The sequence below is a fragment of the Pteropus alecto genome, unplaced genomic scaffold (assembly GCF_000325575.1).
Source record: "Pteropus alecto unplaced genomic scaffold, ASM32557v1 scaffold129, whole genome shotgun sequence".
Lineage (NCBI taxonomy): Eukaryota > Metazoa > Chordata > Mammalia > Chiroptera > Pteropodidae > Pteropus > Pteropus alecto.
In genome coordinates, this window is record NW_006442597.1 from 158,814 (window position 1) to 291,289 (window position 132,476).

General features: G+C 36.6%; 1 protein-coding gene and 1 pseudogene across 2 annotated transcripts; both read left to right on the forward strand.

Moving 5' to 3' along the window:
* The first annotated feature begins 29,266 nt into the window (after positions 1-29,266).
* MFSD14B (major facilitator superfamily domain containing 14B) lies at positions 29,267-121,487 on the forward strand. 2 transcript variants are annotated; one of them, XM_006922789.3, is made up of 12 exons: positions 29,267-29,612; positions 61,119-61,214; positions 81,859-81,921; positions 96,280-96,407; positions 98,250-98,364; positions 102,892-103,110; positions 104,738-104,851; positions 114,076-114,147; positions 115,545-115,657; positions 117,071-117,168; positions 118,907-119,049; positions 119,758-121,487. In XM_006922789.3, exons 1-12 carry the CDS (start codon positions 29,517-29,519, stop codon positions 119,995-119,997), a joined length of 1,497 nt encoding a protein of 498 aa, XP_006922851.1. In that variant the 5' UTR covers positions 29,267-29,516; the 3' UTR covers positions 119,998-121,487. The 2 variants fall into 2 exon arrangements, with proteins under 2 accessions (XP_006922851.1, XP_024896218.1); XM_025040450.1 differs by lacking the exon at positions 29,267-29,612 and adding an exon at positions 59,613-59,755.
* LOC107196457 lies at positions 84,370-92,590 on the forward strand (annotated as a pseudogene).
* Positions 121,488-132,476: the final 10,989 nt, after the last annotated feature.

Below are 132,476 nucleotides of genomic sequence, written 5' to 3' on the forward strand. Positions count from 1 at the left end.
TCAAAAAAGATTTAATACCTATTCTCCTCAAACTCTTCCAAAAAATCAAAGAGAAGACAATACTTCCTAACTCATTTTATGAGGCCAATATTACCTTGATACCAAACCTGGTAAAGATAACACAAAAAAAGAAAATTACAGAACAATATCATTCATGAACACAGATACAAAAATCCTAAATAAGATACTAGCAAACCAAATACAGCAACATATTAAAAGGATTATACATCACGATCAAGTGGGCTTTGTCCCTGAGGCATAGGGACGGTTCAACATACGCAAATCAGCTAATGTGATACATCACATAAACAAATTAAAAAATAAGAATCATATGATCATATCAATAGATGCAGAAAAAACCTTTGACAAGATACAGCATTATTTATGATCAAAACATGAGAAAATTGGTACAGAAGGAAAGTATCTTAACTTGATTAAGGCTATATATGACAAACCTTCAGCCAACATTATACTTGAAGATGAAAAACTAAAAACCTTTCCTCTAAGATCAGAAACAAGACAAGGCTGTCCACTATCGCCGCTGTTATTCAACATAACATTGGAGATTCTAGCAAGTACAATCAAGCAAGAGAAAGATATAAAAGGCATCCAAATAGGAAATGAAGAAGTCAAACTGTCTCTATTTGTGGATGACATGATTCTCTATATAGGAAACCCTAAAGAATCCACAAGAACACTACTGGAAACAATAAGCAAATACAGTAAAGTTTCTAGATACAAAATCAATGTTTGAAAATCCATAGTGTTCTTACACTCTAATAATGAATAAAATACCTAGGAAAACATTTAATGAAAAATATGAAGGATCTATATGATAAAAAACGATAAGACTCTATTAAAAGAAATTGAATATACAAAGAAATGGAAAGATATTCTATGTTCTTGGTTTGGAAGAACCAACATAGTTAAAATGACCTTATTACCTAAAGCCTTATACGTACTCAATGCAATCCCCATCAAAATTCCATCGGATTTTTTAAAGAAATAGAACAAAAAGTCATCAGATTTGTATGGAAGCACAAAAGACCTGGAATTGTCAAAGTCATCTTGAGAAAAAAGAATAAGGCTGGAGGCATCACTGTGCCCTACTTCAAATTATACTACAAAGTGACAATAATCAAAATGGCATAGTATTGGCAGAAAAACAGACACACAGACCAGTGGAATAGAATCAAGAGTCCAGAAGTAAAGCCATGTTTATAGGGAGAAATAATTTTTGACAAAAGAGCCAAAAACATACAGCGGAGAAAAGAAAGTCTCTTTAATAAATGGCGCTGGGAAAACTGGAAAGCCACCTGCAAAAGAATGAAACTAGACTGTTGTTTATCACCACACACTAAAATTAACCCAAAATGTATTAAAGACCTGAATATAAGGCCTAAAACAATAAATTGCACAGAAGAAAATTTAGGGTCTAAACTCATGGATCTTGGACTTAAATAGGATTTTATGATTTTGACCTCAAAGGCAGGTAAGGAAAAGTAAATATAAATAAATGGGACTATGTCAAACTAAAAAGCTTCTGCACAACAAAAGAAACCATCAGCAATGCCTCCAATAAAGGCCTAATATCCAAAATACACAAAGAACTCTTACAACTCAGTAACAACAGAAAAACAAATGAACGATCCAATCAAAAAATGGGCAGGGGACCTGAACAGACACTTCTCCCTAGAAGACATACAAATAGCTAACAAATATATTAAAGGACGCTGAACATCGCTAGCTATTAGGGAAATGCAAATCAAAACCACGATGAGATGCCATCTCACAACTGTTAGAATGGCTATAATCAACAGGACAAGTAATAACAAATGTTGGAGAAGATGTGGAGAAATAGGAACCTTCATACATGCTGGTGGGACTGCAAATTCCCCCAAAGACTTGAAAACATATATCCAAAAAGATATTTGCACACCAATGTTTTTAGCAGCATTATTCACAGTGGCCAGGATATGGAAGCAACTGAAGTGTCCTACAAAAGATGATTGGCTAAAGAAGCTGTGGTACATATATACAATGGAATATTACTTAGCCATAAGAAGAGATGAAACAGTGCCGTTTGTGACAACATGGATGGACCTTAAATTAATCATGCTAAGCAAAATAAATCAGACAGAAAAAGATTAAAACCACATTATATTACTTATATGTGGGATATAAACCTAAAAGCAAAAATGTACAGGAAAAACAAATAGAGACCTATGAACATGGATAATAGACTAGTGGTTATCAGATGGTAAGCGGGGAGGGGGAGGGAGGTAACTGGGGTAGCAGGGGTCAAATATGTGGTGACAGCAAGAAATCTAACTATGGAGAGTGAACATACAATGCAAAACTTATATGACTTACTGTTGAATTTTTATCTTGAAACTTACTGGATTTCATTAACCAATGTCAATATAATAATAAAAAAAAACTGAATTGAAAGAAAATAAACCCAAAATGATTGAAAGTCTTAAATGTAAGACCTGAAACGATAAAACTCCTAGAAGAAAACGTAGGCAGTAAACTCTGACATAAGTAATATTTTTTCCTGATATGTCACCTCAGGCAAGGGAAACAAAAGAAGGAATAAACAAATAGGACTACATCAAACTAAAAAGTTGTTGCACAGTAAAGAAAACCATCAGCAAAATGAAAAGAACCTACTGAATGGGAGAGATATTTGCCTATGATCCATCTGATAAAGGGTTAATATTCAAATTTATTTTTTTAAATCTTATATAACAGCACCAAAAAAAAAAAAAAAAACCCAATCCATTTAAAACAATGGGCAGAAGACCCGAATAGACACTTCTTAAAAAACATATGAAAAGATGCTCAACATCACTAATTGTCAGAGGAATGCAAATTAAAATCACAATGAAATATTATCTCACACCTGTCAGAATGGTTACCATTGATACATAAAACAAGTATTGGTGAGGATGTGAAGAAAAGAGAACCCTCCTGTACTGTTAGTGGAATTGCAGAATAGTGCAGCCACTATGGAAAACAACTTGGAGGTTCTTCAAAAAATTAAAAATAGAACTACCTTATGATCCAGCAATTACACTTCTGGGTATTTATCTGAAGAAAATCAAAACACTAATTCAAAAAGATATATGCACCCCTACATTCAGTACCATAACAATAGCCAAGATATGGAAGCAACCTAAATACTCATCAATTGTTAATTATATAAAGAAATTGTGGCACATATATACAATGGAATATTACTCAACAATAAAAAGGAAATCTTACCATTTGCAATGACATGGATCAACCTAGAGGGTGTTATGCTAAGTGAAATAAGTCAGACTAGAAAGACAAATACTGTATGATTTCACTTATATGTGAAAAATAAGGAACAAAATATAGGAACAAACAAAATGAAAGCAGACTCACAGAGAACAAACTTGCCCGAAAAGATGGGGGTTTGGGGACCTAGGTGAAAAAGATGAAGGGATTATGAAATACAAATTGGTAGTTACAAAATAGTCACAGGGATGTGAAGTTCAGTATAAAGAATATAGTCAATAATACAATAACTATATATAGTGTCAGGTAAGCACTAGATTAATTAGAGGGATCACTTCATAAATTATATAAATGTCTAACTACTAGGCTGTACACCTGAAACTAATATAAAATAATGTTAAATGTCAACTCTAATTACAATAAAAATTTTTAAAAATAAAACAATTCCACTTATAATTGCATCAAAACAATAAAATACCTAGGAATAAATTTAACCAAAGCAGTAAAAGATTCGCACTTAGAAAATTGTAAGACATTGAAAAAAGAAATTGAAGAAGACACAAATAAATAGAAGTATAATCATGATCATGGATAGGAAACACTGACATCATTAAATTGTCCGTACTACCCAAAGCAATCTATAGATCAATGCAATCCCTAACAAAATACCAATGGCATTTAGCAGAACTAGAATAAATAATTCAAAAATTTATAAAAAGCCAGAAAAAAACGTGAATAGCCACAGCAATCTTTAGAAAGAACAAAGTTGGAGTATCACAATACTAGATATCAAATTATACTACAAGGATTTAGTAATCAAGACAGTATGGTACTGGCCAAAAAACACACATAGATCAATGGAACAGAACAGAGAGCCCAGAAATAAATTCATACCTATATATCTATGATGAAGGAGGCAAGAATATACAATGGGATAAAGACAGTCTAGTCAATAAATGGTATTGAGAAAACTGGACAGATACATGCAAAAAATAAAACTGGACCACCTTCTTACACTGTATACTAAAATAAACTCAAAATGGACTAAAGTCTTAAATGTAGACTCAAAACCATAAAACTCCTAGAAGAAAACATAGGCAATAAACTCTCCGATATTGCTCTTAGTAACATTTTTTTTTTCTGATATGTCACCTCAGGCAAGGGAAGCAAAGAAGAAATAAACAGATGAGACTACATAAACTAAAAATTTTTTGCACAGCAAAGGAAATCATCAAAAAATGAAAATATAACCTATTGAATGGGAGAAGATATTTGCCAATGATACATCAGATATAAGATTAATATTCAAAATTTATAAAGAATTTATGCAACGTAACACCAAAAAAAACTATCCAATTAAAACATGAGAAGAGGACTTGTATACACATTTCTCCAAATAGGACATACATATTGCTAATAGACATATGAAAAGATGCTCAACATCATTAATCATCAGAGAAATGCAAATTAAATCTACAATGAGATATCACCTCACACCTGTCAGAATGGCCATCATCAATAAATCAACAAACAATAGTATTGGCAAGGAAGTGGAGAAAAGGGAACCCTCATGCATTGTTGGTGCAGCCACTATGGAAAACAGTTTGAAGGTTCCTCAAAAAATTAAAAATAGCACTATCTTATGACCCAGCAATTGCACTTCTGGGTATTTATCTGAAGAAATCCAAAACACGAATTTGAAAAGATGTATACACCACTATGTTCACTGCAGCACTATTTACAATAGCCAAGATATGGAAGCAACCTAAGTGCCCATGAAAAGACAGTTGGTTAAAGAAGATATGATGCGTATATACAATGGAATATTACTTGGCCATAAAGAATGAAATCTTATCATTTGAGACAGCATGGATGGACCTAAAGGGCATTATGCTAAGTGAAATAAGTCAGACAAATACCATATGATTTCACTTACATATGGAACCTAAAGAACAAAATAAATACACAAACAAAACAGAAACAGACACAGGTATAGAGAACATTTTGATGGTTGCCAGATGAAATGGGAAATAAGAGGTTGGGTGAAAAAGGTGACAGTATTAAGTACAGACTGGTAATTACAAAATAGTCATGGGGATGTAAAGTACAACATAGAGAATATAATCAATAATATTGTAGTAACTATGTATGGTGCCAGGTGGGTAGTAGACTTATCAAGGAATCACTTTTAAATCATATAAATGACTAATCACTAATGCTGTATACCTAAAACTAATATAATATTGAATGTCAACTGTAATTTGTAAAAAATAATTCAATTAAAAAGTAATAAAAATAAAATTTATTAGATTGAGGGTTAAAATTAGCATTAGGGTTTGGATAAGAATTAGAAGTTAAAATAAGGTTTAGGTTTTAGTGTTAGGGTTTGAGTTAAGGTTAAGTTTTGGGTTATGTTTAGGCTTGGGGTTATGATTAGAGTTTAGGATTAGGGTTAGGGTTAAAGTTATGGCTGAGTTTAAATTTAGGGTTAGGACAATGTGTAGGTATGAGTTAGGGTTAGGATTAAAAGTTAATTTAGGTTTTGGGTTAGGATTGCTGTTAAATTAGGGTTAGAATTAAAGTTAGGTTTAAAATGATAAGATTCAAGATCAGCATGGGTTAGGGTTAGTATTGGGGTTAGGCTTTAGTTACAATTATAAATTAGAGTGAGGGTTAGTATGAAAGTTAGCATTAGGGTTAGTTATGGTTAGGCTTAGTGTTAGGGTTAGAGTTAATACTAGGATTAGAAAGTTAATATAAGGTTTAGGATTACAGCTACAGTTAGGATTATTTTTATGTTTAAGGTTAAGGTTAGGGTTTGGATTAGAAGATTAGTGTTAAGATTTAAGTATGGTTAGGATTAGTGTTAAATTAGAATTAGATTTAGGATTAGATGTTAGGGTAATTGTTATAATTAAGGTTAGGGTTAGGGTTGAGGCTTAAGTTAGGGATATACTCAGGGTTAGGTTTAAGGTTAAAGTTTAGAAATAAGGTTAAGTTTAGGGTTGGGTTACAATTAAGTTTAGGGTTAAAAGTTATGGTCAGAGTTAGGTTTGGTTTAGGTTTTGGATTAGTGTTTCAGTAAGATTTAAGTTATAATTTACTGGTTAAGTTATAATTTACTGGTTAAGGACAGATTGAGAGTTGTGAATACCGTTAGTGTAGAGTTAAATTTGGGGTTAGGGTTATATTTAAGGTTAAGGCTAAAGTTAGATTTACAGTTAAGGCTAAAGTTAGAGTTAGAGTTTAGTATATGGCTAGGATTTGGGTTAACGTTTAGTTTAGGAATTGTGTTAGAAATAGTGTTAGGTTAGAGTTAAGGTTTAGATAAAGGTTAGTATTAAAAAGTAAGATTAGAGTTGGATTAGAGTTATGGTAAGAATTAGGTTTCTTATTGGAGTGAGGGTAAAAATTACAATTAGAGGGTTAGATTTATCTTTTGTGTTAAGATTTAGAATTAATTTTATGGTAGGGTTATAATTAGGGTAAGGTTTAGAATTACAATTAAGTTTAGGGGTAGGGGTCGGTGTAAAAGTAGGGTAAGTGTTATAGTTAGGGTTGGAGTTAGAAATAAAGTTAAGAATAGGTTTAAAGTTAGAGAATGGTTAGGGTTAGAAAATTAAAGTTAGGTTTAAGATTAGGATTAGGGTTACAATTTATCTTAGATACAAATTTAGATTCTGTGTTAAGTGTTAGAGGTTAAAGTTAGGTTTGGGTTAGTGTTAAAATGAGGGTTATGGTTAGGTTTAGAGGTTAGGTTATGGTTTCAGTAGGGTTAGAAATAGGGTTAGGGGTACTGTTAGAGTTATGGTTAGGATTAGGATTAAATTTATATTTAGAGTTAGAAAGTTAGATTTAGATTTATGATTAGTGTTAGGGTTAAGATTAGAGTTACATTCAAGGTTAAGATTAGGGTTAGGATTAGAAATTAGGATTAAGGGTAGGGTTAGGGTTAGGCTTAGGGTTAGGTTTCAGGTTAGGGTTTTAGTCAGCATTAGAATTAGTGTTAGGGTTAAGTTTAGGAATAAGTTTAGGTTAGAATTAGTGTTATAGTTAGAGTTAGGGTTGGGGTTACACTTAGCGTTAAGTTTAGGGGTTGGATTTATATTTGGTTTAGAGTTGTATATAAGGTTAGGGTTAGGTTTAGCATTAGGATTTGTGTTCATGTTAGGTTTAAAAATTTAGGGTTAGGATTGAGGTTAGGGTTTGGGTTGAGGTTAACCTTAGGATTAGGCTTAGGATTCGTTATGGGTATAGGGTTAGCGTTAAAGGTTTGCCTAGGGTTTACAATAGAAAAGTGGTTGGGTTAGGGTTATAGATAGTATTAAGTATACAGTTAGCAAACTAAAATTAGGAATAGGTTTTGATTAGTGGTAGGATTATCATTAAAGTTATAATTATAGTTTAAGGTTAGGGCAAACGTTAGAGTTAATGTTAGTGTAAGGTTATAGTTATAGTCAGGGTTATTTTTAGGTTTAAGTTTGTGTTTAAAATTAGGCCTATTTGGGGGGTAAGGTATGGGGTAATATTAAAGTTTAGTTTAAGGTAAGGGTTCTGATTACAGTTAGTGTTATGGGTAGAGTTAAAGTTACAATTATAGGTTAGGGTTTGTTTTAGGGTGAGAATTAGTGTTAGGGTTAATGTAGGGTTACTATTAGGGTTAGGGTTAAGATCAAAGTTAAGTATTAGGTTAACCTTAGGGTTAATGTTAGAAGTTAGGTTAAAATTTGGATTAGGTTTAGGGTTAGGTTTATTTACAGGTTTAGGTTAGAGTTACAGGTTATGGTTTAAAAATTCAGCTTAAATTTAAAATTAGATTTAGAGTTAAAATTACAGTCAGGGTTAGGTTTGTGGTTAGTATTAGAGATAGGTTTATGGTTAGTGTTAGGATTAGGGTTGAGGTTAATGTTAGGGTGAGGGTAAGAGTTAGATATTCATTAGGTTTAGGCTTAACTATTAGTTTAGATTTTGGATTAGCAATACGGTTAGGGTAGGGTTAGTGTTCAATTATTGTTTGGATTAAGATTAGATTTAGAGCATTAATACTAGGCTTAGGTTTAGATTTAGGATTAGGTATAAATTTTGTGTTAGGTTAAAGTTATGATTACTTTATGATTAGGTTTAGGGTTAGAGTTTAGGTTAAAGTGAGGTTTAGGGTTAATATGAAGTTAGTTTTAGGGTTAAAGTTTAGTTTGGAATTTGAGTTACATATAGCATTAGTTTTAGGATTAGGATTAGGGTTCAGATTAGTGTTAGGCTGAGATTTAAGTATAGAGTTCAGGTTAGGCTTAAAGTTTAACTTATAATATAAATTATGAATAGGTTTAGGGTTAGAGTTAGGGTAGGATTAAGATTAGGATTAAATTGTAAAGATTAGGGTAAGGTTTAGTATGAGGGTAGGATTAGGGTAAGTTTCGGGGTAAGAGTTAAAGTTACCATTATAGGTTAGAGTTGCTAATAGGGTGAAATTAAGGTAAAGGTTAGGGTTAGTGTCGGGATAGGGTTAGGGGTATGGTTAGGTTTCAGGTTGAGGTTAAAGTTAAGGTTAGGTTTAGAGATAGGCATGAAATTAGGATAAGATTAAAGGTTAGTATAAGATTTGGGTTAGAAATAGGTTTAGAGTTAGGGTTGGGATTAGGGCTAAGTTTAGGGTTAGGATTAAAGCTACAATCACAGTTTAGGGTTATGGTTAGGGTTAGTCTTAGGGTTAGGTTCAGGTTAGGGGTTATGGTAGGTGTGAGATTTGGCATTAGGTAGTGCAAGGTTAGGGTTGTTATTAGTATTATGTTTCATGGTAAGAGTTTAATTTTAGAGGTTAGGTTAAGGTTTCAGTTAGGGTTAATTTTAGAGGTTAGGTTAAGGTTTCAGTTAGGGTTAATTTTAGAGGTTAGGTTAAGGTTTCAGTTAGGGTTAATTTTAGAGGGGAGGTTAAGGTTTCAGTTAGGGTTAGTGTTCAGAATAGGGTTAGATTTAGGTATAGGTTTATGATTATGTTAGGGTTTGAGTTAAAGTTAAGATTATAGTTAGCGCTTAGGTTAAAATTTTAAAAATTGGGTCAGGCTCAGAATTAGGATTAGTATTAGGATTAGTATTAGGATTAGAGTTAGTTTTAAAATTGGAAACTTAGGTTATATTTAGGGTAAGAGTTAAGATTTGCATTAGTGTTAGATTTAGGCTTATGGTTAAGGTTATGTTTAAAGTTAGGATATGGTTTCAGTTAAGGATTATGATAAGCATTGGGGTAAGGTTATAGTCGGGGTTAAAGTTTCAGGTCAGGTGTAGGTTTAGGCTTAGATTTAGGTTTAGGGTTTGGGTTAGCATTAGTATTAGATGTTAGTTTAGGGTTTGGGTTAGTGTTAGGATTAGGTTTAGGGTTAATTTACATATAGGTTTAGGGTTAGAGTTAGTGTTAGAGTTTAGGTTAGAGTTTGCGTTAGAGTTAGGTTTTGGGTTGGTGTTAGGGTTTAGACTAAAGTTAAGTATGAGGCGAAGGGTATAATTAAAAATCATTTTAGAGATTGTGTGAGAAATAAGATTAGGGTTAGAGTTAGGATTAAGTTTAGGGTTAGAAAGTTAAGGTTAGGGGTAGGTTTTCAGTTAGTGTTAGGATTAGGTTTAGGATTAGGCTTAAAGTTTCTAATATTGGTTAGTGTTAAGGTTTGGGTGAGAGTTAGCATTAAGTTTAGTGTAAGGGTTAGAATTAGGTTGTGGGTTAGATTAGAATTTAGAGTTAGGATTAGGCTTAGGGTTAGGGTTTATATTTAGTGTACTGTTGGGATTAGGTTTAAAATTAGGTTTACAGTTAGAGATACATTTAGTGTCAGTGTTAGGGTTAGAGTTAGGGTTGAAGTTAGAAATAGGTTTGAGGTTATCATTATGGCTGGGATTAGAAAGTTAGTTTTAAGGTTAGATTTAGGGTTATGGTTAAAGTTAAGTATATATTAGGTTTAGATTTGTTGTTAGAGGTTAGTTTAGGGTTTGGTTTAAGGTTAGGATTAAGTTTAGGTTTAGGTGTAAGGTTATGTTTAGGGTTAGAAATATGTTTAAGTTAGGATTTCTTTAGAATTAGGAATATGTTATCGTTATTGTTAGGTTTAGGATTATGGTTAGTATTAGGCATAAAGTTAAGTTTAAAGTTAAAGTTTCAATTATAGTTTGGTTAAGTTAAAGACAAGGCTAAGTTAATTTAGAGTTAGACCTAGAGTTAACATTAAATTTAGGGTTAGGTTTTTTTTAGGTAAAATTCAGGTTAGGATTAGGTTTAGGTTGGGGTTAGTATTAGGGTTTCAGGCTACCTTGGGGTTTCCTTTAGGAATAAGGTAATTGGTATAATTAGGGTTAAGCTTAAAGATAGGATTAGGAAGTTAAGGTTTGGGTTAGGTTTAAGTTGCAAGTTTGGGTTAGGGTTAGTGTTGGAATAGGATTAAATTTAGGGTTAGATTTTGGTTGAGATAAAATTAGTGTCAGGTTTAGGAGCAGGCATGGGATTAAGGTTAGTGTTAAATGTTAGTTTAGGTTTTCAGTTAGAAATAGGCTCAGGATTAGGATTAGGGTTAGGCATGGGTTTAGGTATAGGTTTCAAATAAGAGTTAGTTTTAGATGATAGGTTAGGGTTTGAATTAGGGTTAGATTTAGGGTTAGGATTAAGTTCAGGTATAGGGTTAGGGTTGTTAGTATTAAAGGTAATTTAGAGTTCAAGTTAAGGTTTGGGATGCGTTTATGGTTAGTGCTAGAGTATGGTTAATGTTAGGGTTGGGATTAAGGTTAGTGCTAAAAAGGTAAGTTAGGTTTAGACTTATAGTTAGGGCTAAGGTTAGTGTCAGCATTAAAAGTTACTGTTAAGGTTAGTTTTATGATAAGGGTTAATATTTAGAATTAGTGTTAGGATTAGGGTTCTTGTTAAAATTTGTTAGGGTTAGGGTTACAGGTAGGGATAGGTTTAGAATTAGGGTTAGGTTTAGGGTAGGTATAGCGTATGATGAGGATAATAGGGTTAGGTTTTGGGTTCAAATTTAATTTAGGAAAAGGTTTAGAGTTAGAGTATGGTTAGAGTTAAAATGTTAAAGTTAGGAGCACAGTTAGGTTTAGAATTAGGATTTATGTTAGTTATAGGTATAGGTTTAGGATTAAATATTAGAGGTTACGTTAGGGTTTGAGTTATGGTTAGATTTAGGGTTAAGGTTAAGGTTAAGGTTAGCATTAAGTTTGGAGGTTACATTAGAATTTGGGATAAGGTTAGGTTTAGTGTTAGATTTAGGGTTAGGGTAGAAAGCTAATTCTAGATTTAGAATTAATTTAGGTTTAAGACTAGATTTAGTTATAGGGTTAAGATTAGGGTTAGGATTTGCAATTAGTGTTAGGGTTAGGGTTGGGCTTAGAGTTAGGGTTAAAATTACTTTTAAGGCTAAGGCTAGAGCAATGGTTAGGGTAAGGGTTAATGTTATGATTACAGGTTATGATCAGGGATAGGGTGAGAATTAGGGTTAGGGTTAGTGTAGGGTTGGGGTAGATTTTGGTTTAGGACAATGGTTGAAGTTAAATTTGGTGATAGGGTTAGATATGAGATTAAGGTTAGGGTTTGGGTTAGAAATAGAAATAGTGTTAGGGTTTGAGTTAGGTTTAGAATTGGGGAAGGGGATAGTATTATGTTTAGATTAGTTTTAAAGGTTAGGTTAAGATTCGTTTTAAGGTTAGAGTTAGGATTTGATTTATGATTAGGGTTATGGTTAGTGTTCAAGTTTAAGGTTATGTTAGAGTTTGGATTAGTGTAAGAAATAGATTGATGGTTAATGTAAAGGTTATGGTTAGGATTAGGATTAAAAACTTCAGGTTAAATTTAAAATTAAGATTAGAGTTAGGATTAGTTTTAGGGTTAGGGTTAAAATTAGCAGTTAAGGTTAGGTTATTTTTAGGGTAAGGGTGACTGTTTTAATTAGTGTTAGGGCTGGGTATATGGTTATGTTTTAGGTTAGGACCAATGTAAGTGGTAGTATTAGTTTATGGTTAGGGTTAGCACTAGTGGTAGGTATGGGGTTGGGGTTAGGTTTAAAAATTAATTTAGATTTTGGGTTAGGAATAGGATTAGAGTTAGGCTTGATGTTAAATTAGAGTTAAGGTTAGATATTGGGTTAGGATTAGGCTTAAAGTTTAATTTAATGTTGAGATTTGGAACAGGTTTAAGATTAGATTTAGGGTTAGAGTTAGAATTAGAGTTAGGTTAGGGTAAGTGTTAATGTTATGGTTATACACTATGGTTAAGAATATTATAGTTAGGGTTAGGTTTAGTAAATGGTTAGAATTAGGGTTAGGTATGAGGTTAAAGTTACAGCTAGAGTTAGGGTTAGGTTTAGCATTAGAATTAAGGTTAGGTACAATCTGAGGTTTAGGATTAGTGTTAGAAGTTAGTTTAAGGTTTGCATTAAGATTAGGGTTAGTCTTAAATTTAAGAATAGGTATAGGTGGAACCAGTCAAGATGGCATAGAAGGTAGAAGCTGTGCCTGCCTCCACTCATGACCACACCAAAATTATAACAAAACTACAGAGCAACCAGCATGTAGAGTCACCTGAGGTCTGGCTGAACACAAGCCCTACAACTAGGGACAAAACAAAAACAGGTCACCTAAAACTTGTAGGAGGGGAGGAGATGCTAAATGGCCCAGTCCCATAACCATGTGTAGCAATCATGAATCAGAAGGGCTATCTTAGCTGCAGAGCCCCCTTCCCCACCTGAGGAAAGAGGGATCCCAGATCCACACTGGGCTCCTCAGCTCAAGGCTCCAGCACCAGGAAGAGAAGTCTCCACAAGCTCTGGCTGTGAAAACCAGAGACGTTGTGGCTGAGTGAGATGGAAGGCTGTGGAAATTGCAGACATTCTGCTTAAAGGGCTCATACCCAGACTTACTCACTGATGGACTCACTTGCTCTGAGCTCCAGTGCAGGGACAGTTGCTCGAGGGGTGCCAGGGACATATGGGGAGGCACTGAGTTGTTGAGCTTCAGGGCAAGGGCTGGAGGGGTGGATTTCTCCAGGACAGAATTGCTGGTAGTATCCACTGTTCCTTTGTTGACCTCTCCCCGCTCCCAGTCTGCAGACACAGGCACCACCATATCTAAGTCACCATCAACCTGGATAACACAAGTTGTGCTAATTACTGCTTGGCTATCGCCCATGGGAACATAGGTGATCGCCCATGGGAACATAGGTCATCACCCATGGGAATATAACATTCTAACAATAAGCTTTCTGCTTCTGTACCTCTGCTTGCACAACCGACCTGCGGGTTGACAGTAAATAGAAGAAAAATAGACCTTTGTGTTTAAGACAGAATGAGAAATGGGATTTAGGGCTTAAAAACCCTGTACTTCTACATTTCGGGGCTGCTTAATTTGGGGTATGCATACACCTGGCAGACCCAGCTGGCTGAATAGAGTGTATTTCCTATAACTCACTGATTTCTAGTGGTCTGTGTGTCTTTCGGGGGCTGGCAGCTACAACAAAGTCATCCCACACGGAGGATTCTCTGAGACTCCACCTCTCCCAATGCGTGGACACAACCAAGCCACTTCCAGTGGTTAATTCTATACAAATGGGCTGTTTTGGCTCCTGTTCAGACTTTCCTAAAATCTCTCAAAGGTTCACAAAAGCCAAAGAAGCAGCATCGGGCCTTAGAGTGCCCTGTACCTCTTGCTGAGCAGCCCCAAACTCCACACTAGTGGCACCCAGCCTTGGTTTCTGACTTGGCCCATCAAGGCACCTAACAGCTCAGCATGGATAGCAGCCATCTGTGAATTTCTTGGTGACTTACCAGCTAACGCTGGAGGCGCACAGGCTGCAGCTGAACTTGGCCTGCAGCTGGACCCCTCCCAAGACTGTGCCACTGAACCCCAGAGCACATCTACTACATAAAGTCATTTTACTAAGGCCGGGAGACTTAAGAGCCCTGCCTAATACATAGAAACAGACACAGGGAGGCAGCCAAAATAGGAAACAAAGAAACATGTGCCACATAAAAAAAAAAAAAAAAAAAAGCTCCAGAAGAACTCGACAAAATGGAGACAGCAATCTACCAAATGCAAAGTTCAAAACACTGGTTATAACAATGTTCAGTGAACTTAGAGAAAGAGTAGATGACACAGCAAGAACTTTAATAAAGAGATTTAAAAAAAAAAAACTTAAAAAGGGAATGGAAAACAAAAAGGAACTAGTCAGAAATGATGAATACAATAACTAAAGAATACATTATAGAGAATGAAGAGATTAGATGAAGCAGAAGATTGAATTAGTGATTTAGAAGATAAGGTAGCAGAAATCCAATGAAAAGAGCAACAAGAAAAAAGAATCCCCCCAAATGAAGATAGTTTAAGGAGCCTCTGGGACAACATCAAGCATAACAACATTTGCATCATGGGAGTACCAGAAGGAGAAAAGAGAAAGCAAGTAGTTGAAAACCCATTTGAAGAAATAATGATGGAAAACTTTCCTAACCTGGTAAAATAGACATACAATCCCAGGAAGTTCAGAAAGTTCTAAACAAGATGACCCCAAAGAGATCCAAGACACATCATAATTAAAATGCCAAAGGTTAAAAACAAAGAGAGAATCTTAAAAGTGGCAAGAGAAAATCATTAATTATATACAAATGAGCTCCCATAAGACTGGCAGCTGATTTCTTAACAAAAACTTTGCAGGCCAGAAAGGATTGGCACAAAATATTCAGTGATGAAAACCCAAGACCTACAACCAAGATTACTTTACCCAGAATCGAAGGTCAGAAAAAGAGCTTTCTATACAAAAAAAAAAAAAAAAAAAAAGATAAAGGAATTCATCACCACCAAGCTAATATTACTAGAAATGTTGGAGGGACTTCTTTAAGAAGAAGAAAACAATATGCATCAAAAATATAAATCAAGAATCGCAATAACTACATATCTATCAACGTGAAAAAGAATTAAATGCTCCAATCAAAAGATTCTTCAAATGAAAAAGAATTAAATGCTCCAATCAAAAGATAGCATGGCTGAATGGTTAAGAAAACAAGACCCTTACTCATGCTGCCTAAAGAGACTCACTTCGGATTAAAAGACACACACAGACTAAAAGAAAAGGGATGGAAAAAGAGATTGCATGATGGACCTAGAGGATATTGCGCTAAGTGGAGCGAGTCAGGTAGAGAATGACAAATGCCATACAATTTCACGTATATGTGAAATCTAAAGAACAAAACAAACAAACAAACAAAAAACAGAAACAAACTCATGGAAGGAGGTTGGAGGGTTGCTGAAAAAGAGAGAAGGGATTAAGAAGTACAAATTGGTAGTTACAAAACAGTCATGGAGATACAAAGCATAGCATAATGAATATAGCCAATAATATTGTAATAACTATGTATAGTGTCAGAGGAGCACTAGATTTATTGGGGTGATTACTTTGTGAGATATATAGATGTATAATCACAGTGTTGTTCACCTGAAACTAATATGATATTGTATGCCAACTATAACTGAAAAATAAAAAATATTATTAAAAATATTTTTAAAATACTAAGTGTAGGATTTGGGTCAGAAGTTAGGTTATGGTTAGGGTTAGGGATAAAAATAGGGTTCAAGTTAGGGTTACATTAGTGTTGAGTTTGATTTAATGCTGGTATTAGAAAATTAATATTAGGATTAGGATTAGGGTTAGATTTGGTGTTAAGTATAGGTTTAGGATAGATTTAGTTTTAGGGTTAGGATTAAAGGTTAGATTTATAAAGTTAAGAATAGGTTTAAGTTCAAAATTAGGGATAGAATTGGAGTTAGGTTTATTGTTAGGCTTAGAGTTACAATTATATGTTAGATTTAAGCTCAGAATTAGAGTTAGGGTTAGGGTTAGAATTGAAATTAAGGTTAGGTTTAGGTGTAGGGTAAGTGTTAGGATTAGAGTTTACGTTTAGTAATCCTAAACGTAAGGGTTGGGGTTGAAGTTAAAGTTAGTGTTAGGTTTAGGGGTTGGTATGGTGATAGGTTTAGGATTAAAGTTTATTTTAGAATTTGGGTTAGGAATAGGGTTAAGGTTATTTTTAAGGTTACAATTATGTTTGAAGTTAGAAAGTGAATGCTAAGGTTAAGTCATTTGCTAACTTTAGGATTAAGATTAGGTTAGGTTTAGGGTAAAGTTACAATTATAGTTTAGCGTTATGGTTAGTATATGAGTTAGGGTCGGGGTTAGCATATTATTATGGTTAGGGTTACAATTTGAGATAGAATTAGGTTTTATTTTTATTGTGTTATGTTTGCACTAGATTTAAGTTTAGATTTAGTGTTAGTGTTACTGTTTGGTTAAGGTTAGGTTTAGAATTAGGATTAGGTTTACGGGTAAATTTAGTGTTAGGCTTAGGGTTAGGGTTAGGTTTAAAACTAGGAGTAGGTTTAGGTTTGAGTTATTGTTAGGGTTAGAAAGTAAGAGTTAGAGTTAGTGTTAAGGTTAGGGTTGAGGTTAGGTATAGGGTTAGGTTTAAGGTTGATATTATTGTTATGGTTAGTGCCAGGATTAGAGATAAATTTATGTTGTGGATGGGGTTAGAGTTAATGATAGGTTCAGTGTTAGGGTTAGAATTAGAATTAAAAGTAGGGTTAGAAAGTTAAGGTTAGGTTTAGGATTATCATTAGGGTTAGAATTAGGGTTAGGTTTATGGCTAAATTTAAGGTTAGGATTAGAATTTAGGTTTAAGATTAGGTTATGGGTCAGGGTTGTGGTTAGTACAGGGTTAGGTTTAGGGTTAAGCTTAGGGTTAGAGTAAGCGTTGAGGTTATGTATAAGTTTAAATAAGAATTGTTGTAGCCGCCAGCCCCTGATAGACACACGAACCAGAAATCAGTGAGTTATAGGAAACACACTATTTATTCAGCCAGCTGGGTCTGCCAGGGGTAAGCAGACCCCAAATTAAGCAGCCCTTAAATGGAGAGGTACAGGGTTTTTAAGCCCTAAACCCCTATTCTTCATCTTGTTTGAACACACACGTCTATTTTTCTTCTTTTTACTAACTGTCAACCCACAGGTCAGTTGTGCAAGCGGGGGTACAGAAGCAGAAAGCTTATGTTAGAGTGTTATGTTCCCATGGGCGATAGCCAAGCAGTAATTTTTCAGCTAGCACAGAATGTGTGTTAGAGGTTAGTTTAGGATTTGGTTTAGGATTATGTTTAGGGTTAGGTTAGGTTTAGGTATGAGTTTAGTGTTACATTTAGTGTTACATTAGGATTAATGTAGAGAATAATTTAGGGTTTGGGTTAGGTTAAGGATTCAAATTAGGGTGAGGATTACATATAGGATTAGGGTTAGGGTTAACGTAAGGGTTAGTGTTAGAGGTTAGGTAGGATTTGGGTCAAGGGTATTGTAGGGGTTAGGGTTAGGGTTAGGGTTAGTGCTTGATTAATTTCAAGAATATGGTTAAAAAGTTAAGGTTAAGTTTTGGGTTAGGGTTAAGGTTATAATTAAAGGTTAGAGTCAGGTTTGTGTTAGGGTTAGTGTTAGGGTTAGAATTCAAATATAGGTTTAGAGTTAGGTAAGGGTTATTGTTAGGGTTGAAGTCAAAATTAGGGTTAGATTTATGGTTACATGTGGTTAGGTTTAACTATTAGTTTAGATTTGGCTTAGAATGTCTTTAGCATTAGTGTTGGTTAAGATTAAGCTTAGAGTTAGAGAGTTAAAGTTAAATTTAGAAGTAAATGTTAGGGTTAGGGTACTACTACAGTTAGGGTTGAGGTTAAAGTTAAGGTTAGGGTTAGATATTTGCTTGGGGTTAGGGTTAAAGATAAGTTTAAGATTTTGATTAGAAATAAGTTCCATGTCAAGGTTAGGGAATGGAATAGAAATAGGATTAAAGTTAGTGTTAGAATGTTAAGATTACAATTAGGTTCAGAATTAAGTTTAGGATTAGAATTAGGTTTAGAGTTAAAGTTACTATGAAAGGTTAGGTTTAGGGTAGGGGTAGTGTTGGGGTTAGGGTCAAGATCAGGTTTAAGGTTATGGTAGAGATAAAATTAGGATTAGGTTTATGGTCAGTTATCAGTTAGCAATATGATTAAAGGTAAGTTTCAGATTTGAATAGGAATAGGGTTAGGGTTATGGTTAGCATTAGTGTTAGGATTAAGTTTAAAAACAATGTTGGGTTATGGTCCAGATGGCAGAGTAGGTAAATGCTGTGCTTGCTTCCTCTCATGACCACATCAAAATTACAACTAAACTACAGAATAACCACCATTGGGAATCACCTTAAGTCTTACTGAACAGAAGTTCTGTATAAGGATATGTAGAAGAAGCCACCTCAAGACTGGTAAGAAGGATGCAGACAGAGAATGGACCAGCCCACACCCAAATGTGGTGGTTAAAAATCAAGAGGGATATCTTGGCTGCAGAGATCTCCCCTGATGAGCAAGGGGTCCCAGCCACACACCAGGCTCCCAAGCCCAGGGTTCAGTGCTGTGAAGAGAACATCTCAATTTCTGGCAGTGAAAACCAGGGGGATTGTAGTTGAGTGAGATGGGGGCGCTGCTGGAGTACCAAGTGTTCCTCTTAAATGGCCCGTGCACAGCCTACTCACTAATAGACTCACTTGCTCTGAGCTCCAGCACTGGGACAGCAGCTTAAGGTGCACCAGGGATATATGAGAAGGAACAGAATTATCTGGCTTTAGGGTGAGAGCTGGAGGGACAGCTTTCTCCAAGACAGAAGTGCTGGCAGAAGCCATTGTTCCTTTGTTGAGCCCTCCCCTATCCAGAGTGCAGATGCAGGCAGAAGCCAAATCTGATTCTCCATCAACCTAGCGCCATTTTCCCAGCCCTGGTCATTCCCTAAGACCATGCCCCATCCAAATTACGGGCCAACCCAAGCCACCTCTAGTGTCTTTTCTATACCAATGGCCTATCTTGGCTCATGCTGCAGACTTTCCTAAAATCTCTCAAAGGTTCACAAACCCCAAATAAGCAGCTTCTGGCTTCTGCATGCCCAGTACCTCCTACTAAGCAGTCAAAGCCTGGTACCAGCAACAGCCAGCTTCGGTTCAGAGATTAGCCTTTCCCAGTCACTTCCAAGCCCAGCACAAGTGGCAACCCCACCTGGAGATTATTTTGCAGTTCATATCAAATGGCCCTGGACAGGGATGAACTTAGACCACAACAAAGCCCCTTCCAAGAGGCCCCAGAACCAATGTAATTAATGACCAGCTTCAGATCACAACAGAGCACCACTAAAATGCTTCCACAAATGACACACCCAAAGGGCAGACTCGGCAGGCACAAGAGCCTAGCTAGAGTGAATCCTGCTCTGATGGTCTGCTCCTGCATATCAGCTCTCCACTGTAGTCATGACCAGTCTTCAAAACCAATCAGCCTGAAGGTAAATCCCTCCCATTAACTTGCACCAAGGCTCAACTACAAAAGAAAGACATACATAACCCATACATGGGACACACCTGGAGCACCTGACTCAGGTGACCAGGAATACTTTGCATAGAACATCTACTATGTAAGGCCAATCTACTAAGACTGGGAGACATAGCAAATCTACCTAATACATAGAAACAAGCAAGGGGTGGGGGAAAGCCAAAATGAGGAGAGAAAGAAACATGTCTCACATGAAAGAACAGAACAGCTTCAAGAAAAGAACTAAACAAAATGGAGACAAGCAATCTACCATATGTAGAGTTCAAAACACTGCTTATAAGGATGATCTCGGTGAGAACTTCAACAAAGACACAGGAAACATGAAAATGGAGACAGAAAACATGAAAAAGAACTAGTCAGAAATGAAGAATGCAACAACTGAAATATAAGAATATATTAGAGGGAATCAAGAGTAGAGTAGATGAAGCAGAGAACTTAATCGGCAATTTAGAAAGTAACAAAGCACAAAATCTCCATTTATAAAAAATAACAACGACAAAAAGAAAAAAAAATAGAATAGTTTAAGAGGCCTCTGGGACAATATCAAGCATACCTCTAAGACAACATCAGAGGAGTAGCAGAAAGAGAAGAGAGAGAGCAAGAAACTGAAAATTTATTTGAAGAAATAATAATGGAAAACTTCCTTAACCTGGCAAAGGAAATAGACATACAACCCCAGGAAGTGCAGAGAGTCCCAAGCAAGATGAACTCAAAAAGGCCCACACCAAGACACAGAATCATTAAAATGTCATCATTAAAATTTAAAGACAAAATGAGAATCTGAAAGGCAGCAAAAGAAAGGCAGTTAGTTACACTACAAGGGAACATGATCATATAAAACCATCAACTGATTTCTCAACAGAAACTTTGCAGGCCAGTAGGTATTGGCAGAAAATATCCAAAGTGATGAAAAACAATGACCTACAACCAAGATTACTCTTCTTTATTTAGAAATAAAGGAGAGGTAAAGAGTTTCCCAGACAAGAAAAAGCTGAACAAGTTCATCACCACCAAACCAGTATTACAAGAAATGTAAAAAAAGTTTTCTTAAAGAAAAAAAATGATTTTAAAAAATATGAATAATAAAATGGAAATAACTCCAGATCTATCAACAATTACTTTAAATGTAAATGGATTAAATGCTCCAATCAAAAGCCATAGGGTAGCTGAATGATAAGGAAACAAGACTCTTACATATGCTGCCTACAAGGGTCTCGCCTCAGATTGAAAGACACACACAGACTGAAATTAAAGAGATTGTTAAAGATATTTCACTGTCTTGTTGATGGTATCTTTTACTGTGCAAAAGCTTTTTAGTTTGATATAGTCCCATTCATTTATTTTTGCTTTTATTTCCCTTGCCTTTGAGGTCAAATTCATAAAATCCTCTCTAAATCCAAGGTCCAGAGGCAACCAACCAAATGGGAAAATATATTTTCAAACAACACCTCCAATAAGGGGCTAATATTCAAAATATGCAAAGAACTCATACAAGTCAATAGTTTAAAAACTCTAATTAAAAAATGGGCAGAAGACCTGAATAGACACTACTCCCAAGAAGACATACAAATAGCCAACAGACATAAATAGATGCTCAACTTCACTAGTTATTAGATAAATGCAGATCAAAACCATAATGAGACACCACCTCATCTCTATTAGAATGGCTATCATCAACGCACAAGTAATAACAAGTGTTGGAGAGGTTGTGGGGGGAAAGGAACCCTCATACACTGCTGATGGGAATGTAAATTGGTACAGCCACTATGTAAAATAGTATGGAGGTTCCTCAAAAAATTAAGAATAAAATTACCATATGACCCAGCAATCCCTCTTCTGTGTATTTACCAAAAGACTTGAAAATATTTATCCATAAAGATATATGCACCCTAATGTTCATAGTATAATTATTCATGGTGGCCAGGATACAGAAATAACTAAAGTGCTCTTCAGTAGATGATTGTATAAAGAAGATGTGGTACATATATACAAGGAATGTTACTCAGTCATGAGAAAAGATGAAATACTGCCATCTGCAACAACGTTGATGGATCTTGAGATTATCATGCTAAGCAAAGTAAGTCAGACTGAAAAAGTTGAGAACCATATGATTTCACTCACATGTAGGATATAAAACTAAAACCAACAAATAAAATGAACAGAGATTCATGGACATGGACAACAGTAGTAGTTACCAGAAGGAAGTGGGGAGAGAAGAGGTAGGTAAAGGGGGTCAAATATATGGTGATAAAAGGAAATTTACCTTTGGGTGGTAAATTGTGCACTTGAATTGTACAGTTGAAACTATATAATTTTATTAACCAATGTCACCCAAATAAATGTAATAAAAAAGAAAAAGATATTTCATTAAAATGGAAACAAACAAACAAACAAACTGGGGTTGCAAGACTTATACCAGAAAAAAAAAATGGACTTTAAAACAAAGGCTGTATAACCAGAGACAAAGAAGTACCCAGTAATCCCACTTCTGGATATTTATCCAAAGAAACTCAAAACACTACTTCGAAGTGATGTCTTCATTTATATGTTCATTGCAGCGTTACTTACAATTGCCAAGATATGGAGGAAACCTGGGCGTCCACCAATGGGTGAATAGATAAAGAAAAGGTGGTACATATATACACTGGAATATAACTCAGCCATAAAAAGAACAAAATCTTGCCATCTGCAGCAACATGGATGGACCTAGAGGGTATTGTGCTGAGTAGAGTAAGTCAGAGAAAGACAAATGCCATATGATCTCACTTATATATGGAACCTAAAGAACAAAATAAAGAAAGAAACAAACTCATATATACAGAGAACATTTTGATGGTTGCTAGATGGGAGGGGGTTGGATAAGAAAGGGAAAGGAATAAAGAAGTACAAATCAGTACTTACAAAATAGTCATTTTGTTAAAGTATAGAATAGGAAATATAGTTAATAATATCATAATAACTATATTACATGTCAGATGGGTACTAGATTTATCAGGGTGATTGGTAAGTTATATATATAGATATATATGTGTACATATAGATATATATGTGTCTAATCACTATGTTGGACACCTGAAACTAATACAATGTTGTATATCAACTATAATGAATTTTTTTTCTTAAATTTGAAACGAACTTTCTATTAAAAAAAAAGAAAAAGAAAATAAGGTTAAGATTAGGTTTAAGATTAGGGTTAAAATAAAGCTTAGGTTTTTGTTAGGGTTAAAGCTACTATTATAGGTTATGGTAGGGTTAGGCTGCGAGTAAGGGTTAAGTTTAGTGTAGGGTTAGGATTAGTAGTGAGTTTAGGTCTATAGTTAAAGTTAAGGTTAGTTTTAGAAGTTAGGTTAGGGTTTTGTTTTAGCTAAATTTAATGGTTATGCTTAAGTATAGGTTTAGGGTAGTGTTAAAGGTTTAGGGTAGTGTTAAAGGTTAGTTTAGGATTTGGGATAGGGTTATGAATTAGTTTATGGTTTGTTTTAGGGTTATCATTATGGTAGGTTTGGAGGTAAGGTTATATTTGAAAGTTAAATTTAGGTTTAAGTTTAGCATCAGCATTAGGATTAGGGTTAGAGCTAGGGTTAGGGTTAAAATTGGCATTAGAAGCGAGGGCTAGGGTTAGTGTTTGTTTTAGGGTTAGGATTAATATTTAGAAATAGTGTTAGACTTAGGGATATATTTAAGGTTAATTTTTGATTTCAAGTTTTGATAAGGTATTGTTTCGACTTAGCATTTGGGTTAGGGATGTATTTTGGGTTAGGTTTAGATAAGGGTTAGGGTTAAAGATAGGTTTAGGCTTATCTGTAGTTTTAGATTTAGTGTTGAAGTTAGGTATCAGGTTAGGGTTAGAGTTAGAATTAGATGTAGGGTTATAATTTGATTAGGTTGGATTTATGTTAGGAATAGAGTTAGGGTTAGAGTTAAGGTTAGGGTCAGAAAGTTAAGATTAGGTTTAGGATTAGGGTCAGGATTAAGATTCGGGTTAGATTTTGGGCTAGGGATGTTTTACTATTTGAGGTTAGAGTTAGTTTTAGCTTTGGGTTAAGGTTAGAGTTAGTGTTAGGATTATGTTTAGAGTTAGATTTAAAGGTAAATTTAGAGTTTGGTTTAGGAATAGGGTTATTTTTAGGCTGAGTTTAGAGTTAGGATTAAGGTTAGTGTTAGAAATGTTAGGGTTAGGTTTAGAATAGGATTACAATTAGGATAAACGTTAAGGTTAAAATTATGATTATAAAATGAAGTTAGGGTTAGGGTTATTGTAGTTTTAGGGTTAGGGTTAGGATTATTGTTTGGAGTGAGTTTAGTATAGGGTTAAGTCTGTGTTTAATTATGTAGTTTAGGTTAAGGTTTAGGTTAAGGTTAGTGATAAGAGTTATAAATAGTGTGAGGTACACCTGAAACTTATTGGATTTTTATGCCACCATAAAAAATAAATGAAAATATTAATTAATTAATTAATTAAAAATAATAATTAATGAGTGTTAGGGTTAGGATTACTGTTGGGTTAGATTTAGAATTAGGGTTAGTGTTGGTATTAGGTTTAGAATTATAAATTAGAATTATAGTTACAGTTAATTTTAGAGTAGGGTTTTAGAATTAGTATTAGGCTCAGGTTTATGGTTAGTGGTAGGTTAGGTTAGGTTTAGCGTAGGGGTTAAGTTTTAGACTAGTGTTAGGGTTAGGGTAATAGTTATGGTTAGGTTTATAATTAAGATTAGGTTCAGAGGTAGGTTTAAAGTTAAAGTTAGTTTTAAGGTTAGGGTTAGTGTTAGGTTTAGGGTTAGAATTTGAATTTAGGAATTTAGGGTTAGGGTTTGGTTTAGGGTTACAATTAGGATTAGAATTAGAGAACAGTGTAAAGGGTAGATGTAAGAATAGAGTTGAAGTTAAAGTTAGAGTAGGGTTAGGTTTAGGTATGGCTTTAGGGTTAAAGTTAAGTTTAGTTTAGGGTTTGGTTTAGAAATAGGGTTAGTATAATGTTATGGTTAGATTAAAGTTAGGGTTGGGTTTTGTGTTAGGATTAGTGCTAGACTTAGGCTGAAGGTTAAAGTTACCATTATAGGTTACAGTTAGGCTTAGTGGGTGAGGTAGCATTAGGTTTAGTGTAGGATAATGTTTGGGATTAGGATTTGAGTTAAGTTTGAGGTTGAAATTAAGGTTAGGGTTTTAAGTTACATATGGGGTTAGGGTTAAGTTTAGGGTTAGGATCGCCAAAGATTTGTGGTACTCTAGGAATGATGGGACACCGAAATCCTCCAAGGACACCAGGGTTCCCAAAGGACCCTTGGATCCACCAAGGAAATGAGGGTTCACCAGGGATATAAGGGTTCCCCCTAGGACACTTGGATTCACCAAGGACTCTAGGATCCATCAGGGACACCAGGATACAATAGGGTAAGTGGGGACCTGCAGGGACACAGGAGTCAACCAGGGACACTTGGGTCCTCCAGAGACACCTGGATCCACCAAGGACACCAGGATCCTTAAGAACACTGGGCTCTTTCAGGAACACCAGAGTCCTCCAGAGCCACCAGTAGTGAGGAAACTCAGGAACCACTAGGGACAAGGAGATCTTCCAGGGACACTGGTATCTTCCAGGGATAATGGTATCCACCAGGGATGACTGCATTTACCAAGGACACTGTGATCCACAGGAACACCAGGATCTTCCAGGGACACTTAGATCCATGAGGGAGAACATGTTCCAGTAGAAATACCAAGGTCCTCCAATAGCAGTAGATCCATTTGACACACTGGGATGCACAAGAAACACAGTGGTGTCCAAAGACACTAAGTTCCATCAGAAATACCATGATCCATCAAATACTGGGTTCACCAGATAATTCAGGATCCTCCAGGGACACTCGGATCTACCAGGAACACTGAGAACCATAATGAACACCAGAATTTTCCTGAGACAATAGGGTCTCCGAAGGATACCATGATCCTCCAGTGCCACTGTGGTTCTCTTGGGACACTCGGATTCTCCAGGGACACCAGAGGTTAACCAGGGACACAGGGGTCCACCCGGAACATGGGGTCTTCCAGGGACACCTAGAACCAAAAAGGACATTGGGATTAACAGTGACACATGGATCCATCAAAAACATTGAGATGCACCAAAACACATGTATTCACCAGGGACACCTGGGTTCTCTATGGACATTTGGATCCATCACAGACACCAGTGTCACCAGGACATAGGTTTCCACTAAGGAAACTAGGATCCATAAGGGACACTGGCTCCACAAAGATACTGGGATCCACCATGGACACTGGGGTCCTCCATGAACACCAAAATCTACCAAGGACAACTGGATTCATCAAGGATACCAGGGTCCACCTGGGACATTGTGATCAACCTGGAACACCAAAATACACCAGGGTTATCAGGGTCTACCAGGGACACCATAGCCTAAAAGGATACCAGGATCCACCAGGGACACATGGATCAGTCAGGAACAACAAGATCCACTAGGGACACTGCAGTCTTCCAGAGACATTTGGGTCAATAAGGAACACCAAGATCTACCAGGGACACTAGGATACACCAAGGACAGAGTTCCACTAGAGACATTGAGGGCCACAATGGTCATAGGGGTTAATCAGGAACACTGGAATTCTTTGAGGACACCATGGTCCACCAGAGAACCCAGGGTACTCCAGTGACACTTAGATCAACCAGAGATACTGGGGATAACCAGGGATATTAGGGATACCACAGCCCTCCAGTGTCACTTGAGTCCATCAGGGACACCTGTATCAACAAAGGAAATCAGAGTGGTCCAGGTACATGTGGATTTGCCAGGGACACTGGAGTTCACCAGGGACACTGGGGCCTACCAGGGACACTTGTATTCACCAGGGACACCAGGACCCGCCAGGGATACTATGGTTCTCCAGGAACAATGGTGTCTTCCAGGGAGTCTTAAATTCTCCAGGGACAATAGGGTCCTCCAGGTTTGCCAGGTTAAAATTTCACCAAGATCCACCAAGGACATGAGAATCCAACAGGAACACTGGGTTCCGCAGGGATACATGGATACATTCTACAATATACAAAGGACATTTAGTTCCTCCAAAGACACTGGTATCCTGCTAGGGCCCCAGGGTCCACCAGAAACACTGCTGTCCACAAGGGACTTCCGGCTCTACCAAGGACAACATGATCCACCTTGGACACTTGAATCCACCAAGACACTGGGTTCCACTAGGACACTGAGGTCATCCAGGGATACTATGGTCCACCAAGGATACTAGGTTCCTCCAGGACCCTTGGATCCACCAAGGACATCAAGTTCTGCCAGGGCCTTCCAGGGCATTGAGTTCTCTCATGGACATCACAGTTTACCAGAAACAATACAGTGCTCTAGAACTCCTGGATTCACCACGAACACAATTATCTACCAGGGACACTTGAATCCACAAGAAAAACTGGATTCCACCAGGACATTTGGTCATCCAAGAACACTGGGGTTCACAAGGGACAGCAGGATCCACTAGAGACACCAGGTCCTCGGTGGACACTTGAATCCACCAGGGACAAAATGGTCCACTAAAACCACAATAGCCCACCAGGGTTACATGCACCCAGCAGAGACACTGGGATTGATCAGGGACACCAGAATCTTTTAGGGACACTGGGGTCTCTTAGGGGGCACTGAGGTTCTTCAGGGACACTTGGATTGTCCAAGGACAATGGTGTCTTCCAGGGTGTTATGGAGATGGTTTGGAAGAAGAGTCAGATTCTGGAAATGTTTAACTAAGATGGATAAGGGAGAGGAGAAACGGCAATGCTAGCATCCCCCACCCCTGTCTCCATGGCTTTTATTCAGTTTCTCGCAATGCTGGCTTTGTAATTTCTAAATAGTTACTATCAGGTTAGTAAATACAAGCTACAGCCAACTCCCAGATTCAGCCTCAAGGCCACTCCCGTGTTCTCAGCCATTTCTTCCCAAGTATCTTTTTTTAGTCCCTAGAGCAAGAAGTCCCAGAATCAGTCGGGCATGTGCCAGGCCACATCTGCTTCTGATGTCCTTGTTGCTCCAAGCACCAGGGATCCTGCCAGGACTGCAGGTGTCTCTTACAACACAGGGACAACAGGTTGCCAGGGATACCAGGATCCTCAGGGACACTGGGATTTACCAGAAACACTGGGATCCTTCAGGCTCAACTAGATCCAAAAGGAACACCAAAATCTACCTGTGACATTAAATCCACCAGGGAATCCACATTCTTCCAGGGACACTGGGAACCTCAAGAGTCACCTGGGTTCTCCTGAAATCCCAGGATCCAACAGGGATGCTAGAGTCCTTCAGGGACACCAAGTTCACCAGGGATACCTGGATTTACCAGATACACCAGGGTCTACCATGGACACAAGGGACCTCCAGGTCTGTCAGGTTGCGAAGGACATGGGATCCATCAGGGACACTAAGATCCAAAAGAAACACTAAGATCCACCAGGGAAACCAGGACCCATAAGGGGTATCTAGTCACCCTCTTTGGAAGTTTAAGCCATTCATTCTATGGTTATTTTATTATGATAGCTTGAGCTAAGGCACCAAAGTTATACTAGCCCAAGGCCTGGGAGGGACCTAAGCCAGAGGATACACTATAGCAGAGCACATAAAACTCTTTAGAATTGTGCACAACATTTTTGCAACAACACTGCAAGTTGCAAATCAATAGATTGGACTTACTCCATTCTCCGAAGAAGTCCACCTGGGTCTCTTTAATAAAGAGGATGATATAAGGTATTCAGGATTTCAAGGTATTTGACTTATTTCAAGGAGGCATTGAATGCTCAAACATTTAATGGGAAAAATATAGTGATTACATTTGTACCCCAGGTGGGTCCTGTTACCCTAGCTTTATGACTAGCTAGCCAGTCACCCGACTAGCTTCTTTTTTGACGGTAGGGTTGGCATCTGTGAAATGAGATGTATCTTGCCAGTCAGTCAGTAATCATATCTACGGAGCCAGGATTAGTGTTAGCTGATTTCCGTACATCCTTACCTTACCCAAAGTATGCTACTGTCTCCATTTTACAGATGAGGGTAGTGATTTTGAGTAATCAGTTCACTTTCACCATGTTGGTACCGTAGCTCTGGACTGTAACAGAAATCAGCATGTTTCCTAAGGCTGCCCTTCCCACGCATCCCACAGCCCAGGCAAGCTCTCCTTGAGCTTCTCTCCAGATTTTGGCGAGGAACAGAATATCATATAGTGCATCGGCACTTCCACAGTTCAGGATTCCAGAAGGGAGGGGGGGAAGGGGGGGGCTCTCTTTACACGTCAGAACGTTCCCACATATATACTTGACAGAAACATCAGGAATCATTTGTTCGGCGGTTTGGCGCCAAACCATTACCAGAGTTGCTGCCACTGCCAAAACTCCTCATATCTAAGACTACGGGTTCGCCAACTCTTCTCTATTTCACTAAGAAAAAAAGGGGGATCCGGACCCTTGGAAATGACGTACTTCCGGCGCCCTGAGAAGCCCTCTCGCCACGCCTGCGAGCAGGAGTGGAGGCTGGGTCTGAGGTGGGCGGGGCGCTGCTGTAGGCTTTCCGGTGCTGTCCCAGCGCTCGAGGAGTGGGAGGTCCCGCCTCCTGATCGCCGCGCACCACTCGCAGACGCTGCCGGTAGCTGGGACTGGACACATTCGCAGCTGCTCTCTTCGCCTCGTCCCCTCCCCGCTTCATCCTCGGTCCCCCGACCCGCAGGCCGTTGCGGGCCGCGGAGCCCATGAGGGCGTGGATCCCGCCGCCGCTTCTGCGGCGTCGCGGTTGTCGCATAGTTCCCCTAGGCGGCGCGGGCAGGGCCGCAGCATGAGCGCAGAGCCGGAGGAGAAGGCGGCATTGGAGCCCGAGGCCGGAGCCATGCCAGAGAAGCGCGCGGGCTCGCAGGCCGCGGGCGGCAGCTCGGTGAGCACGGGCGGGGATCCGGCAGCGTTGTTCAGCTCGAGGCTCTTAGTCAAGGGAGGTTGGGTGGGGTCGCGGTTAGAATCCGAGGCAGCCTCGGAGCGGTGCCCGGACTCGCCTCCGGGGATAGGGGAGACGCTGACCGTGCGCGTCGGCTCTGGGCAGTCTCCGGCTCTTGGAAGCCTGTCATTTTCTGAGTGAGCCTGCCGAATTCATCACTAGGCTTTTCTAGCGCCGCTCATCGCTAGACAAACTAAGTGGTTTGGTTGTTTCAACAGGCGCCAAACTCGGGACCATGAGTATAAGCAATTTGTTCTCTCAGAATTTGTCATTCATGAGACAGTCGCTGCCATTTTCGCGGTTCAATTTCTGGCCAAGCCTATTTAGAAGATGTGTGGGGCGCCTTTAGAACCGGCGTTCGGACCTCAACAGGGAAGTTGGCGGTAGAGGCTGGGTAACGCCTCCCTCCCTGTTAGGTCCTCGTTTTCTAAGCGGTCACAGGAGCGGTTGGGGAATAGGATTTCAGAGGAAGCTGCGGGTCCCAGGGTCCGGCTGAGGAGCATGTTCAGGCCGATCTCTTTTTCCAGTCTGAAGCCCTATTTAATTAGCCTGGATTCGGCAGAACAGGTTTTGTCAGTGGCCCTGTGGTTTCTTATGGTGAAATTCTAAGCATGAGTGTCATTTCTTCAAGACCTTTTTCTATGTGTGTGTCTATTTAGGACAGGAAATATAGAAACGTGACAATGACTAGAAACTCTAACACCAGGCAAACGTTTCTCCAAAGAAAATAGAAATTTTAGGGAAATTAAATATATGCAGTCAGCTTCAAACTTTTAGCTTACATATCTAAATTTGCTTTCAAAGAATGCTAATTGATTATATTTGGTGATGTGAGTCTCATTAGTAGAATTCGGAGGACAAGTAAAGTAGGAGTCATAGAAGAAATGGAGCCAGCAGAGCTGGTTTCTATTCCTCTGGTTCTACCAGAGCCAGTGTGCACCAGGCAGGGTACTGACAGCCTTGCCACTCAATACCTAATTTGTAAAAAGAGGGCTAGGTAACGTTGAAGTCCCCTCCCTGCCCAAGTGACTTCTATTTTTTGAAAAAACACTTGAGGTCCTTATTTCAAAGATAAGATTTCTGGAAAGTGGGAAATTTATCTTGGTAGGGGGAGGAATAGTCTATAAAATTAGTTTTTATTGTTTTATTTCTGATTATGTAAAAGTAGACTTGTCATCTTCCTGCCCCCTAAACAAAACCAAATTGCCAGCTCTTCCTTTTTTGAATTGATGGGCAGTAATCACTAACCAATGGCCAAGCTAGTAACCTGAGCAGTAGCCTCCTTCACCCCTTCTCATACCTACAACGTTCAACATGTTACTAAGTCTAGCTAAGTTTACCAGGTAAAGATTAAGGTTTTATCCTCTCCTCTGCATTCTTGTGGTTCAGTTCCTCAGCATATTTGACCTAGTTTTTCACCTCTCTTGAGACTTGCTTTCCTCACCATCAGTCTGCCCTCTACAGTGTGTATTAGTGTGATCTAACATGTAAATATGATTATTACTGCTGTCTTTAATTTTTTCCATTGGCATCCCTTGGCTTACAGGATAGGAAATAACCTGGCAGGTTAAAGCACTATAGCATAGTGATTAGATGAACATGCTTGGAATCCCAGTTTCCACCTTTTATTACCTGTATAACTTTGGACAAATTAATAATAGTGTTTACCTCAGAGGATTGTGAAGGTTACTGCAACCTGGCATCTAGTAAGTCCTCAATAAATATTAAGTGTTATTCTTATTTCTCAATATTTTTGGCATGAATGATTGTTCAATGTATAGGTGATCCCTTACTGACGAAAGTATTCATTTCTTCCCCATTTACTAATCTATACAGGAAGTAGAACACCACCTAAAAATTAAAATTGTGCATTTTATATGCTTAGAGTAGGAACTTTTGAGGGATGTGTACTCGAAGAAACCTAGACAGTTTATTCCCGAATTCCTTTTGTGGATTCTGATGCTAATTTGGGCACAAGTAGATTTCCTGCCCAATCTTACCTTGTCTCTGAAGGTGCATAAAATTAGTATTAATAAAATACATATGAATACTGAAAATGAGTTTTATTGGTATTTGCTGTACTTAGGGAGATGACTAGCATGAGCAAATGGCAGAGTCCAGTCACTGGTGCTAGCTATCTGGAATATATGTGAAAGCAGTGAACATCTTTAGTCTTATATGTTTATGTCATATGCCAGTACCCCCAAATTATACATCTTTTCTTCTTGCAGTTTCTGTGTCTTACCACTTCTGGGTGCTATTTTGTAGAGCCCAGGACTAGATTTTATTTTAATGTGTTGGAATTTCCTTATAGCTTGATTTCATGGTTTCAGGTTCTTTGATGCTACTAATAATCTAGGAGAGGACTGCTCATGTACAGGGCTGACAACTTTTTTCTACTTTGTTTGACAAAGAGATGTATTGACCTGAATAATAGAAGGGAAAAGGTATTATCTTCTAGAAAGGGGAAATGTTAATTAATATTTTATGTGATGCAACGTATGGATGGGAGTTCTTTTTTTGTATAAAGATAACCAATTATTGCATAATTTTTCGAATACTTTTTTTAGTCACCGAATTGCTTTTGTAGCTTTGTCAAAATTCAGTTATTCATATATGTGTCAGTCTATTCTGGATTCTCTATTATGTTTCATTGATCTGTTTATCTTTTATATCAGTACCACTCAATCTCCATTATTGGAGGTTCATAATAAGACCTAAAATAAGTAGAGCTAGTTCTACAACCTTGATTTTTCTTAAAATTGTTTAGGCTATTCTAGGTCCTTTGCATTTTAGAATTATAGAATCAGCTTATCAATTTCTACAAAAAAAAGCCTTCTGGTATTTTCAATGGAATTCTGTTGACCCTGAAGATCAGTTTGGAAAGAATTGAAAACAATATTGAGTCTTGTGATCCATGGATGAGGTAGCTCTCATTTATTCTAGATCTTTAATTTCTCTTACCTGTGTTTTATAATTTTCATTGTGCAAGAATGCACAAAGAATTGCTTTCCTCACCATCAGTCTGCCCTCTACAGTGTGTATTAGTCACATCATTTGTCAGATTATTCTCTATTTCATATTTCTTGATTTTGTTATACATGTAATAGCAATGTAATATAAATGTAAGTTCTTTAAAAAATTAAATTCACAATTGTTTGTTGCCAATATATGGAGATATAGTAGATTTAGGATATATTTTTAATTGCTATGTAATACATGTAACAAAGTTTACCATTTTAACCGGTTTTAAGTGTACAATTCATTAGTGTTAAGTATATTCACATTGTTGTACAACCAATTTCCAGAACTTTTTCATCTCGTAAAACTGAAACTGTATCTGTTAAACAGCTACCCCCAATTTACCCCATCCCCAATCCCATAGTAACCACCATTCTGCTTTCAGTTTCTGAGGCTGACTACTCTAGATACCTTATATAAGTGAAATCATATACTCTTTGTCTTTTTGTGACTGGTTTATTTCACTTAGACATGATATCATCTAGTTGTTGATATATTTTTTCTTCAAGGCTGTTGAAGGCATATTTGGCATGTGTCAAAATTGCATTCATTTTTGATTGAATATTTCATTTTATATGCCTCATTTTTCCCCCCTTTATCTGTTGATTAGCACTTGGGTTGCTTCTGTCTTTTGGCTATTGTGAATAATGCTGCTGGCACATGAGCGTACAGTTATCTCTTTGAGAACCTACTTTCAATTCTTTTGTATATCTATCCAGAAATGGAATTGTGGGATCGCTGGGTAATTCTAGTTTTAATTATTTGAGGAACTACCATACCATTTCCCATAACTGCTGCACCATTTTACATTCCCATAGTGCACAGAGTTCTAATTTCTCCACATCCTCATCAGCCTTGTTATTTTCTGTTGTTTTGTTTTTGTTCTGGAAAGTACCCATCCTGGTAGGTATGAGGTATCTTGTGGTTTTGATTTTGCAGTCATCTAATAATTAGTGATGTTGAGCATCTTTCATATATTTGTTGGCCATTTATATATCTTTTTTGGAGAAATGTCTATTCAAGTCTTTCGCCCATTTTAAATGGGGTTATTGGGTTTTTTGTAGTTGAGTTGTAAAAGTTCCTTATATATTCTGGATATTAGCTTCTTATCAAATACATGCTTTACAAATGTTTTCTCCACAGGTGGCTTTTCACTCTGTTGACTGTGTCCTTTAATGCACAGAAGTTTTAAATTTTCATAAAGTCTAATTTAAAGTTCGTAATTTTTATGAAGGCAATATCTGCTTTTTCTTTTGTTGTTTATAGTTTTGGAGTCATGTCAAAGAATCTATAACTAAATCCAAGATTTACCTCTGTTTTTTCTTCTAGGAGTTTTATGGCTTTAGCTGAGGTTATTCATCCATTTTGAGTTAATTTTTGTATATGGTTTTAGATAGGGTTCTAACTTCATTCTTTATATGTGGAAATTCAGTTGTCTCAGCACTGTTTTTTAAAGAGACTGTTCTTTCTCTCATTGAATGGATTTGGCACTATAGCCAAAAATCAGTTGGACACACATATATGGGTTTATATGTGGACTCTGAATTCTATTCAGTTGGTGTATATGACAGCCTCTCTCTCTTTTGCTTCCATATTGTCAAGTCACTGATGTTTACGGGGTACTGTGATCTTTGAATTCAGGAACATGTGTGGGACAAATGGGAGTAACTTTCAACCTTATCTTTTTCCAGTTGACAGCAGATGACCTGATTGGCAAATGCCATATGCTCTATTTCGTCTGAACTTTTCAGATCATGTTGAGAAAGCAGGTGTGTGGGTTGGTAGAGACTGTCATTTTGCTCAGGTACACACTGGCCAAGTTAGTCTCCTCAGTATGGGGAAAGGGATGGATGAGTGAGTAAGTAAAGGTCTGCACTTTACTTTGATTGAGGATCTGTCTACAGTTGACTCCTGTTATCTCTTGCTCAGGTTGCTGCAGGTAGGCTACCTGCCATATGTATATATCTGTGCTAATTCTATTTATGGAGAAATTTGGACTCTCTAAGAAAAGTACTGTAAGTAATACAATGGTTAATACTCTGGAGGTATATGACTCTGGATGGAATACCAGCTCAGGCAGTTACTTACCATTTGAGTTGGGCAAGTTACTCAAGGCGCCTGAGTTTTGACATCTACTAAAATGAAGATAGTAATAGTTCCTGTCTCAAAAGATTGTAGTGACGATGAAATGATATGTGCTTTAATCAGTGTGTGGCATGGTATCTGTTGCTGCTGTTATAGGATAATTTTTGCCTGTGTATAGCTCAGGATTCTTTGTATCAGACTGTCCTTGTCCTTCAGAGTGTTTATTTCCATTTTTTTACATTCCATGAAATGGGAGCAGAGATGGGTTCTTTTATTGCTACCATTGTCTCCAGCTTATTGCTGACATATAATAGAGCTCAACAAATATCTTGAATGCATTAATCAGTTGGAATTGAATATTTCCATTCTTAAAAAATGTTGATAGAGATAGGAATATTTTAAAAATAGTTCTCAGTGTTTTGGTTTGCTTTAAGTTGGGTGGTGGTTGATAAATTAAGAGTATGAAAGTTGAGTGAAAAGCAGTTATTTTAGAAATATTTAATGAATGCTTAGTCTGTCCAACATGATAGCCATCTCATTTATCCAACTATTTAATGTTGTGCTGAGAAAAATTTTATAATTTTTGTGGAAAAGTTATTTATCTGGAGAAATACACATAAAATTATTTTTCCTACTTTCATTCTAAGATTAGGAGGAAGAAAAGCAAAGCCTTTAGGTGAAGTCATTTATTTGATTTTTAAAAACATTTTATTTTTGATGGAACATTTCACTAACCAGATACATATAAATGATGTAGGTAAAAAGTAGCAAATGTGTACATTATTAATATAATGAGAGCTTATAGTGAAACATACTTTTCATATATGTCTTTGTGTGGACTCAATCTTGTGGCAGCACTTTCCAACTATGGAGTACTAGTTTTCAATTAGGACATATTTTAAAATAATTTCTTTTTCTGCTTAGAAATACAATAGAACCATCAGTTTATACAGTTATAGTCTTGGTTCCTTAGCATACTCATAAAATTCAAATATTTCATTTTTAATTATGCTAGCATTGTGCATGATGTAATGATGTATTTGATGATAAGGGGATCTATTATTGCACATAATAGGAAGTCTAGGGCTAGTGTACTTGGTGTAGCAGTTTGATATCACAAAGGACTTGGTGGGCTAATTACATTCATAGCCTCTGCTCTTCTCAGTATACTGGCTTTGGTCTTTAGGATTGGTCATTATCAACCATCTTAAGACCACAAGGGGTCTTAAGATGGTTGATAATGCTGAGTATCATCGGTAAACAACAGTGCCCCAAGTAGGAAACAATGTTTTGTTCCCAGAAGAGTGAAGAAAGATCCATAAACCTTCTCACTTATTTCCCCTCATATTTCATTGACCGTATTTGGGCCATATGGCTCATTCCTAACTTAGATCATCGAATTATTGTCAGTTTGCCTAGTCAGAATTCAACTCCTGGGCCTGAAGAGCTCTCTAGCCTGCCGTCTCAAGGAGGTATGACTCCTCTGCCCAGGCACACAGTTGCTGAAACATGAACACAATTGGAAATTTGTTAGCACATATCTCTTGGGCAGTATGGGAAGTCAACCTTTTCTGCTACAAAAATCTATTATATGCTGAGTTCAGAGTACATTTAGAGAAATACTGTGCGATACCTACCTTTGAGGGGTGTCGTGTAGTATAGGAGGAAGATTTGTGTTAAATGGTTACAGGGATGTAATAGGGAAGTACTTGCCTCTGCACAGGGAAGACAAGGACTGTCAGTAGCTTCTCGGATATTGGTATATTAAGTTATTGATATTTAATGAACTCTCCTTTGTACGCCATTTATTTATATTAGCAAACTATTTTCTCTAAAGAACCTAACAGTAAATAATTTCGGCTTGGCAGCCATATAGTCTCTTGTAGCTACTCACCTCTGCCAGTATAATACAAAAATAGCCATAGATGTACATAAATGAATGAGCTTTGTTAAGTTTCCGTAAAACTGTTTGCAAAAATTGGCAGTGGATTTGGGCTGTTCACTGTAGTTTGCCAACCCCTGCTCTAATATTAATGGCACTTAGTTTTTCCACTACTCTTTCCTTTTCTTCCTTCAGATATTTTGTAGTCTTAATTACTTACTTTTTAAATAAGGGTTTTTTAATTTACTGAGGTGACATTGGTTAATAAAATTATATAGGTTTCAGGTGTACAATTCAATAATACATCATTCATATATTGCATTGTGTTCACCACCCAAAGTCAAATCTCCTTCCATCACCATATATTTGACCCCCTTTACCCTATTTTCTTCCTACCTCTCCTTCCCACTAAACTGTTGTCTGTGTCTGAGTTTTTGTTTGTCTTGTTCGTTTGTTTTCGGTTTTATATCCCACATGTGAGTGAAATCATATGATTCTCAACTTTTTCTGTGTGACTTATTTTGTTTTGGCATGATAATCTCAGGATCTATCCATGTTGTCACAAATGGCAGTTATTTCATCTTTTCTTATGATTAATATTCCATTATATATATATATTTACTCCATCTTCTTTATCCAAGCATCTATCAAAAGGCACTTAGGTTGTTTCCATGTCTTGGCCACCATGAATAATGCTGCAGTGAACATTGATGCATATATCTTTATGGATAAATGTTTTCAGATTTTTAGAGTAGATACCTAGAAGAGAGATTGCTGGGTCATATCATAATTCCATTAAATTAGGTTTATTTTAGAATAGTTTTAATTTATAGAAAAATTGCAAAGGTAGTATAGTTTTCATATACCTCACACCTATTTCCTCCTAGTAACATCTTAGGTTAGTATAGTATATTAGTATGTATACATTATTATCAACTAAAGCCCATACTTTATTCAGGTTTTCTTGGTTTTTACTGAATGCCTTTTTTTCTGTTCCAGTATTTCATTACATTCACTTGTCATGTCTCCTGAAGTTCTGCTGCATTGTGATAATTTCTCTGGTTTTCCTTGTTTTTGATGACCTTCACAATTTTGACAAGTACTAGTTAGGAATTTGGTGAATGTCCATTAATTGGGATTCACCTTTTGTTTTCTTCATTATTAAAGTGGGATTATGGGTTTTGGGGAGGAAGCCCACAGAATTGAAGAACAATTTTCATTACATCATATAAAGGATACAGATGGTAATCTTCTGTCTGAGCTTAGTGTTTGTCAGGTTCCCCACTGTAAAGTTACTTTTTCCTTTTTTTATTCTGTACTCTGGAAGGGAGTCACTATGTGCAGCTTATATTTAAGAAATGAGAAGTTACACTCCATCTCCTTGAGGGCTGAGTATCTACATAAATTATTTGGAATTCCTATGCTCAGATTTGTTCGTTCTCTTCTGATTGTTTATTAAACAGTTTTATTTGTATAGACTCAAATACTTACTTTATAATTGGGGTTATAATCCAATACCGTTTATTTATTTCATTGTTCATATTGTTCCAGGTTTGGCCATTGAGAGCTCTTTGACTTACCTCCCCCCTCCGTTTTTTTGTGTACTTAATATTCTGGCACTACAAAATGTTCAAGCTCCTCTTGTATATTTCCTGCCCCAATTGTAGAATTGACTTTCTCCTAGGAACCCTGGTTCCTTTTATTTGAAACCAAGGCCTAGACACTAGATGCTTATTGCTGTTGGGCTACCACAGTGTCGTTGCTTTTAGCCCCTCTCAGCTGACAAAGCAAGGAAATATATGTGTGTATACTAGCCCATGTATATATATATACATCTGTAAATATTTCTATATGTGACCACCTGTATCTTTATGAAGCTGAGTTCATGATGACATCTCCAACTCTGATTCGTTATTACATCGCCCATTCTAGCTTCCTCCCCTTGTTTATATATAACCTTCCACTCCAGCAGTGAGAAAACTGATACCCACCATTTGCCACCATTTACTTAATTGTTCAATTCCAAGATATATGTAAAGTGGTTTCAAAATTGTTACCTCTACCCTTGTGGGGAACAACCTTATCAATTAGAGTATAGTGCTTACAGACTCCACTAATTCCTAATGTTACTTAGATCACCAACTTTTACCTGCCTTTGTCAATGAAATTGATTCATACATTTGTAATAAGTTAGCTTCTCTGTCACATTCTACATTCTGTGCTGGGATTCCCTGACCTCCTAAACATTTTTTTTTTTTTAATTAGCATTTAGTAAGGTTCACTCTGTGTGCTCTGAAGGCCTATGAGTTTTGACAAAGGCATAATGTCATTTATCTACCATTACAGTATCATACAGAATAGTTTTGCTGCCTGAAAAAGTCCCCTGTGCTTTCACCTATTTAACCCTACCCCTTCAACTTTGCATTTTTTAATGATTTATTGAGCATCTTTTCATATGCTTATTTGCCATCTGTATATCATCTTTGCTTAGGAGTTTGTTCAGATCCTCCCATCCATTGTTTTACAATTAGGAGATTTATTAACTTATTTAACAAGAAATCTAGAGGAAAAACAGTTCCAAGATTAGTTCATTTAGCAGTTAAACAGTGTTGTCAAGGACCAAGGTGCTTTTTTAAAAATAGATAGATAAATTTATTGGCATGACATTGGTTAATAACATTATATAATTTTCAAGTGTACAGTTCTATAACTTATCTATATATTGCATTGTGTGCTCACTGCCCAAAGTCTAGTCTTTGTCCGTGACCGTATATTTGACCCTCTTTACCCTCTTCATCCTCGCCCCACTCCGTCCACCCCTCTGGTAACCACCATATTGTTGTCTGTGAGTTTGTTTTGTTTGTTCACTTGTTGCTTTCTGTTTTATATACCACAGAGGAGTGAAATCATATTGTTCTTGTCCTTTTCCAACTGACTTATTTCACTTAGCATAATAGTCTTGGGATCCATCCATGTTGACACATATTATAGTATTTATTCTTCTTATGACTGAGTAGTTTTCTATTGTATATATGTACCACATCTTCTTTATCCAGTCATCCTCTGAAGGACACTTAGGTTGTTTCCGTGTCTTGGCTACCATGAAAAATGCTGCAATGAACATAGGGATACATATATCTTTACAAATAAACGTTTTTAAATTTTTCTAGTAGATACCCAGAAGAGGGGTTGCTGGGTCATATTGTAGCTCTATTCCTAATTTTGCTGAATTCATTTATTAGCTTTATTAGGTGTGTGTCTGTGTATGTAACCTTCAGGTTTTCTATATATAAGTTTGGATGCCTTTTATTCCTTTTCCTTCTCTAATTACTCTGGCTGGTACTTCTGATACTGTGTTGTATAGAAGTGGTGAAAGCAGGTATTCTTTTTTTCTTCCTGGTCTAAGAGGAAAAGTTTCTTCAGCCTTTCACTATTGTGATGTTAGGTGTAGATTTTTCATATTTGGCCTTTATTATAATGAAATATGTAGTTACCTTTTATCTTAGTTTTTGGATTTTTTTTTTTTATCATGAAAGTGTGTCGATTTTGTCATATGCTCTTTCTGTATCAAGTGAGATGATTATGCAGGGGTTTTTCACCCCTTAATTTCAATGTGGCATTCCATTGATTGATTTTCATATGTGAATTGTTGTTACATTTTAGGAATAAATTTCAATTAGTCATGGTGTATAACCCTTTTACTATACTGCCGAATTCAATTTGCTAGTATTTTGTTAAGGATTTTTGCATCAATAGTATTGATACAGGACAAGGCAAATTTCCCCAAGTGACGAGGAGACCAAGCCTTGTACCAAGAGAAGAGGATCCTTTGGTTGAGAGTGAAGAAAGAATTCAACATACATGCCAAAGTTAGAGTCAAAAAGAAAGTTTATTAGAAAAGGGGTAACACTCTACAGACAGAGTGGGATCTTCTGTCAGAGAGTGAGAGGAAGGGACCAAGAGAGGCTTGGAAAGATACTGAGTTGCGGGGGTAGTGAGTGTTCAGAGAATTCAGTTTATATATCATTCTTGGTTGAGAGTGAAGAAAGAATTCAACATACATGCCAAAGTTAGAGTCAAAAAGAAAGTTTATTAGAAAAGGGGTAACACTCTACAGACAGAGTGGGATCTTCTGTCAGAGAGTGAGAGGAAGGGACCAAGAGAGGCTTGGAAAGATACTGAGTTGCGGGGGTAGTGAGTGTTCAGAGAATTCAGTTTATATATCATTCTTTAGTTCCCCTGACCTTTGATGTGGACATGCAGTGAGGAAGGGGAAGGGTATGTAGCCTGAATAGGAAAGAATATGTAGAGTGAAAGGCATGCTGGCAGTTCCCAGCCTTTAATTCATAGGTTCCCCATGGTTTTAGCAATAGGGAATGACTCTTGGTTTCTGTTTCCCCTTCACTGGTGTGGAGAATGGGCTGTTAGCAATCCCAGTAGAAATCTTCCTTTCTTCTGAAGGTGTCCTCCTGGCCTGGCTGCAGGGCTGATCAGCACATTGCATTCTCTGAATGTGGCTTAATTAATATTTTAATTCACTTGCCTCCTCCCTACATTAGTATGAAGCTTTTTCTTGTAGTACCTTTGTCTGGCTTTGGTATAGGTAATGATTACTTCATAGAATTAGTTAGGAAGTGTTGCCTCCAATTGTTTTTGAAAAGAATTTAGGAGGGATTGGTGTTCTTTAAATGTTTGGTAGAATTTACCAGTGAAGTCATCATGTCCAGGGCCTTTATTTGTCAGAAAGTTTGGTCACTGATTCAATCTCCTTACTAGTTCTACGTTTATTCAAATGTTCTATATTTTCATGATTCAGTCTTAGTTGATTGTGTATTTGTAGGAATTTGTCCATTTCATCTAGTTCATCCATTCTGTTGACTTACAGTTGCCCACAATTGCCTATATAACCCCTCTTTTTAAAATTTTTTATTTTTATTTATTTATTTATTTATTTATATTTATTTATTTTACGATTTTAGTCATTTAAGTCTTATGTTTTTGGTTAGTTTCACTAAAGATTTATCATTTTTCAATATTTTCGTAAAATTATCTTTTGATTTTGGTGTTCCTTTGTTGCTTTTTTATTCTGTATTGGGCATTTATTTCTGTTCTAATCTTTATTTTTTCTTGCTTTGTGTTTAGTTTGTTCTTTTCTAGTTTCTTACAGTGAGAAGTTAAATTGTTGATTTCAGATCCTCTTGTAATTAGGCATTTACAACTATAAATTTACCTCTAAACACTGCTTTAGCTGCTTTCAGCAGCTATGTTGTGTTTTATAAAGTTTTGTAACTTTTCTTGTGATTTTTTTTCTTTGACCCGTGGTTATTTAGGAGTATGTTTTTTAATATCCACATATTGGTGAATTTTCCAAATTTCCTATGTTACTGATTTCTAGTTTCATTACATTATGGTCAAGAACATGGTTTGTATGATTTCAGTCCTTTTAAATGTATTCAGATTTGTTTTATGGTCTTTCCATGTGCACACAAGAATGTGTGTTCTGCTGTACTTGAGTAGAGTCTTCAATAAATGTCTATAAGATCTAGTTATATAAATGTCTATAAATGTTACTGAAATCTTATGTTTCCTTGTTGAGTATCTAATTATTCTATCCATTATTGAAAGTGGGTATTGAAGTCTTCAGCAATTACTGATGACTTGTATATTTGCTTTATTTTTAAAGGGTATTGGTGCCAGTGGGTGAGGGACAATGAATAACTCAGTATTGTGTAATATAAATACATTTGATATTGACAGTAAGAAGGGCCTATAATCACTATGAAAGATTATCCTCTCAGTGAAAAAAGGAGCAAACAATTCATACAAAAACATTAATTCCTAATAACCATAGGAAAGAAGCTTAACTTCACTTGTAATCAAGGAAACGCAAAATAAAATGAGCTCCCATAGATGTGTAAGCCAATTTCTTACAATAAGACTCTTAATATAAAAAAACATATGTTTGACAGTCTTTTTAAAGCTTTTTTTTTTTTTACTTAGATTTCGTTATAAGTCTTCCCCCACATTCATCACCCTGCTTCAACAATTGGAAACACACAAGGCCAGTCTTATTTTACCTGCATTTTCTATAAACTGGTCATTAAGAACCAGCTGAATTGAATCCAAGCTTTTTGATTTTGGCAAAAATACTTTATAAGTGGCGTTATTTCCAGACCCTGGTACAAGGTCTGGAAAAACTGATACGAAGGATGTGTGACATAAAAGAACCATGTCGGGGTAGAATATAGGGTTAATTCAAGCATAGCCCTGTTGCAGGATTCTCAACTAGAGAGACAGGACACCAAGACTATAAGCAGGAAGCAGCATTGGATTATGCAGACATTGGCAATATCTCCGACTGCTAGGCCCTCTGCATGGTTATGGACCTTTCTCCAGCTTGAGGTCCATTGCTAACACGCCCAGGTTCCCCTAATTTTCAGGCTCTTGGCAAGATTGGCTGCTCTCAGATTTAACCTATATGTACCCCATCCAATATTGGAATCCCTGATGAGTGCAGAGTGTAGTGTTTAGGGCACACCTTTCGGGTGAAGCCGGTGGCAATGTTGGACCCTATCCTGTACCTTTACATGCAATGAGTACAAGGTGAAGAAGAAGTAGGGAGACTGGTGCCACATATGTGGAGTAAGAGGAGAAGAAAAAGAGTCTTTAGGGGTGCCATCCTGATGAGACGTTGTCCTCAGGTTTCTGCAGCGTGTAGATTGGTCAGCTTTTGGTGTGACCAAAGTGGGGCTGATGTCTTACCCTTGGTCTGTTGATGCAGTTGGTGTTTCCTTTTGGAGGGTTGCTTTGAGGGGCTCAGAAGAGTCTGGAACACATTCCCACTTTGCAGCTGCGGGTTTAAGTCTGCTGTGATATATCCAGGTCGTTATTTCAGCAACTTTAACTGCAGTGGAGGTAGGCAAAATGACAGTAAAGGGGCCTTTCCACAAGGGTTTTAGGGAATGAATGTTCTACTCCTTTACCCAGACAGAGTCTTCTGGCTTAAAGGAATGAACTTCAGTGGTTACACTGACAACCTTTTTCTAACCTATTGGTTGAGAGTCTGGAAGGTGGTCTTCTAACCTATTGGTCTGGAAGGTGGTCTTTAAGGCCTGAGGCTGTTGTCTCAGAGTCAATTCACCTGTTTCTTTGAGGTCTCTTTGTAGTCCTTTGATGAGTGATGGTGGCCACTGGTGGCCCATATAGGATCTCGTAGGGGGAGAACCCAGACTTCTTGGTTGGGGCCGACTTAATTCTTAATAGTGCCATGAGGAAGGCTTCCTCTCAATGTAGATGAGTATCCTGACATAGTTTCCCCAACTGAGTCGTAAGAATCCTGTTCATGTGTTCCACTTGTCCTGAACTCTGGTCAATAGGCAGTATGCAATTTCCATTTAATATTTAAATTCTTGGCTCTTAGCTGCACTATTTCTGCTACAAAGGCTGGCCCGTCGTCTGAGCCAATGGTAGTTGGTAGGCCAAATCGTGGAACAGTTTCTCAGAGGAGCAGTCTGGCTACTTCTCCGGCCTTCTCAGACCGGGTGGGATAAGCCTCTACCCAACCAGAATAGGTGCATACAAAGACCAAGAGATAATTGAGGCCCTGTGATCAAGGCATTTCAGTGAAGTCTACTTCAGGTTCCTCAAAGGAAGTGTCACTGACACTTTGGACCCCCGGTGGGGCACACGGCCTTTGCCTGGGGTTGTTGCGGGCACAGACTTCACGCCATTCATACACTGCTTGGGAGATGCTGAAGAGCCAGGGGACATAGAAGTACCGGCCCAGAGTGGTTTCTAGGGCAGTGATGAGTCTTTTGGTGAAACTGCTTGACAAAAGCTGGGACTTGGGTCACAGGGACTGCAATCTACCCATCCTTGAACTTCCACCCTCCACCAGAGATGAAACTCCCGTCTTCAGTTTTAAACCAGGCTTCTTCTTGAGATGAGTACTTGGGGTCCCATTCGACTAAAGGACTGGGAAACAGGGAAGCAGTTAGAGCTGTAGGGCTGGCTATTTCCTCGGCCACTGCCAGTTTGGCAACATAGTCTGCCCTGCAGTTGCCCCAGGCCATTATGGTGTCCCCTTTTTGATGTCTTTTGCAGTGCATGACTCCTACTTTCTTGGGGACCCACACAGCATCTAAGAGTTCTAGAATTTCCTTTCCATATTTTTATGTGTTTTCCCCGGAATTGATTAGATCCTTCTCTTTGTACAGGGCTCCATATACATGAAGGGTGGTGAAGGCATACTTAGAGTCAGTGTATATGTTAGCACACACTCCTGCTGCCAGCTGAAGGGCGGGGGTCAAGGCGATGAGCTCTGCCTTTTGTGCTGAGGTTCCCCTAGGCAAAGGTTTTGCCTCAGTGGTGGAATGCAGGGTCACCACAGCATATCCTGCAAGGCATTCTCCTTCCCTCACAAAGCTGCTACCATCAGTGTAGTATTCTACATCAGGGTCCTTGAGGGGCTGGTCTGTCAGGTTGGATCGGCTGGAAAACACTTCATCTATGACTGTAATGCAATCGTGGTCTGGCTGGCTGGACCCAACGGGTAGCAAGGTGGCTGGGTTCAAGGTTCATACTACCTCTAGGCAGATGCATGGATTTTCGCACAGCATTCCTTGGTATCTGACCATCCAGGCATTAGTTAGCCAATATTTTCCCTTATACTCCAGTAATGTTATTACTGAATGTGGTACTTGAACTGTCAGTTCTTGCCCCATAGTCAGTTTGTCGGCCTCAGACACAAGGAAGACCATGGCTGAGAGTGCTCACAAGCAGGGTGGCCAGCCCTGGGCAACAGAGTCAAGCTGTTTGGAGAGATAAGCCACGGAGTGGTGCCAAGATCCTAGCAGTTGGGTTAATGCCCCTAGTGCAACACCCGTGCACTCATGTACATACAGAAAGAAAGATTTGGTTAAGTCTGGGAGTCCTAGTCCAAGGGTGTTCATGAGTGCCCGTTTGATTTCTTCAAAGGCCTTCTGTTGTGTAGATTCCCAGAGTAGGGGCTCCCATTCTCCCCACTTTGTGGCTTCATAGAGGGGTTTGGCCAGGATGGAGAAATTAGGTTATCCAGACTCCACAGAAGCCAGCTGCTCCGAGGAATTCGTGGACTTGTCATCAGGTGGTAGGGACAGGAATTGAACAGATCATTTGTTTCCTTTCTGGTCTGAGTTGGCATTGCCTCTGCGACAGGTGGAAGCCGAGGTATTTGACTCTTTCTTGGCAGATTCGAGCCTTCCTTTTAGAGACCTTGTAACCCACTTCCCAGAGGAGATTGAGGAGTAGATGTGTTCCTTCCATGCATTCCTCATAGGTTTTCCCTGCTAAGAGAAGATCATCTGCATACCACATGATCTTCTGCATACAGCTGTGTTGGTTTGCCGAGAAGGCCTTTAAATCCAAGGCTAGAGCTGTCCCAAAGATGGTCAGGGAGTTTTTGAACCCCTGAGGCAGCTGTGTCATGTCAAGTGGACCTTGTCTCTGCATTTAGGGCTTTCCCATTCGAAGGCAAAGATTGGTTAACTCTGAGGAGCCAGGCAAATGCAGAAGAAGGTAACCTTGGGGTCCAGACAGGTGAAATAAGCTGCCTCAGGGGGGAGAGGCCTAGGAGGGTATATGGGTTGGGGACAACAGGACAATCTCCTGGTTGACTGCTCATAAATCTTAGACCGGCCGGCATTCATTGGTCCCTGGCTTCTGAACCAGCAGGAGAGGTATATTCCAGGAAGTTTGACAGGAACGGAGAATTCCATTCTTCAGAAGTCTCTCTAAATGCTTTTGGATCCCTATTTGTTCTTTATGGGGGATGAAATACTGTTTTTGGCGGGCTAGCTCAGCTCCTCCTTTTAACTCTACCACCACTGGAGAAATGTGTTGGGCCAGTCTTGGAGGGCTGTCTTCAGCCCATACTTCGGGAACCTTAAAGGGGAGTTCGGGTCTCTGTTGGGACCCTTCTGTGAGACTGTCAAGGCACCACTCTTCTCCTTGGGGAACCAATGTGAGTGACATGATCCTTGCTTCTAGCCTCCCCAAGGTTAGGGCTTCTTGGCCACGTGTGTCAAAGGTAATTTGAGCCTGTAGTTTTTCTAAAAGATTTTGTACCATCAGTGCTACGGGGTAGTCGGGCAGATACAGAAATTTGTGGACGATTTCTCGTCCTCCTAGGTTGCACTGGTAGGGCTGCAGGACTTGTCCCCAGTTGCTCCCATAATGGTAGCTTGTCTTTGAGAAAGGGAGCCCACAGGCCGTGTTACAACTGAGTGTTCAGCTCTGGTGTCAATAGGTTGGCCCCCGACTATTATTTGAACTGTAGGCTCCAGGAGCCTACAGTCCAAATCCTAGTGCTGGCAACACAGGCTTCTTTTTCTTCAACTGACCTTGGGAAGGTGCCAGGGCTCAAGCTAGGAGGACCCTACAGTTCTCCTCTAGGCAGACTCTCAACCAAAGGGGCTGGGTGCAAACTATTGCCTCCCAAGAATCAATGTAAGGGAATTGGTCTGCGAGGCCTGGTTGGCTGACCGGTAATGACTTGAGAGACCTTTGCAATGATTTCCTTATCAAGAGTTCCCTCTGCTTGCCATCCAACACCAAAAGAGAGCCAATTGATCTTACAAAAAGTGCAGAGTTTCTGTGGGGTGAGTTTAACTCCATAATCTCCTGAATAACCCTTTTTGAAATTCTTAAGCATACAACCTAAAGGTGTCTGTTTACTCTGCTGTCCACTCATTTTTCCACCTGTGGTTGGTGACATACATGCACTGAGATTCGCTTCACCCATCTCCAGCCACTCCCCTCGTAGGGATCTTTCAGGCACCTCTTAGCAATTGGTGGGCCAGTATAAACCCCCGACTCAGATCACTGGAGTAGACACCTCACAGAGATCCAGTGACACCACCCTAAGCCGTATGAGGTTTGCCATGGAACCAAGGGCTCAACTCTCGCTTCTTAGCAAAGCCATGTCTCATTCACATGCAATCACACACCAAACACACTCCACCCTCCGCTCTATGTACCTGAGAAGTCATAGTTTCCTCTAACAAATGTAGAGTACTCAGGTGGCCTCGGGAGTTGATCATACTCCCCTTCTGTCCTGTAGCGGACAGGCTGTTCCTGGGTCCTTACCACTCAGCCAGGAGGTGCTCCTGGGCTGGTTCCCGCACCTCTCTGGTTTCCATTGTGCTCTCGGAGCCACCACTCCTGTCCGCTGGAAGAGTCATCCTCCCCCACAGACGATAGGTCTGCTGGCGCACCAAGTGAAGTCTACTTTTTTCAGTGTCCTGAGGGCCAGACCCTGAAGACAAGGGAGGCGAAAAACTGCTATCTCCGGATCCCGGATGAGCCCCTAGAAATGTTGCAGGATTCTCAAACAAAGAGACAGGACACTGAGGCTATAAGCAGGAAGCAGCGTTTATTGATGCCAGCACCAGCTTCACGGATTCTTATCCAAAGGCTGAGCGCTGATTGTAACATACAGGCAGTTTTATACAGTTTGTCATTCCTACCCAGCAAACAGATATAAGGAAGAACATTAATTGGTAGGCAAGCTATGAAATAACTGATGTTAGCCAGAGAGTCTTTGAGGTAGGGGTGAGGGCGGTCAGGAATGAACTCGTTCAAGCAGGAAATGGCCAGGCAGGGTCAGGTTGCCACAGCCCCTCCACCTATTCTGAAGACAAGAAAGACTGCTTAGTCAGCAGTCCCAAGGAAGACAATGAACAAAGGACTCTATGGGCAATACCTGCTCCCAAGGATATTTTCTGCTGTTGCTATGGGCACTGTATGCTCTTTCAGCCATTCTTATAAACATTATCTTCCTGCTCCACTGGAGAAGGCAGCTGATCCACCCTTCTCAAAAAGGCTATCTGCTCCTGTAACTAAGCAGCACATATTGCTCTCACTCACTTGAGAAGGCAGTTACTCCCTGATGAGTTTTGCCAAGGAGCAAGGTCATGGGATGACGCAACTGCGGATTCCAGGACCAGACGCCCAGTTTCTCTTGCCTCCCCTTCAGGTGGCCTGGGACACAAGCCCTGGCTGAAAAGACAAGATAAATGGCCTTGGCTACCCCCACTCCCTTAGTTTCCATGACTACTGATTTCCCTATATAATGGGTAATCCCAAGATACTCAGGGAGCCAGGCTTTTGGAGCAATAGCCCGCCTGTGTCTCTGTGAGTTGCAACCCTCTAATAAATGCTTATTCTATTTAGCCCAACTCTTGTGTAGATCTTTCGGCTGTGAGTGGCACGGGTAGCAGGAGCCCCAGACTCAGTTTCTCTCCAGTTTCATTATTTCTTGTTGCATCACATAATGCAGCAAAGAATCTTTGACTTTGCAATGTTATGACTGATCAAGCTTCAGGTTTTTTCAGTCTGATTATTCCCTTATAAAATGCCTCATCAGCTTTTACTTAATGATTTTAATAACTATTAATGGTGATTGCCTAGATTCACTATTTCAGAGAGGTTACAAAGTGGCAGGATTATAAGTTAATCGTTCTTTCTTTATTTATTATTAAAATTCTTAGAACTTTTCCTGATCAGGTATTTGGTTACCTTGAGATATAGAAGAGTAGGGTAAATGCTTCCCCTTTTTTGCCTTGTTTACCATTTTTCAGAAAAACTCTTGGTTTTCTAACATCCTTAAAAGATTAATGGATTTACAAATTTGAACATACATGACATGTTTCAATCCATGGCAGATATTACTCTTTTTACTTAGTTTTTGCCCAATGGGAGTTCCTTCAGGTTGGCTCCTGAATTCTTTTACCACGACTGTCTTTTGATAACATCTTTGCTTTTGGCAAGATATGTTCCAAGATCACGTATATTTTTTGCCCCACACCTGGAATCAGCTATTTGTCCCAAAAGTCCCATTTTCTTTTAGTGGGAAATGATATTTCAAGACCACAGTCTGGGCCCTAGAGGATGCTCACTCTTATTGGACTGCTTATTTTTTTGAGGTCTTTTACTGGGTGGAACTAGGAAATCCTATTTTTCTTTAAGGTAATATATATCATAACCTATATTGATATTTTTAAACCAGGTTTAAGATTTCAAGTTTTTAATTCTTTGATTTTATATTTGTCTCTTTCTATAACAATGAAAAGGTTGGTTCATAGTTGACAATAGCATAGTAGTTTGTTTATTTTACTACAGTAGTGCCCCCTTATCCATGGAGGACACCGTTCCCAGACCCTCAGTATCCCCTAGATACCTGAAACTGCAGATAGTACTGAACTCTATAAATACTGGTTTTTTTTCCTACACATACATACCTATGTTAAAGGTTAATTTATAAATTAGGCACAGTAAGAGATTAACAACAACTAATAATGAAATACAACAATTATAACAATAAATTGTAATAAAAGTTATGTGAGTCTCGTCTCTGTGTGTGCGTGTGTGTGTGTGTGAGAGAGAGAGAGAAAGAGAGATAGACAGACAGACAGACAGACAGATTGAGACTAATGGGTAGGTAGTCGGTCATAAGTATGTTGGACAAAGGAATGATTCATATCCCAGCTTTCGTGTCCGTTGCCTCTACTCCCTTTCCATCTTCTTAAATATGACTGCTTTTCATTGGATGCTTATTTTTCCTTCATCTTATATTTTGTTTGTGTGTGTGTGTGTGTGTGTGTGTGTGTGTGTGTTCATAGATATTCATATCCTTTAGTCCCCTCTTGGATAAAAAGTACTATATATTTCACAGTATTATATACTTGCGCTTTTTTACTTGGCAGCATATCCTGGACATTTCTCCAAAGCAACATGTGGCAAGTTTTTTACTACTTTATAATATACTAGTGTGTGTCTAGCCCATCAGTACTTTACTGAAGGAACAGACACCCCCCTTTTGTTTTTTGGTTAGTATAGTGGTGCTATAGCCTTGTTTATAGAACACATATTTTTGCCATTTTGTCTTTGGGACAAATCATTAAAATGAGATTGTTGCTTCATAGCATAAATATGTAAGTAATCTTGCTAGATATTGTCTCATTGTACCATTTTTCACTACTATTAGCAGTGTAAGAACATATAAAACTTTTGAGTTTTTGCATTCTGATAGAAATTGTATATGAGTATAGCTTAATTTTGTGTTTTTCTTATTATAAATGTGGTTGTTGAAGGGCTGTTTAATGTCTTGTTCTATGAACTGTTTGTTCATATCTCTTACCTACCTATCTGTTGAGTTGTTAGTCTTTTTCTTCTTGATTTTTTTAGAAGTATTTTATGTTAGAGATGTTAGTTGATTAGCTGACATAATTTGAAGTATTTTTTTTTTACCCAGTTTGTACAGCTTTTTTATTATAATCGGTTTTTATTGACAATAATTCAAAATGTGGTAACCTTCAGCCTTGCATTTCCACTTCTGGGAATTTATCCTAGAATGCTGTACAGTTGTATATACAAAAGGATATTATTTATCCCAACAGTTCTGCTCCTGGATATATACCTAAGGGAATTGGAAACATGTTCTTACAAAAACTTGTACATCGGTGTTTATAGCAGCATTATTCACAACAGTCAAATAGAAACAACCCAAGTGTCTATTAACTGATGACTGAATAAAGACAATGCAGCATATCCAAACAATGGACTGTTGTTTGGCCATTAAATCGAATAATAAACATGGGTGAACCTTGGAAACATTGTGCTTAATGGAAGTATTCACAATAGGTCACATGTTGTATCATTTCATTTATGATTTCAGAATAGGCAAAACTATAGAGACAGAAAGTAGATTAGTGGTTGTCAGGGGATAGGGAAAGGGGAGAATGGGGGTAACTGCTAATGGGTACAGGATTTTGTAGGGGGGAGATGAGAATATTCCAAAATTAGAGACTGGTGATGGTTTTACAACTTTGTAAATATACTAAAAAAGAGTGAATTGTATACTTGAAAATGATTAATTTTATAGGAATGATATCTCAATAAAAAAATTAAAAATGCATATCATCAATCTAGTTATGACAAAACAATAGACAAATCCAAATTGAAGGACATTCTACAAAATAACTGGTAAAGAGTATACCAGTACTCGAGTCAAGATAATGAAAGTAAAAAATAAAAGTCTTAGGAACTATCTCAGATTGGAAAAGCCCATGAAAACATAAGAACTAGGTGCAGTGTGAAATCCTGGATTTGTCCTGAACCAGAACAAAAGTAAAAAATTAGTGGGAAAATGGTGAAATTCAGTTAATATATGTAGATTCACTCAAGTAATATGGCAATGTTAATTTCCAGATTTGGAAAATTGTACCATAGTTATATAAGATGTTAACATTTGGGGAATCTGGGTGAAGGGTATACAGGAACTCTGTACTGGTTTTGTAATTTTTCTATAAGTTTAAAATTATTTCAAAATAAAATTTTAAAAGTTATTGACTGTACCAATATTAAAAAAGTAGAACTCCATAGACATTCATCAATGGTGGAATGGTTAAAAGTATGGTACATTCATACAGTGGAATATACTGTGTACCTGTTACAGAGAATAAGGATTTGTATACAGTGACATAGAAAGAGAGAATAAAGTAAAAAGTAATATGTATTTGGAGGTCTTAGCAACTGCAGTCAGGCAAGAGAAAGATATAAAAGGCATCCAAATAGGAAATGACGAAGTCAAACTGTCACTATTTACAGATAACATGATTCTCTATATAGAAAACCCTAAAGACTCCACAAGAACACTACTAGAAACAATAAGCAAATACAATAAAGTTTCTGGATACAAAATCAATGTTCAAAAATCCATAGCTTTCTCATACTCTAATAATGAAGTGTCAGAAAAAGAAGTGGAAAAAATAACTCCTTTTGCAATTGCAACGAAAAGAATAAAATACCTAGGAATAAATTTAATGAAACATGTAAAGAACCTATATAACAAAAACTACAAGACCCTATTAAAAGAAGATACAACAAAGAAATGATAAGATATTCCATGTTCTTTGATTGGAAGAATCAACATAGTTAAAATGACCTTATTAAAGCATTATACAGATTTAATGCAATCCCCATCAAAATCTCATTGGCATTTTTTAAAGAAATAGAACAAAAAGTCATCAGATTTGTATGGAAGCACAAATTACCGCGAATTGCCAAAGCCATCCTGAGGGAAAAATAAAAAGGGCTGGAGGCATCACTCTGCCTGACTTCAAATTATAGTACAAAGCAACAGTAATCAAAACAGCATGGTACTGACAGCAAAATAGACACACAGACCAGTGGAACAGAATTGAGAGTCCAGAAGTAAACCCATATTTATAGGGGCAAATAATTTTTGACAAAGAAGCCAAAAACATACAGTGGAGAAAGGAAAGCCTCTTCAATAAATGGTGCTGGGAAAACTGGAAAGCCACTTGCAAAAGAATGAAACTAGACTGTTGTGTATCACCACACACCAAAAGTAACTCATAATGGATTAAGGACCTGAATATAAGGCCTGAAACAATAAAAAGCATAGAAGAAAACATAGGAACTAAAATAAGGACCTTGGACTTAAAGAGGATTTGGTGAATTTGACCTCAAAAGCAAGGGAAGTAAAAGTTAAAATAAATGAATGGGACTACATCAAACTAAAAAACTTCTGCTCAGCAAAAGAAATCGTCAACAAGGTAAAGAGACAAACATCCGAATGGGAAAATATATTTGCAAGCAACACTTCTGATAAGGGCTTAATATCCAAAATATACAAAGAACTCATGCAACTCAATAACAACAACAACAACAAAAATGATCCAATCAAAAAATGGGCAGATGAAACCTGAACAGACACTTCTGCCTAGAGGACATATAAGTGGCCAATAATATTTGAAACGATCCTCAACATCTCTAGCTATTAGCAAAATGCAAATCAAAACCACAATGAGATACCATCTCACACCTTTTAGAATAGCTATCATCAACAGGACAAGCAATAACAAATGTTGGAGAGGATGCGGAGAAATAGGAACCCTCATACACTGCTGGTGGGATTGCAAATTGGTACAGCCACTATAGAAAACAGTATGGAGGTTCCTCAAAAAACTAAGAATTGATCTACCATATGATCCAGCAATCCCTCTACTGGGTATTTACCCTAAAGACTTGAAATCTCATATCCGAAAAGATTTTTGCACACTGATGTTCATAGCAGCATTATTCACAGTGGCCAGGACATGCATGGCAGCAACCAAAATGTCCTACGATAGCTAATTGGCTAAGGAAGCTGTGGTACATATATACAATGGAATATTTCTCAGCCCTAAGAAGAGATGAAATACTGCCATTTGTGACAACATGGATGGACCTCGAGATAATCATGCTAAGCGAAATAAGCCACAGAAAAAGTTGAAAATCACATGATATCACTTATATGTGGGATATAAACCTAAAAGCAACAAATGAGCAGGACAAACAAACAGATTCATGGACATAGACTGTAGACTAGTGGTTATCAGAGGGTAGGGGGTGGTGAGGAGGGGTTAGGTAGACAGTTAAAGGGGGTCAAATATAGGGGGGTAGAGGGAGGGTGAAGTGGGTAGAGGGGATCAAATATATGGTAGCTGAAGGAAACTGGACTTTGGGTGGCAACAATAGAATTACAGATGTCAAATTATAATGTCCACCTATAAATTATATAATTGTATTAACCAATGTTACCCCAATAAACTTAATTTAAAAAAAAATAATAAAAATCTTACCACCTACTCTCTTCTCTTTATTAAATATTAATTATTGGCATCTTTTTGTCAAAAAGCTACAAGGCAGGTCATTGGCCTGTGGTCATCTTTTGAATGGGAGGAGGTGCCCCAAGTGTGGGTAGGGCCCCATGTGGGCAAGGGTGGCAGCCTGGAGATGCCGGGTGAGTGGTTGTAAAGAGGACAATAGGAAAGTAAGCAAAATGCTGAGGCCAGTGGGGACCAGGTTTCTCACAGTTGGAAAAGGTGGCGTGACCTGGAGAGGGGAGAGGCCAGAGTCACCTGTGGTGTTGGGCTGGAATTGGAAGTATTGGTCTGAAATCACGATTTTCATATATAAATAAATAAGCATAGCTGGGGAAAAAAAGTGATATGTATGTTCTCTTACCATTTATATAAAAGTATGTTTTTACCTATGAATGTACATTTATAAAAATATATAATTTTTAACATTGTCATTACCTTTAGAGAATAGAACATATTTATTCCCTTTATGGTTTTACAACTCTCGTATAATCATGTAACAGTTGTAATTTTTTTAGCATATGTATTTCATAAAAAAAGAATTTAAAAAGGCAATAAACTTGTTTGGCTCTACTGTTTTACAAAGTATTATATGTAGGAAATGAGCTAAATACAAGTATGTAGTTCCCTTTCATAAGTTTGATATTTTGGTTCTTTGTATTTAAGCCCATCATCTGACTTTTAGGAGTATTTGTGCAGCAACTCATTGGTTGTTTGCTGTGTCCTACTTTGAAAGAAATCCCAGGGAGTAGTTGTTTTGCACCATGTCTTGTTTTAATAACTGGTTACAAACATCTGTATAGCCAGAGTGATGTTAAACCTTAAGTCATCTCTCTCCTTAGGAGAGAATCACAGTAGTTAGTTAACAGCTGAGTCTAGAAGTTGTTTTTCTTCTCAAGCAATGCAGTGTTAATTCCTCAAATTGGGGAAAAAAAAAAAATCATTGTTTATTGTTTCCTATGATGGGTAACATACAGACAGTCCTTTTTGTTCCCTTACAAGCTAATTTCTAATATGCTAGGAAAATCATCACTAAGTTAAAAAAAAAAAATCCTTACAGTTAGCACTCTGGAGAATCCTATGTGTAAGAGGCAGCTCAAAGACAAGTCTAGACCTGCAGTTGCTCTTGGCTCTATTTGGAGTTTATAGTTGGGGTTTATTTTTGAAAGAAATGGGCCTTAATCCATATGAATGTCTTGTCTTTAATCACATGGGCTTCCTTTCCTTCAGTGTTAGCTGCTTTTGAAGATCTTTTTTCTAAGGAAAGAGGATGCTCTTTTGGGATCCCTTACATGATTTTGGATATTCCACATGCATTACAGTTGACCCTTCATATCTGTGGGTTCCACTTCCATGGGTTCAACCAACCTAGGATGGAAAATACTGGAAAAAATATTACATAGTTGCTGATATATACTATGTAATTAGGCCTACTATGGTTGCTGTGCTGCATCTGTACTAAACATGTACCTTTTTTCCCCTGTCATTATTCCCTAAATAATACAGTATAATAACTATTTACAAAGCATTTACATTGTATTAGGGATTATAAATAATCTAGAGATGATTTTAAACATATGGGAGGGTATGTGTAGGTTATATGCAACTATTATACCACTTTATATAAGGGACTTGAACATCTTTGGATTTTGGTATCAGAGGGGCAGAGGCTATTATCCTAGAACCAATCCCGCACAGATACTAACAGACTACCGTATATGAAAATGTGTGTGTATATGCGCGCACACACACACACACACACACACACACACACACACACACATACATACACACGTTTTCCTTTAACTTTAGTAAAATGCATATAACATAAAATTAACCATTGTAACTGTTTTTAAGTGTATAGTTCAGTAGTGTTAAGTATGTTTATATTGTTGTGCAACCGATCTCCAGAACTTTTTCATGTTGCAAAACAAACTATAGCCATTAAATAATAATTTCCTGTTTCCCCCTACCCTCAGCCCCTGGCAACCACTATTCTACTTTTTTTTTTCTGTGTTTGATTACTCTAGATACCTCACATAAGTGAAATCATACTGTATTTGTCCTTTTGTGATTGGCTTATGGCACTTAGAATAATGTCCTCAAGACTCATCCATATTGTAGCATGTTCTACCTGCTTATATTAAGTTAGATGACACCCATTCTCCCTCACCTCCCAATTCCACTAATAGTACTATAAATTGTTGTTGTTGTAAATAATGGATCCTTTATTTTCTTTATTAAAATTATTGGGATGACATTGGTTAATAAAATCAAATAGTTTTCAAGTGTACAATTCAATAATATGTCATATGTATATTACATTGTGTGTTCACCACCCAAAGTTAAATTCCCTTCCATCACCAAGTATTTGACTCCTTTTACCCTTGTAACCATTAATCTGTGTCCATGAGTCCTTTTGTTTGCCATGTTTGTTTGATGCTTTCAGTTTTATATCTTACATGGTGAAATCATATAGTCCTCAACTTTTTCTGTCTCACTTATTTTGCTTAGCATGATAATCTCAAGATACATCCATGTATCGCAAATGGTAGTATTTCATCTTTTCTTATGACACATATTCCATTGTATATATGTACCACATTTTCTTTATCCATTCATCTATCTAATGATGGGCACTTAGTTGTTTCCACGTCTTGGCCACCGTGAACAATGGTGCTATGAACATCAGGGTGCATATATCTTTGCAGATAAATGTTTTCAAGTTTTTTGGGTAAATACCCAGAAGAGGGATTGCTGGGTCATGTGGTAATTCTATTTTTAGTTTTTTACTTTTTTGGTCTCATCTTCAGGAGGTGATATCTCAGCAATTCTTGTTGCCTTTTCTGACCACAGATGTCTATAACATCTAACTACTAATCTCTTTAAAGAAAATATTAAAATGTTTGAATGAATATTCTTTAATCTCACAAATATTTTATTGAGTTTATGTTTGGGCTGACAGATGAGATTGGAGAAGTATAAAAGAGACCTCAAAACAGTCTTAAAGTTTAAATTTAATCATGAGGGCAAAGGGGGTTATATCAGTTAATAATTGCTGCATATGAAATACCCCCAAATTCAGTGGTTTAAAACAACCATTTGACAGTTTTTGGGGTTAGCAATTAGGGCTATACACAGCTGGGGGTTCTTCACAGGATTTGCTTGGAGTTATTCATGCTTCCACAGTCATCTGCAGGCTTGATCAGAGTTGGGTTATCTAAGAGGGCTTTGCTTCTATGTCAGGCAGTTGGTGATGGCTGTTCACTGATTGGTCTAAAAGGCGTCAGTAGGAAGGGCCTCAAATACTGTCACCCTTCTGGGCCTAGAAGGGATTTCTCCACTTCTTCTTAAAGGCCTCTGGAGACCTAGGTTCAGAAGTCCATATTGTCGCTTCACCTGACATCTGTTGGCTAGAGCAAGATGTTAGGCCAGCCCCAGTTCAGCAAAGTGGGAGAAACAGACTCCACCTATTGATGGAATCGTCAGCACAGTCATGTTGCAAATATGTTGTGTGTACAGGAGTGGGAGGAATTTGTTGTTCATTTTTCATAGTCTTATACAAGAATGATAGGATGAGATTTGTATTTTAGAGTAATCACACTGGGTGTAATGTCAAGAAAGATTTGGAAGAGGGCAGGGAAGAGTAGTCAAGACAGGGTTAAGAGGCTATTGCAGTCATCTATGGGAGAGATGGTAATATGAATGTGTAAAGACATTACTACACATTTTTCATCCTCTGCTTCTAAATGTCTCAAGATATTCCATACAGATTTGTAAAAGGGCAAAATGGAGAGAGGAGATATTGACCTGATCCAGAGAGGCTGTACTAGATCAGGATCAACTGGAAATAATTGGTTAAGTTTTGATAAAGCCTTTCTATTAGTTCAGATAATTTAAAGGAGAAATCTGTGATACTTATTCCCTCAGCATGCTGGCCACTAAGAGCTTAGGAAGAATTGAGTGTAAGGAAGATTTATTTTTGTTACCTTATATCCAGTTTCCCATACAAAGTTCTCATCATATCAAGGCCCGCCTGCTGCATTTTTCTCATACATTATTGGGTAGGGATACATTATAGTTCAATTAAAGTAATTGAGGTAGAGGTGAGAGTATTAAAGTTTTGCATTTTAGAAGAGATGTTTGTTAGTTGACATTTCTAAATATATAATGTGTGAGCAAATGTGGGTTGTCTTTTTTTGCAAGGTGTTAAAAATAACAATAGCATAAAGATATATATTCACAGACTAAAGTGTATATCTGTTTTTCTGTCTAATCAGCGTTGCAAGCACATGGATCTCTATCCCATTGGTCTCCATAAATAGAGATTCATTGCCTGGAAAAGAGCACCAGACCACAGAAACCGCAAATGAAAAATAGGGTAGTTCTTCAGTTCTCCCTACTTGTAGCTCAGAGTTTTTGAGATTCTTGTAATGCGTGATGCTTGATTAATAAAATGAATGATTCCAAAGGAATAGTTAGGCTATTTATTGACATATTCACCAACCCACTATTTTGAAGCAATTGCTTTGCAATGTGGGTGGGTGACTATCAGAATTTTCACTGTAATAATTACGAAATTATTAGTAAAAGCATATAGGCTATTAAATTTATTTTTGCCACCACTTCTACTTTTGTAATCATACCCATTCCATTTTCACATTTCCATGATTGACTTAAAATTGTCTTTTTTTCCAGGTAATTTGAGTCAAAACCCAAAGTTCACATATTGTTTTTCGTTAATATTTCTTAAATTTCTTTTTGTCCATTTTACTAACATAGTTCTCCCTCCCTTTTTTTTTCCTTTGGCTATATATCACTTGTTGAAGAAACTTGGTCAGTTGTTTCAATTTCTTTTTTTTTCTACATTCTGGGTTTTGCTGTTTAAAAGACCCAAGGAAAGACATTAGTCTCAGAGCCTTCTTCCATTTCATATATTTTGTTGAGCACTTGTTACTGTAGTGGAGTGAGAGAAGGGCTATTTGGGATACATCTTTGAACAAAACAGACAAAAATCCTTTCCTTCATGGCATTTACACTCCCATTCCAGGGGAGGTAGACAATAAACAAAAATGAATTGTAAAGTTTGTTAGAAAACAATAGAGGGTAAGAAGGGAATAGAGAGTGTAGGACCTTGCTGGATGTGTAAGATATGTAGCTAAATGCAGTGGGAGCCACTGAGAGTGGAGCAAAGGAGTAATATAATCTAATTTACATTTAAGCAGGTCACTCTGACTGCTGTGTAGTGGATGAAGAGGCAAGGGTGCAAAGCTCCTGTGTAATCGTGGCAAGAGATGGTATAGGATTCAATGGGGGAGAGCCTGCAAGCAAGGGAGTAGTCAAAGGACAGTTGGCCAGGTTTCTGCTGGAATGACTGACACAAGGTCTCAGAGGTTAGTCACAAGTCTCAGCTGAATAGTTACTAACAATCTCCATTCACTATTCTGTTGATAAAGGACTATTGTAAACTGGTGCTTTTTGAAGGTTGTATTATGTTAATGGCTTTTGATTTTTTTTTTTTTTGAGTTGTTAGGTGTTTGTTTCTTTTTATTTCTTCTAAACTTCATAAAATGCTTTCTGTTTTGCAAATGTCTTATTTAGTGGCATTTAAAATTTTTCTTGGTTCTTTTTGAAAAATTTCAAAACTACAAAAAAATAAAAGAATAGTAAAATGAATAGTCAGTCCCTTCATCTAAATTCAGCAATAAACATTTTGTAACATTAGCTTCAGAAAATATATATGTATCAATTTTTTTTTTTTTTTTTGGCCAATCCATTTGACAGTAAGTTGCAGACATCAAAAACACACAAGAAATTTAACATCAATACCATATGATTATCTAATATATATAGTCCATATTCAGATTTTTTATTGTTGTCCACTTTTCATCTAGGATTCAGTCCAGGGTCTCCCATTTGGTTGTTATGACTCTTGTCTCCCTACTTTTACTTTTGTCTTTTATGACATTGATATTTTTAAGGAGAACAAGCTAGTTGTCTTGTAAAACAGCGGTCCCCAACCTTTTGGGCATCAGAGACCGGTGTTCCTGTGTGATCTGAGGTGTGCCTCATGATCTGAGGCAGAGATGAGGAGGTAATGCTAGCACTGGGGAGCAGCTGCAAGTACATATGGAAGCTTCTCTCGCTCGGGCCACACACCTGCTGTTGGGAACCCCTGTTATAGAATGTCCCACAGTCTGGATTTGTCTGATCATTTCCTCATGATTAAATTCTAGTTAAACCATGCAGATGTTCTTTTACCTTTTGAAGATTTAAAAATTTAAACATAGGAATAGTGTAGGTTTTATAAAGTCTAAGTGTTACTTCTGTTTCTACAAAGTGCTAGCGAAGCACCTGTTCTTGTAATAAGCATTGTCACAGAGTCTGAGAACATTAATTGAGGGGAATTTTAGATTTCACCTTCGGAAGTCACAGACTGCAGAAAAGTAGCAGAATGGGCATAGTCTTAAAACAAAATAGAAACAGAAAGCTGGATTTTGACACCTTCAAGACCCAGTTGATTTTTTAATAAAGCTGTATTGATGGGATAAGTAGAAACTCTATAATCTTGGTACTTTCTGTAATTAGGGAAGATGAATGAATTAGGGATACCATAGAATGAAGTTTCATCTGACATATTAATAATAGGTCCTAAGTTTATAGAATGTGTATGTGTGTGTGTGCGATACCATCTTAGGAGAATGGATTTTTTAAATCTTTGCACTATTTTTCATAATAACTTTCTTCCTTTTTTAGCTACAAGGCTTTAGCCGACCAAGTGTATACCATGCTGCTGTTGTCATTTTCCTTGAATTCTTTGCGTGGGGCCTATTGACAACTCCAATGTTAACTGTAAGTATTGCTAAACTAGATCATGAGAGCAAAAGAGTTCTTAAGCATATGTTCATATGGCTATATGTCTAAGTATGTGTCTGAGAGTAGCTCTTGACAGTAATTTAAGACTGCTTATTCCATTGGGTTGTTTCCACCAGCAACAAAATACCCAGACTGTTCATTAAATATTCCTGGGCAGCAAGGCACTCCCACTGAACCAGAATCTTGGTTCATAGCGAATGAACTATATATATATATATTTAGGAAGAGCATTAAAATATCTTAGAGGAAATTATCACAAAGCTTTGAAGTTTGTAAATTACTTTATATGAGTGTAATTGCCTTTGACTTAAGAATATAGTAAATAGGAGATTGCTATTTGTCTGCAGAGGCTGTATTCAGTTTCTTAGAAAGAACTTAGATGTATGGTATGGTTAGCGGGAAGAGAGATGCTGAAGAAAAGATTGAGGTATAGATTTTAGGTGCCTAGTAATGATTTAACACTTAATTTTAATAAAGACATATTTTAATTGGCCTTAAATTTCAATAGTCTTAAATTGTTCTTTACATATCACTGGTGGTTAAAATCCTTACCTGGAAGCCAGTCAAGATGGCGGAGTAGGTAAATGCTGTGTTTGCCTCTTCTCATGACCCCATTAAAATTACAACTAAAATAGAGAACAGTCAACCTGGAGAATCACCTGAAGACTAGCTAAGTGGAACTCCTATAACTAAGGTTATAAAGAAGAGATCATGTCGAGATCAGTAAGAGGGGTGGAAATGTGAAATGGGCTGGTCTCACACCAACACGTGGCTGTTGAGAATCGAGAAGGGTATCTCAGCTGCAGAGGTCCCTGCCAAAAAGCAAGGGGTCCCAGCCCAGGGATCAGTACTGAGAAAAGTAGTCCTCACAATAGCTGGCTGTGAACATCAGAGGCAATTCTGTCTTGTCCTGGTGAGATGGAGGGGTGCTGGAAGCTTAGGAATCCTCTAAAAGGCCCATGCACATACTCACTGACTCCCAATCATTCACCCTAAGCTCTAGCAAAGAGTCAGTTTCTCAAAAGGTACCAGAGACATACAGGGAGAAACGGATTTGTGTGTCTTCAAAGTGAAGGCTGCCATTGTCCCTGTGTTGAGCATTCCCCCCACACAGCTGCAGGGGCAGGCGGACGCCAAATCTGAACCTTTATTAACCCGATGAACATAGCTCACTCATTCTCTGAGACCTCACTCCACCCAAATTGCACTCTGCCCTTGGTTATTTCAGTGCCTATCCCTCACAGGCAGCTTATGCTGCAGTCTTTCTTTAAAAATTTCAAAGTTCTGCTGGCCCCAGGTAGGCGGCAACTGACCTCAGTGTACCCTGCTCGTTTTGCTGAGTGACCCCAGGCCAAATGCAGGGGGCAACTGGCCTTGAGTCATAGTGTGGAATCTCCCACATGCCTCTGGGCCCAGCACAGGCAGTTGCCGACTGTGGATCTCTTTGTAGCTCCTGTCAGATGGGCCCAGGCCGGGCACAAGCAGCACCTGCCCTCCGCCTGTACTGGAGACCCTCCCAAGAGGCCCCAGAATCAACACACAGTGGCCTACCTCAGACTACAACAGTGTACCACCTCTTAGATCCACAAACAGCATACCCAGAGGGTAGTTTCAGAAGTCACCAGAACATGCTGGGGCAAATCCTGCTCCGTGGAGTCAGCCCCCTCTGTAGTTGTGGCCAGTTTTCACAGCAAGTCAGCCTGAGGGTCAACCTTACCCATGGACAAGCCAACAACAATCAAGGCTCAACTATGACAGAAGGGCACACACAATCCATACAAGGGGCACTCCTGGACACCAGGCTTGGGTGAACAGGGAGACTGGTAGATGTGGTCGGTCTGCCTAATACATAGAAGCAAACAGAGAGGCAGGCAAAATGAGACAAACATGTCTCAAATGACAGGACAGAAGAAAACTCCAGAAAAAGAGCTAAACAAAATGGAGGCAACCAATCTACTAGATACAGAGTTCAAAACACTGGCTATAAGGATATTCAGTGCACTTAGAGAAAAATAGATCAACTCAGAACTTTAACAAAGAGATAGTAAAAAAGGACATAGAAACCATGAAAGAGTCAGCGATAGAGTACAGTAACAAAGAATATACTAGAAAGAATCAATAGTAGATTAATTGAAGCAGAGGATTGAATCAGCGATTTGGAAGACAACACAGCAGAAAACACCCAATAAGAGTAGCAAAATTTAAAAAAAGAATTTGAAAAATGAGGATTGTTTAAGGAACCTCTGGGACAACTTCAAGTGTACCAATACCAAGCACATCATAGTACCAGAAGCAAAAGAGAGAGAGCAAGGGATTGAAACCTTATTTGAAGTAGTGACTGAAAACTTGCCTAACCTGGTGAAGGAAATAGACATACAACCCTAGGAAGCTCAGAGTCCCGAACAAGATGAACCCAAAGAGGCCCACACCAAGACACGTCATCATGCCAGTTTAAGGACAATTTAAAAGCAGCAAGAGAAAAGCAGTTAGTTACATGTAAGGGAGTTCCCATAAGACTGTCAGCTGATTTCTCAACAGAATTTGCAGGCCGGAAGGAATTGGCACAAAATATTCAAAGTGATGAATTGCAGAGACTTACAACCAAGATTACCTAGCAAAGCTATCATTTAGAATCAAAGGACAGATAGAGCTTTCCAGACAAGAAAAAGCTAAAGGAGTTCATTACCGCCAAGCCAGTATTACAAGAAATGTTAAATGGACGTTTTTAAGGAGAAAAAGAAGAAAAACATAGATGTGAATAATAAAATGACAATAACTACATACATGTCAATAATCACTTTAATGTAAAGGGATTAAATGTTTCAATCAAAATATAGATGACTGAATAAGAAAATAAGACTCATACTTATACTGTCTATAAGAACCAACTTCAGATTGAAAGACACACAGAGACTGAAAGTAAAGGGATGGGAAAAAAATATTTCATGCAATGAAAATGAAAAAAAAAAAAAACTAGGCTAGCAATACTTATTTCAGACAAAATAGACTTTAAAAGAAAGGATAGTCACATCAGAAGCATGGTGATGTAAGGGGTCTCCTTTGTCTCTCCCCTTGAAATTTCAACAAGTTGAATAGCTATAATTCAACAAGGATTTTCAGCCTAACGTACAAACACTTCTGAGAGGTCTGCACATTGAAACATCTAAAGATGGGCAAATTGGGGCAACTGGGAGAAAGGAATGGAGAAGAGCAGAGATGAGTGCCACAAAAACAGCACGGATATCACTATGGGACTCAAGGAGAGAGGAGGAATCAGGTTGTTGCATACACTCTCATTAGCCCTGATCATTCCTGCCTGAGTGATTAGCATATACTATGCCTGAACCCGGCCACTCAGCAGGAGGTGAGTGGCAGGCAAGCAAGCGAAGCTTCTTCTGTATTTGCAGCTGCTCCCTAGTGCTAGCATCATCGCCTCGGCTCCACCTCAGATTATCAGGCATTAGATTCTCATAAGAGCACCAGTTCCTGGTGTCAGAAAAGTTGGGGACTGCTGCAGTGATCTATTGAGGCAGAGACCAGAATACAGAAGTGCAACAGCTATGTTCTAGTAGCTGCCACTGCCAGGCAGAAAACAAATTCACTGAGCCTGACCAACTCTCCCCACCCTCCCAGAACTCACTTTTCCGCATCTTGCCAGAACTAGCAGCAGGCCTCAGAAAAAAACTATCAGCAAGTGTCAGACAACAAAGCAGAGTATATACAGCTCAGACAACTGAAGACACAGCTTTTGAGAGGCAGATGCACGCTGCTACTAATCCCAGTGATGGGTGGAGATACAGAGGTAAGGCAGCTGAGGTCTGGCAGTCACCATTACTAGGAGGAAAACAAAGCTGCAAACACACCAGCTGCTTCTCCCAACCTACCCAGCCACCACTCATTGAGGCTGGTCCCAGCATAGGCTACTGAGGCAGCACTGGCCCTTTAGGGGCTCAGAACCCAATCATCTACCACATTCTTGCACAGGGGTGGAGCCCTGGACCAAGGCATCCTGGTCACAGAGGAGACACCCATCTCCCCAGAGAATAAAGGGCAAATTTGTTAATTCTCATAAATGCCAAAGTAGAGAAATAATCCATCAAATACTATGAACAACCAAAGTAACGAGGCAGCTCAGAAAGAAAATGCATTATCTCCAGAAAACAAACTTAAAGACGTGGAAATATGTGATTTAAATGACAGAATTCAAGATTGCAGTTCTGAGAAACTCAACAAGATACAAGAAAACTCATGCAGTTTAATGAACTCGGAAATAAAGTTAGCAAACAAAAGGAATACTTTACCAAAGAGATTGAAACATAAAGAACCAAATAGAAATTCTGGAACTGAAGAACTCCATAAAAGAGCTGAGGAATGAAATAGCAAGCTTAGGAAATAGAGCTGACCAAATGAAGGAAAGAATTAGTGATGCCAAAGACAAATCTGGAAATGAAGCAGATGGAAGAAGAGAGAGACTTGAGAGTAGGAAAAAAAAAAATGAACTCTACAAGAACTATTTGACACCGTCAGTAAAAGCAATATAAGAATAATGGGTTATACCAGAAGGAAATGAGAGGGAGTGGGGAACAGAGGAGCATATTCAAACAAATAGTTGACAAGAATTTAACAAATCTAAGGAAAGAACTGGATCTTCGAATCCAAAAAGCAAACAGAACACCTAAGTATCTCAATCCAAAAAGGCCCTCTCCAAGGTACATTATACTAAAACCCAAAAACTAATAACAGAATTCTCAAGGCAGCCGGGGAAAAGATGACGGTAGCCTATAAAGGAAATCTTATTAGATTGAATTTTTAAGCAGAAACTCTACAAGTTAGGAGGTAGTGGAAACAAATATTCAAACTATTGAAAGAGAGAACTTACCAGCCTAGAATAATTTATCCAGCAAAGTTATTCTTTAGATATGAAGGAGAAATAAAGACCTTTCCAGACATACAGAGGCTAAGGGAATTTTCTGCCATGAAGCCTGCATTACAGGAAATAATGAATAGGGTCATTCTACCTGAAACAAAAAAGATAAAAAAATATGAGTAGGATGACTAACACAGAAGCAGGAAATTGCAACCCTCATTTAGAATAGGGTATTATACCTTAAATATTACATAATGGTTAAAGGAGGCAACATTTTTAAAAAGATGACAATAGCTACTGCAGCTTGGAAATGAGCTTACAACATACATAAGGATAATTTATGACAACAAAAACAAAAGGGAAGGAGGTAAAGTTCTGAATTTACAAAGAAGAATAGAGATTAAGATACATGCGGAAGAGAAAAGACAACTGTGCATATGAAACTTACTTTTACATAAACTTAATGGGAACCATACAAAAAATCCAGAACTGAGACATATAATGTAAAAAAAAGAGGACAGAGGGAAAAAATATAGAATACCACAAAACTAAAAGTGCACAAGGGCAAAGAAACAATGGAGACACTGAGCTACTAGAAAACCGAAGATAAAATTGCTATAGGAAAACCTCATATATTAATAATTGTCCTAAATGTAAATGGACTGAACTCACCAATAAAAAGGCACAGAGTAGCAGATTGGATCAAAACACAAAACCCAACCATATCCTGCCGTCAGGGGACATATCTCAGCTGCAAAGAGAAATATAGACTCAAATTGAAAGGATAGAAAACAGTACTTTTAAGCAAATGGCATCTAGAGAAGAGTGGGTGTAGCCCACTTTTACAGATACTTATATCTGCTGAAATAGACTTCAATAAAAAAGGTAACGAAAGACAAGGATGGACACTTCATAATGATAAAGGAGCCACTGCATTGAAAAGAGATAATAGTTATCAATATATATGCTCCCAATCAGGGAGCACCAAAATATATAAAGCAACTACTAACAGAACTAAAGAGAGAGACTGACAAAAACATAATTATAGTAGGGGACCTAAATACTCCACTGTCAGCGACAGATAGATAGATCAAAACAAATTCAATAAGGAAATAACCTTAAATGACATATTAGACCAATTGGACATAATCAACGTGTACAAGAGCCTTTCATCCCAAAACACCAAATTATGCATTCTTCTCTAGTGCACATGGAACATACTCAAGGTTAGACCATATGTTGGGACACAATACTAGCCTCAACAAATTCAAGAAGATTAAATCATACTAAGCATATTCTGTGACTACAATGCTTTAAAATTGGAGATACTTACAAAAGAAAGTGAGTAAAACCACAAATACATGGAGATTAAACAACGTGCCACTAAAGAAAAATGAGTTAAAGAAGAAATAAAAAGAGATCAAAAGATATTTAGAAACAAGTGAGAGTGAAAATACAACTTGATCAAAACTTCGGGGATACAGCAAAAGCAGCAATAAGAGAAAAGTTTATATCATTACAAGTCTATCTCAGGAAACAAGAAATATCCCAAATAAACAATTACATCTTGAAGAACTAGAAAAGAAAGAACAAATTAAGCCCAAAGTCAGCAGAAGGAAGGAAATAAAAATTAGAGCAGAATTAAATGAAATTGAGAACAGAAGGACAATAGAAAAAAATTAATGCAACAAAGAACTGGTTCATTGAAAGATCAGTGAAATTGACAACCCCTTGGCTAGACTCACTAAGGAAAAAGAAAAGAAACAAAATCAGAAATGAAAGAGAAGTTATGACAGATACCACTGAAATACAAAGGATCATATAAGAATACTATGAAAGATGATTTGTCACCAAATTCAATAATCTAGAAGAAATGGACAGATTCTTAGAAATCTACAACCTTTCTAGACTGAATCACGAAGAACTAAATCTAAATAGACTGATCAAAATTATGGAAATTGAATCAACCAACAAAAACCTACCAAAAAGTAAGTCTAGGACCAGATGGCTTCACTGGTGAATTCTTGCTAAACATTCAATACCTGTTTTTAAACTCTTCCAAAAAATTGAAGAGGCAATACTTCCTAACTCATTTTATATAAGGCCAACATTACCTGGATACCAAAACCTTGTAAGAATAACACACAAAAAGAAAACTACAGACCAATACCTTTGAAGAATACAGATGCAAAAATTCTAAACAAAATTCTAGCAAAACAACAATACTTTAAAAAAGACTACACATCGCGATCAAGTGGGGTTGGTTCCAGAGGCACAAGGGTGATTCAGCATACACAAATCGATTGATGTGATACACCACCAAAACAAAGGATAAAAATTATATGATCATATCAATAGATGCAGAAAAAGCATCTATTTGACAAAATCAAGCATCCATTTAATACATAAACTCTCAGTATTGTGGGAAGAGAGGGAACATACTTCAACATAAAAAAAGGCCATATGTGTCAAACCCACAGCTAACATCATACTTAAGGAGGAAGAGCTGAAAAAATGTTTTCCTTAAGATCAGGAACAAAACAAGAATACCCACTTTTACTACTTTTATTCACATACTATTAGCATTCCTAGCCACAACAATCAGATAAGAAAAAGAAATAAAGGGCATCCAAACTGGAAATGAAGAAGTAAAACAGTCATTATTTCCAGATGACATATTTTACACACACACACACACACACACACACACACACACACACACACCCCTAAAGATTCTACCAAAAAACTGTTAGAAAAGATAAATAAATTCAGCAAAGTAGCAGCATCCAAAATTTGTATTCTGAAGTCAGTCGCATTTTTATACAACAAAAATGAACTATCACAAAGAGAAATTAAGCAAATCCATTTTAAAATTGCATCAGAAAAACAAAATAAAATACCTTGGACTAAATTTAACCAAGTAGGTAAAAGATGTGTACTCGGAAAACTATAAGACAATGAGATCAACAAAGAAATCAAAAGATAATGAAGAAAAGTAATTGAAAAAGTAAAAACACTGAGAGGAGTATATACTGCGCTCATGGATGGGAAGTATTAACATTGTTAAAATGTTCATACTACCTAAAGCAATCTATAGAATTTGATGTTTTCCCTATCCGATACCAATAACATTTTTCACTGAAGTAGAACAAATAATTCTAAAATTTATGTGAAACCACAAAAGACCCTAAACAGCCACAGCAATCTTGAGAAAGAACAAAGTTGGAAGTATCACATTAACTGATATAAAACTATACTACAAGGCTATAATAATCAAAGTGCCTTGGTACTGGCATAAAAACAGACATAGGAATCAATGGAACACAATAGAGAACGCACCCACCTATAAGCCTATGCCTATATGGTTAATTAATCTATGATAAAGCCAAGAATATACAGTGGTGTAAAGACAATCTGTTTAATAAATAGTGTTAGGAAAACTGAGCAGACACATGCAAAAAAATAATACTAGGCCACCTTCTTACGACATGTACAAGGATAAACTCAAAATGGATAAGACCCGAAACCATAAAACTCCTAGAAGAAAACACACACAATAAACTCTATGACATTGCTCTAGAAATTTTTTTTCTGAAATGTTACATTGGTCAAGGGAAACAAAAGAAAAAAAGTAAATGGGACTACATCGAACTAAAAAGATTTGCACAGCAAAGAAATCCATTAACAAATGAAAAAGACAGCCTACTGAATGGGAGAAGATATTTGCCAGTGATACATCTGATAAGGAGTTAATATCCAAAAGTTATAAATAAGTCATACAACTTACCACAAAAACAAACCATCTCATTAAAATGGTCAGTGGACCTGAATAGACATTTCTCCAAAGAGGACATAGAGATGATCAGTAGACACATGAAAAGATATGCAACATCACTAATCATCAAAAAATGCAAATTAAACCACAATGAGATATTACCTCACACCTGTCAGAATGGCTATCATCAGTAAATCAACAAAGAATAGGCGTTGGTAAGGATTTGGCAAAAAGGGAACTGGTTGTGCATTGTTGGTAGGATTGAAAATTGGTGCAGCCACTATGGAAACCATTTTGGAGGTTCCTCAAAAAATTAAAAATTGAACTACCTTGTGACCCAGCAATTCCACTTTTAGGTATTTATCCAAAGAAATCCTAAACACCAATTTGAAAAGATATATGCACCTCTAAGCTTATTGCAGCATTATTTCTAATAGTCAAGATGTAGAACCATCCTAATTACCCATCAGTAGGAGATTGGATAAAGAAAATGTGCACACATGTGGACCCACACATGCACACATGCAACGGAATATTACTTGGCCATAAAAAAGAATGAAATCTTAGCCATTTGGGACAACATGGATAGACCGAGAAGGTATTATGCTAAGTGAAATTAGTCAGACAGAGAAAGGCGAATACCATATGATTTCACTTATATGTGGAATCTGAAAAACAATATGTACTAACAAAACTGATTGTTGCCAGATGGGAGGAGATTTGGGGTGCTGGGTGGAAAAGAAGTACAACTGATAGTTACAAAATGGGGCGTGTGTGTAAAGTATGGCATAATGAATATAATCAATAATATTGTAATAACTATGTATGGTGCCAGGTGAGTACTAGACTTATTAAAGGATCACTTCGTAAATTGTATAAATGTCTAACCATAACTGCTGCACACCTGAAACTAATATAAAATAGTAGGAAATGTTAACTGTAATTGAAAAAAAAAAAGTCCTCACCCACTCCAGGGTATAACATCTGAATAACTTTTCTGTCACAGTTTAAGAAGGTGAGTCTTGGCAGGTAATCTTCCGAGCTGGTAAAATTAATATAAATCACCATAGTTCACAGAGTGTGCTCAATTTGGTAAACTTCACAGTTGCATTCTGTTTTTGCAAAACTATCACATTTGCATAAGTAGATTTTTTTTTCCAATTAGAATTACAGAAGGTTAGTCTGGTCTTAAAACTGTCAATTCAAAATGATTTTATATTTCTCTAATTTAAAATACACCTTTATATATGATTATGCTGCGGAAGATGATGAAAGTGAAGCCATATTAAAATAGAGCCAGAGTAGCCGTTTCAGAACTGCCCTGCATGTCTTCTTTTCCTTATCTTCTGAGAAGTCACTAAGAACTGGAATATCCTCTTTGTAAGGACTGATGAAATTGGACTTTTCCAACGACTGAATTGCTAACTTTCAATGAGGTACATGTGTAGCCTTTAGCTTGATGACTGAATCTCAAGCCATTCTATGAAATACAAACCTAAACTTACCTCGTCTAGTACTAATGAACTCCTCTTTAGTACAACTTACCTCATCTTCCTCTCTTTTTTCCATAATAACTTTCTGACTCTTTCCTTGTTAGGGTGGCGGGACACTATTTGGGCTTCTGCCTGAATCTGTACTTCCTAATTTGCAATTCTTTTGATACCAAATTAAGCCTTTTGTTCGATTATCACCTCCTAGATTTTTATGTTGATGGTGCCCTATGTCTCTAACATTACAAATCTCAATAGAAATCTACAAAGAGAAAAAAAAAATCATTGATGGTTAATAAATACTTTTCAGTCACCATTTTGCCTTATAGAAGAGAATCCCTTTGGATACAAGTAAACTTTGTTTCCAAATTAGGTTAAAAAAGTAGAGAACTTTAAAAGGTGGCTTATTAGCCTTAGGTAAGACTTCTAAAGTTTTTAAATCTTCTGGCACATTTAAAATACAGCATGATTAATTAAACTTAGATGGCAGTTAACTTTAAAAAATTACCTGTGTTTCTAATCCTCTCCTTTTTTTATTAAGTTTATTGGGTAACATTGGTTAATATGGTTATATAATTTTCAGGTGGACATTATAATTTGACATCTGTATATTCTATTGTGTGTTTACCACCCAAAGTCCGGTTTCCTTCAGCTACCATATATTTGATCCCCTCTATCCACTTCACCCTTCCCCTACCCCCGTATATTTGACCCTCTTTAACCATCTACCTACCCCCTCCTCTCCCACCCCTCTACCCTCTGGTAACCACTAGTCTATAGTCCGTGTCCATGAGTCTCTGTTTGTTTGTCCTGTTCATTTGTCGCTTTTAGGATTCTATCCCACATATAAGTAATACCATGTTGTTTTCATCTTTTTCTGTCTGGCTTATTTCGCTTAGCGTGATTATCTCAAGGTCCATCCATGTTGTCGCAAATAGCAGTATTTCATTTCTTCTTATGGCTGAGTAATATTCCATTGTATATATGTACCCCAGCTTCTATATTCAGTCATCTATTGTAGGACACTTCGGTTGCATCCATTTCCTGGCCACTGTGATTAATGCTGCTATGAATATCAGTGTGCAAATATTGTTTTAGATATATGTTTTTAGGTCTTTAGGATAAATACCCAGTAGAGGGATTGCTGGATCATATGGTAGATCAATTCTTAGTTTTTTGAGGAACCTCCATACTGTTTTCCATAGTGGCTGTACTAATTTGCAATCCTACCAGCAGTGTATGAGGGTTCTTTTTTCTCTGCATCCTCTCCAACATGTGTTACTAGTTGTCCTGTTGATTATAGCTGTTCTAACAGATGTGAGATGATATCTCATTGTGGTTTTGATTTGCATTTCCCTAATACCTAGTGGTGATGAGCATCTTTTTATATGTTTGTTGACCATTTCTGTGTCTTCTTGGGAGAAGTGTCTGTTCGTTCCTCTGCCCATTTTTAATTGGATTGTTTTAGGCAATTTTTTTTGTTGTTATTGAGTTGTATGAGTTCTTTGTATATTTTAGATATTAGGCCCTTATCAGAGGCATTACTTACAAATATATTTTCCCATTCAGATGATTGCCTCTTTACCTTGCTGATGTTTTCTTTTGCTGTGCAAAAGCTTTTTAGTTTGATGTAATCTCATTCGTTTATTTTTGCTTTTACTTCCTTGCCTTTGAGGTCAAATTCATAAAATCCTCTTTAAGTCCAAGATCCATGAGTTTAGTCCCTATGTTCTCTTCTATGCTTTTTATTGTTTCAGGCCTTATATTCAGATCTTTAATCCATTTTGAGTTAATTTTGGTTTGTGGTGATAGACAACAGTCTAGTTTCATTCTTTTGCAAGTGGCTTTCTAGTTTTCCCAGCACTATTAATTGAAGAGGCTTTCTTTTCTCCACTGTATATTTTTGGCGCTTTTAACGAAAATTATTTGCGCATATAAACATGGGTTAACTTCTGGACTCTCGATTCTATTCCACTGGTCGGTCTGTCTGTTTCTCTGCCAATACCATGCTGTTTTGATTACTGTCACTTTGTAGCAGAGTAATGCCTCCAGCCTTGTTCTTTTTTCTCAGGATGGCTTTCGCAGTTAGGGACCTTTTGTGCTTCCCTACAAATCTGATGATTTTTTGTTCTATTTCTTTAAAAAATGTCAATGGGATTTTGATGGGGATTGCACTAAATCTGTATAATGCTTTAGGTAATATGGTCATTTTAACTATGTTGATTTTTCCAATCCAACAACACACACATTATTTCTATTAATGTCCTTGCGGAGTCTTTAGGGTTTTCTATATAGAGAATTGTCATCTGCAAATAGTGACAGTTTGATTTCTTCACTTCCTATTTGGATGCCTTTTATATCTTTCTCTTGACCGATTGCACTCACTAGGACCTCCAGTGTTATATTGAATAACAGTGGTGAGAGTAGACAGCCTTGTCTAGTTCCTGATCTTAAGGGGTTTTTAGTTTTCACCATTAAGTATAATGTTAGCTGAGGGTTTGTCATATATGGCCTTTATTATGTTAATGTACTTTCCTTCTATACCAATTTTGTTAAGTCTTTTGATCATAAATGGATACTGAATCTTGTCAAATGCTTTTTCTGCATCTGTTGATATGATTCTTATTAATTTGTTTATGTGATGTATCACATTAATCAATTTGCGTATGCTGAACCATCCCTATGCCTCTGGGATGAAACCCACTTGATCATGGTGTATAATCTTTTTATTTTATTATTTTATTTTATTTTTTTAAATAATCTTTTTATTATGTTGCTGTATTCAGTTTGCTAGTATCTTATTTAGGATTTTTGCATCTGTGATCATGAGAGATATTAGTCTTTAGTTTTCTTTTTTTGTGTTATCTTTACAAGGATTTAGTATTAGGGTAATGTTGGCTTCATACTGAGTTAGGAAGTTTTGCCTCTTCTTTGCTTTTTTGGAAGAGTTTGAGGAGAATTGGTATTAAATCTTCTTTAAATGTTTGGTAGAATTCATTGATGGAGCCATCTGGTCCTGGACTTTTGCTTTTTGTTAAGTTTTTGGTGATTGTTTCAGTTTCCATACTACTAATTGGTCTATTTAGATTTTCCAGTTCTTGATTCAGTCTAGGAAGGTTGTATCTCTCTAAGTACTGGTCCATTTCTTCTAGGTTAAATTTGGTGTTATACACATTTTCATAGTATTCTTGTATGATCCTTTGTATTTCTGTGGTGTCTGTTGTAATTTCTCCTCTTTCATCCCTGATTTTGTTTGTTTGTGTCCTTTCTCTCTTTTCCTTAGTGAGTCTAGCCAGGAGTTTGTCAATTTTATTAACCTTCTCAAAGAACCAGCTCTTTGTTGCATTTATTTTTTCTATTTTTTTTTTGTTTGTTTATTTGTTTGTTTCCTTTCAGTTTCATTTAATTCTGCTCCAATTTTTATTATTTCTTTCCTACTGCTGATTTTAGGCTTCATTTGTTCTTTATTTTCTAGTTTTTTAAGATGAAGCATTAGGTTATTTGGGCTCATTCTTGTTTTTTTGAGATAGGCCTGTAATGACATGAATTTTTATTACTGCTTTTGCCATATCCCAAAAGTTTTAATACGTTGTACTGTCATTATCATTCATTTCTATATATCTCTTGAAATCTCGTTTTATTTCTTCTCTGACTCAGTCATTCTTCAGTAGCATGTTGTTTAATTTCCATGTATTTGTGGTTCTTCCTGCTTTCTTTTTGTGGTTGATCTCCAGTTTCAAAGCATTATGATCAGAGAATATGCTTGGTATGATTTCAACCTTCTTATATTTGTTGAGGCCATCTCTATGTCCCAGTATGCGGTCAGTCCTTGAGAATGTTCCATGTACAAGAAAAGAATGTATAAGCAGCTGTATAAGTTTTGGGATGGAAGGCTCTGTAAATGTCAATTATGTCCAGTTGGTTTAATATGTCCTTTAAGGATGCTATTTCTTCATTGATTTTCTGTATGGATGATCTGTCCATATCTGACAGTGGGGTATTTAAGTCCTCTACTATGATAGTGTTTTGGTCTGTTTCTTCCTTTAGTCTGTTAGTAATTGCTTTACATATTTCTTGGCTCCCTGTTTGGGTTAATAAATGTTAGATGTTAATAAATGTTATGGCTTCTTGGTGCATGATTCTCTTTATCATTATGAAGTGTCCCTCAGTATCTTTCTGTACATTTTTATTTCAAAGTCTATTTCTTCTGATATTAGTACCACTACTCCTGCTTTTCTCTGACTGCCATTGGCGTGAAATATCATTTTCTACCCTTTTACTTTTAGACTATATTTGTCTCTGGAACTGAGGTGTGTCTCCTGGAGACAGTATATGATTGGGTTTTATTTTTTGGTCCATTCTTCATCTCTGCCTTTTTATTTGTGAGTTCAGTCTGTTTGCATTTAGGGCGATCATTGAAATATGAGGTGTTTCTATAACCATTTTATCTTTTGCTTTCTGGTAGCTTCTTGTTTCCACTGCTTCCTTGTCCTTGTGTTCCTGGGGGTTTTTTTGTTTTGTTTTAGGTTTTGTGAAATTTCCTTCTGGTCTTTCTTATTTTTGTATACTTCAGTTCTGAATCTTTGGCGTGTGGTTACCATTACATATATAGTGAGGATAATAACATGTATATATTCCATTTTCTTCTGTACATGCCTTATCTCCACTTCCCTTTGCAAATTTGGATCTTTGAATCCTTCCCTTTTCTGTTTTGTCTCAATTTGTCCCTTTGTATGCTGAATGTTCATTACTGTCTTGCAATAGCAAATCTCTTCTTATTCTTTAAACTTACAATACCTTATTCTTACTAAGGGTCACATTCCTCTGCTTCTGTTTGCCTGCTAGTTTCCTTAGTCCTGGTTATGTTTTTTGGGTTTTTTTTTCCATTTTGTTTTAGGTGAGCTGACCCCTTTCAGTGTTTCCTGTAGTGCAAGCCTCATAGTGGAGAATTCCCTCAATTTTTGTAGTCTGGAAAGGTCTTTATTTCTCCTTCATGTCTAAGGAAGAGCTTAGCTGGATGCATTATTCTTGGCTAGTAGTTCCTTTCATTTAATAGTTTGAATATTTTATTCCACTCCTTTCTTGCTTGTAAGGTTTGTGCTGAGAAGGCCGACGATAATCTAATGGGTTTTTCTTTATAGGTTACCATCTTTTCTGTGGCTGCTCTGAGAATTCTGTCTTTTTCATTGATTTTTGATAACTTTAATAAAACGTGTCTTGGAGAAGACCTTTTTTGGGTTGAGATCATTGAGATTTGGGGAATTCTCATCAACTATTTGTCTGAAAATGCTTTCTAATCCCCGCTCCTTTTCCTCTCATTCGAGAATTCCCATTATTCTTATGTTTCCTTTCCTGATAGTATCAGGTAGTTCTCGTATTTCTCTTTCATTATTTTTTTTCTTCAGTCTCTCTTTTTCCTTCTGATTTATTTCTAGATATCTGTCTTTGATATAACTCATCCTTTCCTCCATTTGGTTGACTCTATTTCCCAAGCTTGCTATTTCACTTTCAACTCTTTCAATGTTTTCTTCATTTCCAGAAGTCCTATATGGTTCTGTTTGAGGGTTTCAATCTCCTTGCTAATAAACTCATTCTGCTAATCTAGTTGTTTTTTAAATTATTGGAATTGTTGATATGAATTATTTTGGATCTCACTGAGTTTTTTCCGAAGTACCATCCTGAATTCTCTTTCATTTAAGTTGTATATTTCTATGTCCTTGAACTTATTTTCTGGAGATTTTTCTCTTTATTTCTGAACTACCCTGTCACCATGATTGTTCATGGTGTTTATGGACTTTTTCTCCTCCTGGGCATTAATGGAAGTGTATTCTGCTTTTTTTCCAGAAAGAAGATCTGTTATATAAAGGTCTCTCTTCAGCCTACTGCTAACAAGGTGTTTTTCTTTTTGTTTCTAGTAGGTGACATCTTAGCCTCTTGGATCCCTGCTTTGTATAAAGATTTAATAATGCCTTTTTTTTTCTTATAAACATTCAATGACATTTGCTACCTTCAGATTCAGTTCCTGTCAGTGTTAGCGATAGTTTCGGTAGCATTTGCTCAGATTCCCCTGGGACTCCACAGTGTTAGGTTTTGGAGGATATGGGGAGAAGTGCCCTCTGGGTTAGAGAATGGGAGCTGTGGCACATCCTGGCATTTTTGCAACCCCATGCTGGTAATAATCAGCTGTTGCTTCTCTGCTTTCTGCCCTGATCCATGGGCAGTGCTGCTGTGTGGAGTTCACAGCTCTCTCAGGCAGGGCTGTTCAGGGGACCCACCACCCCTTTCCACACCTTCTCTCCTCCTCCTCCTCCTCCTGCAGGGAGCGCAGGTTGCCAGAGGCTGCTTCTTTGTTTCTCCCTGTCTACCACCCAACTCTCACAGTTCTGACATGTGGTATTCAAACATGCATATGTGAAGGTCAGGTGTTTCTTGTTGAAATTTAGATGTTCAGCTTGTTGTTATTTCAAGAAGAGCGATCTGGAGACATTTCTTACTCCATCATGCTCTTGACGTCACTCCCAGATGGTTTTGTCAGTTATTTTTTTAAAGTGATGAGCAAATGTTATTGTATTTTATGTTTAAAATAGTCTTTCCCAAGAGTAAAGGTGATATTTACCTCGAGTTTTTTTATACAGAAAGATGTTAAAAATGAAAGCTTTCATCTTATATGAGATATTTAATATACTTTTTATAATTAGGTTACTTTATTATGTTAGCAGTTACCAACTTTTATAAATTATATACTTTATTTAATTTTTTTGAACTTAGGATAAGTTAGAATAGAATATTGCTGTTTTATTTACAGCTGCTTTATTTTATGAAGTATTTTAATCCTTAGCTTTAAAAAAATTTATTGACTTGTTTTACTTATGTCTCTGATAAAATTTCATTGTTTTCTTCTCTCGGAAAATATAAAAGTTTTTAAAAGCAGAGGTTGAAAATTTTTGCAGGAACTGCCTGCATCATGGCTTTTTTACCCAGAAATGGCCTGTCATACTGCCAGAAATTCCATTAGATCTGTTTAATTTAATGTGCAACTCAAGAAGTGCATATGTTGACATTTATAAATGGATATGGTTTTACCACATTAAGGAGGTCATCTCTTATTCCTAGACTGAATCAGCTGCACAAGTGAATGCATGCTTCTATCATTTTGAGTGTAGAATTGTTTAGAGGAGGTCAGAGATCGGGAGTATGAGGATGGAGCTGGGGGCAACGAATCAGCACTGGAGCCCCTTAGACATCATGAGGGCAGCTCTCGAGTTGCTGGCACTCCCCCAACCCTCTGTTTCCCACTGGCAGAAGCTATGAGGAAGCCTATGGACAAGGAGTGTCTGAATAATATCTGTAGGCTCTCAGCCTTGATGTGACAGAGTGTAGAAGGGAGAATGTGAGGCTGAGAAACAATGGATATATAACTGTCACTCCTAGGATCAGAGAAATATTTTTAAAAATATACTGACTTTTGTATCTTGCTCTTTCACCACATTTTTGTGATATATGTGACAAATTATTCAACAATTCTAATATTGATTTGTATTCCTTTTTCCTTAAAGAACATTTCTATATTTTTATCTATGAAATTTGTTATTTTGGGAAATTTTTTTCTGAGAACATGAATGATTTTCCATCATCAAAGATATTTTGTGTCCTTCATTTCCTTTTTTATTTTTCTAGTACAAGCAAGTAGAGGTAAATACCAGTAGCTGAGATGAGAAACTTTCTAAACCTTAAAAATAATGTTGTTAGAGGAAAAGTTGGAAATAATTTCTATGAATGCATTTTCATTTTTTTTTAAAAGCTTGTAGAGATGAACTGTTTTGTTACCACCTGTCTAAAGTTAGGAGACAGTTGCTCCATTAAGATATTATCCTGCCTCCCTTTTTTTTGTAATTCACAGGACCTTAGTTGCATAGAATTAATCATAACTCTTTATTCATGATATGTAGATACCATTATGTTTTATCCTACTTATTTTATTTTAAAAATTATTCCTGTAACATTTTTAATGATGTGTTGACTACCTGTGAACCCATACGTAACCCAAGAAGTAGAACATTGACAACAATTTACAGATCTATATCCTCTGCCTATCTCACCCTTCTTCCTCCACAAAGGTAACCACAATTCTGAATTTTGTATTTATCATTTACTTCATTATTTTCTAGTTTTATCTCATTGTTAAATATATAAACACATACATAAATCTGAATGACATTTAATCTTGGTTATTTTTGAACTTTATAAAAGGGATATTATGTATAATGCTTATGTTGTCTTCTGGGGCATACTTTTTTCCTATTGTGCAATTTAACACAACTTATTTTTCTGTTCTGTGGTGGACATTTAAGTCGTTTCGAATTTTTTCATTGTTTACCAATGCTTCTATAAACATTCTTGTACATGTGTTTTGGTGTTTGTGTGCTTCATTTTCTTTTGTAGTTGAACATTGCTGGATCATAGGTATGCAAATATTGAGTTTAACCAGATTTTGCTAAGTTTTTTTCAAAGTGATTATACTAATTGAGATTCCCACCAGCAATGTATGAGAGATCCTGTAATGTAGGTTCTATCTAAAATTTGAGTTTAGAGAACACTTCTTTGTCAGATGTATTTAGTGCATTTGAATTCAGTTGCAATATTATTCTTTGTACCACAGCTCTAAGTTGTTTTTTTTTTTCTTTTTATCTTTTTCGGCATTGATTGTTATGTTATGGTAATATTTTCTTCTATTAAAACTTTTCTACTCTATTACTGTCATTTTTTGTGATTACCATGGCATTACATGTAAACTTATTAAAGTCTAATATTAATTAGTGTAACTTCATCCAGGATAAATTAGCATAAATGAATTTAAACATTTTGAAATTTAAAATATAAAATTTAAAACTTATATTTACCTAATTTATGCTTCCATTGTTAAGTATTTTAATATTGTACAATTGAAAGTAAAACCTACAAGGCACATTATTTTTGTTTTGTAGCATCACCGTTCATTTATATTTACCGTTTTCTTTGCTCTTTATTATATTTTGACTCTCAGATCTTATATCTGGATAATCTTTCTTCCTCCAAAAATATCTTTTCTATTTTATTAATTGGAATTTGTAAGTTAGTAAACTTGTTTTGCTAGTTCAAAAAATGTATATATTTGCATTTGTCCTCAACGGACATTTTAACTGAATATAGAATTTTACCTTGGCATTTTGTTTGGTTTCCTCATTAGATAGATTATAAGATAGTATGCTCCTTGTTTGAGTTCCACCATTACTGTTACAGGACCATCTGTTAGTCTAACTGTTCTTCCTTTGAAGGCAATCTGTATTCTTCTGGCTGCTTTTTAAGAATTTTTCTTTGATTTTTCTGCAGTTTTAATTTGATTGCGAGTGTGGATTTCTTTTTATACTGCTTAGAATTTGTTAGGCTACTTCTAATTTTTGCACTGAAGTATAACATTGGTTCTAGTACATTCTCAGCCATTGGCTCCTAAAATATTGTCTCTTTCTCATTCTCATTATAGGACAAGTTTAATTGACCTTGCGTCAGACTTCATTAATTGGATCCTCTTTGTCTCTTACCTTCCTCTTTCATATATATTTTACCGTTCATCTTTCTGTGCTACATTCTGGATAACATCTTTTGACCTTCTTTTGAGTTCAGTAATTCTCTGTTCAGCTGTGTCTAATCTCCTTAAACATATTCATTGAGTTCATAATTTAATACATTTTTTCTATTCTAGGATTTTTTTAATCTGTGTTACTTTTTACAATTTCTAGTTTTTACAAAAGTTTTAAAAAACTTTTTACAAAAGTTTAAAGCTTATTTTCTATATTTTGATACATAGTGATTATATTTATTTTAAAGCCTATGTTGAGTAATTCCAAAATGTGAAGTCTTTGAGAGACTCTTTCTGTTTGTGTTTTTATTTATTGCTATTTTTCGCTCACGATGTCTTATTTCCTTTTGTATCTGATTACCTTTGATTATGTGCTGGTCATTATATTCGAAAAAAATATGTGTATGGTTGATTTGAAGCCTAGGTGATGGCCTTTTCAGCAGTGATTTTAGATTTCTTTTTTTCTTTTTTCTTTCTTTTAAGCATATGGAGGAGGTGCTACCAGTCTGGAATCACAGTAATCCAAATTTAAGACTTGACCTTTCCTGGGCTACCTAGGTGACATAAAACTGGGTTGCAGGTCCCTACCTGGGTTTGCTTTTGGTACCTGCCTAAACTATTTTTGCTGCAAATACTTTTGTAGCAAAAGCAACTGAGTGCCAGGAGTATCTTTTTAGGTTCTTGCCTTATTTAGATTTCTGTGTCACTATCTTTTCATACTTTTAGGGTATTTTTCATATTCCATTGATACTTAAGATTTTTTCATAGCATGATTCCATCTTATTTACCTAGCCTGTCACTAAACAGAGACAGAAATCTTTCCCTTCAATTTGCTTTTGAATTTGCCTTGATGTTTGTTTGCTTTTTTGTAGGTTCTACATGAAACGTTTCCTCAACACACATTCCTCATGAATGGTCTCATTCAAGGTGTAAAGGTAAGAACAGTTTTTATATGGTTCATTGTGAACAAAACCAGGAATCCTTAGTCGTTTAACTCTGGAAGTTTAAATGGGATTTAGGAAAAACGATTACTATTTGTTCTGGAGATCTAACTCAATTTTTAGCTGGATTTCAGAGTCAAAATAAAATATAACCCACATCCATAAGGCATAAAATGATTTACTGGGGAAAGCAGTATTTTGTTTTTACTAATATGTAGATAGCAATTTCTAAAGGATTTAGTTTTTTGAACTTTTAGTTGCTCTACCTATCAACAGAATAAAATGGACAAATGTACTGTCTTCTTTTGAACTATACTTTGAGATTGAAGAAGGAAACATCAAGATTTAGTTGGGTATGTAGTCTTTTGGCAAGGCTGGTATTTTAGTCACAAGTTTCTGAGTTCTCAACCCCTTAATTTATTGTTTAAATTTCAATGTGATATTTATCAGAAAAGCTTATAAATATATATTTTTAATTTAAATATATTAAAATACAATGTTATGTCCCATCCCACATTAAGTATACTGATATAGTGTCTAATATGTCCTTTCCAGCTTAGATAATATCAATCTCTACATAATTTTACTTTGTGCTAAACAGCACATTTAAAATTAAAATTATGTCCTAATAATTTGCCGAATTGGATTCACAGTTTTGAGCAGCATAATTGTCATGAATACCATTTATTCTTTGCCTGTTGTCAAAAAGAATTTGATAATATTTACAACAACATAAATAAAACAAGGCAATTTAAATAAAGACTGAAACAAGAATTTTTTAATAGTCACTGAAAGCAAGAGGAATATTATCAAGAATCTGGTGTGTGGTTGTTTAAGCACCAGTTTATGAGCAGTATTGATAAAAATGAAAACTAAAGGCAGAAGAGTGAGCACTGATAAAAAATATATGTTTATCCTTACAATAGATTCTTGAGGAAGTTACTCAGTTCTTTTGTCTTGTGGCTAGCTAATAAAATGTTTTAGTCTGGTTCTGCAAAATAAAACCAACTAGGTCTATATTCTAAAGCTGAGCAGCATGCTACACTTTACACTTTCACTAAGAGACAGTCACAATGGTATTCTTTAAAAAAAAGAAAAAAGAAAAGGTTTTGGTTTTATTCAAGGGCTTGGACAAAGACTTATTCAGCTTCAATGACTCTTGAACTTCAACTTATTGAACTTTAATAAGGACTTATGTACTTTATTAATTGGTTATTGTATATTGATAGAACCCTACAGCAAAGCCTAGCTCTATTAAGATATCTTAATATGCATGCGAGCACAGTAGAATGAATATGGCTTTAAATTGCTTTAGCTTTAAATCTCTGCTCTATACCTTATTAACTATGTTACCTTAGTCTTATAATTTAACCTCCCTAACCTCAGTTTTATTATTCATGAAATGAGGAAGACAAAAGATCTTTCCAGTAGGGTGGTGAGTATAAGGATTAAATTAGCTAGTATATGTATAGCTATTAGCAAAGTACTTGCATGTGCTAAATACTCAATAAGTGTTGCAAAGAAAAGTATGTAAAAACCAAAAACTGTTAGAAGGAAATCTTGAAAACCATTTTTCATACTAGTTGGGGGAAAGATTTTCTTTTTTTAGAACGAGAATTCATAAAGGAAAAGGTTGAGTCATTTACATATTTTAACTTTGGTAAGTCAAAACCATCATCAGAATTAAAAGACAAATAACAAAACATTTTTCAACATACATAAAAGAAGAAAGAATACATAAAAACATTCTTAGAATAAAACTATTGGAAAGTGCCTGGATCCCAGAAGGGCAAAGAAGGACGTAAACTGGCAATCTACAGATGTCAGTGTAAAAATAAATTTATCACTCGTAAGTAATGAATAACAAGTTAAATGAGATAATATTTTTACGTACAAATTGGTTAAAAAGTTTAAACTGACCAGGACCAGTTCAGTGTGTGTAAATTGGGCCCCCTCCATGCAGTGTTGATGAGAGGATAAATTGTTAATAGCTTTAACAAAAGGCAGTATTTTAAGATCCTTAAAAATATTCACATATTTTAACAAAGTAATTCCATTTCTAGAAAATTGTTCTAATCAAGTATAGTTATTTAGAGATTCAGGTAATAGGCTATTTGTAAATAGACACATGGAAATAATTAAAATACCTTAAAATTGAAAGAATAAATAAGTTGTGGTACAGCCATACGATGTAAAACAGACATATAAAGAACACAGTTTTGAAGAATACCATATAAAAGGATGTAAAACTATATAGTACAATTTCAGTTTTATGTGGCCCAAAATACATGTATATTAGCAGAGAGAAAAAGTTGAAAAGGAATCACCTGAAGTTTGAAAATGTGTGGTTTTATGAATGACTTTTAGTTTTCTTTTTTCATCTTTTGTTCATCTTTGTAGATTTTCTACAGTTAACTCTTACTTTGTAAGTTTACTATTCCAATGCATGGAAGAGAAGGTTTAGATTTGAGGTGAGCATCAGTAAAGGATACAAGAGTAGAACAGTTCTGCAAATTCTTCTGTTTTAGTTTGGAGTGTTTTGTTTTTCAGTAGCTTTATTGCTATAATTCACATACTATCCAAGTCATCCAGCTTTGATTCATCAGTACACAATCAACTTTAGAGCATTTCATCACCCTCAAAAGAAATCCTGTACCCATTCGCAGTCACTCCTTGTTTCCCCCCAATCTCTTTAGCCTTAGATAGCACAAATTTACTTCTCTATTATTTGCCTCTTCTGGACATTTTATACAAATGGAATCCTACAGTGTAATGTCTTTTAGGACTGGCTTCTTTCACTTAGCACAGTATTTTCAAGGTTTACCTGCATTGTAGCACATATTAGTACTTCATTCTTTTTATGGCAAAATACTATTCCATTGTATATCACAGTTTATCTATTCATTAGTTGATGGATATTCGGGTTGTTTCCAATTTTTGGCTACTGTGAATAATGCTGCTGTGAACATTTGTATACAAGTTTTCATGTGGACATGTTTTCACTTCATCCTTCATAAATACCTAGGAGTGCAACTGCTAGGTCATATGGTAACTTTGTTTTTCTTAATTATGTTTTCAAATTGACTTATTTCTTAACCTTATTTCTGACAAGTAATATGTGTTCCTTATCTCCTAGGCTTCTGCAAAATGGGTGGCTCAAGCCTTGGACAACAATTTCTTTTATCTCTACACTCCCTTGACGATATTGTGAGAATTATTACTTTCAGCTCTCTAATATATATCTTCCTAGACCTTGGCCCAGAACTCCATACTTATATATCCAGTTGCCTAATTGACATCTCTTTCTATGACTGAATAGCATCTCAAAGTTAACATCTCCAAAACTAAACTCTGGTTCTTCCCCTCCAGCCTTACCAACTCAGAAGTCTTCCTCATTTCAATTACTGGTCATGCCATCTTGCTCAGATCAAATCCCTGGGGTCAGTCTTGACTCCTTTCTCTCTCATATCCCAAACCAAATCCATCAGCAAATTCTGTGGTTCTACCTTCAAACTAGATCTATAATCAAAACACTACCTAGTCCCCTTTCAGGAGAGCTCTTGATAAAATATAAGCCAGCTTGTGGCTTTCTTCTTAACCAATCCTGCTTTATTTTCTGGCAGCATTCATATTCTCTCCTCCACTCCCTGCTCACTTCACTTCAGTTACAACTTCATCAACCTCTGCTTGTCGAGGGCTTTGCAGGTACTGCTTTTCTACTTAGATTTCTTTCTGCCAGTTATTGACAGGCCTCACTCCCTAACTCTCAGTGTTTAGCCCAGATGTCATTTTTTTGTGAGGCCTTATTGACTGGTGTCTTGAATAATGTATCCTGTTCTCATCACTCCCATTTCCCCTTCTCTGCTTTGTTCTTCTCCAAAACATTATCATCTCACTTCTGACATGCCGTATATTTTGCTTTATCTTTATCGTGTTTTTATGTGTCCTCCTCGCCCCTCTTCTTTTAGACTGGCACTTTCTTGAAGGTGTTGAATTTATTTGCCTTGCTCACTACTATCCCCAGCACTTATAATAGTTTTGACACTTGATAGGTGCTCACTAAATCTTGTCAAATTCACATTTCTTTCCAGTCTTTTTTGTGCGTTTTTAAAAATATTTTTTATTTTTCAATTATAGTTGGCATATAATATTAGTTTCAGGTGTACAACATAGTGGTTACACATTTATACAACTTACAAATTGATCACCCCAATAAATCTAGTACCCATCTGACACTGTACATAGTAACAATATTATTAACTATATTCCTTATGCTATACTTTACATTCCCATGACTATTGTGTGCTACCAATTTGTACTTCTTAATACCTTCCTCTTTTTCAGCCATCCCCCAGCCCTGCCCCATCTGGCAACCCTTAAAATTGTCTCTGTATGAGTTTGTTTCTGTTTTATTTATTTTATTTCTTAGATTCCACATGTAAGCGAAATCATATGGCATTTGTCTTTGTCTGATTTACATCACTCAGCACCGTACCCTCCGTTTTGTTGAAGATGGCAAGATTTCATTCTTTTATTTATTATTTATTTTTATGGCTGAGTAATATTCCATTGTATATCTTGGCAATTATAAGTAATGCTGCAATGAACATATGGATGCACATGTCCCTTCAAAGTAGTATTTTGAGTTTCTTCAGATAAATAGTAAGAAGTGGGAGTACTGGGTCCTTCTTTGTCCCTTGTTATAACCTTTGTTTTAAAGTCATTTATGTCTACTATAAGTATTGCAACCCCAGATTTTTTTTCATTTCCATTTTCATGAAATATCTTTTTCCATCCCTTTAGTTTCGGTCTGGTGTCTTTTGATATGAACTGAGTCTCTTGTAGGCTGCGTATGTACAGATTTTCCTTTCTTATCTATTCAGCCACCCTATCTTTTGATTAGAGCATTTAATTCTTTTTCATTTGAAGTACTTGTTGTTAGATCTGTAGTTATTGCCATTCTTTATTTATATTTTTGGTACATATTGTTTCCTTCTTAAAGAAATTCCTCCAACATTTTTTGTAATACTGGTTTAGTGATGATGAACTCCTTTAGCTTTTTCTGTCTGGAAAGCTCTTTATCTGTCCTTAAATTCTGAATGATAGCTTTGCTTGGTTGTAGGTTCTTGCTTTTCATCACTTTGAATATTTTGTGCTAAGCCCTTCTGGCCTGCAGAATTTCTGTTGAGCAATCAGCTGATAGTCTTATGGGAGTTCCCTTGTGGGTAACTGTTTTTCTTTTACTGCTTTTAAGATTCTCTCTTTGTCTTTAACCTTTGGCATTTTAATGATGTTGTGCCTTGATATGGGCCTCTTTGAGTTCATCTTGTTTGGAACTCTTCTGGATTTGTGGGCTTGTATGTCTGTTTCCTTCATCAGGTTAGAGAAGTTTTCCATCATTATAAATCTTCAAATGGGTTTTCAATTTCTTTCTCTTTTCTCCTTCTGGTACCGCTATGATGCAAATGTTATTATGCTTGATGTTGTCCCAGAGGCCCCTTAAACTGTCCTCATTTTTTTGGATTATTTTTGCTTGTTGCTGTTCTGATTGGGTGTCTTCCACCATCCCATCCTCTAAATCACCTATTTCATCTTTCACTTCATACAATCTGTTGATTCCCCCTAAGGTATTCTTCATTTTAGTTATTGTATTCTTCATTTCTGACTGGTTCCCTTTTATGTTTTCCATCTCCATTTTTATGTTTTCTATCTCTTTTTTAAAGTTCCCCCTCAGTTCATCAACTCTTCCCCTAAGTTCATTTAGTAACCTTATAACCAAAGTTTTGCACTCTGCATCTGGTAGACTGCTTGTCTCCATTTTGTTTAGTTCTTTTTCTGGAGCTCTGTTCTGTTCTTTCACGTGGGACATGTTTCTTTGTCTCCTCATTCGGACTGCCTCCCTGTGTTTGTTTCTCCATATTGTGTAGGGTTTCAAAGTCTCCTGGTCTTAGTAAAGTGGCTTTATGTACTAGGTGTCCTGTGGGGCCCAGTGGCACAGTCTTCCCTGGTCACCTGAGTGAGGTGCTCAAGGTGTGTCCCTCGTATGGGTTGTGTGTGCCCTCCCGATGTAGTTGCGCTTTGGTTGCTGTTTGCGCTTTGATGATAGCGATTGACCTTCAGGCTGATTGGTTGTGAGGACTGGCTGGGGAGGGGCCAACCCGTCAGAGCAAGATTCACTTTAGCTGGGCTCTGGTGGAAGCAGGCCACTGGATGTGCCAGCCCAATGGCCTTTTGGAAGGGGCCCAGCTACAGGCCAAGTTCAGCTGTAGCCTGTACACTTCCAAGGCCTGCTCAGAGTCACCAAGCAATTCACAGATGGCTACTACCCATACTGGGCTTAGAGGTGCCTTGAGAGGCCAGCTTCTGCTAGTGCTGAGCTTGGGGCTGCTCAGCAAGAGATACAAGGCATGTCATGGGGAGATTTTTATGGTATAATTAGTGACTGCTGACATAAGAAAAAATATACCTCTTCCAGGTGATTCCCTGAGATGCCACCTCGGCATGCCAAGGCCAGATGCTCTTTCTTTGAGATTTGTGAGCCTTTGAGAGATTTTAGGAAAGTCTCCAGCATAAACCAAGACAGGCCATTTGTATGAAAAGAAACACTAGAGGCAGCTTGGGTGCACCAGCATGCTGGGAAAGGTGGCATCTCAGGGAATCACCTGGGAGAGGTGTACTTTTTTCCTTATGTCAGCAGTCACTAATTGTATCATAACAATCTCCCCATGACATTAAAAATTCTATGAAATACAGGCAGCCCTCTCTTTGTACATTCTACTACGCACACGTTTTATTTACCACAGTCCAGTTAAATAACACCAGTTTCCCCAATACCACAGTGAATTTTCATTACCATGTTATGTCAGCTGTGCATAACTACATAAAGTACAAAATGCGACTAGCTCCTCAGTCTACAAAACACTAAATAAATAATAGATGCACATTATTATTAGTAACGAGTCACAGCATTTCAAAGTGTCAGTATCTGGTCACTGTGCATGTCTTAGTTCAGGCACAGACAGCAAAGCATGTAGTAGTTGTGTTGCCTACTGGTCTTCAGTGATAAACTACATGACAGTTTACAAAAATGGATCATCAAAAGAGGGAATCTGCCAACAAAGATGAAAGTGCAATAAGAAACAAATAGTGTACACTTGAAACTTACTGGATTTGTTAACCAATGTCACCATAATAAAAAATAATTTTAAAAAAAAGATATAAAATAGAAATAGTAATAAAGCTGGAAGTGAGACCCCCATAGAACCTCAGTGGAATTATGGAAGAAACAGCTGACTGGAACATGTTGGAGGAACTTTAGGTGTGCGGCCCAAGGACCTTAGTGAAGATAAACTTATCAGCATAAATGAGTAAAATGATTGTGAAGAAAAGGATAAAGATGTCCCAGAGGAAGTCATGCCAGCAAAAAGCTTCATATTACAGGAACTCTGAGAGAGAATATTTCATGACATTGTAAGCATAAAGGACAAAGTGTTAAAAGCTGATCCAAATTTAGCAAGGCAAAATTTGCCAATGCATGGAAGATACTCACTGTGCATCATACATTATTTGACTTATGAAGATGGTATACACTGCTCAGATGACTCTTGATAAGTTTTTACAAAGAAATACATTTTTAAATTTAATTCTTAATGTTTAAATTACAGTGTACTTAAATAAATTTTTTTTCATTTCACTAAACATTTATAACTGACAGAGTTTTCAGTGTTCTGACAAAAAAATTCTAAAGATCATAGAACGAATTACAGTTTTTCTCATTGGTTAAAATTACAAGATTTCAGCTTCTACAGTTATTTTTATAGTCCTATACTATCATGCAAGGCAAGAACTGATTGTATTTTTTTAAATGGTTATATACTATTCCATTGTATGAATGTGTCATAATTTATTTATCCATTACCTATATAAATTGTTTCTAATTTTAAATTATTGAAGATAATTATGTAATAATTTTTTTAAAAATAAATCTTTGTATTCTTTATTGTTTTCTAAAAATGGAGTTGTAAAGGTATAGCTAGTAAATAAAAACGTTTAGGCATTTTTAAAGGTCTTACATATATAGTACCACATTTTCTCCTAAAGCAATTGTGCTATTTCACACTCCCACCAGCAGTGTGTGTGTGTCTGTCTCACCATGTTCTCACACAAGTATGACTTTTTAGATTTTCACCAGTCTGGTAGCTTGAAAATGATGTCTTTCTGTAAATACTAATAAAATTAAGGTTGAATACTTTTACATATATTTGCTGGCTACTTTTATGATGTACCTTCCAGTTTTTTATTTTTCTAATGAGGATTGTTTGTTTCTTTATTTCTAAACAATGTACTTTATGATAATCCCCTCATATTTTATGCTGATTAATTTAGTATTTGTCCATCTTAATTATAAAAGAAAGAAAACTCACTTCTCGGATTCCCAAAGTCTTACCCTTCTACCGCTTTTCTACTGCAGTTTTTGTTTTTATGAAATTGAAACGTGGTAGACATTGTTGTATGAATAACAATAAGAAATCATGTCAGTCAGGGTTCTCCAGAGAAACAAAATTGATAGAATAAATATATATGTAAAGATTTATTTTAAGGAATTGGCCCGCATGATCATGGGGCTGGCAAGTCTGAGATATGTAGGGCAGGCCTGTAGATTGGCTGGAAACTCAGGCAGGAGTTGTGCTACAGTCATGAGGAAGAATTCTTTCCCAGCATAGAAATCTGAAACTTTTCCTCTTAAGGCTGATTGGATAAAGCTCCTTATGCTATTGAAGGTAATACCCTTTAAAGCTAATTGTTACAGATGTTAACCACGTCCACAGAACACCTTCACAGCAACACCTACACTAGAGTTTGAATAAAAAACTATGTACTGTAGTCTAACCAAGCTGACGCATAAAGCTAACCACAGAAGTTTTGGCTACACTTCAAAGTGTAACACCATACTGAGATGCTATAGTTTGACCACTGGTTAACACAAGCAGATGGAGTGATTGTAATCATTTTCTTCATTAAGACCAGCTGGTCTGATTGCCTTGCAACTTCTTGAAGCTTCTTTCTTTAGTGTGTTTTATATTTATTACAAAATTAGATAGCTTCATCAGTGTCCCAGACTAAACTAACTATGCTGGCTGTCCAGAGTTGATTTACAATTAGAGTGATAAGTATGAAGAGGGAGCTCTAAAGTATACAATCTTAATCTGGTCTAGCTTTGACATCACAGCAAGGGCTTGGGAAAAGGGAGAAAATAGACCTAGTGAGCCAGCTCAGGGCTTGGGTTCACATGCAGATGTGCTTCTTCTTAGTCTAGATTTGACCATCAAGTCTGACCAAGAAGATGGCCACATAGATCTTCTGCCAAAACCCTCGTCCAGGGACATTTAAAGATCATATTATCTCCTAAAGCAATTGTGCCATTTTTAATATGTTAAGAGTTTCTGTAGTCCTAGGAGTTGCTGCTAAACTGCCCATCCTGCTACTTAAATGAATTAAATTATCAGCAGTATTTAGCATAGTAGCTTAGCATAGACACACACAGAAATTGTTAGTTGATGCTTTTAAGAATTAAAAAAAAAAAAAGATACCTGTAAAGTCCTCTCAAAGATACTCTTTGATTTAATAAGTACAAAAATGTTTTTCATACATACACACATGGAGGGAGGGAGAATAATTCTTGCTTTCTTAATTTGGACAGAAACTTGAATAAAGACTATCCTTTTTGATTTTTCTGTGCTACCCAAAGAAGGGTCCATACGGCGTTGGTCTTGGTTCTCACGTAACTTAAAGGGAAACCATCACAATATCTGGAGCCCTTAATGTCCTGCAAGGAGGAGGATGTCCTCAAATTCCTTGCAGCAGGAACCCACTTAAGTAGCACCAACCTTGACTTCCAGATGGAACCAGTACATCTACAAAAGGAAGAGTGACGGCATCTACATCATAAATTTGAAGAGAAGCTTCTGCTGGCAGTTCGTGTCATTGTTGCCATTGAAAATCCAGCTGATGTCAGTGTCATCTAGGAATACTGGCCAGTGAGCTGTGCTGAAGTTTGCTACTGCCACTGAAGCCATTCCTGTTGCTGGTCACTTCACTCCTGGGACCTTTACTAACCAGATCCAGGCAACCTTCTGGGAACCGAGACTTTTGGTGGTTACCGATCCCAGGGCTGACCACTAGCTTCTCCCAGAGGTATGTTATGTTAACCTGCCTACCACCACCCTGTGTAAGACAGACTCTTATGTGCCATGTGGACATTGCCATTCCTTGCAACAACAAAGGAGCTCACTCAGTGGATCTCATGTGGATACTGGCCTGGGAAGTCTTGCGCATGCATGGCACCATCTCTTGTGAACACCCGTGGAATGTCATGCCTATTCTCTACTTCTGCAGAGATCCTGAAGAGATTGAAAAGAAAGAGCAGGCTGCTGCTGAAAAGGCTGTGACCAAGGAGGAATTTCAGGGTGAATGGACTGCTCCAGTTCCTGAGTTCACTGCTGCTCAACCTGAAGTAACAGACTGGTCTGAAAACATGTAGGTGCCCTCTGTGCCTATTCAGCAGTTTCCTACTGAAGATTGGAGTGCTCAGCCTGCCGCTGAAGACTGGTCTGCAGCCTCCACTGCTCAGGTCACTGAATAAGTAGGAACAACCACTGAGTAGTCTTCAGATTCTTAAACAAAATGGAAATAAGGTTGACAGAAAATAAAGTCTCTTTAAAAGAAAAAAAAAGACGTTTTTATTATCCGTAAATAAAATTGTTTAAAAATCTTCTTGAGAGATGATTTTATGTTTTAAGTACAGGTGTTTATAACAGACTGCTAATTTATCCATTTATTAAAACATGTTTAAGAAAACTTAAGTAGGTAAGTGTAGTGCTTTATGTGCTTTAGGTTAGAGACACTGAAATGTCAACAAGTTAGCTTAATAGCCATTTTGAATTGTGAGCTTAGAGATTAGGGTTCAGGTTTTGGAGCTACCTCACACCTGAGCTAAATCCTGCCACTACTGCTTATGAGCCCTGGGCCTTAGGGTAGTTATTTATCCTAATAATTACCTATTTCTAAGGGTAAGACATTCATGAAAGCATAGAACAATTGGCATATATGATTGCTAGCCGTTATTATGATTATTACTTTCTCGGAATCAATTTGAAGTAGTGGCCCTACTCCTTCTAAGAATAAGGAAAAAGCCTGTTTATATTTTAATTAAGTAAATTGAATTGCTCTTTTTTTCTGCTTTCTTTCAGAGAATTTTTCCCACTTCTCTTCCCACCACAAAAATAAAAACACTTCCACCCTTCTTGCCCATATTGTTCTTCCCTTGAAGTCTCTGTTCTTTGACCTTCCTCTTGCTTCATAAATCCCCTTTTCTGGACTTTAGTTAAGTCACTGTCATGTTTCTCATTTGCCTTGTTAAACTGATTGATATGCACTCTAGAAAGGGAAGTTCTATACTGTGCAGGGTCTCAGTGGGTTCTAGGTCAGAAAGGTGGCCCCCGTTTTTATTTTTATGTGAAAAGATTTGTCAGTTATATAAATAAAAACTACAATTATGAGAGTTTTCTCTTTGATCTACTTTTAAGAAATGAAAGATATAAAAGTCATTAATAAAATACTATATGAAAAATCAAAATGACTCCATCTAATTTGGGGGTAACCCATGGATACATGTTGCAAGTTCCTTGTTACTTATTAAGGAATTCTGAGAATTTTGTCATAAGATGTAACAAAATCAACATAATGCTTTTGTGATTATTCATGCATAGGATATGGGGAGAATTTGAGTTGCCCAACCTCACATTCCTAGCTGAAGTCGAAGGCAACCTTCTGTCTTCCTATTTCAGGTTTCATACTATAAATATATATTCCTTTTCTAGTCTATTTAGTGCCTTTTTTTTTTTTTGCATTTTTGTGCCTTCTGTTGCTGAATTTGCTGTTTATTGTGGGGCAAGTGTAGTGGTGAAGTACTGTCTAATATTTCTAAGTGCAAGAGGGCTGTGGTGCGCCTTATGGAGAAAATATTGTGTTAGATAAGCTTCATTCAGGCATGAGTCATAGTACTGTTGGCTGATAGTTGAATGTTAATAAATCAATAACATATTAAGTGAGGTACCTTTAAACACAAAAACACATAAACCAGGGTTACGTATTGATCAGTCGATGAAAATATGTGACCAGAGTTTTGCAGGAATCTAACCTTGTGTTTCTCCAGGTGCAGTGTTTCTGTATTTGCTAATTCAGTATTTGTGGCAATCTTGTAGAGCATAACTACTGTAAATAATGAGAATCAACTGTATTTCTGATAAAGTCCAGGACTTTGATGTCAGACTGGTTTTGATTTTTTAAACATTTTGTTTTCATTTGCAAATTGTGCTCTGCTGCATCTTTAGGACTGATGAAGTACTTGCCCAGTCATTCAAGGCACAAATGTCCTTCTTAATCTACTTCTCTAATAATGTGCCCTGGATAGAATCTAGGGCCAGACTGAGTAGTGAAGAAATAACTCTGGGACAGAAGAAAATCTTTGATTTTTAGGAAATACAAGTTTTCCATAGAGGCAAGTATTTTATTAGATTGTATTTTAGCATCTTAATATAAAAATTAGGTTCTCACAGAGGATATTTTCAATATCTGTTATTGTTACTGAGAATTTTATTTAAACAATTTTATTTAATGAATGGATTAAATTACAATTTAAATTCCTAATCTAGAAGACGATATCTTTTTTTTCTGTTAAAACTGCATTATTTTAGATATAACTTTAATGCTTGGCCTTCTCATAGTTTAAAAATAGCATACATTCCATATTTTAAAGCATTGTATAAAATCTGAAATCAGAACTGTCCAAACCTTTTCCAGGGTTCTTTGTGTTTAAAGAATTTTTGTTTTGTTTTTGTGGCGGTGGTGATTTCTACATCCTTTTCCTCCTAAATTTCTTTGAATTTTTTTTTTACCAGTTGTATACTACCCAAGTATTCAGATATTTGATATTTTTAGAGAATTTTGAAGCAACATAAGATTTTCTTTTCTAAATTTTATGAAGCTGATAGTCACAGTTCCTGAATTTGATCCCTGCTTCTTTTTGTTGAAGGAAATCATTTAATCCTTGATTTGTTACTCTCTTGACACAAGAATATACCAAATGCCCTAGAAATCCACTCTGGCTTAGATATTACAAGAATTAATATTTTATTTGAGAGGGGTCAAAAAGCCTTTCAGCTTTCCTGCTCTCCACAAAGTCTTTCTCTCACCTCCCCTTACTTCAGTTTACTTGTCTCCTGGCCACAGGCTCTGGGTTTACTGGTGGCTAGTAAGGATTGGAATTTTATTCCCTTTCTTCCCAGCTATGTGATCTTGGAAACTGCTATGAGTTGATTTTCTCTTAAAAGCTCTATTCATTTCACCAAACCTCTTTGAAAACCCTTATTCACCAGGCCCTGTGATAGGTCCCAAGGGTACAGAAATGAAAAGAAACCATTCTTCTGACCTTAATCTGTTTCTAATCCAATAGAGAAAATAGATAAATAAGTAATTGTCATACAGTGTTACATTTACAATAAAAGAGATAATGTACCAGATGGAGGGAGTTTGTCTTATGTGCCCCTCCTAAATGGTATGAGTTATGAAGAATGACCAGTAGTTTACCAGGTCCAGGTGTAGGAAGTGCATGCAGGCACAGCAAGGGCCTGTGCAAAGACCCATTGGCACAAAGGAACATGGTTTATTGAAAAAACTAAGAAGTATTGCATATAGCAAAGCATAGGGTGTGTGTTAGGGCCAAATTTTGGAAGATCCTGTTTTTATATGCTATGCTAAGGAATTTTTAAAACATATTATGAAAATTCAGATACACAGAAGTAGAGGATAATATGATGAATGCCCATGTACTCATCACCCAGTTTCATTGTTTATCCCTATCAGCTTACAGGTGCTTTGAGAGTAGATGGTATGTATTTGTGTGTCTTCATTGCACCAGTTAATTCAGAGCTTTGCACATAATAGATATGCTGTACATATTTATTAAAATGAATTAAATTTCTGGCTTCTTCCCATATACTTGGTGTATGTTCATCTTAAGGGCCAACTGTGGGTGTGTATATTTCATATCACCTCTATTGCAGTTTCTCCCAGAAAACAAGCTTCTACCCCTTTCTTCCCTTTCTAAAAGCATGTTTAGAAATTTTGTTAGAATTTTTTAAATGACGCTTTTTATTTAATGTCTCAAATTATTCTGTTTGGGGGCCAATAAAATGAACTGGAGCATTTAAAAATTCATTTAGAAAATAAGAATTTCAAGTAATTGGTGAATCATATTATAAATTTGACCTTTGCTTCTCTTTTCTTCTCCAGGGCCTGCTCTCTTTCCTGAGTGCCCCGCTCATAGGTGCTCTGTCTGATGTGTGGGGGAGGAAGCCATTTCTCCTCTGCACTGTCTTTTTTACCTGCTTCCCAATTCCACTGATGAGGATCAGCCCATGGTAAGTGGCTCAGCCCCATTATCATAACTGTCTATTTTGGGTCAGTTACAAGTAACACACCTACAGATCACTTAACCATTTCAAAGCAGTTGTATCTGTGTTTTCATTTTGATCTCTTTGATAATACTGAAAGCCAGTTTGGGAAGTTGCCATCATGCCCGTTTTATAAATGAGGAAATGAGATTATAAAATTAAGCCTAAGATAAGTTATTGAGGTAAAAAAAAAGAAATAAAAGGTGTTGCCATGAGTTTGTTACAGGATTGGGTCTTGAGAGGGGACCGATGATACCTGTACTCACTGCTGTGGCTCAGTTGACTACAGATGTATTGCTTTGGTCAGCTCATTGGTTGAGGGCACTGATAGGCACATAGTTTACATCGATAGGCAGCAGTCACTTTTATGTATACTACATTGTAAGTATACTGTGGTATAAGAATAGGCTATGTAGTATACCCATATTCTCTTACAAATCATGATATGAATTTTAATATGATCTCATTTTTTTTATATAGGTAAGAGAATATTTAGCATGTAACTTTGTTGTTTTGCTGTTTTGACCAGAATTCCTGTTATTGATCTCAGCAATGTGAAGAACACACCTTAGAATGGAAGGATTTTTGTTTTTTGTTTTCAGTGTGATTAATAGATTTTCTTTTTTGGTTCATGTGAAAATATCCTCATTTGATTACCTAATAAGAATTTTATGTCATTTGTCATATTCTGAATTTGTTGGGTATCTATTTGACTATAGGCACAGAGCTTAGAATGACCCACAATGGATCATTTTATTTTCTACCGGATGATGAATTTTTATAAAATACTTTTTAGTATTGAGTCTTTCTGTCCAAGAACAAGTCATGCTTTTCCATTGAATTGAGGCTTTTTTTCATGTCCTCCAAATACCTTAAAAATTTTTTTAGATCATTAAATGATTTTACTTCTTTCCTTCCAGTTTTTACGCTGCTGCTTTTCCTACTTGTTGGCTAATGAGTAATGTTAAATAAAAGTGATGGTTGTGGACTTACTTTATTTATAAAAGAAATGTTGTAATGTTTTATTATTAAGTAGTTAAGCTAGTTTTTATATTAAAAAAATACTCATTCCTATTTTATCTAGAGATTTTTTTAAAATCAAGATGGGATGTCAAATTCTCTTTTATTTTAATTTTAATTTTTTTCAAATACAGTTGACAATATTATATTAATTTCAGATGTATTGCATAGTGGTTAGAGACAATGTCAAATTTTATCAGATGCCTTTTTGCATCAGTGGAGATAATTTGATTGTTCTCCTTAGATCTATTACTATAACAAATTATAGTAATAGACTTTCTAATATTGAAACATCATTATATCCTGAGATAAACTCCTTTTTGTTCTGTGACGTTCTGTTTGCTAGTATTTTAACTATAGATTTTTAAAGCATCTATGCACAAGATAGGAGTTTTTAGTCTTAATTACATTAATGTTTTTTGTTACACTTTCTGTTTTTTTGTAGCTTTTGTAAAGTCATTTGCTGTATATGTCTTTTTCTTAACTAAAGCTACGAAATACAGAAAATTTTTATTTTATTTGTTTTGGCTTACTTTAAAACTAACTTTACTTAATCCCCTTGCTCTCATTTTTTTAAATTGTATCTACTGACGCGCTTTAAGCAGTGACAAAATTAGTATGTTTCTACTTCTTCCTCTTCACCTTGTTTATAATTTTATTAGTTGTCCTTTACACCCTTAAATGTACTTATACATGCATATTTTTAAATTTATTTCTTGTTTTATAATCTTTGATCTGGTTCTAAAACTATATACACTGCTTCCTGGGTAATTAAAATATCTTTTATAGGTGGTATTTCGCAATGATTTCCGTGTCTGGAGTCTTCTCAGTCACATTCTCTGTGATATTTGCCTATGTAGCTGATGTCACTCAGGAGCACGAGCGAAGTACTGCTTATGGATGGGTAAGATAATAAATTTTGTTTTTTAACCAAAAAAGTAATTAATGTTCTATTAAAAATTCAGTGAAAAGTGAGATTTAAAGTAAGTGGCAAATATTGGCTTATACAAAAGAAAATATGAAGCAATTGAAATAAAAAAGTTAAAAATAGCAAGGTAGAAATGGCTCATAATTTATTAGGGTTGGCAGAAAAAAATTACAAAGTTTTTTAAGTTGATTTGATTTGTTTCTTGTTAGCTGATCTCTTGACAAACCCTAAACAGTAAACAGAATTTTCTGTGTACCTAATTCAAATGGCAGAGGTGTTAGAATTTCAGCCATGTTAATCCATTGGTATTATACTGCTGGTTGTATGTTTCAGTCACTTATTTGGGACATGGTGTTACAGAAAAGGGACTACACTCATTCATTTAGCGAATAATTGTTGAATGCATTACAAAGTTACAGAAGACTTTTTTTTGATCATTGTTTCTAGTAATATATCCATTTCTTCCATATTGTCCAAGTTGTTGGCATACAATTGTTCATAGTATTTTCTTACAATCCTTGGTATTTTTGTAGTCTCAGTTGTCACTTCTCCTTTTTCTGATTTTATTTATTTGGGTCCTCTCTCTTCTTGATGAATCTGACTAAAGGTTTATCAATTTTGTTCATCTTTTCAAAGAACCAGCTCTTGGTTTCATTGATCTTTGGATTTTTTTTTTTTTTAAGACTATTTCATTTATTTCCACTCTGATATTTTTCTACTCGCATAGGGCTTTGTTTGTTTTCCTACTTCTTTTAAGTGTTAAGGATAGATTGTTTATTTGAGAATTTTCTCGCTTCTTGTATGTATTGCTGTTATCATTAAGAAGTATTCCTCTGTCTTTTGTTATAACCTTTATTTTACACTCTTTTTCTCTCAGAACTGCTTTGGTCATGTCCAATAGATTGTGGGTTATCGTGTTTTTATTGTCATTTGTCTCAAGGTATCTTTTGATTACTTTCTTGATCTCATTGTTAACCAATTCATTGTTTAGTAGCATGTTATTTGACCTGCATTGTGTTTATCTGCTTTTCAGTTTTCTTTTTGTAATTGATTCCTGCTTTCATACCATTGTGGTCAGAAAAGATGCTTGATACAATTTCAATCTTAAATTTGTTGATATTTGCTTTGTAGCCTAACATGTGGTCTATCCTGCAAAGTATCTCTCTTGCCCTTGTAAAGATTCTGCTGCGTGGAAGTGAAATGCTCAAAAATTATCTATTATATCCATCTGATCTAATGTGTCATTTAAGGCTACTGTGTCCTTGTTGATTTTCTCTCTCGATGCTCTATCCATTGATGTCAGTGAGATGTTAAAATCCCCTACAATTACTGTATTACTGTTGATCTCTCCTTTTATCTCTATTTGCTTTATATATTTGAATGCTCCTACACTGAGTGCATAAATGTTCACAAGGGTTATATTATCTTTTCAGATTAATCCCTTTATCATTAAGAAGTATTCCTCTTTGTCTCCTGTTATAACCTTTGTTTTAAACTCTTTTTTGTCTGATACAAGTATTGCTATCATAGCTTTTTGTATGTTTGTTTACATTGCATGAAATATCTTTTTCCATCCCTTTACTTTCAGTCCATGTGTGTCTTTTGATCTGAAGTCAGTTCTTGTAGACAGCATATATATATGGGTCTTATTTTCTTATCCATTCAGCCACCCTATATTTTGTTTGGAGCATGTAATCCCATTATATTCAAAGTGATTACTGATAGGTATGTAGATATTGCCGTTTTATTATTTGTATTTATGTTTTTCCTCTTAAAGAAGTCCCTTTAACATTTCTTGTAATACTGGCTTGTGGTGATGAACTCCGTTAGCTTTTTCTTGTCTGGAAAGTTCTTTATCTGTCCTTTGATTCTGAATGATAGCTTTTCTGGGTAGAGTAATCTTGGTTGTAGGTCCTTGCTTTTCATCACTTTGAATATTTTGTGCCAGTCCCTTCTGGCCTGCAGTTACGCTTGAGAAATCAGCTGACAGTCTTATGGGAGCTTCCTTGTAGATAACAAACTACTTTTTCTTGCTGCTTTTAAATTCTCTCTTTGTCTTTAACCTTTGGCATTTTAATGATGCTATGTCTTGGTGTGGGCCTCTTTGGGTTCATCTTGTTTGGAGCTCTGTGCTTCCTGTCTGTTTCCTTCATCAAGTTAGGGAAGTTTTCAGTCATTACTTCATCAAATAGGTTTGCAATCTCTTGCTCTCTGTCTCCTCCTTCTGGTATTCCTATAATACAGATGTTGGTATGCTCAATGTTGTCCCAGAGGTCCCTTAAACTATAGTCATTTTTTAAATTCTTTTTTCTTTTCTATTCTGATTGGTTTTCTGCTATCTTGTCTTCCAAATTGCTGATTTGATCATCTGCTTCATCTAATCTACTACTGATTCCCTCTAATGTATTTTTCATTTCTGACTTTTTTTAATGTTTTTTTTACCCCCATTTTTATATTTCCTAGCTCTAGCTCTTTGTTAATGTTCTCACTGAATTCATTTATTCTTCCCAAAAGTTCATTGAGCATCTTTATAACCAGTGTTTTGAACTCTGCATCTGGTAGATTACTTGCCTCCATTTTGTTTAGCTCTTTTTTTGGAGTTTTGCCCTGTTCTTTTATTTGGGACATGTTTCTTCATCTCCTCATTTTGGCTTACTCCCTGTGTTTTTTTCCATATATTAGGTATATCTGCTATGTCTTCTGGTTTGGATGGAGTGGCCTTATGTAGTCGTTGTCCCATGGGACCTAGTGGTGCAGTATCCCTGGTCACTGAGCTGTGTGCTCCAGGTGTGTTCCTTGTATGTGTCATGTGGGCGTGCCCTCCTTTTGTAGTTGCGCATTGATTGCTCTTGGTATGTCAGTGGGAGGAATTGACCCTCAGGCTGATTGGCTGTGTGCAGTGGTTGTATATGGGCTGACTCCACAAAGTGAGATTTACGTTAGTGGGGCTCTTATCCCTGCCAGGTCAGCTCTTGGGTATGTCATTTGTTGAGGTGGTTAGATGGTGTTCTGCCATGGTCTGAATTTGGCCATTACTGGGTATGTTGGTTCTGGGGCCTTTTGGGAGGGGCACTGGTACATGCCAAGATCAGATGCTGCCAGTGCCCAGGGCCACCTGGTAGTAGCCTACAAAGTGATCTGCAGAAGGTTATTTCTTGTGCTGGGCTTTGAGGTACCCAGGAGAGTCAAAACTGTGAACTAAGGCTAGCTGCCACTAGTGCCAGGCTTGAGTCCACTTAGGCAGAGGTACAAGGCTTGCCAAAGCCAAACACTGCTTGTTTGGAGTTTGTGAATCTTTCAGAGATTTTAGGGAAGTCCATAGCAGGAGCTTGTACAGGCTGTTTGTTTAAAAAAGCCAGCCACTGGAAATTGCTTGTGCTGTGGTATCAGAATCATCAGGGTGGTACAAATGGTGTTAGCCAGGTTGATGGAGACTCAGACTTCACCCAACCTATGCCTATAAGCATGGGCGGGGAGGGTCCTCAATAAAGGAACAGTGGAGTTTGCTTCCACTTCTGTCCAGGATATAGCTACGCCTCCAGCCCTCACACTGAAGCCAGACAGTACAGTTCCTCCATATATGTTCCTGGCACCTTTTGAGCTATTGCCCCAGCGCTGGAGCTCAGAATGAGTGAGTCCATCACTAAGTCTGTGCATGGCTCCTTTAAGAGAACTCCAGCAGTCCTCTGCCTCACTCAGCCATAATTCCCCGTTTTCACAGCCAGAAGTTTTGGGTTCTGTTTTGGCACTGGAGCCCTTTGGAAAGTAAAGTGGGGAACTAGGTATGCGGTTGGGACCCCTCAGTCCTCAGGGAGGACTTCTGCAGCTGAGATATCCCTCTCGATTCTTAATCACCAGACGTGGGTGTCAGACCAGCCCGTTTCGTGTCTCTGCCACTTCCTACCAGTCTTGACATGGCTTCTTTATGTCCTTAGTTATAGGACTTAATGTTCACCTAGTCTTTAGGTGGTTTTTAATGATGGTTGTTTTTAATTTATTTGTACTTTTGATGTAGTCATGGGAGGAGATGAGCACAGCACTTACCTACTCTGCCATCTTGACTGGAAGTTCAAACAGTGCACGTTTTGGGGAGATGAAATTGAGCACAGTCCCTGAGTAATTCATAGATTTTTATCATAAATTCTGCAGGAATTTTTTAAATGCCTTTCTCTTCACATCCCTATTACTCAATTAAAGAAGACTGAAAAAGTTTTTCACAATTATTTTTAATAACATTTTTAGAGAGTAAAATAAGAGTAAAACATTTTTTACTCTTGTAGCTTTCCAGTATATCTCCAGTTAATAGTTGGTGAACAAATCCTTAAAACAAAATTACTTTAATTCTCTTTCTTAAAATTTGTGTGCAACACATTCCTTTTGTCTTGTTTAAAGCCGGGGAGAATGGCTATAGGTATACACCTAGGGGACCCTGGGTAAGAACAGGAATGTAGGTGTGCATCTGCAGCAGATAGAACCCTGGGTCAGAGTGTGCTTTTTCCACAGGTCTCAGCCACCTTTGCAGCCAGTCTGGTCAGCAGCCCAGCCATTGGAGCATACCTCTCAGCCAATTATGGAGACAACCTCGTTGTGCTGGTGGCCACAGTGGTGGCTCTTCTGGACATCTGCTTCATCTTATTGGCTGTTCCAGAATCTTTCCCAGAGAAAATGAGACCACTCTCCTGGGGAGTTCAGATATCTTGGAAACAAGCAGACCCTTTTGCGGTAAATTAAAATATAAAAACATTTACTTTCCTATTTATTTTTCTAAGCCATGGAAATAAAAGAACATTTGTGCAACCTCAAGCATCCCATTTCCTGGAGAAAGAAATGAATGTCGATTCATTTCTTTCTCCAGGAAAGTAGAAAAAAATGCAATTGCAAGTAATAGACTGATGTAGACTGTGCACCAAGGAATATATAGAATTGACATTTCTTAAATCAAGCATGTGGTTGTCATAAGGGAAGAGAGAGAAAATGTCGAGGCAAATTGAATATTAATCCCTGATGAGGGAAGGAATTTTTTTTCACATGGTGGTTTTCATCCTTTTTTAAAAAAATTAATGAAGGCGGCTGTTTGAAGTGGTGGTTATAATTCACTTAAATTCAAAAAGGATAAAAGCATTGGTCTGACTAAAGTAGTTGTTATCTAAATTGTTACTATACATCCTCTTGGACCAGAGGCTTTGAACTTTTGCAGATTGAATGGATTCTTTGTTTTCTATACTCTTTTTGGTTTGGGGCATGGGGGTAGTCCCATTAACAACTAGAAAAAGTACTTAGAAGAGAGTCTTATCTCTCCCCTTCTCCCACCTTACCTGAAATTGTTCTTGAAGAAAATATATGCAGAAAAAAATTTGATTTTTGCTTTTTATCCCCCAAGTTTACCTTTTAGAAGAAATACATATAGTAAGAAAGTTAACTCATCAGAAATTGTTTTTTAAAAAGCCCCCTCAGGACATGACCTGGGGACCCTACCGATTCTGTTTGTGCCACATCTAGAAGGAAGGAAACCAGGTGTACACATGGGAACTAGTTGGGCTTCCCATCTTCTCGTCATATAGTGATCAAGTTACACATGGAAACTCCTCTTTGAACTAGAACTATTATGGCTTACCTTTCAGGGCTGTTGTGAGGATTACAGTGAATGTATGTATATTTACTAGTCTAATGTCTGGTGTGTAGTAAGTTTTCAATAGTCATTAGCTGGTTTTGCCATTGTATAAAGGTTATGATGATCTAGAATGTACTGCAGCACTCTTCATTTCTTAGAAAGCAGTGCACCTGTTGGTCTGCTCAACAATCCTGTGTAGAAAGGAAAGTAAGAAGGATTTTTAGACAAGATTATAACATTCAAAAAGTTGTTTGCTGGTCAGAGAATCTCCTTGTCACTGACCCAATGGCTGGAACATACTTAATTTGTCAACCAGTTTACAGGCAAATTGAATATTAACATTTCAAAGAATAGAGTGAATTTATGTGTAATGAAAACCCTGTATTGCTTATGGCTTTAAAGAAGCCATATTATGAATGAAAAAGATGATATTTTCTTAAAAGATTGTGGAGCAATATGTTTTTAGAGTCTGTCCATAGGATGTTCAGGGTCTGTTTCAGGATGTGAGAGAGAGTGTTTTAAGTTGTCATATTTTAAACACACACCTCAGAAAGTATAACTTGTAACTTCCAAAGAGCTGGTAACAGATTTAATGTTAAGGTTCACTTCTTTTTATAATGAATTCAGCTTTTGTTATCCACCTTAATAGTTCAAGACAAAAGAAGTCAGTATCTCAAAATATCCGTGACAGTAGCGTCTATTTGCATTTTATGTGTTTCTCTTTCTGCTTTTTCATAGTCACTGAAGAAAGTTGGAAAAGATTCTACTGTCTTACTAATCTGCATCACCGTGTTTCTTTCTTACCTTCCTGAAGCTGGACAGTATTCAAGTTTTTTTCTCTATCTCAGGCAGGTGGGTAGTGGGTGCCTAATAGCTTTTGAACATGAGGACAATCAATGTATGAACTTGCTTCAAGTTATAAATGTAGGTGCTGAGATATAATTAGTAATCAGGAAACCTGATTAAATGATGTTTGAAAATATAGAAGAATATTTACTGTGTAAAAAACTTCTTTGAGAATTATACAGAAAGAAAATTGCAGAAAAAATTTATCATAATGTTTTAAATCTTTAATAATATCCATTAAATTTCAGAAAGGGAACTTTTACTTCAGAAATCCCCTGACCTGGGCCTGATCACAGCCAGTTTGTTGAGCTGTCTTCTGTAGGGCATCGCTCAGTGTTGCTGTGGACTCCAAGGCGGCTCGCAAGCATAATCAAAATAATCTTTTCTCTCCTGTGAATTTTTTTCTTTAAAAATTTGCACTTTACTTTGTTCCCCCAAAAGGCAATTGACTTAAGCCTTTTTTTTTTTTTAAGCTTCTTTTTCCAGCGAGTGGGATTGCTGAGAACTGAGTTGCCTTCTATTATAACTCTGCCTTGGTCGTCTACCAATTTCACTGAAAGTCCTCCTAATGGTTCACTCCACTTTGACAAAACACAAAACAGTCCTCCTCCTATGATAAATTTCTGTATTTTTGAATATATTTTTTAATGAAACTCATTAAATTCACCGTTTTTATAGTTTTCCTGAAAGCATAACACTAATATTTTATATGGCGTATAAGTAAATCTTTTTTCAAGCACTTCTATTTCTATTTTGCTCAGTTTTGGTGGGTGGATACTAGAGATTTAGAGAGAATAGTGGTGAGATAGTGTGTTTAATGTAGAAAATTATATGTGTATTTAATTAAATTATGCATTTAATTTAGGAAAATGGGAAAGCCCAAAGAAGTGAAAAATTATATCTCATCCCATCACATATATAATATACAACTGTGAATAACTTCTTTTTCTACCTTTTTTTCCTATACATATGCTTAATGTCACCACTACCACCCAATTATAACAAATAAGAATCATTGTTATTTTATATTTGTGCTTGTTTTAAAGTTCACACATACAAACATATTTTAGTTAAAATTGCATTTGATATTTGTAAAGCATATGAATGATAAGAAACTTGTATCCCATATATATATAGAACTCTTACAACTCAATAATAAAAAGACACATAACCGAACTGAAAACATAGGCAAAGGATTTTTATCGATATTTCTCCAAGAATATATACAAATAACTAATAAACACATGAAAGAATGCTTAATATCATTAGCCATCAAGGAAATGCAAATTAAAACAACAATAAGATTCTACTTCATACCTAAGCTAAGCTAAGATGCCTTTAATCAAAAAGACAGACAAGGATATGGAGCAATGGGAACTGTCACAATGCTGGGATTATAAAATGGTGTAGCCACTGTGGAAAAGAGTCTGGTCGTTCCCCAAAGTGTTCAACATAAGATTCCCAGCAAATCTATTCTTAAGTATATAGCCAAGAGAAATGAAAAAACCTGTCTACACAGAAACTTTTACACAAATTATTAATATTCATAACAACCAAAAAGTAGAAATAACCCAAATGTCTATCCATTGATGAAATGGATCAAAAACATTGTATATCCATACAATGGAATGGTATTATTTGACAATTAAAAGCAATGAAGCACTGATAACATTCTCTAATATGGGCAGACTTTGAAAAAATGCTAAGTGAAAGATGTCAGGACCATATATATGAAATGCTCAGAATAAACAAATCCATAAAGACAGGAAACAGATTACTGGCTGGGCAGAGGGGCAGGCTAGGAGAATGGGAGTCCCAATGGGGTATCATGTTTCTTTGAGGAGTGATGAGATTTTCTAAAATTGATTGTGGTGATAATTGTCCAACTCTGTAAATACACTTATATTTACAGAGTGATTTGTACACTAATAATGGGTGAATTGTATGGTATTTAAATTCTATCTCAAAACACTCTTCTTTTTAAATGTACTTATTTAAGATCTCAAATAAACAACCTAACATTACATCTAGAAAAAATAAATGAAGCCCAAAGTCAGCAGAAAGAAGGAAATAATAAATATTAGAGCAGAATTAAATGAAACTAAGAACAAAAAGAAATAGGAAAAAATGCAACTAAGAACTGAGTCTTTGAAAAGATAATTGACAACCCCCTGGCTAGACTCATAAAGAAAAAAGAGAAAAGACATAAACAAAATCAGAAATGAAAGAGAAGTTATGACAGATACCACTGAAATACAAAGGATCATACAAGAATACCATGAAAGATAATATGCCACCAAATTCAATAACCTAGAAGAAATGGACAAGTTCTTAGAAATCTACAACCTTCCTAGACAATCATGAAGAACTGAAAAAAATCTAAATAGCTGATCAACATTATAGAAATTGAAACAATCATCAAAACCTACCAAAAAGCAAACGTCCAGGACCACATGGTTTCACAAGTGAATTCTAACAAACATTCAAAGAAGATGTAATACCTGTCCTCAAACTTTTTTAAAAAATCAAAAAGGCAATACTTCTAACTCATTTTATGAGGCCAACTTTACCCTGATACCAAAACCTGGTAGAGATAACACACACACACACACACAACACACACACACACACACACACACACACACGACCAATATCTCATGAATACAGATGCAAAAATCCTAAACAAAATATGAACAAAGCGAATACAACACATGAAAAAGATTATATACTGTCATCAAGTGGGCTTCATCCCAATGGCACAGGGATGGTTTAATATATGCAAATCAATTAATATGATGCACTAGATAAACAAAGGATAAAATCGTATGATCATGTCAATAGATGCAAGAAAAATCATTTGACAAGATATAGCATCCATTTATGATTAAAACATTTAAATGGATATAGAAGGAAAGCGCCTCAATATAATGAAGGCCATCCATATACAACAAACCCTGAATTAACATCATACTTAATGGTAAAAAACTAAAAACCTTCCCTCTTAGATCAGGAACAAGACTAGGTTATCACCACTATTATTCAATATAGTATTGGAAGTACTAGCTAGAGCTGTCAGGCAAGAGAAAGATAAAAAAGGTATCCAAATAGGGAATGAAAAAGTCAAATTGTCACTTTTTGTAGATGACATGGTTCTCTATTTTGAAAACCCTAAAGATTTCACTAAAAAACTATTAGAAACAATAAACAAATACTGTTAAGTTTCAGGATACAAAATCAATGTACAAAAATCCATAGCCTTTCTATACTCTTAACAGTTAATTTTCAGAAAAAGAAACAAAAGAATTTCTCTTACAATTAAAACAAAAAGAATAAAATACCTAGGAATACACCTAACAAAGCATTTTATTTAGAGCCTACCCTAGAGATTACTACTTGTATGTATGATTTATTAATCCCTAATAAAGTAGTACTATTTACGTTCTCTACATGATTCAAGGACCTTTGACTTTCTTAATCATCCTGCATTATATGTTCTTGTTGTCCAGTAATTTTTTGTGTCATATTTTAAGTCTTAACAAATTTTTAATTTTTTTATATAATCAATGTTCTTTTTTATTTATTTACATATTTTACTGTTTCTTTTTATTGAGGTAAAGTTGAGATATTTACCATTTCAATTGCTCTTTATTACCAAATTCTAAGCATTCGTCTTGGACTGCTTTCATTCTATGTGAAGAACATTTTTTAGTGCAGGTCTGCCATTTACAAAATCAGCTCTCCCTTTCCCCCTACCCCTACTCCTCCCTACCTCTCGTCTAAAAATGCCTTTATTCGAACCTACATTTTTGGGAAGATAAGTTTTCTGCTCTTACATTCTAGCCTTTGACCTCTTCCTCTCCCAGTGTGTGTTGGGGTTTATTTCCATTCACTTAAACTAAAAAATAGTTCACACATTTCTCATCCGCCTCTGGAAACCACCAATCTGTTCTCTGTATCTATGACCTTTTTTTTTAGTTTAAGATTTCACATACGAGAGATCATGTGGTATTTCTCTTTGTCTGACTTATTTCACTTAGCATAATGCCCTCAAGGTACATCTATGTTGTTGTAAATGGTAAGATTTCATTCTTTTTTAAGGATGAATAGTGCACATATATACCACATTTCTTTATCCATTTATCCACTGATGGACACTTAGGTTGTTACAGTATCCTGGCTATTGTAAACAATGTTGCAGTGAACACTGGGGTGCATATATCTTCAAATTAGTGTTTTGGTTTTCTTTGGATAAATACCCGGAAGTGGAATCACGGGATCTTATGTTAGTTTTATTTTTAATTGTTTGAGGACCCTCTGTACTGTTTTCCATAGGGGTTATACCAATTTATATTCCAACCAACAGTGCACAAGGGTTCCCTTTTCTCCACATTCTTGCCAATACTTGTAATTTCTTGTCTTTGATAATAGCCATTCTAACAGGTGTGAGGCGATATCTCATTGCAGTTTTGATTTGTATTTCCCTGATGATTAATGATGTTCAGCATCTTTTCATGTACCTGTTGGCCATCTGTATGTCTTCTTTGGAAAAATATCCATTCAGGTCTTCTGCCCATTTTTTAATCAGGTTGTTTGTTTTTTGCTGTTGAGTTATATGAATTCTTTATGTATGTTAGATATTAGCCCCTTATCAGATATATGACACCCAGTTATTTTTTTTCCCCATTCAATAGATTGCCTTTTCATTTTGTCAACAATTTCCTTTGCTGTGCAGAAACTTTTTAGTTTGATATAGTCCCCCTTGTTTCTTTTTGCTTTTGTTGCTTTTGATTTGGTGTCAGATTCAGAAAGTCGGTGCCAAGACCTATGTTAAGGAGTTTACTACCCATGTTTTCTTCTAGAAGTTTTATGGTTTCAGGTCTTACATTCAGGTCTTAATCCATTTTGAGTTAATTTTTGACGTATGGTGTAAGATAATGGCCAGTTTAATTCTTTTGCATGTGTCTATCTAATTTTCCCAACATTGTATTGAAGAGACTGTCTTTTACCCATTGTATATTCTTGGCTCCTTTGTCATAAATTAATCGACCATATGTGCATGGGTTTATTTCTGGTCTCTCTGATTGGTTCCATTAATCTATGTTTCGGTTTTTATGCAATACCACATTGTTTTAGTTAGTATAGCTTTGAAATATAGTTTGAAATTAGGGAGCAGGATTACTCCAGCTTTATTCTTCTTTCTCAAGATCGCTTTGGCTATTCAGCATCTTCCATGGTTCCATGCAGATTTTAGATTGTATCTTCTATTCCTGTGAAAAATACAGTTGGATTTCATAGCAATGCATTGAATTCATATACTGCTTTGGGTAGAGTATGGACATTTTAACAATATTCTTCCAGTTCATAAGCATGGAATATCTTTTCATTATTTGTGTCTTCAATTTCATTCATTAATATTGTAGTTTTTAATATAAAAGTTTTTCACTTCCTTGGTTAAATTTATTCCTAGGTATTCTTTTTGATGAAGTTGTAAATGAGATTGTTTTCTTAATTTATCTTTTCGATAGGTCATTATTAGTGTACAGAAACGTAACAGATTTTTGTCCTTAGGTATTTAATTTTGTTTTTTATAATTTTTTTAAAAATTTATTGGGGTGACATTGGTGAATAACATTATATAAGTTTCAGATGCACAACTTTATAATATGGTATCTGTATACTCCATTGTGTGCTCACCACCCAAACCCTAGTCTCCTTTTGTCACCATGTATTTGACCCCCTTTACCCTCTTCATCCTTCCCTATCCCCATTCCCCTCTGGTAACCACCATTCTGTTTTTTATATCTATGAGTTTGGGGTTTTAGAAGATTTTTATTTGTTTATTTGTTCATTTGTTGCTTTTTTGTTTGTTTTATATCCCACATGTGAGTAAAGTCATACGGTCTTGTCCTTTTCTGCCTGACTTATTTTACTTCGTTTAATACTCTCAAGATCTATCCATGTTGTACCAAATGACAATATTTCATCATTTTATGGCTGAATAGTATTCCACTGTATATATATATATACCACATCTCCTTTATCCACTCATTCGTCAAAAGACACTTAGGTTGTTTCCATGTCTTGGCTATTGTGAATAATGCTGCAGTGAACACAGGGTTACATATATTTTCATATGTGTTTTCAAACTTTTCAGGTAGATAACCCAGAAGAGGGATTGCTGGGCTATATGGTAGTTCTACTCTTAATTTTTTGAGGAACCTTTATACTGTACCAATTTAAATTCCTACTAATAATGCACAAGTGTTCCCTTTCTCCACATCCTTGTCAGCACTTGTTATTCCTTGTCTTTTTGACAATAGCCATTCTGACAGTGATGAAAGAAATAACTATTGATATTGAGCATCTTTTCATGTACCTGTTGGCCATCTGAGTTTTCCTTAGAAAAGTATCTGTTCAAGTCCTCTGCCTATTTTTAAATGGATTATTTGTTTCTTTGTTTGTTATTGAGTTGTATGAGTTCTTTATATATTTTGGATATTAACCCCTTATCAGAGGTATTGTTTGCAAAGATCTTCCATTTGATTGGTTGTCTTTTTGTTTGTTGATGGTTTCTTTCATTGTGTAGAGCTTTTTAGTTTGAAATAGTCTCAGTCATTCATTTTTTCTTTAACTTCCCTTACCTTTAGGGTCAAGTTCACAAAAACCCTTCTGAAACCAAGTTCCATAAGTTTAGTGCCTGTTTGTTTTCTACTATGTATTTTATTGTGTCAGGTCATGTATTTAAGTTTTTAATCCATTTCGAATTAATTTTAGGGTATGGTGTCAGATAGCAGCCTAGTTTCATTCTTTTGCATGTGGCTTTCCAGTTTTCCCAGCACCATTTATTTAAGAGACTTTCCTTTCATTATTGTATGTTTTTTGGCTTCTTTACCAGTTGCCCATATATGTGTGGGTTTATTGCTGGGCTTTCAGTTCTGTTCCAGTGGTCTGTGTGTCTGTTTTCTGCTAGTTTGGGTTATTGTAGCTTTGTAGTGTAATTTGAAGTCAGAGAGCGTGATACCTCTGGCTTTGTTCCTTTTTCTCAGGATTGCTTTGGCTATTTGGGTTTTTTTGTGGTTCTATTCAAATTCGAAGACTTTTTTGTTCTATTTCTGTGAAAAAAGCTATTGGGATTTTGATAAGGATTGCATTAAGTCTGTATATTTCTTTAGGTAATATGGCCATTTTAACAACGTTAATTCTTCCAGTCCATGAACACTGAATATCTTTTAATTTTTGTGTCATCTTCAGTTTCTTTCAACAATGTCTTGTAGTTTTCAGAGTACATGTCCTTCACTCCTTCATTAAGTTTGTTCCTAGGTATTTTATTCTTTTGGTTGTGACTGTAAATGTAATTATTTTTCTTTATTTCTCTTTTTGCAATTTTGCTGTTAGTATATAGGAATACAATGGTTTTTTCTGTATTGGTTTTATATCCTGCAACTTTACTGAATTTGTGTATTAGTTCCAACAATTTTTTGATGGCACCTTTAGGGTTTTCTAAATACGTCATGTCATCCGCAAATAGTGACAGTTTTACTTCTTCATTTCCAGTGTGGATGCCTTTTATTTCTTTTTCTTGCCTCTTTGCTGCAGCTAGGACTTCCAACATTGAATAAAAGTGGCAAGAGTAGAGACACCCTAACATCATATCTTGTTCTTGATATGAGAGGAAAAGCCAAAGCTTTTCACTGTTGAGAATGATGTTAGCTATGGGTTTGCCTTTATTATGTTTAAGTATCTGCTTTGTTGAGTTTTTATCATAAATAGATGTTGAATTTTATCAAATGCTTTGTCTGTGTCTATTTAGATGATCATATGATTTTTACTCTTCATTGGATTAATATGGTGTATCACACTGACTAATTTGCTCATGACCTATTCTTGCCTTTCTGGTATAAGCCTCACTTGGTCATGGTGTCTGATCCTTTTAATGTATTATCGAATTCAGTTTGTTAATTTTGTTGAGGATTTTTGCATCTATATTCAACACAAATATTAGCCTGCTATTTATTTATTTGTGGCATCCTTGTCTGGTTTTGGTATCAGGGTAATGCTGGCCTTATAAAATGTGTTTGGAAGAATTCCTTTCTCTACTGTTTTTTTGGAAGAGTTTAAGAAGGATTGGTAGTGATTATTCGCTGAACGTTTGATGAAATTCACAAGTGAAGCCATATAGTCTTAGACTTGTTTGTTCGGACATTTTTGGTTACTGTTTCAAACCCCTTGCTAGTAATCAGTCTGTTCATATTTTCTGTTTTATTGTGATTCAGTCTTGGTAGCTTGTATGGTCCTGGAAATTTATCCATATCTTCTAGATTATCCAGTTTGTTGGCATATAATTGTTCATAGAAGTCTTTTTCGAACCTTTGTATGGTTCATAAGTTATAACATCTCTCATTTCTGATTTTGAGTCTTTTCTTTATCCTGGTGAGTCCAGCTAAAGTTTTATCAATTTTGTTTATCTTTTCATGTAATTAGCTCTTAGATTCATTGATCTTTTCTATTGTCTTTTTAGTCTCAATAATTTTAAGCTCCTTTTTCTAAATTTCATAGAGTTTCAGTAGAGGAGAAAATAACTTTTTAAAAAATATGGTATTTAAAACTAAAAGTTTTAGGCATTTTAGAGCTGCTTATAAGGTTAAGAGGCTTAGAAATCAATGCCAGCTAACTTTGGCTTCTCATTAGAATCACCGTGGAACCTTTTTAAAACATACCTATGTGTTGGCCCAGAGAGTCTGATTTAAATAGTCTCAAATGGGTTCCAGACTTTCATTGTTTCCTCTTCTCTCCTTCTCTGTTGACCACATGATTTTAACATGCAGCTAAAGTTGAGGTCCACAGACTTTGCTTGTGAGCAAATTCTGTATAGACGGCATCAAAAGTCAAATTATTTCTCTATATTGTAATGCTTGATAATATTATATTTGGGTTTTGGTAGATTGGTGATGGGGAGGGATGTGAAACAATAGAGTAGGCCTATAATAGAAAATATTATCTTAAAAATATTTATTAAATTAAATTGTGCTCACTTATAATGATTTTTTTAATCATATTTAGATATAAATTACTGGTTAAATGGGTTCAAGTTTTAGCACTACCTTAATTTGCCATTGTCAAGGTTTTATGAACTTTCTTCAACTATTTTAGCCTATAGCTTTACTAGAACATAGCATTTATTTTTATAATATCTACATAACAGTAGTGTTTTGTTTTTTTCTGTTCCATAGGTCATAGGTTTTGGATCTGTTAAAATTGCAGCATTCATAGCTATGGTAGGAATTCTGTCTATTGTGGCTCAGGTGAGTATCATTTTGCTCATCCCTTTTTTTTTTAACATTTTTATTCTGAAATAACTGCAGGTTCACAGGAAGCTCCAAAGAAATGTTCGTGAATATCCCCTGCCCCCCTAGCTTAGCCCCTCTTCCTCCCCTGCCGCAATAACCGCTTATATATCTACGATACAATATCAAACCCAGTAAACTGACATGGATATGGTCCATAGAACCATTTCAATTTTAATAGAATATTGAGGTTGTGCTTTAGGAAGAATTTAAATACAACCTTTCAGTACTTTTTAGAATACTTGTTATTTCTACTGGGTCTGTTCAGCAAATGGAAATTTGTTTTATAACTACCAATCACAACTTAACTCATTACAGATATTGCAAAATTTATTTAACCAGGAGAATGTTTCAATATAATTTTAATGTTGAAAAGTAAGTTCAACTAAAAATGAAATGAAAATCAGTAACTGTTCCAACCTTTGCTCTCCCCAGGACTGAAGAAATATGGTAAATCAGCACATTAGAATATATGTAATGAGTAAAGAACATTAAACATTTCCTCATCTATAATAAATTTAGGACCACAAAAGGCAGAGCAGGTGTCCTTTAAATAAATTCTTTGGCATGTTTAAGTGCATTCACTATATCATATGAGATTCCCTAGAGGCTATTTCCCTGAAACAGCTACTTGCTGCTTTAAAGCATGGTAGGCCAGGTCGACCACTCTTCTGTGAAATGAGAAGGCTCTAGAACTGTTTTGCCTAAATGTTAGAATTGACAAGGCTCTTAGGAATGCATCAAGGCAAAGGCCTTTCTTTTTTGTTGTTGTTGAACTGTATCAGCAAATGTAGATTATGTTAAACTTTCAAGTTGCTTGTGATTCAGGCTTTTCATATTAACTCTGGTTACTCAGTTAACCCAGACTCATCTTTTCATCCTGTGCCTTTTCAAAGTCCAGAGTGCTAACCATTACACCATGGGACTTAATCCTGTGCCTTTTCAAACTATCTCAACTATTTTTTAGCAGAGTATATATTTGTTAAAATCAAATTATATTAATCTAACTTTATAAAACTGCAAACCTCCAGCAAAATTCCACATATTCTGTAAATATTCAGCAGGGGCTTGCTATTTACTTGTAGTTAAGTGATTGGCATTTCTCAAAAGATACTGAGGCACTGACTTATCATGGCTATGATGACCTTTCTAGAAAGGTGCTCACAAAGCACTAGATAAGCAGGTTCCTGGGGAGGAGCCCCTGAAGTTCCACTCCTTTAGAGCTACATCCATACTGCGTGGTCTCAAGTCTGTCCCTTAGAGGTCCCTGGTTATCATTATTAGGCTTCCCTCAAAGCGTGCATCAAATCTGTGTGTTCACATGGTTTCTCAGGATTATCTCCTTCACTTTGCAGACAGTCTTTCTTACCATCTTGATGAGGTCATTAGGGAATAAGAATACCGTCCTCCTTGGCTTGAGTTTCCAGATGTTCCAGTTAGCCTGGTATGGTTTTGGATCTCAGGCCTGGTAAGCCTCTCCCATGGATTCTCATGAACTAACAGACAGATGCTTCTTTTAGAGGAGCTCAAGTTGGTTGAATGTGATGTGAAGGAAGCAAGGGTTATTTTACTGGTTTGTGTCTTGGAGAAGAGTGGAACTAGGTAATTTAAGATTATTTGTAAAGATTGTCTTTACCTCAGCAACTTTCAGTGATTTGTTACTTAATTAAGTGTGTGTGCTTCCTCCCCTCAATCTTCCCAAAAGTTTTATATCTACCTTTTAAACACATTTGTCAGTTTTTAGGGACATCATATATAGTCCAAAAAAAAAAAAAAATCAAGGAAAAATGACATTAGGGTTCGCTGTCCACAATTAGCTGAGTGACCTTGGGCAGAGACATAACATTTATAACATAAAGCATTTGACTTAAATGATTCCTAAGATCTCTTCCAAAATCTTGTGTACCCTGAGACAATTATGAATGCTTGTGTATTAGCTTCCCATAAATAGGAAGGTTGAAATAAACCCTGAAATCAGAAGAAGCAAAAAGAATCCTCTGTGCTGTTTTGTTATGCAGCAAGTTTCCCCATGTGCCTTGATCCAAATACCAGAGTTCATATTCCATTTTAAATACTAGAGTTAATTCTCATTTAGTATACATGACATAGTTTAGAGAAACTAGAAATGCCTTAGAGGTCAGTGGTTATTTCTTCTTCTTTAAGATTTCAGTCCTATGAACTTTGGTTCAGTAGCTGATTCAGTCAAGCTCATGCTATATTAAAAAGATTTTGTCAACCTGAAGGGTTTTTCCTTTTCAGTAAGCATGTGCGTGTCAGCCATCCCCTTAAGCCCAGTTGTGGCCTCACACTCCTCTCACTCATACTTAATACTGACACACACTTAAGTCTATTTCATTGAGAAAAAGACAAAAGTCCAAAGCAGGCTTGGAAGTCTGCAGGATGCCATCCTGCACTTCCAGGTTTCTAGTTTTTTCTTTTTTGTTGATGGCACGTGATACTTTGTTGGAAGATAGCAAACCGAGCAGCACAAAAGCAGTGTGAATGTGAGCCTTGGAGATGTACAAAGAAAAAGTAGGAAATTGGTGGGGGAAATATGAGACTTATGAAAACAAGAAATCTTTTTGAACTTCGTTGAGCTTATGTTTAAAGATGGTAATAGGGAAGCCAGGAAGAACAAATTTTGAAAGAGATAAAATAAAGAATTGAAACTTTCCTATCCTGTGAAGTGATTAGTATTAAGAAGGTGACATATAATCTTCCAAATTTTAAAAAAAAATCAGTTTTTAAAGAGGAAAAATTAAATACAACTTAACTTGAAAAAACAGAAGGCATTTTATGCTTTTGCCACTGATTGTACTGTAAGCAACAAGCTCTTTGGGGCTGGCCTGCCGCCTGACAGCAGCCTGTCCTGTCATTGCAGGATGATGTGGGCAGCAGGGACCGTGGCTGCCATGTCCAGCATCACATTTCCAGCAGTCAGTGCCCTCGTCTCTCAGAATGCAGAGTCAGATCAGCAAGGTGAGGTCACCATCCCCTCTCTTATTTTCCTCCTTCAGGTGAGACATACCTTCCAGAAGCATGAGCAGCTCTGAGCCTCTCTTCACATCAACAGGGCAGGAGGTGACAGCCATGTAGGCCTTTCTCAACAATCATACCTATTTACTTTGGCACATAGGAAAATTCTGTTTTCATTCCTGAGTATGTTTTAAAACTGGACTCAACAATTAAGAATACTAAAAAGTAGAAATAGACTATTTTCTCTTTCCAGTTCTGACTCCTCTTTTATGTAATAACGTCAGAGTTAACTAGACTAATAATAACAGATGGCACCAGCACAGCCAGCTTTATTTGTGAAACAAGGAAATAAAAGATTACATCTCTTTTAAAAAAAATTTAACAGATGTCTTTTAAATAATGATAAATTCATTAATAATACAATGAGCTATTTAATCACTATAATCACTAAAGTTTCTTTAATTTGGAATCATTCAAAGTCCACTAGCTTAATTTCAGAAATGATTCTTTGAGACAATAAAGGAAAAATAAATCCGTGTATTGTTGATAATTGAATGCAGAGTGAGAGACAAAATTAAGACAACTGTGAAGAGTAGCACTCTACTATGTAGACTCTTACTTCATCCTTCTTCTGCCTCTGGCTTCCCTATTAGGCAGTTTCCACTACCAGAATCAATTATTTTCCTTCATCTCCTAATAGCTCACCTTACTGTAATCAGGAAGTAGTGAATTATAAAAGGAAAAAATTTTTAAATGCCTTAGAGCTCTTTAAAAAGTTTTTTTTTAAAATCTAGATTGTAAGATAGTTATTGTACCTTTTTTTCCACATCAGAAATCAGCCATCTTATGTCCACATTTTAAAATAGTGTCACTAGGCCACAAATTCTGTATTACCCTAGCTATGGTAACTCAGCTGGCTGTATATCCTTGGGAGGTATTGTGACTAAAGTGAAGTCGGGTCATCTGTAAAGGATGGGCACTGCTTGGTGTCTGACAGACACTATTCTGTCTTTCATGGCATAAATTTTCTTGGGCTCTTTTTATGCTTATACATATTGATACAGATGTTTCTAAATGTTGGCATACAAAATTATAACACTGTATTAGGTTGAATTATCATTGACCATTTTTGAATTTCAGAAACATGCTATTTATATGGTTCAAGCTAATTTTTTACCTGCCACGTTAGAAACCAAAGATATCTAGAAATTGGGAATTCTGGGATTTTTCAATGCAGGTCTGCAGGGAATTGCATCAGAAATGCAGAGGTCAATGAGGAACAAGTCTGCCTGGAGGTGCCCGGACCACACAGCATCAGGATTGCTGTGGACTCGCATGGACTGCAGACGGCAAAGGGCAGATTTTTATTGTAAAAGCACCATCAAATGAGTAGATCAGGAAATCTTAATCCACAGAAAAGTGGAAATTGCCTGTAAATGGAGAATATTAAAGTTTGTTATGGGGGAAATTCATTACCAAAGGATTTCAGAAATATCATTGTCATTTCATCTCCTTATAGATGTTAGGGCACAGGGTGATAACATTAAAAGGATATGGTAAGACCAAGAAAACATTTGTGCAATGAAAATATGGTGAGTGAAATCCCTAACCTACTTTTCTCAGCACAGACTTCTCAGCCCTGCTGAATCAGTATACCATAGTTTCTAAGAAAGTACTGTTTAGTCCTCAATCTCGAGATGCTTTTCAGAGAAAACTGTGTTCCGTCTTTGTTCTGACATAGGTGTTGCCCAGGGGATCATAACTGGAATAAGAGGACTGTGTAATGGCCTGGGGCCAGCACTATATGGCTTCATATTCTACATGTTTCACGTGGAACTGACTGAGTTGGAACCAGAATTGAATTCTAACTATGCTGCCCTGCAGGTAATTTGGTGATGTTTAGTTTCATAATAATGATTATGTCTGACTATAGCAAAAATCTTCTGACCTTAAATTTGGAGAGTGTTATTTGTATAATATTATTGTTTTATTTGACAGTAGTAGGTACTGTGTTCAGTACTTCCTGGGATTGGGGAGGGATCATTTCAGTGATTTAATATGTTATGTAAAAGATTTGCCTTAACTCTGTTCAGATTCTGTTCTCAACTTACACAATTACTCTGATCAGAGTGCTGTCCTTGGTAAAACTCAGGCCAAGTAAAATATAAAATGACCTAAAATTCCAGCTAGAAAGTGAGCTAGATAGAGTTCTTTTTCAACTCTTTATTTGGAATTTTTCTCACCTTTTTTCTAAGTGATATTTAGCATAGATTTCTGAACAAAATTAGAATTAATGTTCGTGCACAGAACGCGTGAACTGAGGTTATAAAATGGAATTAGAGATAAACAACTGTTACTTACAGGTATGACTAAACTATTGAGAAGTGGTGAAAAAGCAGTGATTAGTTTCCCTCTGTCATATTGCAAACACTAGGCTCTACTAGAATTGGCCTTGAAACTTAATGAAACTTTTGCTTATAAGAAAATGATTCACTTTGAGGTTGTGTGGGTTTTTTGGGTCATCTAGAACTAATTTTGTATTGAAAAAACTAACCAAATTCTTTATCTCTATTTGTTTCCCACACCCATCAGGGAGCTGTCATCCCAGGCCCACCATTTTTATTTGGGGCATGTATAGTTCTTATGTCTTTTCTAGTTGCCTTATTCATCCCTGAATACAATAAAGGCGGCGGAATTCAAAAACATAGCAGCAACCTGACCAACACCCCAGAACGGGGTAGCAATGAGGACATTGAGCCACTGTTACAAGACAGTAGCATCTGGGAGCTCTCTTCCTTCGAGGATCCTGGGAATCAGTGCACTGAGCTATAAACTAGGTAGAAAAGGAGATTCTGCACACATCGTCTCTGAAAATCATTGGAGAGCCATACCACATGGAAACTTCATGGTGCTGGAGGTGAGACGCTAGTGGCATCCTTCAGGGCCAAATTTGATAAGCGACCCTCTGCCTCTCTCCTCTTCCTCCTCCTGTTTCTTTTCTTCATTTCTTTTCCATTTGTACATTAGAACAAGTTAATATTTGAAATACATTCCTGCAAATAGTGTGCAAATCTCAAAGTTATCTGGAGTCCAAACTTTGAAACTCAAATAGAAAAAATCGTATCTCTGCTAGAAAGGATGGCTTTCCTTTAATGCCTCTACAGTACGAGTGACAGCAGTCTTTCCATGTCCTTTTCAGTAGAAGGTGTAGGATTCGAGATAAAGAATCCTTTCTTGTTTTCTTTCTTCCTGTTTTCTCTGAAAAGTGCCCATCTAGCCCATAAGTGTTGATGAGTGGCTGCTCCAAGAGTCACTCAGTATCAGGGATCTATTGCCTTCATTCAAAAGTCAAACAAAAACCTAGTCTTTTTCTTCTTTCCTTGTCTCTACTTAATATTTTCGGCTAGAATGAAATTCAGCATATACACCTCTGGATGTTAAATCAGTGATAACCTTTACCATTGAAGGAAATTTTTTATATAAATGTAAATCATGAAGAACTAGCAATTCAGATTCCTGGACCCTAGTGTCTTGGTTAAATCCAAGGTGATTTTATAAAAGAAAACACACATAAAGCATTTTGGTAGCAACATAGAAATTGGAGGGTGCATCTAAGAAAGTTTTCAACAATATAAACATTCCTAAGGGAGGATGAGGGTTAGTAACTGGATACCAATAGAGTTTATATCTAAGTTCAGACTCATATAATGCATTATTACTATTTGTTCTTTCCCATATCTCCTTTGTCCTACTTCTCAGTTTTTCTCATTCATCATACTTCTGCCTTAACTGCTTTGTGTAGTATGTATTTGTTTTCAGTAGATCTTTATTTCTATTTATCCAGCTGATGAATCTCATGGGACTATGCACATCAGATTCTTTTCTAAAATATGATGGTTTGGGTGAACTCAGTTTCATAAGTGTCTTGCTAGTTTTTTGAGATGTTTTATGGACAAAGAAAATTTTACAGATTTATATGTATTTTGCTGCACTGGTAAATGAATCATTAACTGGGGCCTACTTTTAACAGAGCACTTCTTTGAAAGTTTTATAGATATGAAATATATGTAGAGATTTGTAAGGAGTTTTAATTTTTTTTGATGGAGTGCTGTGTAAATCTTGTATTTATAAATGTAATGAAAGTATTGACAGAAAAATATATACAACTTTTATAAAAGATTATGTACTGATTAAATACATTTAAAAGAAGATATATTTTGAAACCTGTTCTGCTATGAAGAGAAATAACATATCTTTTTACTACGCTGTTGGTTTTTAAGTTAAGCTTCCTAATCATAATAAATTTACAATGGTTACTTTTATGTCTTTTGTGTTTCTTTAAAGCAAACAGTACCATTGATCTTTGGGTTCTCTTGGTTGGCTTTCAACTAAAATAAATTGCAAGTCCTTAAGCTAATGTAAAATATATGTGTGTTTTCAAAAAAGTTTCATTTTTAATAAACTTCCTCCAAAATCTCCCTTCAAAAACAGATTATAACTATTTTATTTTTTAAAAAAAGCAGGAACACAAATATTTGTACACCCATGTTGATTAGCAGCATTATTCACAATAGCCAAGTGTCCATTGTTGGATGAATAAAGATAATATGGTATTTACATACAATGGAATATTTATTCAGCCTTAGAAAGGAAGTCTTGACACATGCTACAACATGGATGAACACTGAAGACATTATGCTAAGTGAAGTAAGCTAGTCACAAAAGGACAGATACGGTATGGTTCTACTTTTGTGAAGAATCTCATCAAATTCATGGAGACACAAAGTAGAATAGTGGTTTCCAGGACTAGAGGAAAAGAGGGTATGGGAAGTTATTTTCAATTTCGCAGGATGAGAAAAGTTCTAGAAAGGGATGAGGGTGGTTACACAACAATGTGAATGTACTAATGCCACTGAACTACTTAAAAATGGTTAAAATGGTCAATTTTATGTATGTTTTGCCACAGTTTTTAAAAAATGTTCTCATAGCATCTTAGTCACCACTACTTAGAAAATTACAATTTCTTTACTCAGTATAACAAATGTCATTTATTCATCTTTTTAATTTTAAAGGTATATATTTTTTAATTGAGATAAAATGCACCATTTTAACCATTCCAAAGTGTACAATTCACTGGATTTTAGCTTATTCACATAACTGTGCAGCTGTTAGCCCTGATTCCAGAACATTTCTATCATCCTGAAAAAGTAACCCCTTACTCATTAGCAATCACTATCAATTCCCTCTATCCCCATCCCCTGGCAATCAGTAATATACAATCAGTAATATAGATTTGCCTATTTTGCACATTTCATATAAATAGAATCATTCAATATGTAACCTTTTGTGTCTGGCTTCTTTTATATAGCATGTCTTTGAGGCCTATGTTGTATCATATGTCAAATTTTATTCCTTTTTAAAGAGGAATAACATCTCATGGTATGTATACACAATATTTTATTCGTTTGTCTATTGATATTTTAGCAATCAAATTCCAATGGACATTTGGGTTGTTTACACTTTCAGGTTATCATTAATAATGTTGCTATGAACTTTCTTGTCCTAAGTTTTTGTGTGAACATGTTTTTGATTCCTCCTAGGTATATACCTAGGAGTGGAATTTCTGGATTATGTGCGAACTCTATGTTTAACCATTTGCGGAGCTGCCAAACTCACAGCAGCTATCTATCCATTTGACATTCACATCAGTAATGTAGGAAGGCTTCAGTTTCTCCATATCCTTGCCAACACTTGTTATTTTCTGTTTTGTTGTTGTTTAAAGACATTCTAGTAAGTTTAGAGTGGAATCTCATTATGCTTTTGATTTGCCTTTCTCTAATGACTAATGATGTTTAGCATCTTTTCATGTGCTTGTTTACCATTTGTATATTTTCTTTGAAGAAATGTTGATTCAAGTCCTTTGCTCCTTTTTTTGACTTCTGTACGTTAACTATTGATTTGCAGAACTTTCTTTTTTATTTTTTACATTGTACAATTCAATTTTTTTTTTCAATTATAGTTGGTATACAGCACACCAGCCTCACCTGTACAGCATATTGATCAGAGATCCACACAACTCGCAGAGTGCTCACCCCACCAAATCTAGTACCCCTCCTTCCCCGCCACATATTTATTCCAACATTATTAACCATCTTTCCCATGCTGTATTCTACATCCCCATGTCTACTCTGCAGCCATCCACCTGCATCTCTCAAACCCTTTGCCCTCTTTTCCTTCCCCACCCCCTCCCATCTAGTATCCCTCAAAATAGTCTCTGTATCTATGAGTTTATTTCTGCTTTTGTTGGTGATGTTGATTTTGTTCTTTAGTTTCCACATGTACATGAAATCATGCAATATTTGTCTTTCTCTATCGGACTTATTTCATTCAGTGCAATATACCCTCTAGGTCCATCAAGACAATATCATTTTTCATCCCCTTCCTTTTAGTCTGTATGTGTCTTCTAATCTGAAGTGAGTCTCTTGTAGACAGCATATGTAGGGATCTTGTTATCCATTCGGCGACTCTATCTTTTGGTTGGAGTACTTAATTCTTTTCCATTTGAGGTACTTGTTGATAGGAATGTAGTTGTTACCATTCTTTATTCCTGTTTTTGGTACATGTTTTCTCTTCTTAAAGAAGTCCCTCCAACATTTCCTATAATACTGGCTCGGTGATGATAAATTCCTTTAGCTTATTTTTGTCTGGGAAACTCTTTATCTGTCCTTCAACTCTAAATGAGAGCTTTGCTGGATATAGTATTCTTGGTTGTAGATGCTGGGTTTTCATCACGTCGAATATTTTGTGCCAAGCCCTTCTGTACTGCATATTTTCTTTTGAGAAATCAGCTGCCAGTCTTACGAGTGCTCCTTTGTAGGTAACTATATGCTTATCTTGCTGCTTTTAAGATTCTTTATATTTAACCTTTGACATTTTAATTATGATGTGTCTTGGTGTGGGTCTCTTTGGGTTCCTGGTTCTTGGGACTTTTTGAGCTTCCTGGGGTTTTATGTCTATTTCATTTGCTAGGTTAGGGAAGTTTTCCATCATTATTTTTTCAAATAGCTGTTCAACATCTTGTTTTCCCTCAGGTATTCCGATGACACGGATATTTTTACCTTTAACAATGTCCCATATGCTCCTTAGATTATTATTATAGTCTTGGCTTCTTTTTTCATGCCATTCTGATTGAGTGTCCTTGGCTTCTCCATCCTCTATATAGGTCATTTGATCTTCTTTATTCACTTTGTTTATTCCATTTAATATATTTCTCATCTCAGATAATGTGTTCTTCATTTTTGACTGGTTCCCTTTTATAATTTCCATTTCCATTTTTGTTTTTTTATCTCTTTGTTGAAGTTCTTACTGAATTCATCTACCCTTCCCATAAGTTCATTGACCAGTGTTTTGAACTCTTCATCTGTTAGATTACTTGACTCCATTATATCTGGATCTCTGTTCTATTCTCTCATATGATTTCTGCTTCTTTGTCTTCCCATTTGGCTGCCTTTCTGTGTCTGTTTCCATGTACTAAGCAAAGTTTTATTAGTGTGGATTTGTGTATTAGGTGTCCATTGGCACAATCCTGAGAGTGGTTCAGCTGCAGGCCAAATTTAGCCCCAGCCTGTGCCCCTCTGGGGCCACCTGTTAAGATTCAGCAAGCAATCCACAGATGCTGTGCTTATAGTTGCTTCAGAAGGCCACACCAGAAACCAAGGCCAGCTGCCACCAGTGTGAGTCTTGGCACTGCTCAGCAAGGAGCACCTGACTGCGGAGCATATACCTGGATGTGGCTTGCATGGGGCTACGACTTGGAGGAGGCAGAGTTTCAGGGAATCCTCTGGGCGGAGCAACCTCTGTTATCCAGTTTGATGATATCTCTGCTATGGCAGCGCTATTCCACGCACTGGAAGCAGGGAGAGATCAACAGAGGAACAATGGATACCACCAGCACTTCTGCCAAGGAGAGAGCTTGGTCCTGGCCTTCACTCCGACAGCTCGGTGTCACCCTGTAAGTCCCTGCGCAGCTGAACCAGCACTAGTGCTCAGAGCAAGCAGGTCCGTTACTCCGGAAGTCCACTTGTGGACGTGGCCCCTTTAAGAAGTGTCTGCCCCTGCTGTAGCCTCTTTGGACTGAGCAGCCTCGTATCCTTATCCCATCCTACCTTCTGCCATTGCAGGGTGATTTCTTAGATTTCTCCCTAGTTATATGGCTTGTTCAGCTAGCTCCCAGGCAATTTTCCTTGCAGTTTGCTTCTTGTTTCTGTCACCACTTTGATTTGGTTGCCAGAGGGATGAACAGAGACTCTATCTTTTTTTCCCCTCCCCTCCTTTGTCCATTTTTGATTGGGGTGTTTGTTGTTGAGTTGTAAAAGTTCTTTATGTATTCAGGATGCTAGACTCATCAGATATATGATTTGCACATATTTTCTCCCCATTCTGTGGGTTGTCTTTTTACTTTCTTAATAGTATGCTTTCATGCACAAAGTTTTAGTTTTAATGAAGTTCGATTTATTAATTTTTTTCTCTTTTTTTGACCCATCTTTATTTAATTTTTGAATATAGCGTGACGTAGGATTTCAGTGTCATTCTTTTGCATATGAATATTTAATGATCTCAGCACCACTTTTTGAAGAGATTCTTTCCCCCATTGAATGGTCTTGGTGCCCTTGTCAAAAATCTGCTGAACAGTGATGTATGGATTTATTTCTGGACTTTTAATTCTACTCGATAGTTCTATATGTCTATCTTTAGGCCAGTATCAGAAAGTGTGAGTTTGTTCTTAAAGATTGTTTTGGCAATTTAGTGTGTCCCTTGCAATTCAATATGAATTTTAAGATCAGCTTTTTCATTTCTGAGAGAAAAACAAAAGGAGTTGGTATTTTGATAGGGATTGTATTGAATTTGTAGATGACTTTGAGTAATGTTGCCATCTTATCAATATTAAACCTTCCTACCCATGAACATGGGATGGCTTTCCATTTAATTTTATTTTCAGATTGTTCATTGCTAGTGTATAGAAATAAACTGATTTTTGTATGTTGATCATGTATCCTGCAGCTTTGCTGAATTTATTAGCTCCAGAAGTTTTTTTGTATATGTATGAGTGGATTCATTAGGGTTTTCTATATATTACATCGTGTCATCTTCAAATAGAGATAATTTTCTTCCTTTCCTGTTTGGATATCTTTTATTTATTTTTTTCTTGCCTAATTTTCTGGCTAGAATTTCCAGTAAAATGTTGAATAGCAGAAGCAAAAGCAAGCATCCTTGTCTTGGTCATAGGGAAAAAGCTTTCAGCTTTTTACCATTGACTATGATATTAATTGTAGGTTTTTCATTAGATGCCCTTTGTCATGTTGTAAGAACCTAGTTTGTTGAGTTTTTTTTTTTTTTTTAAGCATGAAAGTGTGTTGGATTCTGTCAAATGCTTTTGCTGCATCAGTTGACATGAGTGTTTTTTTCCCCATCATTCTGTTAATGTGGTATATTACATTGGTGTATTTTCATATGTTGATCCACCCTTGCATTGCTGGGATAAATACTACTTGGTCGTTGTATATAATCCTTTGAATATACTGCTAAATTCAGTACACTAACATTTTTTAGTATTTTTGCTTCTATATTCATAAGGGATATTGGTCTTAAGATATTTTTGTCTGGATTTGGTAATGCTGGCCTCATAGAATAAGTTGGGAAATGTTCCCTTCTCTTTTTCTGGAAGGGTGTAAGAAGGATTGATGTTGATACTTCTTTAAACATTTTGTAGAATTCTATTACATTAATCAAGTGTCCCACACCAGTAATTTAAACAAAGAATTTAATATAAATAATTGTGAACTATACTGTTAACAAGATAACTGGAAGAGTAAAATATGAACTCCCAGGCAGTTGGCAGTGGTTCTCAAACTTCAGCATGCATTAGGGTCAGCTGGAGGGCTTGTTAAATACTGCTTCCTGGCTGTACCATCAGTTACTGACTCAGTCAGCTGGTTGGTACTTGAGGATCTGCATTTCTAACCATCTCCCAGGAGATGCTGATGTTGCTGGTCCTGGGACCACAGTTTGAGAACAGCTGTTCCAAGGTATCATGGGAATATCAATACAGTTTCCCTGGACTCAGGAAACAAAGAGTACATGTCTGAATCATTAAAACCTAGAATCTTAAGGAAGGGTCATAGAATCTGTGGTTGAGTCTCAGACTTCTGAAGAGGCGCTGTCAGCTGACCAATGGTGGTTTTTCTAGGCTTGGAGGTAAGGTCTTTGGGGGAGTGATAGCTGGAGCTGGCACAGTGTACCTGGTTCTGCACATGTTGAAAAAACTGAAACTCGGTTCAGCTCCTGCTATGGGAAGGAACTGTCACTACCATGGTGAAGAAGCTGAAATGAGAAGATGGTAAGAAGTTACTCAATCCCTCCTCTTCCTCTTCAGTTTGGAGTTTCCTTCTATTATCCTTTATTGGCAGAGCTAACACAGAGATCCAGCTGACAGAGTGGAAAGGGTGTGCCAAGTAAAAGGCAAATTGGAACTGAGAAACAATACTGAATCACTGGCCCTATCAACACCTGCTACACATGTGTGAGCTTCTTTGCAGCCACCAACCAACTCCATTTTCTAATGAAATAGCTATCTTATTTACCAATGATGCACCCAACCTCTCTGCAAAGTTAGGAAATGCAGAATCTTAGCAGGAAGATATCTCACTGGACTACGGTTATTATTCCCCCAAATCAATCATAGTCCCATCTGAAAATTCTCTTACCAAAAGGTAAAATTAACTCCAACAAAATGTGTATAAAATGAAGAGGAGGAAAGAAAAAATGTTTATACAATACAATTACATGCAAAACAGCAAAAAGAAGAAGATGTATGTAGCTGCTCTGTCCTGTGACTGACTGGTCATGTGCTCATGGCTGGTATTTAAACTTAAATCTCTCCCTTATTCTATATTTCCTTGGCCCTCACCAGAACCTCAGCTCTTTGGGGTTTTCTACCTGATGGATGATGCAGATCTTCATTCCTAAAGGATCTGAATCCTCAGCAATCCTGCCCCTAACTTTTCTACTGGGCAGAGAAGTACTAAGAGGTGCCTCAGAAAATCCACTGGGTTCCAGACGTAGCCCTCCTTACTAACTGGTGGCAGAACAAATAACCCAGAAACAGCCCCACACAGTATGGCTATATGATTTTTGACAAATACACAAAAGCAGTTCATTCGAGAAAGGTGATACATGTAGTTCTAATTCCATGCAACTTCTGCGTATGGTAGATGATTGTTATCAGTGGGGCTGCTTTATACCCTTTAACTGTTTCCCTGTCATTTTGATGCATTTTTCACACAATAACTAGAGGGATCCTGATAAAAGTGTCAGATCTGCTTCATATGCCCAATACCTCTAGCCCCTCACAGTGGCCCAAAGACTCCAGGTGTCCTCCCTGCATCCTACTGCCCCGTGCATTCCCATGTTGCCCCTTCCTCTAGATTCCTACTTGCTGTGTTTCTTCACCTCCTTCAGATTTTTGCTCATCTTTCGTGATGCCTTCCTTGACCATCCTATTGAAAATCACCATTCAATCTCCAGCACGACCTCTACTGTTTATTCAGAGCTTTAATCTGCTTTCTGAATACAAAACTGCTTTCTGAGGAAGACTGACTTGTCCGGAAAATGCATTCTGCTTCTCTGCCAAAAGGAGGTTAACATTTTCCTTCTCTTAGTTGCAAAGAAACTACAGTCGAACTGAAGATTCATCCTGCAAAGGGCTGTCTGTTCTCAATCTCATTTTGTCTAAATTCAGGGTAGAGTCTGCCCATTTACCCACGAGACTGAGTGGTTTGATCTCTGCCCCCTTAGGGTGTACCCTGAAGGAGTTGCAGGGGAGGTCCTTGAAGTACACTCCTGAGCACTGGGTTGAGAGTCTGGAGCCTCCAGCTGTAGGGGCTCTGGTCTGAGTGAGCTATAACAATTACATGGAGGACAGCCTAGGGGCAAGTCATAACAAGACCTCAAAAGAGGGCAGATGTCCCCTTTCCTTATCAGTAAGGAGAAACCCTGTTTGGGCCAGGAACATAGCAGAGGAGTGCTGGGTGGAGCTTCCACCCTGGGACAACCTAGATGCTTTACTTTGTCTCTGAATATCCCACAGCACAGTTGTAGGCCACTGTCCCTTGCCGGCTGGGACTTTCGGCCTCTTGTTCTTTTCAAATTTAAATGAAATACTTGCCTACTGTCCCTTAGCACATACTTTTTCCAGACTATCTGGATTGAATACATAGATGTGTTTACTATTGAATTTTTTTCGTATATTTTGTCAATTTGTCTGTGTCCCTGTCTAAGTGGTTTGTAGGGTATCTGCTGTCCTTCAACCTCATGGTCCCAGGTCTTCCCTCTCAGTGCACTGTTCATATTATGGGTCCAGGCACAGAGCTCATTGGTGTTCCTGAGTCGGAAAGCCCCAGCAGGTGGCTGAATTGTAAAGAGAATTCACCCCAAATCCTTTCTCTGAGATCGAACACCTAACAGGCTTTGAGCTTCAGCCTCTTCAGTGATAGATCAATTCTTAGTTTTCTGAGGAAGCTCCATACTATTTTCCGTAGTGGCTGTCCCAATTTGCAGACCCACCAGCAGTGTATGAGGGGTCCTTTTTCTCCGCATCCTCTCCAACACTCATTACTTGTCCTGTTGATTATAGCTATTCTAACAGGTGTGAGATGGTATCTCATTGTGGTTTTGATTTGCATTTCCCTAATAGCAATGTTGCGCATCTTTTCAAATATTTGTTGGCCATTTGTATGTCCTCTAGGGAGAAGTGTCTGTTCAGGTCTTCTGCCCATTTTTTGATTGGATCGTTTGCTTTTTTGTTGTTATTGAGTTGTATGAGTTCTTTGTATATTTTGGATATTAGGCCCTTATCGAAGGCATTGCTTGCAAATATATTTTTCCATTCAGATGGTTGTCTCTTTACCTTGTTCATGGTTTCTTTTGCTATGCAGAAGCTTTTTAGTTTGATGTAGTCCCATTCATTCATTTTTGCTTTTACTTCCCTTGCCTTTGAGGTCAAATTCATAAAATCCTCTTTAAGTCCAAGGTCCTTGAGTTTCATTCCTATGTTTTCTTCTATGCATTTTATTGTTTCAGATCTGATATTTAGGTCCTTAATCCATTTTGAGTTAATTTTGCTGTGTGGTGATAGACTACAGTCTAGTTTCATTCTTTTGCAGGTGGCTTTCCAGTTTTCTCAGCACCATTTATTGAAGAGGCTTTCGTTTCTCCACTGTATGTTTTTGGCTCTTTTGTCGAAAATTATTTGCCCATATAAATATGGATTTACTTCTGGACTCTCGATTCTGTTCCACTGGGCCATGTGTCTGTTTTGCCGCCAATACCACGCCGTTTTGATTACAGTCGCTTTGTATAATTTGAAGTCAGGCAGAGTGATACCTTCAGCCTCATTCTTTTTTCTCAGGATGGCTTTAGCAATTCAGAATCTTTTATGCTGCCATACAAATCTGATGATTTTTTATTCTATTTCCTTAAAAAATGCCAATGAAATTTTGATGGGGATGGCTTTAAAGCTGTATAATGCTTTAGGTAATATGGTCATTTTAACTATTATATAGGTCCTTCACATGTTTCATTTATTCCTAGGTATTTTATTCTTTTCATTGCAATAGCAAAAGAAATTATTTTCTCCACTTCTTTTTCAGGTAATTCATTATTAGAGAATAGGAACGTTATGGAGTTTTGAACATTGATTTTGTATACAGAAACTTTACTGTACTTGCTTATTGTTTTTAGTATTCTTGTGAAGTCTTTAGGGTTTTCTATATGCAGAATCATGTCATCTGCAAATACTGACACTTTGACTTCTTCATTTCCTATTTGGATGCATTTTCTTTCTCTTGCTTGATTGCACTCGCTAGGACCGCCAATGTTATATTGAATAACAGTGGCAATTGTGGATAGCCTTGTCTTGTTCCTGACCTTAGAGAGAAGGTTTTTAGTTTTTCGCCATTAAATATAATGTTGACTGAGGTTTTGTCATGCATGGCATTTATTAAGGTAATTTCCTTCTTTACCAGTTTTGTTAAGTGTTTGATCATAAATGGATGCTATCTCTTGTCAAAGGCTTTTTCTGCATCTATTGATGTGATCATATGATTCTTATTCTTTCATTTCCACATGTTGAACCATTCCCATGCCTTTGGGATGAAGCTCACTTGATTGTGGTGTATAATCTTTTTACTACGTTGCTGTATTCGGTTTGCTAGGATCTTATTTAGGATTTTTGCATCTGTGTTCATAAGAGATATTGGTCTGTAGTTTTCTTTTTTTTCTGTGTTATCTTTACCAGGTTTTGGTATCAGGGTAATGTTGGCCTCATAAAATTATTCTGGAAGTACTGCTTCCTCTGAATATTTTGGAAGAGTTTGAGGAGAATAGGTATTAAATTTTCTTTGAATGTTTGGTAGAATTCACTGGTGAAGCCATGTGGTCCTGGACTTTTACTTTTGGTAGGTTTTTGATGATTGTTTCAATTTCCATAGTGCTGATTGGTCTATTTAGATTTTCCAGTTCTTCTTGATTCAGTCTAAGAAGGTTGTATTTTTCTAAGTACTGGTCCATTTCTTCTAGGTTATTAAATCTGGTGTTATATACTTTTTCATAGTATTCTTATATGATCCTTTGTATTTCTGCAGTGTCTGTTATGATTTCTCTTTTTTCATCCCTGATTTTGTTTCTTTGTGTCCTTTCTCTTTTTCCTTTAGTGATTCTAGCCAGGGGTTTGTCAATCTTATTAACCTTCTCAAAGAACAAGCTCTTTGTTACATTTGTTTTTCTATTGTTTTGTTGTTGTTGTTGTTGTTGTTGTTGTTGTTGTTCTTGTTCTTGTTCTCAATTTCATTTAATTTTGCTGTTGACTTTAGACTTCATTTTTTCTCCCTTTTTTAGTTTTTTAAGATGAAGTTTTAGGCTGTTTATTTGGGCTCATATTTGTTTTTTGAGCTAAGCCTGTAATAATATAAACTTTCCTCTTACGACTGCTTTTGCCATGTCCCAAAAGTTTTGATATGTTGCACTATCATTACCTTCTGTTTCTGTGTATCCCCTGATCTCTCTTTATATTTCTTCTCTGACCCAGTCATTCTTCAGTAGCATGTTGTTTAATCTCCATGTATTTTTTGTTCTTCCCACTTCTTTTTGTAATTAATCTCTAGTTTTAAAGCATTATGATCAGAGATATGGTTTGTATGATTACAACCCTCTTACTTTTGTTGAGGATACCTCAGTGTCCAAATATGTGGTCAATC

Coding starts and splice junctions, on each gene's coding strand:
- MFSD14B (XM_006922789.3), top strand. CDS start 29,517: ATGAGCGCAGAGCCGGAGGAGAAGGCGGCATTGGAGCCCGAGGCCGGA. Junction 115,658..117,070: donor GGTTTTGGATCTCAGGCCTG/GTAAGCCTCTCC, acceptor CTGTCATTGCAG/GATGATGTGGGCAGCAGGGA. Junction 119,050..119,757: donor CTAACTATGCTGCCCTGCAG/GTAATTTGGTGA, acceptor CACACCCATCAG/GGAGCTGTCATCCCAGGCCC.